At 36.6% G+C, this 107,154-nt stretch overlaps 12 protein-coding genes and 1 long non-coding RNA gene across 14 annotated transcripts; 8 read left to right on the plus strand and 5 right to left on the minus strand.

The window, feature by feature from the left end:
* The first annotated feature begins 12,721 nt into the window (after positions 1-12,721).
* Positions 12,722-13,480, plus strand: LOC141915311 (uncharacterized). Its single transcript, XM_074806796.1, has one exon. The coding sequence runs from the start codon at positions 12,722-12,724 to the stop codon at positions 13,478-13,480; it is 759 nt and encodes a 252-aa protein (XP_074662897.1).
* A 2,843-nt stretch (positions 13,481-16,323) lies between these two features.
* Positions 16,324-17,082, plus strand: LOC141915314 (uncharacterized). The gene has a single exon (XM_074806800.1). It carries the CDS (start codon positions 16,324-16,326, stop codon positions 17,080-17,082), a length of 759 nt encoding a protein of 252 aa, XP_074662901.1.
* A 723-nt stretch (positions 17,083-17,805) lies between these two features.
* LOC141914882 (uncharacterized) lies at positions 17,806-20,791 on the minus strand. Of its 2 annotated transcripts, none has more exons than XM_074806216.1 (2): positions 20,729-20,791; positions 17,806-19,438 (listed from the first exon to the last, which is right to left on the minus strand). In XM_074806216.1, exon 2 carries the CDS (start codon positions 19,160-19,162, stop codon positions 18,071-18,073), a length of 1,092 nt encoding a protein of 363 aa, XP_074662317.1. In that variant the 5' UTR covers positions 19,163-19,438; positions 20,729-20,791; the 3' UTR covers positions 17,806-18,070. The 2 variants fall into 2 exon arrangements, with proteins under 2 accessions (XP_074662317.1, XP_074662319.1); XM_074806218.1 differs by lacking the exon at positions 20,729-20,791 and adding an exon at positions 19,673-19,892.
* Positions 20,792-27,387: 6,596 nt separating this feature from the next.
* LOC141914677 (uncharacterized) lies at positions 27,388-29,607 on the plus strand. The gene is made up of 6 exons (XM_074805935.1): positions 27,388-27,425; positions 28,106-28,160; positions 28,255-28,343; positions 28,555-28,768; positions 29,023-29,165; positions 29,480-29,607. Exons 2-6 carry the CDS (start codon positions 28,125-28,127, stop codon positions 29,565-29,567), a joined length of 570 nt encoding a protein of 189 aa, XP_074662036.1. The 5' UTR covers positions 27,388-27,425; positions 28,106-28,124; the 3' UTR covers positions 29,568-29,607.
* A 414-nt stretch (positions 29,608-30,021) lies between these two features.
* On the plus strand, positions 30,022-31,402 carry LOC141914666 (protocadherin beta-13-like). The gene is made up of 2 exons (XM_074805924.1): positions 30,022-30,208; positions 30,630-31,402. The coding sequence occupies exons 1-2, from the start codon at positions 30,030-30,032 to the stop codon at positions 31,156-31,158; spliced, it is 708 nt and encodes a 235-aa protein (XP_074662025.1). The 5' UTR covers positions 30,022-30,029; the 3' UTR covers positions 31,159-31,402.
* Positions 31,403-32,547: 1,145 nt separating this feature from the next.
* On the plus strand, positions 32,548-33,441 carry LOC141898954 (uncharacterized). The gene is made up of 3 exons (XR_012618611.1): positions 32,548-32,608; positions 33,123-33,186; positions 33,355-33,441. It is a non-coding gene; the product is annotated as an uncharacterized LOC141898954 (long non-coding RNA).
* Positions 33,442-33,680: 239 nt separating this feature from the next.
* Positions 33,681-40,695, plus strand: LOC141915316 (uncharacterized). The gene is made up of 3 exons (XM_074806802.1): positions 33,681-33,726; positions 33,797-38,694; positions 40,045-40,695. Exons 1-3 carry the CDS (start codon positions 33,681-33,683, stop codon positions 40,492-40,494), a joined length of 5,394 nt encoding a protein of 1,797 aa, XP_074662903.1. The 3' UTR covers positions 40,495-40,695.
* Positions 40,696-44,232: 3,537 nt separating this feature from the next.
* LOC141915317 (uncharacterized) lies at positions 44,233-45,285 on the plus strand. The gene has a single exon (XM_074806803.1). The coding sequence runs from the start codon at positions 44,233-44,235 to the stop codon at positions 45,283-45,285; it is 1,053 nt and encodes a 350-aa protein (XP_074662904.1).
* Positions 45,286-45,676: 391 nt separating this feature from the next.
* Positions 45,677-49,429, plus strand: LOC141903426 (uncharacterized). Its single transcript, XM_074791544.1, has 8 exons — positions 45,677-45,911; positions 46,014-46,325; positions 46,616-46,956; positions 47,267-47,470; positions 47,650-47,809; positions 48,067-48,225; positions 48,363-48,501; positions 48,903-49,429. The coding sequence occupies exons 2-8, from the start codon at positions 46,036-46,038 to the stop codon at positions 49,158-49,160; spliced, it is 1,551 nt and encodes a 516-aa protein (XP_074647645.1). The 5' UTR covers positions 45,677-45,911; positions 46,014-46,035; the 3' UTR covers positions 49,161-49,429.
* Positions 49,430-50,328: 899 nt separating this feature from the next.
* LOC141914738 (calmodulin-alpha-like) lies at positions 50,329-53,448 on the minus strand. Its single transcript, XM_074806018.1, has 5 exons — positions 53,223-53,448; positions 51,783-51,813; positions 51,082-51,225; positions 50,751-51,002; positions 50,329-50,530 (listed from the first exon to the last, which is right to left on the minus strand). The coding sequence occupies exons 1-5, from the start codon at positions 53,223-53,225 to the stop codon at positions 50,487-50,489; spliced, it is 474 nt and encodes a 157-aa protein (XP_074662119.1). The 5' UTR covers positions 53,226-53,448; the 3' UTR covers positions 50,329-50,486.
* A 1,824-nt stretch (positions 53,449-55,272) lies between these two features.
* On the minus strand, positions 55,273-56,250 carry LOC141915318 (histamine H2 receptor-like). The gene has a single exon (XM_074806804.1). It carries the CDS (start codon positions 56,248-56,250, stop codon positions 55,273-55,275), a length of 978 nt encoding a protein of 325 aa, XP_074662905.1.
* Positions 56,251-66,806: 10,556 nt separating this feature from the next.
* LOC141907215 (ubiquitin-like modifier-activating enzyme 5) lies at positions 66,807-69,985 on the minus strand. Its single transcript, XM_074796798.1, has 12 exons — positions 69,714-69,985; positions 69,590-69,635; positions 69,425-69,514; positions 69,196-69,305; positions 69,026-69,112; positions 68,723-68,804; positions 68,542-68,646; positions 68,026-68,153; positions 67,483-67,618; positions 67,323-67,401; positions 67,116-67,228; positions 66,807-67,032 (listed from the first exon to the last, which is right to left on the minus strand). Exons 1-12 carry the CDS (start codon positions 69,845-69,847, stop codon positions 66,955-66,957), a joined length of 1,188 nt encoding a protein of 395 aa, XP_074652899.1. The 5' UTR covers positions 69,848-69,985; the 3' UTR covers positions 66,807-66,954.
* A 655-nt stretch (positions 69,986-70,640) lies between these two features.
* Positions 70,641-85,450, minus strand: LOC141915319 (uncharacterized). The gene is made up of 9 exons (XM_074806805.1): positions 85,441-85,450; positions 81,852-84,523; positions 81,735-81,777; positions 80,563-80,648; positions 73,577-80,467; positions 72,626-72,679; positions 71,944-72,071; positions 71,708-71,864; positions 70,641-71,626 (listed from the first exon to the last, which is right to left on the minus strand). Exons 1-9 carry the CDS (start codon positions 85,448-85,450, stop codon positions 71,531-71,533), a joined length of 10,137 nt encoding a protein of 3,378 aa, XP_074662906.1. The 3' UTR covers positions 70,641-71,530.
* Between the last annotated feature and the right edge of the window lie 21,704 nt (positions 85,451-107,154).

A 107,154-nucleotide genomic window follows, 5' to 3' on the forward strand; every position in this document is an offset into this window, starting at 1 on the left:
ATTCACTAAGATTTTTAGCTAAAGACACGTTACTAGGTTTATCTAAAGAAAGTGAAAGCATATTCAACCATAATTCACAAACACCTTGTTTGAACTCAGACCTTCAAAATTCTAGGAAATCGTACGAGATCTTTTGGTATTCAAAATTTCACCGAATACTTAAAACATTTCCTGAAAATGATAATTTATTTTCATAATTTTTATTGAAATACGCAAATGTAGATATATGAAATGAAAAAAAATCAATAAGTGATTTATTTATAGTCGATTCAACGCATGATACGAACATGATTAGAGGTGGTTTTCAACTAGAGATTTAACACGTATCGAACCGTTCCGGTTTAGTGTAACCATGCTGTTTTTAGTAACGCGTCATTCTCAAGCGATTTCGTTCATTGATTTTGCAGTAAAACCGCGCCGCAAAACTTTTATCATCAGCATAAAATCCAACGACGTCACGATGGAAATTTATACCATACTAGTGACGTCGATTTGTTTTTATCATTACTTATATATATGTATGTATTTGTAGGAGTAATAAAATCTTCTTTTGTTTTGTTATGTTTTTAAATTCATTGTCGTTTTGGGTTTGGATTTGTTGCGATGCTTCTGCGTAGAGAGCGTGCGGTACTAGCCGTGTCATGTCAGATGTACGTATGTTCAATGTTTAAACAATCCGTTCTCGTATAGTTTGACAAATGTGTCTGCTATCTATTGCGTCACTGCCGACAAACTAAAAGTATCTTTCGACGTGCGTGACGTCACATCGGTATCAGGTTGGATCGAAAGTAACAATCCATGCCAGTGACGTCACATTTCGGGAGACGTTGATGTAATGAAAAGTGCCACATCAGATTGTCTTAATCTTGCGTTCGTTTGTAAAATATTCATGAATGAATTAAACGTTAAAAAGGCGTTTTTCCTACGTAAATTGTCAATCAGCATCGCTTACTGGCAGTTTACTGACGAAATTCACGTCATTGATTACCTGCTGACTACATACAGGTCATAAGTATGTTTTCTATGTGCTGATTCCTGGGCAGATTAATACCGTTCGTTCGACAATCTGAAATCAAATGACGCTATATCGACGAGTCGCAATGATACCAGCTTAAGATTGTCGGGGATTCAAATCCAAAATAGATTGTCTAGTTGAAGTCCCGAAGAAAAAAGTTGACGTTCCGAAGAAAAAAGAAAAACTTGGTAATAATACTGATTCCATAAATGTCTAATGTGTTCAAAATCAATTATTGATAATTGAACTAGAATTAATGATATCAAGTGTAATAGAATTCTGAGTGTCTTATTTGAGAAATATGAACTAGATTTTTAAGTTGTTTATTCTGAACTGTTCGTTGGTCTAACGTATAGGGATCTGAGACGATGTTTCAGTGTGATTTAAACCCTCGAGGTGGCAAAGAAAAATAATTACAACGGTTCGCGAATTAATCAGTTGTAACAACCTTGGGTAGAGCTACATGCGTCTGCCGGGTATGAGGGCCGCAATTCCTCCACAGCCATCCATCCATTATGAACGGACGAAAAAACTGGAAATTAGAAAAGAAAAAAGTCGAAAAATTAAATTCATTAAAAATGAATTTCTCGGATAGTAGTACGATAACCACACTCAAACGTGGTGAACAGATGATAAGATAAAATTACTATTAATTTTTCGGATAGTTTTTGAGCGCTGTTTGCATCCGAGGTCAACTCTATATCTAAAATAGTTAGAAATGAATCAATTTCAACTGAAAGTGAAATTCAGTCAAGAACCGTGGGATCCATCCCATTATTCATTTCTCCTGTTAGTCATACAGTGTCTTGTCATATCAACCAAATTGACAATTAAATATGATAACTAATGAGGTGTTAATTAATTTTCTTTAATCTATCACTATCCATCAGAATCGTCGCATGTCTAAGATAGTTCAACGTACGTAGGGATGGTTTTAATCTGTGTAGACAGACCCGTCTTATGAGCTGTCTTTCGAGGATCTGAATTCTTGATAATCTTCCTTCTCTGCAATTTGGCCGTCTGTCTTGCGCTTATAATAAAATCCCAGGACAGCATTAACTGAACTGTTGCGTATGTTGCCTAGATCGGTGAACTTGTTTTCAACGCCATCTGGTGGAAACGTTACGAACCGTCATAGATCTACTTTCAAATTGCCTCCCACCAGATATGATGTTGCTAAATAAAGCGCCTGCGCTGGATCGATACCATTGCGTGTAACCCCGGAGATAATTCCATCAGGACATCCCCATTTCGTATCGGAAATGACGCAGGGAATCTCCATTTTCGGTCTCTTACGTCATAACTGGTTATTTATAGTATATTGCGGCTGGGTGTAGCGCAAAGCTGATCATTGAAAATAACAAGGCTTGATGCGTTAGCTAATAGAATTTATCGATTTCCCGGGGCATTCTACCTCGGCAACAACGCACGTAGCAGCAACAGCTAACGCAAACTCGCTGCTGAATATAGAAGAAGGTTTAAATCAATTGCGACAGCAGGTTATTCTTACTGACGCCATGAGTTTTACACGAGTACCAATAACTACCAATTATCAACGGTACTAAAATTATATTCGCAAATGACCAACAACTTGCAAATGACGACAAACGTCACGCACTAATGACGTAGCGATAGAAATGTCATTTAGGTAACCCCCATCGTGACGTAATAGCTTCGCGTGTTATACTTTTTATCTAATTACTTAATCCAAATGAGCCGGGTTTCCACGGGTAACCTTTTCAATGAACAAACACGGTCGAATGATATTCAACACTTTTGAAATGAATTCAAGGCAAATCGTGCGTCAATTTCTGGGTAAATGTAAATTTCAAGGAAACAGCTCAGCTTACTGTACGGACGTGATGGTTGTCGTTTATAAATCACAAACCACATCATAATCCGATATCGAATCCAAGAAATACAGGTGTCCAACCTAGAATAAGGAACATTGTGATTCAGCTGAAAACTTTGAACTGAAGAAAATGGAAAACTACCGAAACAATTCTATGAAAATATCCTCGAATTAGACATCAATCTTCTTCGATTCAAAATGTCAATACACCCGAGAAATAAGCGCAGAAATTCATGTTCATTTCTGATCACTTGTTATCGGAAATTCGACCAACCATATGATTCTAGGGAAATCAACACGTCAGAGGCTGCAGTTGCTCAAACGGTTAACGGTTAACCTTTGCGATGAATTTGGGATTAGCTTTTATTTCACCTGGACCCCATTCCGCAGTTCTGGACAAAGTTCTGGAAACAGTTCCGCAGTTCTGGAGACATTTCCACAGTTCTAGAGACAGTTCCGCAGTTCTAGAAACAGTTCCGCAGTTGTGGAGACATTTCCACAGTTCTGGAGACATTTCCACAGTTCTAGAAACAGTTCCGCAGTTCTGGAGACATTTCCACAGTTCTGGACACAGTTCTACACTCGGTTCCAAAGTTATGAGTTCAGATTTGACTCATGCATCGAAAATGAACCAATATCAACTCAGAGTTAACTCACAATGTGGAACCGGTCCTGCCTATGGTTTTTTATGATTTTGATATTTTCTACTATTTTTCAACATAATTTACAGAATTATTTGAACAAATTGGTATATATATGTAAATTTTGTAACACCATCAACGTATCATTTGTCAATCATGGCCAGATGTCTTAAACTATTGACAAATTACACCACCAATCACCGTTCCAATGGTCATCTATCATTACTGGTGCTAGATTTTAGATTTACAGTATTGTTATGGTATCTCGGTTGGATTTATGTTTGTAGAAATATTGCAGTATCCTCTGTAATATTTTTGTTATATCACTGTTGAATATTGTATTTAGCTTAAACTCGCTCATCCTAAAGCCGATCACTGCGCGTGACGTATACAAATAGGTCACATGGAAACTGACCGGTAGTGATACTCTATGTAATTGTAGAAAATGGTTTTAAACCAGTTTATGCTGATTGTTTATCTTCTTCTTACGTCGATTCAGTCTACAACAACCTGTGTTCGATAAAACATTGTATTTTTTCATCAAACTGCGATGAAATGTTGTAAAATTCTAAATATTGTGTGATTAATTTTGTGAAATTGGCTCAAGCAGAAATGTTTAGATTGACCATTCATGGCGCGTGTACTCAAAGCCGAAGCTGTAAAAGTTCGCCACATTTTCTCTGCAGCACAAAACTGGCAATATTTGTGTATAAATCCTGTGTCATACAAATACCCATCAATATACACAAAAAGTCTATATTCATTAAAAAGCATCACAAACTTTTATTTGTAGCAAGAAATATACAATACCAGCGTCAAAAAATGCATTAAAAGCAACAGCGTTGGTTTTAGTTAACTGGAAATCCACCAGATGTCGTTCGAAGATGAGAAGATACTCCTGATCGATTTATAAGAAACGATAGAAATAAGTTCATCTATGCTATAAACATTCATTGACTGACAGAAATATCATCATAAACTGCATAATTCTTTTGTAAGCGAACTGATAACAACGAAGCCAATTTTTGAAACTTTAGAAACCCGACGTCATTCAGGGATCTGGATGTTAAATACACTTTTATCAATTAGAACACATTGCGTCGTTTTTTGTTTGTCCAGAAATTTCATCGGAAAATTTCTAAAAAATTAGATCATTGTATATATCAGAAAACGTTTTTAATAGTAAATGTCACTATGATTATATTTAGAACTTGAAAACCTGTTTGGCTCAGACAGTCTTTACTATTAGCTACGCTTACGTACATTCCATCTAGGTTTGGTTTACATTGACGTAAACTTTTACGGATTTCACCTGGGTTTTTTCTAGCATGAAACAAAAAGATTCCAGGGTTAATAGTAAGTGCCAGAACTACTGAAATACGTAGACAGAATACAAAAATCACTCAGACAGGTGTCTATTACGTTTAGAGACCCACCTCCAGGAATCCCCGTCGGGAACTACTTTCAAGATGGCGTCTGGCCGGAAATAACGTGCGTATGTAAGACTTAAGATTAATGATGATTGGCGGTAGTGACGTCATTGCTACCAGGGTATCCCGGCCGTTCCGTGCGTTAGTTAAACGCGGTGAAAACATTCAGTATATATAGATTACTAAAAATACCCCTTTTTCTTATTTCGTCATCGCACGTTCTTCCGATCATCGAACCTTATCCGAATTCTTGTACCGAATGTTAAGTGAATTAATGAAAATCTCCTGCTTCGTTATCATCAGGGTCCAGTTCCACAGTTCTGAGTTAAGATTTGACCCTGGGTTAAAACATCGAAAATGAACTAACTTTAACTCAGAGTTAACACTAACTCACAACTGTGGAACTGGGTCCAGGTTTTTTAATGTACGTTTATTCAATACATTTTAGCCAATCTAGTACCTTAGCAATGGGGCATATCACATAATTTAATGAGCATCAAAAGAAAAACATCGGAATCTCAATTTTGAAGATACACAGAACGAACTTATGAATTTAAACTTGTTTTATTATTTGACATCAGTTCAATATTTCTTATCTAACCGTTAGAATTTCAGAGCGATTTGACATTTTAAGGGGGTGGGCATCACCTTCACCTCCTCCCAATGGATCCACCCCTGCACCTGACGGTGGTCTCTAGAGAGAGTCCAAAACATCTTTTTATTTTGATCTTACGTTTTGATGAATAATTGTCGTTTTTAATCATTTCAATTCGTATATAGCGGGTTGGTTTACAATTTGGTTGCATTTGACGCAGATGATGATTATATCACAGATTTACTATTGGTGAAACAAATATTACCTGTTGCATCTACGGTAGCGGCAGTGGCATTGGCAGGGGCAGTGGCAGTGGCAGGAGCAGGAGCAGCGGCAGGAGCTGTGGCAGGAGCAGCAGCAGCGGCAGGAGCAGGAGCTTTGGTAGTGGCAGCGGCAGGAGCAGGAGCAGTGGCAGGAGCAGGAGCAGCGGCAGGAGCTGTGGCAGGAGCAGCAGCAGCGGCAGGAGCAGGAGCTTTGGTAGGAGCAGCGGCAGGAGCAGAAGCAGTGGTAGGAGCAGCGGCAGGAGCAGGAGCTTTGGTAGTGGCAGTGGCAGGATCCGGAGTAGTGGCAGGAGCAGAGGCAGGAGCAGTGGCAGGAGCAGTGGCAGTGGCAGTGGCAGTAGCAGGAGCGGCAGTGGCAGGAGCGACAGTAGCAAGAGCAGCGGCAGGAGCTGTGGCAGCGGCAGGAGCTGTGGTAGGAGCAGGAGCAGGAGCAGTGGCAGGAGCAGGAGCAGGAGCAGTGGCAGGAGCTGTGGCAGGAGGAGCAGGAGGAGCAGGAACAGTTTCCTGTTTGCGACGATAAACAATTTTAACGAGAGTTGCGTGTCCAGAATGACATGACGTAATGACACCGATTCTGCTTTTAATGAATAATGAAAACTCAACTCAAGTAATTGTCAACAAATTGTTTTGTCTTGTTCAAATCTATGACGCAGAAATATAAAATGTATTTATAGACCTAATATAAACGACTCGTAATATTGAGGATTGAAATTGTCTTGATTTGCTAAACCATGGACTCTTCGTTTTAGAGTCCATGGTCGAAATCATCAATGCTGACCTTTCATTTCAAGTAATGCAAATGACGTCACAGCGTCACAGGCCAATATGACAACGTGTGGCGTTCCATGCATTACAGCTATACACAACAGAATAAACAGTTGATTCAAATTATTTTACATATTTTACATATATGGATTTAGTAATATTAAAATTTCTTCAATCATTTTCTGAATAAGAACGTGCAATTCTTTAGCTGTTTAAATGACCAGAGCGGGATTCGAACCCACGACCTCCGTACTATCGCACGGTGCTCTACCGCAGAGCTTTCAAGTCTGATACGTCAGCGAAAGAATGCGCAAATCTCTTCAGATTCAAGAAATTATATACCCAACCACCCGACGGTGTTTTAGATTCCCAATTATACATCTATTATCATTAATGATGTCATTTCAAAACTTTACATTTTAACTGGAGAAATCTGAATATATATTTAGTATTGCATATCAAAATATGGGTCTTATCGATCAAGATTTCAATACGAGCTTCTGATCGGGATTTAGCTCTTCATGATTAACACATATCAACAGGAAATTTATGAATTTAACTTATTCATTTCTCCATTCATAGAAAATCAAATTAACCCAGATGTCAGTTGAGTTTTTCCGACTTCTCTTGAGCGCCCATGAATAAATTTTTTGTAAGGGGAAAGTGTCGTACACATCGTGTAGAAGACCCTCCGCTAAAAACAAGTCGGAAACCCTTTTATTTCCCTGATTCTAAACTCGGTGTAATATCTACAGCAGTCTAAACGCTACCGAGTTCCCTGATTCTCAACTCGGTGAAATATTTACAGCAGTCTCAACTCTACCGAGTTCCCTGATTCTCAACTCGGTGAAATATTTACAGCAGTCTAAACGCTACCGAGTTCCCTGATTCTCAACTCGATGAAATATTTACAGCAGTCTCAACGCTACCGAGTTCCCTGATTCTCAACTCGGTGAAATATTTACAGCAGTCTCAACGCCACTGTAGTTATAGTTCACTGTATATATGTATACGTAAAAATAAGATATGTATGAAGAGAAAAGTATATATTATGAAAAAGTCATTAGTTCAATAATTGGTTTCTATTCGGTATCGGATTTATATATAGTCACATGCATGCGATTACTCTCACCTTGGAGTATAGACTCCAAGTTATCCAATTAGCGCGCCGAGTATCCCGAACTGGAAAAACAAATAATCCGTCCACACGCATAATACAAACTATATCCGATACTGATAATCCGGTAATCCTCTTAAATCTCGGCACAGATTATGAAATAAATCCGACGCATCATTCTGTAATAAACTTATCCAAGTGTCGCAATTTTCACCGATTTTTTCTTATACGAAAATTAATTCAACAACTGCGAAACGTTTTTGTTTAAATCTCATGTGCTCTTTATTTCGTTTCATTTAGTTGTGGTTGTTGTTGTTGTTGGTTGTTGTTGTTAGGACGAGTTTGTTAATATTCGGTAGAATGCATACGGAGTATATCCTTCATAACGTCTTCCTTCAGGAGCGTATAACTAAGAAATAATCAGATTGTAGCATTTCACCGACTGAAATATCCACGAGTTTTACGTCAGCCAGGCAAGCGGTTTCTAATTTTGACATCGGTCCAGAAAACTGGTTTGATGGTATACAATGAGTGGCAAATACCAGCCTTGAACGACCTTTCAGTATCGAATAGGTTAAAAACGTGTGCAGGGTACCTGTGAATACAACAAACGCAAATAAGTTAAGTTATGCCAGCCCTGTTGAAACCGCTGACGTAGGTGGAATGCGCATAAAACGTGAAAGTATCGCAAGCTTCCGCGCCAAGCTTTAGAACACGCTGAATATACGTCAGTGCTACGTCAATAGCTCTATGGAAACGTAGCGTAAGAACGCTGGAATGACGCAAACGGCCGCAGCTCAACGCCAAGATCAATTCAGCCCCTGTGATTTAAGCGTTAGGGTGGTATTAAAACCGCAATTTGATCGGAAATTACGTAGGTTGTTCTGAGATCCAGGGGTTACTCGTTTTATCAGGGGTCGCCATTTGTTGCGACAAGACAAAATGCGGGTCCCAATCAAACTTTCGTCCAAGTCATATTAATTTTTGAATGTAGATTTGTATGTTTTTGTACAACACGAACAAAGTATAGAAATTCAGATGAACTCTACGGACGGTCACTGAGGCAATATTTTGAGAAATCATTTTAATAATGAATGTAGGTAAATATTATAATATAGATCTAAATCAAGAGAAATTGATCGCTTCGTTTAAAAAACAAACCTAGTTTTCCATCGTCCACGAGTGGAATACAATTTGCGTAACTTACCGATATTATCTTTCCGACCGTGTAGAAATTTCCAGGGTAAGATATCCATTTGAAAATCGGTTTTTCTCAATTACGATTATCGAATTATATCACAATCGGTGAACGGAAGCACAGATAACGGAAGGTTTAGGCGATAGATAGTAATCTGTTTCATCACGCAACAGAATGATTATAATTCCTGCTACTTTGCCCCAACATTCTTTAATTCTCGCATGAAAATGAAAATATTCTTGCAGTGATATTTTTAGATGATAGAAAAGAACATGAAATAAATGAAACATTTCGAGCTGAAATTTACCTGGTTTCTGTTGTATAGTCCTGTAACGAGTTTGGTCCATTAGAGAGAAGTGCTACTGGGAGAGAAGTGTTTTCAGTCTATATGTTGTACGGCGTTGTAATCTGTACATTTGACCTTTACATGAGAACGGTTTCAGTGACGACATACCGAGGTAATATCGCGCCCCGTCATTTTATTGAAACATTCAGATGATTTTATACACAGGGACGGCGTTGATAATTCTAGCCGCCATTTCGTGTGCATTATATATCATAATCACAAGAAGCGATACAAACTACAATCGTTATTTCAAACACCTAACGTTAATTTTTAAAGAGAAATTTTTTCCAATTCAAACGCTAGAGAAGCCTTTCTTAGCTTGCAAATAGCAAACCAGCACCATATGAATAACTTGTCATTGTTAATCTACGATTATGTTAGCAATTTGCCCGAACATTTCTAAATGACAATCAATTAGATATCCATCGCGAAGCCATTGATCACAAGTAAAAAATGATTTTGAAATCGATCACAGATTTTAGTTCTCCATCTATTCAAAATGTCAAACTGTATACGTCAGATTGTGCACCACCGTGCCGAGATGTCATAAATCAACAATCGCAATGAAGAGGCCACACGAAGATTCATATTACTGTACATTCTGCGTATAATGACTATTAGAATAATAGTGGGAACGTCGAATTAACTATGAACATTTCAGACTCTGTGTATATGTACTGTGTATTTCTTGTATGGGATTTTATATTATGCTTAGAACACGGACTCACGGCTCTTCATCAGAGGTTAACATTTATATTCAGCGTATCGCGAATATGCATCACAGCAATGTTTGTTCATTGCCTCCGTTATTTCGGCGATAATGCCAGAGGTCACGTTTTTACGTTTATTGATAGCTATTTCAGTATGATTCGAATCGATTCGTGTTCGAAAATAGAAAACACGTTAAATTACCTTCGTAGTGATCGATATTATTGAGCAAATATTTAGCTTTAATTCTGTGCTCATGAAACTAGAATTTGAAAAGATAACAAAAATACGAAGAATCTAAATGGGTATTATAATCCTGGAGTCAGTTGCACCAGTCACACGCCGTTAAATCAAAGCCTAATGTCTAAATCAGGTCGCACCAAAATCCGATCCGATCGTCTGCTATTCGGTCTTAAGAACACACTTATCTCACGTCGCGAGGTCGAGTCGCCGAATCGGCCTTGAATCGTTTGTCGGATCTTAGCTATACTCAGGTCACCTGGTCCATGATCGTTTCGAACCAAATGCTTATGGCACGTGATGTATACATCGCTATTAGACAAGAAGATGGCTAGTAGTTGTTAGCCGAAACGTCGCTCTTCAAATATAATCATTCTGATATAGAATTTTTCAATCTTGGCTTCGTTATTTCGGGATTTCTCTCGGCATCGCTATTCATTGGCTACGACCTTACAATCGGTCGTAAGTTCACTCCGGACACATTCCATACGACTGAGTCCGATCTTAAGCTTAGACCAGTCTACGACCATTCTACTTCTTTGGCCGATTTTAGAGACAAGTCTTAAGATTGGATGACACTTTTAATTTTGCTTAGACTTAAGATCAGTCTAAAACCTTCTTAGTTTCACAGCCAAACTAACAGCTAAGGACCGGTTTTTAGATTTAAGATCGATTTGGGACACCCTGGACTTAAGTCCGTGGTCTTGAATCTTAAGACTGAGATTGGTCTTTAGTTGTTAGATTGGCTATAGACCAGGATGGTCTTGGACTGGTCTTATGTTTATTTCCTTTGGCCTCTGGTTTATTTCTCGGCGGTTGGGTAGTTATCTGACCTCCCTCACATATGAGTAAGAGACATTTCGAATGGCATTCAGTGGGTTGAAGGATTTAAAAAGATGAATTACGTTCAAAAACATTTCTAGTACGTTGATGCATTCAAAGACGTCATGAATGAAAACTATGTTTCTACTATTACCGTGATATTCATATGTCATCCGTGACGTCACCACATCTCATATTGATTATAAACTGTCTAGATTTAGGTTTGTTTCTTCTTTTCTCAAAATCAGTTTGACTAATTGACGAGCGAACCTGCAGTTTTAAATGTCAATATCTGTTTGAAGACAAATAAGAAAAGATAAATGTTTTGTTAGATTGTTTACGCATTAAGGCAAAGTTGTTGTTGTCATGTATATTAGTATTTATATTGATATTTGTATTCATCTACACCTCAAGGAAACTCAAACCTTTTCACAATGACATGTGTATGACGTCACAGTTATATTCCTTATATAGATAGATACGTCACGAGGTTTCATTTCTGATCAATGTATGAAACCTTTTTTCATGTCATTGTTTGGTTTTTGCTTAGAATGTCGTGAAGAGTAAATGTATGATACCTCGAGGTGAACTGAACAGCCCTCTCGACACAACTAACGCAATTCATACGCGTAGGTTTTATCTCCATCTAACGTTTAAACTATGAAACGTATGTAAAACCATCACAGATTCGATAATCCGTGTCGAACTACTTCAATGAGCGCCATATATCAAAAATATCAAACGTTTGAATGTCATTGAATTCTCAGCTTAAACCCACAATTCAGATTGATCACCAGGACCCGGTTTCATAGACTGGTATTAACTTTAACCCGGGGGCCAACTCAATTCATTATCAATTGTGTTATCCCCCCGGGTTAAAGGTAAATACCAGTCTGTGAAACCGTACCCTGATTATTGTTGAATCTTCACTAAGAGATATATTGCACCTGATGATGATTATATTAAAGTGAAGTTTCAGATGGGAACTCGGTGTAGTTTTTCAGTATCGTTTCCAGAATTAGATCGAGGAAACTGAAAACAATATTCAAAATGACCGTTTTTTTAATTTACTTACTAATATTCCGAACTAATCTCCAATTATTATTAGAAAATCATAATACTTTTGAAAATTTCTGTTGAAATATGATACACATATACCATTTTGATTGATTTTGCAGCAGGTTTTTCATATTTTACGATTATTAACGCGAGAATTGTCACAAATTTGACGATTTCAGGCGCGTAATGTTTATTAGTGTATTTGTAAAGAAATGGATTTTCTAGTTATTCGACGTAATGCGAATAAATCAAGCGTTTTAATCGCTCAAATCATTTATATTGTGTGAATTTGATCGATTTAGTACCATGATTATGTATGATTATTTACGCTTGAATTTCTGCCGCGATATAACGATCGAATTCTTCTCGCAGAGGTCAGAAAAAAACTGAGAAAAAATTATCATCTTCGCAGACGATCAGTATATCTCGGTTCAGCATGCAGTTTGTAAACGGATCCACGAATAGTCGTATTACTAATACGTATCTTTACGCATTCGTGGTTCTGTTTCCAGTAAATCCTCCTCATTGGATTCTGAAGACTGTATATCTGTACGGGTTTTCAGTGGTATTTGTAGCTGGTATGACCGGTAACGTTATATCCATATTGGTAATGCGTTCTCGCAGGTTTCGACACCGTTCCTACTCTTATTACATGGTGGCATTAGCTGTTTGCGACTCTGGGATTCTGGTCATGCATCTGTTAGCCTGGATTAACTGTCTGACATCGGAACTACTCGCTGGAAAAATATACATCTTATTCGCCAGTCAATTTGAATGTAGTTTTATGGAATATCTATACGATGCAGCTATAACCGTAGAACCGGCGTTTATTTGTACTCTGACATTCGAACGATTGGTTGTAATCTATTCTCCGATTAAAGGCAAAACGATAACAACAGCGAGAACGGCGAAAATAATGATCGTTTTTATTGTGATATTCTCATTTTTGTTGTCGTCATTTTTACCGTACTATCTCACTTACAGCCACGAACTCGGATGTCATCATATCGATGAATTCAGTAGAATCGTCGATTATTTAAGAGGCGTCATCGTGTTCATGTATATTCCTATATTACTGGTATTCGTGTTTAACCTACTGATCATCGTATCTCTGAAAAGAGCCGGGAAATCCGTAGCTACAAATACTAAATCGACCGCAAATTCGGCGAAAATAACGCAGACTATTCTGGCGATTTCGTTCACTTTCGCGATTTGTCTACTTCCGATGGCGTCGATGATAGCTATAACTAGTGTTAGACCGGATTGGCAGGAAACCCTGGCAATTCCTCTAGAACTCTCTAAAATGATCTACACTATCAATAACGCTATCAATTTTTACATTTACGCCTGTACTGGTAAAGAAATCAGGGAAGCGGTTGTTGTTTTGTTTACTAAAACCAAAGATGTTTAAATCGGCATCTGACGTGATTTGTTTGACACGCGTTTCTTTCGGCTAAACCATTCCAAACCTACCAAACCATTTTATTGTAAACGCCATCGACTCATGTCCTTCGGTCTCAAAATACGTTTCCAACAGAGAGAAAGTTTTAGATATTGTTGGGTATGTGTTTATACTTGTTGTGTGGCACTGAAAACTGAAAACACTTTCACCAATAATAGTTTCAAATAAATGCTTATGAATTTGAAATAACTTGTTTAACAGACGTTTCTCTTGGCTGTTTTCTATTCCAAATACGTCAAAATTACACCCGTCATGATATACCGACAATTGACTGAACTCAGACATTCACAGGATTCAAGATTGCAGAAAACCATTCTTTGCTTAGTCTGGAGGTATTAACGATGTGGTTTGTAAATGAGATAAGAAATTGGTCCAGATTATGACGTGCGTACGATTTTATATTCCGATAAGATAATGTTTTTTCTTTCATGTTTCTATTTAAATCAATGACGTGAAACACTATAAAATACATTAAACTCACTACAAATACAATTACTGGATCAAAGACAAATATTCGTTTAATTGTAAGGACGTGTATTCTATAATAATGGCAGCGATACGACCAGGATCATGTGATGATCAGTATCATCATAAACTGAGATATCATATGAAATTAGATTTTTACGCCGACGTCGAATCATTTCAACCTGGAAATATGACCAAATACGTTTCTACCGAAGAAAGTAAGAAGTCGTTCGTTGTATGTTCATATCGGGGAAGATCTCAATTCATGGTACTGGCGAGGTTACCCGGTAGCGCTCGATTGGTGAATGTTAAAAACGGATATTCGAGTAAAGTGATTTGGTTCAATGAAACCGGATGTATGGCGTCTTGCGATGATGTACCTCTGGGGGCATTAGCGTGCGGTTTAGACGGCAGTCTTTACGTATTTTCGGTGTCCAGTCTACATCGCTTCGAGGAACCTGGCGAAGTTCATCGAACAACCGTCGATTTACGGCACATCATCGGAAGCCATGAAAGTCCATCAGCGGGTACCAATTATAGATTGACCTACCCGTACTGTCAGTCAGTCGACATAGTGGGTAAAACCATCTACATGCAGTACGGAGACTGGGTTTACACGATGAGTCTTACTGATGACGACAGAATTGTCGCGAAAGAAACTAAAACAGAGTTTCAACTACCGGAATTATCTAAATGTCAGATTAAAGTGAATTCGAAACACGTCATATTTTTCTACGCGAGGCTTTCCAGTGAATTGTGTATGATATCGAGAACGGGTGAAATCATCGATACAGTTGATATGAAAGATATTCTTCGATCGTACGGTATTCGTTCGCACGGTTTCACGGACAGAATCGTCGCCTTTATCGATATCGTCGATGAAGCGAATATCTTAGTGTCGTTTCATTCGTCGGCGATGAGAAAAGGTCTGATCGTACACGTGCAATGTAATTCTAAACGATTCGTCGGTAGTCCGATCACCGTGTTACACTCCGCTCATAAACAAATACATGACGTGTGCGCTTTGAACGATTATGTTGTGGCGATAAGTTACAATTGGAAAGAATCGTCACTAGAATGGTTCGAGATTTCGAAAAAGCCGATCACCAAGAAAGCTGCAGTAGCGGAACGCGAAGCCGTGAAATAGTAACATGGAGTTCCTGGAACTAACCACGGGGAGGCGCTGATGGTCCCATTTGTAAATGTATTTACATAAATACATACAACCAATAACAACAGAACATGCTTATCATTACATGCATATCATATTTTGGAATCTATATTGGAATCTAGATATTTATACGTTATATAAGAATATAAACTGTATTAAAAGTTGTATCGTGTTGACGGATTGTAGTGGATTATGAAAACGTCTCTTCATTTCCACTTGTTTTCGCAGTTCTAATTCAAAGATATCAAATAAAACCTGTTTACATATTTACATATAAACGTTTTGGAAACATTGAAAATTCGATGGAAATATCATATCTTCATCTTACCTTTAAATTTGTCTTTTTCAAAATATATTACACAATCTCTTGCGACCATTCCATTCACCCTCGTTTAGACAATATATTTTCAATTTGAATAAGTTGAAGAAAAAACAATGATTGTGTTTAGAAATAAAACTTGTTTTGATGTAAGACGAGACAAATTCCCTGAATATATAATACAAAAAAACCCTCAATATCTATTCACTCGAATATTCAATTTTCAATGAGTCTTTTTATTATGAAATAATGATTTATATTTCGCTGACATCTTGATTTAACAACAAAAGATCAACTTAATCAATGAGCGCCAAAAAATATCAAACGTTAGAATGTCATTTAATTCTCAGCTTAAACCCACAATTATAAAATATATATATATATATATATATATATATATATATATATATATATATATGTATATATATATATATAATATATATATATACATCGCTCAAATCATTTATTGTGTATGTGGTCGATTTAGTATCAATGTATGATTATTCACGCTAGAATTTCCGCCGCGATATAACGTAACGATCGAATTCTTCTCGCAGAGGTCAGAAAAAACTGAGAAAAAAATAATCATGCTCGCAGACGATCAGTACATCTCGGTTCAGTATGCAATTTGTAAATGGATCCACGAATAGTCGTATTACTAATACGTATCTTTACGCATTCGTGGTTCTGTTTCCAGTAGATCCTCCTCATTGGATCGTGAAGACTGTATATCTGTACGGGTTTTCAGTAGTATTTGTAGCTGGTATGACCGGTAACGTTATGTCTATACTGGTAATGCGTTCTCGCAGGTTTCGACACCGTTCCTACTCTTATTACATGGTGGCATTAGCTGTTTGCGACTCTGGGATTCTGGTCATGCATCTATTAGCCTGGATTAACTGTCTGACATCGGAACTACTCGCTGGAAAAATATACATCTTATTCGCCAGTCAATTTGAATGTAGTTTTATGGAATATCTATACGATGCAGCTATAACCGTAGAACCGGCGTTTATTTGTACTCTGACATTCGAACGATTGGTTGTAATCTATTCTCCGATTAAAGGCAAAACGATAACAACAGCGAGAACGGCGAAAATAATGGTCGTTTTTATTGTGATATTCTCATTTTTGTTGTCGTCATTTTTACCGTACTATCTCACTTACAGCCACGAACTCGGATGTCATCATATCGATGAATTCAGTAGAATCGTCGATTATTTAAGAGGCGTCATCGTGTTCATGTATATTCCTATATTACTGGTATTCGTGTTTAACCTACTAATCATCATATCTCTGAAAAGAGCCGGGAAATCCGTAGCTACAAATTCTAAATCGACCGCAAATTCGGCGAAAATAACTCAGACTATTCTCGCGATTTCGTTCACTTTCGCGATTTGTCTACTTCCGACGGCGTCGATGATAGCTATAACTAGTGTTAGACCGGATTGGCAGGAAACCCTGGCAATTCCTCTAGAACTCTCCAAAATGATCTACACTATCAATAACGCTATCAATTTTTACATTTACGCCTGTACTGGTAAAGAAATCAGGGAAGCGGTTATTGTTTTGTTTACTAAAACCAAAGATGTTTAAATCGGCATCTGACGTGATTTGTTTGACACGCGTTTCTTTCGGCTAAACCATTCCAAACCTACCAAACCATTTTATTGAAATACGCCATCGACTGGAACTAACCACGGGGAGGCGCTGATGGTGCCATTTGTAAATGTATTTACATAAATACATACAACCAATAACAACAGAACATGCTTATCATTACATGCATATCATATTTTGGAATCTATATTGGAATCTAGATATTTATACGTTACATAAGAATATAAGCTGTATTAAAAGTTGTATCGTGTTGACGGATTGTAGTGGATTATTAAAACGTCTCTTCATTTCCACTAGTTTTCGCAGTTCTAATTCAAAGATATCAAATAAAACCTGTTCACATATTTACATATAAACGTTTTGGAAACATTGAAAATTCGATCGAAATATCATATCTTCATCTTACCTTTAAATTTGTCTTTTTCAAAATATATTACACAATCTCTTGCGACCATTCCTTTCACACCGACATAGAGAATATTTTGAAATTGAATAAGTTGAAGAAAACAATGATTGTGTCTAGAAATAAAACTTGTTTTGATGTAAGACGAGACAAATTCCCTGAACATAAAATACAAAAAACCCTCAATATCTATTCACTCGAATATTCAATTTTCAATGAGTCTTTTTATTCTGAAATAATGATTTATATTTTACTGACATTTTGATTTAACAACAAAAGACTTGTAGAATGTATGGTGATAGAGGAATGTATGCATTTTAAAAGGGTTTCAAAGCAGAGGTACGTACATTTATAAGACGTAGTGTAACCATTTTCTTACGGACACAAACTTTATTCGATACAACAAATGTACATGGATATATTTTACTAAATCTATCTGAGTCCAAATATATCGAAAATATTTTTTTTTATTTCATGAAGCTTTCAAAAACACATATATAAAACTGAGGACGCATTCAGGATATTCAAAACTGACAGTCAGTTTTTTAGTTGTTTAGAGTTTTATATATTGTTAACGGAGGTCATAGGTATCGCTGTTACTGTTGTCGAACGGGTTTGATTAGTAGCTGTAAATCCAGCTCGCGGAGTTGGATCTTTACAGCATAAAATCATTTTCAAACGATCTCGGAACTTTTTGCTTCTCAAACAATACAAATATCCGTTCAATCCGTGACTCAATTTCAGTAAGAAATCGGCTATAACGGCAACAGTTTTAGCCACTTCTAGTTTTGTAGTACACGTATCTTTATCTTCGTCGATCGTAAACATGAACACTATATTCATAATTGCAGACGGCAGATTCAATACCAGAAATACAACGGAGACGATAACTAATGTTTGCGTGATCTCTTTTTCATTTGACTTTGATTTTGAATGTTTAGGCGCATTAGTCGCAGTATCCATACTGGATTTGAATTGTTTCGCTCGGTAAATAGCGACGATTATTAACGAATTGTTAATGATGAGAACAGGAATCGGAATATAGGTCTCCATAACTTTGATAACTGTCGACCAAATAGAGCTGATAGTTCCGCCCATGACTCCGCACTCTGATCGATTACAATAATCAAACGTGCCCGCTAATCCCAGAGCCGGGCAGGCCAGATATACCGACGATACGAAGATGATTTCTGTGAATGAAGCCGATATTTTCACCGACAGATATCTGGTCGCTTTCAGAGGGAACATGACGACGAATAATCGTTCAGTGGTCATCGCTACAATCAACCAAACCGAGAGAGTATTCGCTAAATACAGTAGAAACTGAGCTATTTTACAAGGCGTCATGTTTGACACGGATACAACCGGGGATGAAGAAACCGCTCTTACACATAGATAGAAACTATCGGTTATAACTATAGAGAATATATACCAGGACGATGAATTCTTACGTATCTCGGAGACGGTGACGACAATGGTTAGAATATTACCGAGAAATGCAAACGGTAATATCGCATAGATGCCGTACTGTTCGAAATTCCTGACGAAACTGATGACACCAGGGGAACACATGAAATAATTAGCAGACAACGTGCAGAATTCTTCACTATAATAGTAATAATCTGTCGGAGCCGTTGCGTTCATTTCATCCATGTTTAATATTTGTCTTTAATTCTCAGGTGTTTTCGCTCTAGATTCAGTTGAGAATTCGATTATGTTTTTCTATTCAGCGCATTGAATGTGACTATGAATACAGAACGTCCTACGACATTCTCATATTCACCGTTAAACGGAAACCATTCAATCACGGTTTATTTTCGCCCGATATCGAATCTCAAGCTGTTGATCGATTTTTCGCTTATATTTCCTGTATTTTAGTAAGAATAGCGCTACGATTCTCCGGTACTCCTGAGATGAGAGATTACAGATCTGAAAGGAAAACACATATCAGATTTATTCACGCACAGTAATTTGATATCTCCTATGGAACACACACTTCTGTGAAGGATTTTTGAAGCGCGTTAGGCTCTGGCCCCGGGATTATATTTCCTCTGACACTGGATCAGAAAATTAATTGCTCCGGCTTTTATTTATCGGAAGCGTTTTTCATCACAGAATGATCTACAAATGGTTTCTTCAGTACTTATCATAGTTGTTATTTACAAAGAACAGATTTGTAGCAATGCATCGAGTGAATCTGCGGTCAACTGTAAACACGTGATCTAGACGATGAAGCGGAACATCTATTCGATCCAATGTCGTCAACAACAATGAAAAACCTCAGTCGAGTACATCTCAAATCGCCTCAGAGGACGGAGGTTCTTAGATCGAATCCTTGTAGGTCTGACCGTCGGGGTCACCCTCAGCGCGCGCGTACAACAAACACAATCAAACTCTCAAAGTTGCTGTTTTCATAATGTTCTATTTAAATCAATTTCAGGGAAATAGGTCAATTGCGTTGTCAATACAATTTCATCCGAGCAGGAAGTGAACAAATATTTTGTTTCAAATTTCGTTCATAACAAGTTGAATAATGAATGCGTGGTGTGTTTTATGAGACGTGGTATTTTACTGATTTTACCGATGTAAATTGAGTCGGTATTTCTTTCTAGTGGCAGATTTTGTTTGTTTTAGTAATCTTGTTTCAAGGGTCGTCCGTGCAGACGGTTGTTTGTCGTTAGAGATATGGGTGACGTGATTGAGGAAATTGAAAATCACTCGTGATTGATGATCAATTGTATTTTTATCAGAAAAATCCCAAATAACTCACGTTCACAACCTGTAGGCTCAGTTACACAGCTATTTCAGTTCATTTTGATTGAGTCTAACTACCAATAAACCTCATCTAACTCAGAAGTTGCCAACTCGACTCGGACAAAAATTAAATCATTTTCCGACTCCCGTATTTTCCTATGCTTAACTGTGTATTCAGCTTAACTCGGACAAATGTTACGAGGTTCAGTGTGTTTAATGCAATCTCGTGAACAGCAATATTGAAATGAAACTTACTCATTCAAGAAATGACGATTTTTCAAAATTCTATACAAAACATTTTAATTGCATTTTCTTTTAAGATATAAATTACATATTGTATAGATAACAGTATTAAGAACAAATCACTTCGAATATTTTGTAGTGTTTATTGAATTAGCAATAGATTCTACAAAGTTGTGTAGACTAAAATTTTATATTCAAAATAAGATCAAAATCAGAACTTACCCGAAGTTTATCAGATTTGTGGAGATCCTATAGTTATAACCTGCGGATAGATCTATGCTCCGATGAACTGCGCTAAAAACCAGGCGAAGTTTTTTCTGATCTTTCTGTAAAACCGACGACAAAGAGCGATGATTGGACGCGATGATGAAATACGTCACGGCTGCTGAGAGCTGTAATACCCGGCGTCCGAGAATACAAGCGACGTCGTTCGCAAATATTTGGTGACGCTGTCCGTCGAGCCGTAACGTAATAAAGATACTTTTACGTATAAAAACGTTTATTCGACGACCGAAAATTGATGGATGTTGTCGACCTGTATGTGCGGCCTATCCGACGAATGTATGTTTGTAATTGCGACGAATAATCGTCGATCATTCGGGGCGCGATGCCAACCGAGGCAAACGAAAAAAAAGTCACTTGATCACTGCGATCCTAATATGAATGTTTGTGACGGAAGACATTTGTCCTTCGTAAATTAAAAACAAATACGGCGACCCGTGATATATTGACATTAGCTTGTCAGAAGGAAATCGGCCTCAGACAACTTAGCTTTTGTCTAATCGGTAAACACGAACGTTCTATATGTGTTTATTCATGAATTTGATTTAAGTGAAATGTGCTAAAATCAGCAGGATCCAGTTACATTAGAATCAATTATAAGACTAGTCGCTGTGCATGAAAGATGCATAATATGAAGATCTCTAACGACGAAAATTTGTTACATCGATGTTTCTGGTAAAATTCTTCTATCCAATTTTTAGAGATCTACTTAGGAAAAAATAATTTTTTTTCTAGTCAGGTATCTGAAGATGGATTGAAGTTTTAATCATATCATCATCATGATTTCGTTTCGAAAAGCCCAACGTTTTGCTTCATAACTAAAAGAAAATACGTTTCTTAGAAAACGTTTTAGATAATATGTAAAGCCAGGTGATTGAAAATCAGTTACTAGGTAACTAATCATAATTTTCTTTTGAGAAACTGGAAAACGATGAATTGTTGATATTTCTTTATTATAGATTCGTTAGAATTGGAAGATACACAATTATCGGTTTATCAGATTTCCAATGTTTTCGTCGGTGGAAGTTGTTTTGCAATTTCGCTCTTAATGAATTATTTACGCGACCGATAACTAATTAAGTTAGCCTATAATAACGTGTTTTTGTAATAACACTCGTAAATCTGTCGTGTTGTCGCGTGGCAGTTTGTTGATTCTAATCTCAACGAAAACAAATTTATCGGTTACACGACACACGTCATAAAATACATCGCCAGTTCAGTAGATCCTCGTAATAAATTGAAATTGTTATTTGTAATTTTGTTGGCTACGCCCGATTCGGGTCATTTAGTAGACGCAAACAAAGCTATCATTTGAGCAGAATATGTTTCGTGGTCATTGTCTGTGATTAGCCAGACACAACGAGCTAGTTTCACAAGAATACACGTATCAACTTGATACGTCGAATAGACCGAGTCTTTCCCTTATTGAAGTGAGTTTTAGAATGTTTGAGAAATTGAGTAGTTGATAATCAAAGTGTACACAGAAATAGTTTGATTTGAACACTTTATTTTTCAAATATAATTTACAGCATAGTGTACAAAGCATAATACAAAATACAGTAAATTAGACCTGGAGGGGCCTGTAGAAACTAAGGAATAGTTTGTATAAAACAGGTCCCTCAAAAGAGAAAAGAAAAAAAGAGAAATGCAATAAAGAAAATAATATGCTCACAGTCAACCCTTAACACACAAAATGCAATCAAAGTAAACTATGATAACAGCTTGATTAAGATATAATCATTTAATAAGCCAGTTATTTTCTGAAATATTCCAAAAACAATAATTTTAGTTCGAATAACTGTATGATAAAATCAAGCACAAAGTTGCTTTCTATAATTTCTTAGGAACAGTTTAGAATTTTCCATGTTTTTTAGATTTTCACTGATGTTATTCCAAAGTAAAGGGCCGGATACTTTTACTGAAAATTTTCTTCTTAGACTATTGAAAGAAAGTGTTTGTAAATCTTGACGTCGCCGAGTATTGTGACTGTGGATTTGAAAATTTTGGTTCCAATAATTTTCGAATGATTTCGGTAATTAATTCGGAGTGGACAGATCTGTAGATAAAAGTACCTAGCTGAAGTTTATTGATATCTTTGAGCTTGAGGATATTATAAGCTTTGAATATAGGGTCAGTGTGCGCCAAATAATAGGAATTAGAAATTAGCCTGATAGCTCTTTTTTGCAATACAATTAATGGCTGAAGTTTATTTTCAAAATTTCGTCCCCAAACTAAGTTACAATACTGGAGGTAAGGATCAATAAGCGACAAATAAAGGGTACGAAGAGAACTCACTGGCAGCTTATGTCTTACTCTATTTATTATACCAATGCTTCGAGAAACTTTTTTTTCAACTGATTTTATTTGATCGTCCCAGGTTAAATTTCTGTCAATAAAAACTCCAAGAAAATTTGTGACATTGACTTGTTTGATCTCTATATTGTTAATTGATATTCTCAAGTTATGTTTCAATAGTTTACCGAACACCATAAATGACGTCTTCTTTACATTTAATGACAGCTTGTTTGTTTGAAACCAGGTATACAATTTTGATAATTCAATGTTTACTGTACGTACTAATCTGTCTAAATTAATGTCACTATAAAAGGCATTTGTGTCATCGGCAAACAATATAAGTTTTAACACATTAGAAAATTTAATACAGTCGTTTACATATAATAAAAAAAGCAAGGGACCTAAAATTGAGCCTTGGGGTACTCCAGTTTTAACGGTACATAACGAGGATTTATAATTTTGAATTTGAACAAATTGTTTTCTATTCTTCAAATAGTTTTCAAACCAGTTGTTAGAGATGCCTCTTATTCCATAAAAACATAATTTTCTTAATAAGATTTCGTGATCAACGGTGTCAAAGGCTTTTGATAAATCTAAGAATACCCCAATAGTTGATTTGTTTTCTTCTAAATTTTGTGAAATTTCATCAGTTATCAATGTTAAGGCCATGGCAGTTGAATGGTTCTTTCGAAAGCCGAACTGGTTTGGTTGAATGATATGAAACTTGTTACAATATTCGGTTAATCGATTATACACTATCTTTTCGAGAATTTTAGAAAAGCAAGGCAGTACGGATATCGGTCTGTAATTATCAAAAGAGTCATTATTGCCAGCTTTATAGAGTGGACGTATTCGCGCTACCTTCAGTTCAGCCGGCACTATACCGGAATTTAAGCTACAGTTAAACATATGAGTTAGCGGGTATTTTACAGAATCAATTATTTTCTTAACTACTTTTACAGAGAAACCATCAGCACCAGCGCCTTTGCTGGGTGAGAAATCATTTACAATCTGACTGATTTCATCAGGGTGGGTTGGGAAAAAGAAAAAGTTTTCATTTACTGGATCTGTCAGATATTCACTGAAGTGGACACCTGTATCTGGTATTTGATTGGCTAGGTTGCTACCAATATTTACAAAGAAAGAATTAAATTCATTAGCGATATTTTCATAGCCGTTTACAATGATACCGTTCCTTTTGAAAGAGCAAGGTAATCTACACCGATCATTGGAAGATTTTCCAATTAGACTGTTTAAGATATTCCATGATTTTTTCATGTCGGATTTGGCTGCAAGTAATTTAGTCTCATAATACTTTTTCTCGGCATATTTGAGTGTACGAGACAAGGTACGTTTGTAATTCAAATAATTTTTCAAATGTGATCTATTACGCAAAGATTTTCTGTACAAGCGATTTTTGTGTTTAATACATTTCAATAATCCAGATGATAACCACGGTTTATGTAATTTATTTTCGTTTATTTTACGGGGAGTTGAAAAAGGAAAACATTCATTATATAATTCCATGAATTTAGTGTTAAATGCGCTGTATGAGAGTTGCGGGTCTGCATTACTATAGATATCCGACCAATCAGTGGCCAGAAGAGCTCTATTGAATTTTGAAATGTTACGTTCACAATAGTTTCTGTTCGAAGTCACCTCTTGGTCAATTTTGGGCTCAACGTGATTACAGACAGTGAAAATAGGAAAATGATCCGAAATATCGGTACAAATAATACCCGTACTAAACACATGGCGAATATCGTTACAAAAAATATTATCTATAAGCGTCGAGGATGTGGGAGTGATTCTTGTGGGTTTATCAACTAATGGAATGAACCCAAATGAAGTCATATTTTCTAAATAGTTATCAGTTGGTCTGTGGGCGTTAACTTGTAGTAAATCGATATTGAAATCGCCCATAAGATAGCATACTTTGTCTTCTCTATTAAGTTTCACTAAAAGTGGAATTAATTCATTATTAAAGCCATTTATGCTTTGTCCGGGTGGTCGATAGATCAGACCAATTAATTTATTTTTTTCTTTTTCAAGAATCAATTCAATAAATAGACATTCAAAAGTATTTCTATCCTCGGATAGATCTGGTCTAAGTTTCACATTAAAACTTTCTTTGAAAAATAGGGCCAAACCTCCTCCCTGACAATTTTTTCTACACTTAAAAACACTTTTCATACCTGGGAGATTATACAGCCTGCCATTATCATGAAGTTCGCTAGTCCAGGTTTCGGTTAACCCGAAAATAGAAAAGTCAGTTTTTAAATTGCTCAAAAAATATGAAAATGTATCAAAATTTCTGTTACAACTACGAATGTTTAAAGCACAGATTGAAAAATGTTGCTTTTCAAACTCTACAGTAGAGTTTACATCAAAGTATTGACATTTGTTATTATTAAAGATGTCGATGATGAATAAGTATAGGGTAGATAATACTCGTTAATAGGTAGCATTATTAGACTGATGTTATCGGTAAATCATCCGGGACTGAAATTCTGTCCTTTTTGGCCATGTGAACAGTTGGGCTAATATCGGATGATGATGTCTGACTTCTGGTTCGTTTTTTATTCTGATCCGGTGTTAATGCACGAAGAAAGACTTGTGTAAGTTCTTTGGCACCATCGATTCCAATATGGATTCCTGACCTATCAGTTGAATCAAATAACGACTGGTTAACTGAAAAATTTGGTTGGAATACCAAATCATTGTCTATATAGTTCAAATGATTTTCACTGTCACATAGCTTTCGAAGATAGTTATTGATCTTTGAAGAAGTGTCATTGTAGGTTAGCGCGGTCTTACTTTTTCCTTTACGCGGTAGTATACTAGATACATTAATTTGAGCGCTGGGAAATGTATTTCGAAGGATATTTATCATTTTTGACATATCCAGGATTGTTTGGTCATGATCGTCTTTGTTTCGAGTCATGTCGTTGGTCCCTAGATGGCAGATTATCGATTTTATTTTCGCATTTTCAATAGACGGGTCCACTTTCTGGAGAAGTTTATTTACATCATGGGCCGTTGCACCCGAAACGCTGCACACGTGAACGCTTTCCGGAATATCTGTAAACATCAGGCGAGAGCAGTTCGAGTCACCCATAATAATATGTTTCGGGGGCACAATTGTCGAGCTAGCGGTGCGGCTCTCTGCAGGTGACATGTCAGTGACGGTAGACTGAGTATGAGTAGGAGTTTTAACTGTGGAATGTGATTTGTCCTCACATGATTGATGATCAGTTATGTCGTCGTCAAAATTTAGTCTTTTTTCCAACCCCTGTAATATCGGACATTCTGATTTTTTATGCCCTTCCTTACGGCAGTAGAAACATAAAACGCCAGATGGACAATTGGCTGCTAGATGGTCTGGAGATTTACATTTAAAACAGAGTTTGCGAGTACGCAAGAGACAACGATAATACTGGTGATCCGTTTCACCGCAATACACACACTGCGTTTTATTATTATCGCAGTAAAGTCGGACTTCAAATCTTCCAAATTTTGAATTAACTGGAATTATACTTTTCACTTTAAGCAATTTAGCATAAATAGAGCCATTCAAAATATCGGTGTCTTTTATTTTCCCTCTTCTGATACTCCCATTTATTACCTCACCGTATGTCGATAATTGGGAGGCAATGAACGCATCTGATAATTCAACTGGTGCATCTTTAATTGTAACGTTCGTAACATCTTGTACATCGTCAGCTTTATCAACTTTTAACGTGCGGTCTCTTATGTTCGGTGGATTTTTTATGAAATCCTCAACTGCACTCGTGTCCTTGAACGTAATTCTACACTCACCAGTTTTTGTGATTTGAATCGCACGCACTCGAACTGATTTAGATCCCAGGGCTGATAGGATATCACTTTCCGTAATCCTTCCACCATAACAAACGACCGTGAGAGGTCTTTTTAGATCCATGTTTAAACTTGCGGCTAACTGAGAATTGAGGTAAAAATCCAAAAAACCATATCAGTGACGGAGAAGCGACTCCAACACCGCCGCCATTTTGAATCCTCGGTTGAAAAATGAAAATCATTCAGAACTCGATATTAAAGAGCAACATTCATAACAGAAAAAATAGACAGTTTTTTCATCCGTTTATAAGGATATAGTGAATCATACACGATGTTATCCTACTTCTAATCAAACAGACGTGCTCGTTAGAAAACTGTCATTTGGGAATTATTTATTCCCAAAACAATTCGTATTACATGAGTATAATAACATATCAGATAGTTAAATACATTGTGTCTGGTAACAGCGAATCCAGTCCTAGTTGTTGTATACACTGAATGGGTGGCTACTGACTAGACGCTGAATGTAAGTACAAATTAGGCACAAAACGTTTAGTCTAAATGGATAAAATGTAGGGCCCAATTTATAGACTGGTATCTACTACCCGCGGGTAAAGATGATGAATACCAGTCTATAAAATCAGCCTTAAATGTTAAACGATCTTAGTTAAGTAGTTTTATTTTCATAGGATTGAATGAAAATTCTCTCTCGCCGACGTTGTATATACCTGTGATAAAAAGATCGGAAGCATATAACAAAAATATGCGATAATTTCTAAAGCAGTTCGACTCGTAATAATCGATGATTTTTAAGCAGCTTTTTTTAATAGTTAAAGTACGAACAGATGCATTTAGTTATGAATTGAAAATATTTTTCGAGTGTCGCGGTTTATAGATCGATCTGGGATGAGATATGAACGAATGTACATAACATACATTCATGCGTATTGTACAAATATCGAATATATATTTGTTTTAAAACATAACGAATGGAGAGAGTCATTCGTTTAGAGCCGTCGGATATTTTTTCATAGGGGAATTTTATATGAAATCATGACTATAAGGTCAGTATTCATATTCATACATATCTCTAAAAAACGATTATTTTCATAAAAGCGATATAATGTGACGATCATATTTATCTGAAGTTTCGCTAAAAAAGGTCGTTTATGGCTCTTTTTGAAATGTCTTATTAATGTTTTTCAGCGGAATGCTATGAATAATAATGAAGCTGTTTGAATCAACTCGATTCAAAGGCGAGGTAAAAATAAACAGTTAAGCTATCTAGAAAGAGTTTCAAAGCTGCTCTGTTCCTATTGATGTGAATATTGAACAGTGTGTGACATATGTTTCAGGGTTGTCCACTGGAATTCAACCTACCTACTCGATTATATGTCGGACATAGAATTGAGATACAAGTTATACCTTCCAGACTCTTCAAGAGGTTACAAAAACGTTTTCTATTGTTCACTCTGTATTTGAAAAAGAAAACTCAGGGTCTCGTTCCAAAGTTCAAGGTCAAGTTTGACTTGGGCGTTAGAATCAGTTCATTTTGAGTGTTATAACGCAAGAGTCAAGTTTTAACACAGAACCGCGGAACTAGGTCCAGAGTTCTGCTGTAACATATTTGCTTTTTCACTGTTAATGTCTTATAGATTTAGTTTACGGTTTGAATCTGATTCTCCTGATGCCGGTGGGAAGATCTACTCTCCACTCTTATTCTATTACGGTACTGAATATGGAGGACGAATAGTGGTCCGTTCTGAAACTATGACGTCACAACGCGAAGTCGTCAGAGATCAAGAATTAACCGTCATCCCCGCCGAACCGATTATATACAGTATTGTTATTGAGGCAGGAAAATTCGTGGTACGTCATCAAAATCGAGTATTCGTTCTCGTAGTAGGAGGCACAGGTCTCTCAAAGCTCTTTCAAAAGAAAAGATCGTAGTACATCGGACTTAGTTCGATGAATTTCCAATAAATGTCTTGTAACCCCAGCAGATAGTGAGTGATATGGCTTGACTAGTCACGTCGCAAGCTTAAAGTTTACCTTAATGTTACACACGTTTATTCTGTGAATTCAATATCTATCCGATGACATTATGAAATTACCAATTATAGTTATACGTGTCAGATGGTGTAATAGAAGCCGAATATAGCGATGAATCTCTACTTGAAAATATCAAACGTATAAAAATAGACGGAGACGTGTTAGTGTTATACGTAGATTTAATGGTAGACGAAGAATTTCTAAAGAGAAACGGGTAATTGATTTAGAGTCTCATTCAAACACCAGTATTATCTCTGATATCAACAGCGACTTATCACCTCAGAATCTAATAAATGATAAGCATCGATAAAACACCCTTTCCGTGTTGTAACGATAACATGAAATCGAGTCCGAAATATTTCATTGAGCTCAGATTTGATTCGACGTTTCACTTTTATCCCATCAGTCATATTCGGGAGTACTGGATAGTTGATATTAGATATTAGCTCAAATAAACAATCATTACAAATAAACGAAGTTTTTCTGAGCCACCGATGAACTGACCACTTCAGATATTTACCATTTCAGGGATACCAGTAATTTCAAAGCGTTACGACCGAAGGATAGAGCCAAAGCCCAGATGACTCTCTGCTGTGGAGGCTGTTGTATACTATAGACTTTCTGTTGTGATAATTATGTATATAACGACTTGAGTGTATATCGTATATCTTATATCGTAAATCGTATGGATTTCATTCTAGTATTAAACTGCTACATCATCGGGATAGAAACGAATTAACCAGCATTCACATACGTCATCAAATTCCGTTGTTCTGAACTTTGTAACTCGCAAAACCTACAGAGAATATACGCGTATATTACTACTACGTTATATACAAAAAGGGGAAATAACTGATATAATGATTTATGATAAATAATAGCTTTAGAGGAGCTGATTTGTGTAGTTAATCGTGTGTGTGTAAATATGTCTATTTAGGCCGGTAATTAAGTGATTTGATGCATGTACCCACGACTAGTCACCACAGCCGTATAGTCAAACAGTGAACGAACTGTTTTTTAAAACTTTCTGTTAGATTCTCTAACTCCAGGGAACAGTGAATTCTTCAGACAACTGACAATGTCTCGTCCTCACATTGCGTTATCAGTGATTGCGTTGATCGTTCTCGTTTTTGGACTTGGTGATGGAAAATCTAACCGCCTGACAAACTCGATAAGGCATCGAGCAATAGTTTCAGTCTCGGAGGATTCTCTACCGGGACATGTCGTTTACCAACTGAAAAGATTCCCTAACGCCAAGTAAGTTTTTAGATTTAATTTCATGCGAATTTTCAGGTTTTCACAGATGAATTCTCCGATTTTTATCGAAATTTCAGTTTATAAACGCGAAAACAGTTGAAATTACGTTAACTGATTTCATGAGAAACTACGAGCTCTCGCTACTAGTATAGAGTAGGTTCGCCAGGTAAATGAGTAACAAGTCAAACATCAGCATCTATAGGGACAGTGACATTGATCAGAGAATACAGTGTTACGCGAATACATCAAATTGTATCGTAGCTTCATGACCACCCATTATCCTGATGAAGCAACTATATACCTTGTAGCAAAAGCTCGTAATTTCTAAGAAATCACACAGTACGACCTGTATTCACGTTTACTGGTTTGATACCGAAAATAGTTTGTCCGTGATTTCATTATCAGATCGTTTTTCCAACAGGTACGTTCTGGTTAGCCGGTACGTCGACATAGATGCGCAGACGACTCTGAGAGTTGACCCCGATACCGGACGCGTGGTTCTGTTACGCAGGTTCAAACATCACGATCGCGTCAGTTATAAATTATTCATCGAAACTAAATCGGCGATTAATGGTGAAATACTCGACGAATTCACTTTAACAGTGAATGTAATCGACGTGAACGACCACTCTCCTGATATTACTGTGAGTACCTATGCAGCTGATGGTCGTTCGCTGACGGTAGCTACCGGTCAGAAAGCTGCCGGCATAGCTTTCTTACTCGTTACTGATCTGGATCACGGACTGAACTCGAAAATCGCCTGCTCACTCGATAATCAGGATTTTAAGCTCGACGAACTTAACGACGAAGATAACGATTCGGCGCAATTTGAATTAATGAACTCGAAAGTGTTTGACACGAAACAAATGATTGAAGTTACTTTAGAATGTCACGATTTCGGTCAGACGCGTAAAAGTAGTAGTAGAAAATTGACCATCAATGTTATCTAATAACCGTATTCACAAATAACCGATATATTTCATATTCGCATAACAAGTTAGAAATAAATGAATTGCAATCTTAAACAAAACATGTATTTAAATGTTGGGGTCTAACTGCAGTTTTGGTCGTTTTGGTTGAGTACGATTAACAGGGCTAAACTGTAGTCGCTCCATATTTTGTGGTCACACTATGCTGTTTGTTGCAAATACATAAATGCTGTTGCTTTTTATTCCGAATTTGATCATGGATCGTGAAGTCTGATTAAACTATTATTTTTATCATTATCAAAGTGTTCGATTGTGATATGTTTTCAGTATTATTTAAATGATATATAAGGAGGTCTGTTGGAAAGTGGCACGTTTTTCTATGTGAATCAAGGAAGAAACGACCAGGATACAGTTCCACCGGTAATCAGATACAGATGACTTCGAGTCAAACTTAACCCACAATTGTCATCACTGAATTGTCGTAGTTTCACAATGTTTTTGAACAGTTATGTGTACATACTATCACACCAGTGACATCAAGTGTTTCTCATAGACATGTCTGCTAATTATGGTATGTCCTCATTCTATCGGTTATTTCTGACTGTAACACTGGGTCCAGTCGGGAAATTACAACGACTGTTAACCTAATATTTCCATTCCACCAAAACATTTACTCGAAGTACCATACACGAGAGCCCAAGCTACTTATTCACGCGTCCTCAATATTTCCATCACAAAATTAATGCGATAATCATAAGAAACTTATTGCACAGAATCTTAAAACCGATAGAAAAATATAAACAAGAGAAAACGGTGACAATGTATTATTTTTTATTACTTAAATGACTCTGCAGTGAACCGTAAACAAAGATCTGAACCGTGGAAGTGGAAGGTTTATTCCAACAATATCGTCATTGACAATAACAAACTTCACTCGAGCACATCGCTAAACACCCCGGTCGGCTTGGCCGAATGGGTTTGAACGATCGCCTCAGAGGACGTAGGTTCCGAGATCGAATCCTCGCAGGTATCTCATATTTGAAGCGCCTAGGATAGTAGCACCTTTGGTAAGGATAGAATTTTTGTCCGATGCCTTAACTTTTCAAGTCATACACATCTCTTAACTATCCGTTTCAAGTTGCCAACTTTTTATGTTAAAACAGTGTATGAATTGTGATAAAGCATTTTGCTATCATATATCCTCAATGTTTTTTAGAGTTTGTTAATAAGATCAAGTCGATTTCTTTTCTATTTGGGTCATCTTTAAATATATCTATCCAAGTTTAAATACAAAGAAATTCACGCGCAGTTGATTTTGTTCAGTGAATGGCGTGTTTATTGTCTCTAAACCAGATATTTGAAATAGACGTTGATTTTTATGCAGCAATTTTCCGTCGAAAAAGACGTATAACTACTTTATAGAAAGAGCAGTGTTTGAATGAACTTCGTATTGCTGTGAACATCTCTTCACGTAAGTTGAGTTTGTATTCATAACTGCGTTGATTTCAGAATTTGCATATAACATCCACTTGTCTCACCAGAAATCATCTATTGCATTACGATTCTTAACGACATTATATGATATTTTTCTCTAAGTATTTTCATTTAAATAATTCATTCCAATGACCTATTTTCACCTAGCAATTGAAAGAGTAAGTATACATTTTAGAATAGAAAATTTCGTTATATAAGAACCAATCCTTATCCTAGAAATTAGATTTCTCTGTTTAGGGTTCACTCTATCTAGTTAAGTAAATTATAGTATTGTTTGCGTGGGGCACGTAAAGAGTGAGAGGTAGTTAGTCATTTTGTGCTTAGAAAATGAGGTTAAATACACGAGATTTGAGTGTTTTATTTAACAATGGGTGCGAGAGACGAAATTAAAAAGAAACCGATCAAATGTATATGCGTGTGATATTTTACAAATGACCGCAGAACAGCCGAAAAAAAAAACATCAAATCGGGAAATAATTGGTTATTTGCAGGATATAATGTGTTGATATACAGCGTTGGAAATGGCTGAATACAATAGCGAGGGTTATATAAGAGGTAATTAAGAGGATATATATATTTCTCAATATATAATTCCGATGCATATGACTAAAATAGAAAGTTATATATAATTTCAATAGTAAAAGATAAGTGATTCTAATTCTAGCTGTTCATAATGAATACGATATATTTATACTCATTCTGTGCTAATGATATATTTTGTAGAGCACAGTCGAGAAGAAAAGAAAGGAGGTTTAATACGAGTCATTTTCAAAACTCATTATTGGGCAAAATTCCCCGGAGATTGTCTGAGTATTTTGGGTAATATAGATGAACTAGGCAACTGGGACGTGACAAAGTGTACTCTGGCAACTGAGTGGCCGAGTGGTTCAGGATACTGGTATGTCGACAGTTATTTACCTAGTGGGACTGTTTATAAATGGAAATGGGTCCTGATTGATGCGGAAAAGACTAAGGTTTACAGATGGGAAGAAAGAAAAAATAGAGAACAGTTAGTTCCAGGTGTGGCGACATTGATCGAAAGCGCGTGGATGTACTGGGAACGAGAACTTCATCCTGATGACAACAGAACAACAGGTAAAACAAACACGAATCAGTTCATTCCAAATCTGTTCAGCTGTAAATCGTTGAATTATATTTGTTGTAGAAGTAAGCGAATTGATTGGAGCGAGTAAAGCCACTTTCAGCGCGCTAGAGAACAGCAATGCTGATGATCAAAGTAATGTACAAATGAACTATATTCAACTCACCGGTCGTGGTAGAGGTTCCTTACAGATCGATACTAATACGATGGGTTTAAGTTTGATTGAAATAGCGCAAGTTATTGAACAGAAACGACGGGAATCGATTCAAGAGGATGAACATGACGACCGTATTGGTGACACGCAAAAGAGTTTGAAACGATCAGATGAGGATTTTTCCGTTCAAGAAAAATCAAGTAAATTGAAACTCGATAATGAAGAAACATCCGTTGAAGAGTTCGACTCGGTTTCTGGACTGACTCAACTAATGGGGGAAAGTTTCGAGATAGAAATTACAGAAGGGAGTGAAACTGATCCAGTTACAGATGAGTTGAAAATAGATAATCAAACAACTGAGAATAGAGAAATCAGTGACGCTGTAGCTGAGAATATACTGACACAATTCCTCTCGAACGAAGTCAGAGATTCTAGTCTCCGCCAATACAGAGAACATAATCTCGATATAGCCACCGGTGGAGATGACCGTGAGATCTCTGAGGGTTTGATCGATGCAGAAGTAGCTCTACCCCTCGGTCCGCTCGATGACATACTCGAACTTATTAATAAATCTCCCGATACCTACCACGTAAAATCTGAAGACAACGAACAGAAGAATTTCAATAAAAGCGACGGTAAAATTGAGCCAGAAGTATTCGTACCTTCAGAGGAAAAATGCGTGGATATTAAAGTGGACCGACATGGCCGAGTCAAAGTCCCATCAAAAAGAGGCGCTTTGCCAGATTTCCATTCGGATCCCGATCCTAATGAGATGTCAAGTATAGTCTATGGAAAAACTGAAGTATCACAGCTCTATGCAGCTGCGTTACCACTCGATAGTACCAGGCACGGCGATATGAATACAAAATACAATTCAATGACACACGCAGAGTCAGACAAAACATATAAACGAGGCGAATGTGTACACGAGGATATAAAACCTACATACTGTGACACAGTAAAAACAGATATATCTAACTTTACTTCATCCGACCAAGAGACATCGAATCTTACTAAATCCGACTCAGAGGAGGAGGATACGAACAGCTCCGGAGTAGAGATAGATCAACCGGTCACAATCGACGATGTGGATAAAGATGTCGAAGATACTTTGAACGATTTTCGGCAAATAATAGCTGAAGCAGCTTTAGAAAAGGGACTAGGAAGACTCGGTGAATCGGTGGAAGCAGTAAGTGAACCAGAAACCGATCTATCACCGGATAATTCAGGGAATATAACCGAACAGTCGGTGGTATGTGAAAATCTGACAGATAACGCCTCCAAAGAGGATATATTCCGTACCTCGGGTAATGCGAGTAGCCAGGAATCGATAGAAGAAGTTATCGAGCCCGAAAGTATTCTTCCATTGGGTCCACTTGAAGATATCCGAGAACTCATAGCTAGGAATGCAATTGAGCAATCACTTGATAAAACTGATAGCGCTACTATCGAATCAGAAGCTGAGGTCACAACCGGCAGAGTTGAAGACATAATTCAACCAGAAAATATACTTCCATTGGGACCACTTGAAGATATCCGTGAACTCATCGCACGTGAAGCTATTTCAAAAGAGATTCAGAGTCAAACAACATCTGGGGAAGTTACGAGCAGTCAGAAACCGATAGAAGAGACAATAGAACCTGAATGTAACGAGCTTCCGCTTGATACACTTACCGATTTACGGGAGATTGCAGCAAGGATTGCAATCGAACGTTCTCTCGATGAACAAATAACTGATAGTCAGACATTTGAAACGCAAGCGGTTGATGATACCGAGAAAGTTTCTCTACCGGACGATAGTTTCATAGTGAGCGATAATATAACTAAAGGCATATTTCACCCGGATTTCGCCGAATCATCAGGTGCTCTTGAAGACTTTCGTGATATCATTGCAAGTGATGAGGTTTCTGAAGATATTCAAATAACTTCTGTGAATGCTGTTGCAAGCAACCGAGAACCGATAGAAGAAGTTATCGAGCCCGAAAGTATTCTTCCATTGGGACCGCTTGAAGATATCCGAGAACTCATAGCTAGGAACGCAATTGAGCAATCACTTGATAAAACTGATAGCGCTACTATCGAATCAGAACCTGAGGTCACAACCGGCAGAGTTGAAGATATAATTCAACCAGAAAATATACTTCCATTGGGACCACTTGAAGATATCCGTGAACTCATCGCACGTGAAGCTATTTCAAAAGAGATTCAGAGTCAAAAAACATCTGGGGAAGTTACGAGCAGTCAGGAACCGATAGAAGAGACAATAGAACCTGAATGTAACGAGCTTCCGCTTGATACACTTACCGATTTACGGGAGATTGCAGCAAGGATTGCAATCGAACGTTCTCTCGATGAACAAATAACTGATAGTCAGACATTTGAAACACAAGCGGTTGATGATACCGAGAAAGTTTCTCTACCGGACGATAGTTTCATAGTGAGCGATACTATAACTAAAGACATATTTCACCCGGATTTCACCGAATCATCAGGTGCTCTTGAAGACTTTCGTGATATCATTGCAAGTGATGAGGTTTCTGAAGATATTCAAATAACTTCTGTGAATGCTGTTGCAAGCAACCGAGAACCGATAGAAAAAGTTATCGAGCCCGAAAGTATACTTCCATTGGGACCACTTGAAGATATCCGAGAACTCATAGCTAGGAATGCAATTGAGCAATCACTTGATAAAACTGATAGCGCTACTATCGAATCAGAGGCTGAGGTCACAACCGGCAGAGTTGAAGATATAATTCAACCAGAAAATATACTTCCATTGGGTCCACTCGAAGATATCCGAGAACTCATCGCACGTGAAGCTATTTCAAAAGAGATTCAGAGTCAAAAAGATATAACAACAACTAGTGAACCTTCAGAGTCTTCATACAACAACAGAATGGATAGAGTTGATGCTCTTACTGTAATAGATGATGGTAGTGACACAGTGACGTCAACTGAACTGAAAATTGATCGGACTGATAGTCCAAATCCCGTAACTGTTTCATCGATTAAAACAGATGAGGAAATACAAAATACGAGCCAAATGGAGAACACTGCGATAATATACACTGATTCCAGCGACGAATCTTTATCAGAGGATGAAACTATTGATCACTTGTTGCCGCTGCGAGAAAAAATAGAAGAAGATGTGACCGAACCGGAAATCGCTGAGGTGAGTTTCCAAGCAAATCCGGAACTCGTGCTACCGGAAGTTTGTACTGAAGACATAGACGATGGTGACCTAGTTGATGTAGATGATGAAGTTGAATCGATATCTGGTAATAAAGATACGATACAAATTCCTCGTAAACGACCTCCACATTTAGCTATACCCGAACGGGCCACTTCATCCCCGGTACCGGATTTTGCCGTCGCCGATGACTTGGTCGTTGTTAAGAAATCCATACGACCAGGGGTTGGTATCACACTCGAGGTTAGAACGCCTACGAAAACTGACAACGCAGAATTCGATTTCTCGCCACGAAAAATATCGCAACAAGAGGAAGAACATGAAGCGGATATATGTCTGCAGAATGAATTCAGTCAGCATACTCCTAAAGCCGACGATGGTGAAATGGCTACGAAGATATCGTCCAGTATGTCTGACCTTATTACTGGCGCTTTCAAAGAAGCTTTTGATGATATTAGAAATAACAGAGTTCAACCTACTGAAACTGGTTTGATGATGCACCGATCCGAATCAACTTCATCTGCCAGTTCTATTCCTTCACCTCTGCCGATGTATTACCCTCGCACTTATTCAACTGAGATCCTGCTTAGTTCGATCAGCCAAGATGATATCTGCAATGTGAAACAAAAACATGATACACTACATGAACATCATGAAGGTGATGCTGATGACGACGGCGGTTCGACTGATTCTGGTGACTACACCATTCGACGAGACAGCATCACTCAAAAAGAAATCGACGCGGTAACTTTCAAACTGTACGGAGGTGACAAGTCAGATGAACTGACTGCTGCTGAGTTGACAGATTTGATAATAGAATGTGGTGAGGTCAACGAAGCATTCGAGACTGTTACTGAAAGAGGCGAGATGGAGATGAAAAGTCCATCGAGAAAGTCATTCGTAAAAACAGATCAAACAGGTGAAACCGGTACGTTCGAGTTTGACGATGTTGAGAATAATAATTTATTCGCCGCTACAGCACCAGACATCGCAGATATTGATCGGGAATGCATTGAGGAAAGTAAAGTAACTGGTGATATGGCAGAATTCTCTGACGGAACAGAGGTCTATATCAACCAGCAGATTCTACAGAGTGAAACCGTTTCCGAAGAGCTTACATTTACTGATGATACGATAACCACCGATGAAAGTATCTTGACGCGGGTTGAACCCGTAACTGAAATTATTGTAGTTCCACCAGAGAAAGATGATGAAGAATCTACATTTACCAGTGAGGAAATCACAGGTGAATATACTACACCACGTGGTACTGCACCGATAACAGAAAGTAAAACCACCGAAGACAAACCGATGTCCACTATTACAACTGATGTTTCCGTTGTCAAAGTTGAGAAGGCTGAAACTGCTCCAGCGCATTCTGAGGCAGATCCCTCGTTCCACAGAACAGTTCGTAAAAAAGTCACTTTCACAAGGTCTGGTGGAAATCGACAGGAAACAACTGAAACAACAACAACAACAACGACAACGCAAGATACAAGCCTGGATAGTGAAAAACCTGAATGTGAACAAACTGTGATAACTAGAAGAACCGTCAGATCTGTCCAGGCATCGAAACCGGACGCTCCACCCGCGAAAACAACACGTACAAACGATCAGGTTAGGCAGGGTGATGATAAACCTAACGATAATAATAGATGCTTGTGTATTATAATAGTTTGTCTTGTAGCTCTAGTTCCTGTTATTGGATTTATCTTTAAAGGGCGTTAAAAATCCTTTGAGATTTCCAACGAATGAACGATGTGATTTTGGCGTAACCGTAGAAAATGAAAAATAAGGAACTTTGAATTATTGTTATTATTATTGAATTAAGTAGTTCGTTGGGAATCGCCGAGGGTCTTCTATAAGCCGGTCGAAGTTGTATATATGCAAGCCTTGCCAAAATCGAAATGCTGTAATTTCGAGCTATCACCCTGCCTAAAGCGCATACGCCGCATTATCGGTCTGATTATATAACGGTGGTGGTTGATTATTATGTATTGATGTAAAAATATTAATAGCTCGTGTAGATTATTAAGCCGTATTAAACTATAGATAGCATCGATGTAGTAGTGCCTAGACAAACAACTTCCTTCCTGAATCCTTTCATGCGTTTTGAAATCATTAGCTGGTTCATTTTACTACTTCCTGACAGGGTAGAATGAATAACTCCGTCCCAAAATCGTTATAATTAACAAATATTTATTGTCTGATATATAAAGAATGTGATAGTTAGTTAACTTCCTATGTAATGATGTTTTCGCTCACTTTGCTTTGTTTAAATAGTTATAGTACGATAAAAATGAAAAAGAAATGGAAGTATTTGTTCATGAGAAAGAGTTATGAAAATGTTTGCAACTGACTCAAAATAGTTACCTGTAAACTGGGTTAACTGTGGTAATACGACTGATTAGTTGCAGTGACTCGCATCGTATTTCTAATTAGCTACAGCAGTGTCACTTGATTCAGGACACTAGTTCTGAAAGCTTCTGCCGTATTTTAACAAATGCTTTCGTTTCAATTCGTTGATTTAAGTAACTTCGCATGGCGCTTTTGTTTGTATTAATTGTAATATTTTAAGACCTTATAGATACCTAATATTCTAATATGGTTTGTGCATGTGCGCTTGTGTGTGTGTATATATACATATAGACTTTTAGAATTATGTAAATTCCCTCAGTCGTGCTATAAACCGATCAAGTGTCATAAACAATAACCCGACCCGAGACGGACCACTTTAATTCGTATTAATTCCAGGCTACTTATTTTAGAATAAGCTATAGAAATTCGAGCGTTAACTGGTTTAAGAATTCATTGAGTTCAGTGCTGTTTGCAATAAAACCTATTTTACTCGGTGTTGTTCAGTTCAGTGCTGACCACCGTCTTCGTACAAACAAAACTCCGACTATGGTCTCTCTTTGGGTCATTGTATACGCATAGAAATTGACAGTATGAGCTATAATTTTCCAGATGACTGAAAACCCAGAGGAAAATGTCGGTGAGTATGTTACTGTGACGTTTCGTACCCACTACTGGCCGACAGAGAGGGGACAGAGGTTAGCAGTGCTGGGTAGCAGTTCCCATCTCGGGGAGTGGAATTTAACAAATTCGCAACTAGCCTGCGAATATCCGCATAGTACCGGTTTTTGGTTTGTCAATGTAGATTTTTTAGATGAAGGTAAAAACTTCGAGTTTAAATGGGTCGTAGTCGACGCCAATTCAAATGTGATAAGATGGGAAGAACGAGAAAACCGCGGCCTCCTTCACCAGGAGGTCACTCGAACAGGTTCAATTCTGATCGATTCTAATTGGGCATACGATCAAAATATAACTGAAATCAATAACATCGATCAACTGGATGATCTAATGTCTAAAGCTGATGCGTCTTTCGATTTCAAATTGAATAATTTACGAAAATGAATAACGTCGAGCCAAAATAGAACGGACATGTTACTCAATTCGAATATGTATCAAACAATATATGATGTATTGATAATTGAACGCCTTAAGTTTAGAATTATATAGATCTATGTAAGTAACCTTTATACGTGTGAATCGTAGACATTTTTGTTCATCGGGTTTTTGATTTCGTATTGTATTTTGCATTCACGATACTCGCTCGCTGTATAATAATGCAAACAGGTTTTTACGTATATGTATATATATATATATATGTGTGTTTTATTAGAAATATTTCACAGTCTCAGACATGTTTTCTATACTCGTTTTGTTATTGGTTTGCTGCACGGCGAATATGTGAGTTTATTGCGAGTTCACTGTAAACACGTCGTGAATATAGTAACGACAACATATTCCTTACTATTTCATAGCTTAAGATTTAAGAGAATTATTACTGTTTTTTTTTTGTTTTTTAATTATCCATATTCAGACTCGTCGATCGAACGTAAAAACGGTGATCAACTTGTTGCGAACGCGAGGATTTACGTTTTGATCAATGTGAAAGCGATGATTTGCGCGTAAATGGTTCGGCTTAAAAATGTCTCAATCAAATCAACAAGATTTCGAAGACGATGGTTTTGAAATTGTAACAATGCCATTGAATACTGATCACGGAGTTGCTGATCATGGAGTTGCCGATCACGGAGTTGCCGATGCTGCTGACGATGAGGACTTTCAGTCTAATTCAGTGCCGTCCAAAAACAGTTCGAATTCGAATGATAATGATGATGATGTGAATTGTTCGCCAAGTAGCGGCGGAGGAATACTATCACTAATTAATGACTCCGATATCATGTCCGCCTTACGCTCGTCTACTTCCGCGTTAAGAAGCAGTCCGTCGTATGAAGATCGAGAAAGGCCGGATTTTACGTTACCGGAACATCGCGAACTGACGTCCGTAAATCCGCGTTCAGAATTTCATATAAATCAAATGAAAATGAGAAAAATCTCGAATCAAAGCGATGAGAATAATGCGTTCAGCTCTGATGATAATACCGGTGATTGTATCAATGATGATACTGATTTATTCGACCGAATTAAATCGAAAGTTTCGCCTTCGTTTTATCAGTTGGATTTTAGCTTCCCCCAATACGACTTGGATTATAGCGAGGATGATCCCGATAACGCGTCATTCGAGCCAAACTCAACTGCTTTTAAAGAAACGCCGGCGGCGTCCGATTCTAGCGAAAACGAAAGTGGTTCGAGTCCCGATATATCGAAGATATTTGATATAAATCACCCGAATACTGATCATTTCACTGCTAGTTTCGCTTCAGCGGAAGATTTAAATCGACCTTTTGTCTCTAAACTAACGACTAATCTTGTTGGTAATCTATTACTGACGTCGCGGCCACACCCAAACCCTGTCTTTTCGATTGCTTGCGATCATCATATTTTCGAGGGTACGCCCTCCAGAGACCACTGTTACGATACCTACAAATCAGCGCAATTCGCCGAAAATTGGTTCGACTCTCTGTGGTTGGATACTATGGTATCCGTTGATAGTTTGATAAACCGTGAGAAAGACTCGAGTCCTATCACCGATTGGTTCGATCATATTTGGGACGGGGCGATGGACTCGTTGAAAAATAAACAAAATATCGCGGACGGAGGTCAAAATACTGGAGCCGAAATGGCAGCTTCTAGTACGTGGTTTGATAATGTGTTTAATAGTGCCATTTCGGAGATTGGATTACAAACCGATGCTCAGAACAGCGAAAAAAGCCATCTCCAAAAGACTCTCCAAATTCCGGGTCACGAATCGAAGCACATTCCGCATCCGATGTACGATCAGTTCAGTAAACCAGTTCCTAACACGCATAAAGTTTACGATCGCATTCCGTCGCCGGCTCGGTCGTTTACTGAGATATCTCAAAGATCGCCCGTAACTGAACGGGTTCTCCGTCCGAAGAGCACGAGTACGTCATGTCAATCGGAGCGAGAAGAAGAGAATAGACGAAGACCTACGAGTGATACAGCTGCACCTTTACGAGAAGCTTACCACCATCGTGTGTCGTTTAAAGACTACGATGAAAATGCGACTCAAGTCGATATCGAACTTTTAGTCGACGATTCTTCAACAACCGACGATATTAGCGGATCGGACGATAAACAGGAATTGTTAGATTTCGGTTCGAAAAAATTATCGGATTTACAACTAGAAGATGAGGAGAAACAGCAATTTACCGTTGAGCCGCAAGAGGGCGTTGATAGCGTTGATGACGCAGTCCTGTTAAATGAAATCGGTAAAACTAAATCTAAACGAAAGGGATGCCCGTGTTTACCTTTACCGAAATTCAAATCAAAACATCGCAGCAGCAAACCAAAAACAAACAAAAAGTATTAGGATAGAATTCTGAATGAATTTTGATCCAATGTGCTTCCATTATATTGTTAGCTCTTGTATTAAGAATGTACGTACGAAAAATGATTTTAATTTTTTCTTTCTAGAGCTGTTTTATTTGCTATATTAAAAAGTGTGTCTAGTTTAACTGAATCATTTTTCGGATGGTAAACAGCGGGCTTATGCTATTACGCAGTACGATATCCGTTATTCGAAATTTGGACCAAGTTTCGAAAAGAAACCTTTCGGGTGTCGTATTTTCTTTTTGATTTTTCAACGTTCCGAGTATGAAATCATAGTTTAGAAAAATAGTTCGTTTGGTCTAAACTTGTTGTGATCCTTTCAGCGTGAAATCTTTTATTCGATACGTATAATAGCATTAATGGTTATCGTGCTGTATTTTGCTCAATATTGTATATACTTAGTTGGATAAATGTATTGCGCTGTTTGAATGGGGAATTTTGAGTATATCTATTTACTATTCATGCCTTGATATATTGTATTTAGAAGCTTATATAACGTATAGATCGTGTTTTTACTTCCTATTTCGCAGTATTTATAGAATTATAAACCATATGTCAAATTGATAATAAAGCTGAAGAATGATTGATAGCAAAAAAAGAACTAGATTATTTTTGATTTTCTCTCATTAAGTAAAGTCGAACGCACACAGCAAGAACAACATCGAATCAATACAGACCTCCCTCTCCCTCTCCTCCCTCTCCTCCCGCTCTCTCGTATCTTTCTCTCTCTCCTCCCAATCTCTATCTTTCTTTTCCATATCATCCAATAACGAATGGAATAGGTTGGAATTCAAAGCCATTTTAGGCTGAATCAATGACCGTGAAACTGATTTTAACTTCCCGCCAATCATCTGCCGAAACTTCGTTGTGTTTTTTGAAATCCACTCGTGATTTACTATGAAATTTTCATTACGGTCATTTTATGAAATTATCTATGATAATTGAAAAAAAAACCAGATCAATCTCTGCTTTGAAGAATTAAATCTAACTTAACCCGCTCATCTGAGAACCAAATTTAGATGATAATTTAAGACTGATTTAAATGTATACATTAAGTCTAATAGACACCAATTTCATTATCAATTTTTATTCATTATACATAATTCATCTTCCAGCGAAAAAAAAAATGTTTTGCTATCATATCTATTTTCATTGTAAATTGTAATTTAGTTCCCGGTTCATCCAATGAAAGAATTGTTCATGAATAGAACACATTATGAGGCAGCTATAAACACTACGCAACTAGGTAATAATTTCCAGTTTGACAACTGATAACGTCAGACACAGATACCGTTCTAAGACCTCCTGTCTTATTGAACGAAACGCTTCACGATGGTTAATGAATTCTCATATTGGTGCGACTTTATGGAAAGAGGTTTCAACCAAACTAAAGACAGCGGTGCACAGTCGCTTCTGTTGATATCGATGCCACTGATAATCATTATCGGTTTATGCGGTAATACTTTAGCGTTGTTGGTGATCGTTAGAACGAAAAAGTTGAGAACGCACGGATATTCGTTAATTCTGATATTTCTCATCACGTCCGATTGTACCGCGCTTGTAAATAGATTGACAGTTTGGATCAACTTTATGCGCGCAAACCTCGGTCTACCGAATTTGATCGTTCTCGATTCGGACGCTGAATGCTTACTGGTTGAGATGTACGGCGTAGCGACGTTTGTCGGGGCGTGGCTCGTAGTTCTGATATCTGTCGAAAGATTCTGCGCTGTTTGTATAAAACCGATGATGAAACGTTATTTAACATTAAGAAACATATTCATCGTGACACTAGTGACGTCAATGTTGGCTGGTAGCTGCGATATTTTGCTCGTCTATCAGATATCCTACGTAGAAGGTCAAGGATGCAGTATGAGCGAAACGAGTTTGAAAATATACGTAATGTCGGCTGCATTTCTAATCGGACCGATTCCGCTAATCTTTATTTGTACCTTCAACAGCTTAATTCTTGTTCGTTTACGCAACAGAAAATACCGATCAGTCGGTAAAAAATCCCGTAAAAGGATTCGTAGTAAGTCAGTGCGAGCGACTGTCATGTTGCTGATTGTGACATTCGTTTGGGCGATTCTAACTGTACCGCACTGCGCCTCGCTGGTCATGTTGTGTATACATAAATTGGGATACTCTATAAGTCCATCTTTGCTCAGATTGAAATACGTCGCGCGCACTATTTACGACTTGAATTATATGTTGAATTTTTTCTTGTATTTCATGGCTGGTCTAGAATTTCGGATAGCTTTTAAGCGCATGTTCTTTAAGGGCGAAAATGCAACATCGCCGACCTTGGTGCTCGAGTTGACGCCTTCATCTACCACTGCCGTCAAACAATCAAGATTTTATCTAAAAGAAGATCCTGTGATTGACTGAACCGTTCCCTCGTGTTTTGACGATTTATATATTCAAGACTCAGCCTAGTGCGACTCACTGAACTGTGATGTAACCATTTATTGGATATGATGAAAAGTGTCCTCAATAGGCTATAGATAATGAACCATTGTTCAACGTTGTAATATGTTCTGTGCTGTTAGATAGATTATTTAAACTTTTGAAGATCCGGTCAAATGATAAATCTTGTCAATCCGGCGCCTTATTTTAAAATATTTCGTATTGCATTGTATATGTTCTATTGTAAATTATTTCGTAAATACAAAAATTATGATAATGTAGTATGCGTTATTGGATTTGCGTTATTGGATTTTTTTTGTATGTAAATGACTTTCGAAAAATAAATAAAATGGACCGCGACCGGTGTGACGCGGGCTATCGAATGGACATCTGGCAGGACACAGTTTCCGATCCGCAATCCGCTTACGAATACGCGTTTCTGGTTCCGAGTCATGACGCGAGTTTTACTGTTTACCGTAATGGCTTCCGTAATAGTAAATAATGGAATGATTGATTGAATGAATGATGTTTTTTGCCGCATCCACACTAAAAATCAGTAAAAGATCCTGTTCAAAAACATATACCAGCTTTACGTAGACAGCTTCGAGGTAAAAAATGAGAACGTTTGAAATGAAAATCCGGGATTATTGGATCCATTTACTAACAGTTACAATTACACCGATGATAGTTTCTCTACTGTCTTGTTTCAGATTGTTTGTTTGTAAACTAACGATGGGTCGAGTTCGCAAGAAGAATATAGTCTATGTTTGTCTATCGGGACTGGTGTTATACGTCATCTTACAAGCGTTTTATCTATACGACAATGACAGTTACAGTCCGCTGAGACCGCTTTATAACGCGAAGAATGAAGCCAGTAGACTCCTGAAATTCCTCTCATCCTATCACTATCAGTGCAATATCACCGCTCAGATCGGTAATCGTTCTTACTGGCCGCTGTGTCTGGAGACTGATATGGCTATTGATTTGGAATCGAAAGACAAAAAGATTGCTTACTCCATAGGGTAAAATTTTATTTGTTTTACATCTAACATGTAGTTTGTGAGTTACGATTATGTTTTTAACCCCAGAACCACATCCCATTGCCCCTTAAAATCTATTGAAAGATGGCAGTACCTGTAAAATATTTAGTAACTACCGATACTAACGATTTCATGAAGATATCTCGGCTGATTGCTGATTGGCAGCAAAAGGGTTAAATGTTTTTACAGATATTTGATGTATATATGATGTTTAATTGAAAAGTTTAATTACTTAATTAATTTGATAAACAACTAATGATGTTTAATTTCAGACCGAGTTATGATTACGTTCTGGAGAAGAATCTAGCGGCGAATTTCAGTTTCGATGTTTTCCTCGTCGGACCGGACGAAGTTCCGAATAACGTCAGGAGAATCCCGAACATCACTGTCATTAAAACGAACGTCGTCCCGAACGATTACGCCGATTTCTCGCGCAATTCTTTTGGTCAATCGACGTTGAATTTCATCATGGATCAAAGAAAACACAAACAAATCGAAATACTGAAACTTCAGGAGTTGAACGGCGACGCTCCGCTCTGGGAGCTTCTTCATTTCCTCATTAACGACGATCTTTTACCGAGAACTAAGCAATTATTTTTACAAGTTGCTATCGGTGAGCAGTTTATTCGACGTGTCAACTGTTATTTTTACAACAATCTTTCGGATCAGGGATAAATTAAGGACCCTTTTCTTGTCAGTCAGGGAATTTTTCGCATCTCGATGGTGACGATTCTTAATGAAGCGATGCCCTACTAACGATATCTTATAATAAAAAATCAGGAAATTTTCGATGTTCGATCCACAAATTCAAATTGATACCAAACTGAATGAAAATGAACTGATTTTAACTCTTAAGAGTCAAACTTTCCCCACAACTGTAGAACTTTATTGCGTCTAGTTAAGTTGTTATGAATGTTTTTCAGATAAACTGGACGATGATTATTTATATAATTGGTATCGTGTATTGTATGAGTTATTCTATAAAGCCGGATTTAAACTTTATCACACGTCTGCATCGGATTCATTGTGTTTACAAGTGACGCTCATGCAATCATGCGTTTACTATATGTCATGGATTCATGATCCCGGTCCTAGTTATTTCGCGATGCATCCTCCAGCAGACTACGGTAAGAATGTTCATCCTACGATTCCTCGAAAATCCACTAAATTGAAGAGTAATAAACTCCATTGATTCCGGGAAAGTCTTAGAAAATTATCAGCATTGACTGAATAGTACGAAGAACCCGGATGTATCTCTTAAAGCTCATTCTTGTAAAATAAAGTTGTTTCTATCTTGATTTTAAAGGTACACTGAGACTTGAAGAAAATCGTTTATTAACATACCTCGGCACTGGTCATACCTGGTGCCCAGCTGTGAAGACAATTGGAGATGGAAAAGATTCATTTGATATTTGTGAAGCGACTGTTCAAAGTAAAATTGAACCTTGTATAGTCTACACGTACAGGTGATCACTAAATTAATCAGTTTTCATTGTTCAAACATTGTAGTTTGTAAACAGCTAACACTTTCACTAATTGGGTGGTGATTATCTACAAACATATCTTATCGTAGGATATTTTATCTGAAAAAAATCCTCACCCAACTTAAACCAAAAAACTTTTCCCGATGATAGCTTTCATATGATAAAATGAATCAAAACCACAAATCGGGATTCAAACATAGAGATGACTCGAATGATGACTATATTTATGTATGTTTCAGTACTCGTGAATTAAGAAGAATTAATGAACAGTTAACGAGTATCGGTTGTACGGTGAATAGTTACATTCATATCTCAGACAGCGACCGATCAAAATCAATAGACGATCTTAGACATCAAACATTATTCAGAAAACTTGTAAATAAATATCAGAAACCTCAGTAAGTTAAAACCTTCAATTCATCATTGCATCTGATGAGGGCTGTGGCTTAAACTCTGTGGTCTTAAACGTTGAATATTCAACCTTTAGTCGCGGGATTCCGCTTCAGTGTGTTTTGTATGTTTTGTATTTGTTTAGGGTTAAGTCAGGTGTCCGATCAATTTCGCAATCAGTTGATGAACTCGGTAAAGAATCCAGAGTTAGTCTAATGTTGATCGACTTGGAAGATCTCGATTGGACGATACTTAATAATCTTATGAGTAATAATATACTTAAGGTAGGTACTATCAACCAAAAGAGCAAGCAGCGGTTTTATCATACAACAGCCTCGATTAGGATCGTTATACAATGGGTGAAAACGATATTCCCTTCTCCTCGCTGGGGATTCTACATCGTGGTGCTTCTTCCATGGGGATCTTTTATGTCAGGGACTTTTTACTGTGCACCTATTAGAAATAAAAGTCATACAGTCTATAGTCATCTGGACCCAGTTCCACAGTTCTGAGTTAAGATTTGACTCTGAGTTAACTCATTGAAAATTAACTAAGTTTAACTCCGAGTTAACTCACTCACAACTGTGGAACTGGGGCCTGGGTTCTAAATTGATAATCTGTTCTCCACATTAGAGTGTGGTTATTCTTCTACTAGTCATACAGTCGTTTCTATCTCTGTTTTCAGAACGTGTCTCAAATTGTAATGAATTTCAATGCGATCAGTAAAATACACGGCAAACATCCGATGATTCTACGACATAAATACAGCAGTTTACAACAACTATCGCGACACGGATTCACAGTATTCAGACTGCATGAAACAGACTTTACCGATAATAATAAACATCAAACCAATACAGATATTTCAAACTGTTGCTTCCAGATTGGATTTTTACACGGACCCGTGTCTGTATCGTTGCGTTATCAACCGTGGGGTCAGTGAATTGTGACAGTATTTTGGAGAACGACCACTCGTCAAAGTTTCTCTTGATAATATCAAAAACATGAAATTATTCTTAAGAAGAAGTTTTTATCGCTTTTATTCGTAGTAGGTTTTTAATAAAACTAATTTACAAATTTATGAAATGTTTAATTAGCGAAGCGCGCCATTATTTTTGTACCCTTGTAAAGTAGTTTATAGATCGTAACGATGAGTAAAATATGATTTTATCTCATGTTATTTACAGCATGTTGCGTTTGTAAAAATGTGCTAGGCCTGTTATATATATATATATATATATATATATATATATATATATATATATATATATATATATATATATATATATATATATATATATATATATATATATATATATATATATATATATATATATATATATATATATATTTATCGTCTATTCTTCCATTGTCAGTGTTTTATATTTGTATAATATAATTATTGTCTCTATGTTTTATCTTCAGTAAATAGACTTGGCTTGTCACACGTGACCCACGTGAAAAAATGTTTAAAATTTTCGTATGTCAATTCTAAGCGATCCCACAGCTCAATCGTCCCTCCGACTGCCTCGCTTGTAGATGAATTAATTTACCGCCAGATCCGAGACGAACGCGAGTCTGCTTTTTTCAGGAATGTTTGTATATTGCCTCCCGCGCCCCCTATTGTTCAGATATCGATTTTGAAGCCATGTTTGTCGGTATTGTGCGTAGTCTTTGTTAGGGAATCTAGTCGAATGTATAAATAGATATCATATCGTCACAATTAATACAAACTTCGTCAATGTTTCTATTTTCGTGAAATTCTGCTGATATGAACTAGAACGAATTGGAGGAAGCTGCGGTGTAGGACGTGTCCTTCCACTGGATGGTTATGGGTACACTAGGCTCATCAAGTGTAGCAGAGCAGTGTGGGTACAGCGAGGATACTAAGAAAAAGACTACCAGGTATCATTTGTGTTCTGAGTTCAATCATGCACTGATGCATCCATGGTTGAATCAAGAACAAACTTTAAAGACCCCGTCTTTACAATGTTGTAGTCAAATTTTTTTATGGTCCCGGATCAATAGAAATCAATTAAATGATAAGGATTTTATACGTAGATTGCATTCACCCGCGGTACCATCTACTGAACTAACAAACTTAACTCGTTAGATATTTACTTTAATAGTGATGATAAACTCAACACACAATTCATGTCTATTCGTACACATTCAAGCACCTTTCGACCAGAAGAATTGGCTAAACTGAAATTAAGACAAGCATCATCTATTTACATTTACTGTGCTCCATTTTCATCGCTCGCTCGGATTATTGAGTGTACTGGCGACCAGAAATAACGATATTAGCAAACTCTGAAAACGGGAAATAACATCGCGTAAAAGTATCAACAGCGCATCGGAAAATAATCACAGAATAATCCTCGAACAAAGTGTGCAATAAATGATTCATAAACACGTGTGATAAACACACCGGCAAAAACTGATCAGCTATTAATGAAACAGGAAACATAGAGTGATTAGAGACTTAAGAATCGACCCACATTAGCAGCTAGCGGCGCGTGGGTTGTGTTACCTTGGAATGTAATTTTTCCGTCCTGATCCAGATCAGCCTCCCTCAAAATAGATTCGATCTCTTTTGAAGTTAACTGCATGCCGTGTTCCAGTAAACTGAGGCATGTTTTCAGATCACCCGGGTCTAAGTAGCCTTTATTTCCATGATCGATCATGTTGAAGGCTTCCATCAGTACCTCGTCGCTGAGCTGAGCTTCTTCTAGTTTTATAGCCATGAAATTCAGAAACTCTGAGAAATCGATCGTTCCATTACCTGAATATTAAATTCGTTAATCATTAATTGATTTGTGTTCAATAGTGTGTATTTTACATACAAGTCTGTTTGTACTGACCATCCTCGTCGATTTCTTCAATCATTTCAGTCAAATCATTATCACTGAATGAAACGCCCATAGTTCTCATCGCCTGCGCTAGTTCAGTTCTAGTAATGTGACCATCTCCATCATCGTCGAATAGAGTAAACGCCTCTTTCAATTCTATACAGAAAATCATTTTACGAACATAAAAGATTTTTGGGCAAGGTTTGTTATAGATAGGCCTGTTGGCAGGGAATACGGTTTACGGAAATTATCAATAACCGTCACGTATCCTATAATTTGGAGATTGAAGTGGAAATTAAAACCTTGTAAGGTTCATACAGTCCTTTTACTATGACACTCTTTAAACGCGCGGGCGTCAATTCATCAATATCAAAACGATTCTTTAAAGATTCAACATAGGCAATTTCTAATTAACGATTTTAAGCAGGATGAATAAGAGTGTTCCATCGAGCGTTTCGTGAGACTGATAGGAGTGGTTTTTGAGGACTTGTATTCCGCACAGTTTCTAACGTGGAACAGTTATTGTAATCGAAATGGATGCAGCATATTAAACAATAATATTGTAATTTTTCTGCGAATGTTTGAATCGTTTCCTGGGCGTACGATTTCTCCCATAATACATGAGTTTCGTCGAAAGATCGATTTAAAAACCAAATGTTTACGATATACATATTATGTCCATGGACTGAACAGTCTGTGATCAAATTGCTTACCTGCAATTACTTCTTCTGTGAGTTTATCTGCCTGAAAACAGAGATTGAAATAATCAAGAACATATCCAACACTGTTACCGTATGAATAATGAGAATCCCAAATCAACACACACCCAGCCGAACGATCGAGACATTTTTACGAAGGATTCGTGCTCGAAATCTCAAATTCGTTTTTCTCAAGTGACCTAGATATTCAGTCTAAAGTAAATCTACTACAACACGAAATATTTCAGTCGGAAAGAAAAGATTTGTTTTGCTTTTTCAACGCGTCTTTTTATTCGCGTGTATATGTATGCATATCGTTTGACATTTTCAGCAGGTTAGGCGCTTTATTCTGCTGCAAAAACCGGTTACTTCTGTTGAAATTCTTCAATGTTTACAGCCACATACGCCACCGTTATCGATATGATTATATTTTGTATCATTCTCTACATTCAAAAGAACTTGAATATAAAGATGAATGAATCAAGAAATATGAGATAATAAGCTTCATGGCTTACTCGAACCAGTTTGATACATGAGTTAGTGTTAACTGAATTGAAATTAGTTAATATAGTTTAGAACATAAAAACTGTGGTACCGGACCGTGCTGTATGACGGTTATTCCTCCGGGTTAGTGTTGGGCGCAAAATGACAAAATCGTTTGAATCGAATCGTCACACTTTCTTTATCGACTATTCTTGGCGAGGTAATCGAAATCGAAAAGCAACGTAATATTTCGTGCGCTAATTTTGAATATCGATGAATGAGGTAAACAGAGACCATTGCCGACAGGAGACTTGATCAAATTCGTATACATTTTGTAAGAAACGAATTAATTTTCATCACAGTTCGACGCCGTTGTCGACGAAGCCAATAAAAACAGTTTTGATAAAAGCCCGAGGCAGGATATTGCTTCGGGCCGTTGATTAAAACATGTAAATGGAAACGTTACAGTGTTCTACGCGACAAGCAGAGCCACTTACGTGGTTTCTGTTCTACAACAACTTCACCAACATGACGAATACCACGAATGTGATCGAAGATGACATTTTCATTCCTATATTGGATCATGGTGTCCCATCGAAAGAAGATTTTAACAAGGGCCATGATCTAAAACGTGTTTGACTCATGGGCGGATCCAAGGTCCGTCAGACGTTGAAAGGAGCGCGAAGAAATGAAAACAGCTACTGAAATTGGTCATAAAATTCCTCTCGTTGGTTGTGAAAACGCTACGAAAAAGGGCGATGAAATTTAGCCCCGAAAAAATTGCCGTTGTTTCTCAAGTACGGAAAAAATACGATGGGAGAACGTGCTGCTTGTTGCCCACTCCTGGATCCGTCCCTGTGACTTCTATACTTTGATAAGTTTGATTAAGATATATAAAAAGAAGGGCGAGACGTGAGGAGAGAAGAGGGAGGAGAGAAAGAGGGTTAGCGAGGAAAGAGTGAGAGCACTTACCATTTAATCTACGCTGAATCAGGCATTGAAGCAACCACGCAGACCTTCGAGTTCAGTTCTCTCTGACACTACCGCCTTTGATATAATCACACCCAGCAGACACACAACAGACATTAATAAATCAACGCCTTTAACGCATTTAACAATCTTCAATTCCAGTTTTAGAAAAGTGAAAAACTCTATGAATAGACTAGTCTAGTGACGACAGCTCAACTGAGTAAAAAAAATCTCAACATATATCATATTGTAGAATATAATTCGCTTGACATAATACGTGTTTTTTTAAATTTTGAATGCTTTATCTAATCGTTATTCAGATTGAAATATGCCTCGACGAAGAGATATTTGAATATGACCGACATGCTTTTGGTAATTTGATAAACACGCTGTTGTGAGAGTAATATTTGAATTCTTCTGGTTTCTCAGATTTTAATCACGCCTTGTTTGTGTGTTTTATATACATTATGTTATAAAATATCCTCACATTCATGAAAATCTGTTTATTAGATATTGATATAGCGAGAGACCTTATCAAGTTCCATTATCAAGTTACTTACTTCCTTCGCAAATGAAAACATTTTCATAAACATTTAATGTTCAACGCCCAAAACGAAAATTATTTTGCGAACCGTGAAGAGACCGTGGAGCTTCATCGAAACCGAAATAGCTACAGATTATCCCACAGTCGAGAGTGACTTTAGTCAAATGGGCCACAATCGGTGGGGATTTAGCTCTTTTTTCTACCCTTTCGTAGAGTTGATCAAAACGCAAACAGCCTTCATATACCAGAGACATGATGTTAACAATTTTCGGTCGCGTTCACGAGTGTAAGTGACAATGACTTGATAGCGTTCGTTATTCTTCAGAAGATATCGTGTTGTTTACTTTGATGATTTTTTTGTGGCAGAATTCGGGTCATTGAATTGCTGCTATACATAATGGCCCCTCGATCTGGCGACATGACATCGGTACTCGAATGGCCCGTGATTTTAAACGCTAAAATCCGTTTAGAAGATGATAACCTTTGAGCCGTCACTGCCTGATTGTTTTAGTTCAGTACTGTTTACGTGATTACATGGTGATACCAATTAATAATTCAACCCCTTATAAATGTGAAGATGATAAGCTGTTTATAATCTATAGATTAACAGAAACTTCCCAGCCCTCCGTAATGATAGACAATCGATAGAGAGATTGACGTGCATTTAAAACGGCTATTTCTCGACAAGCGATGTCGTTATCACCCTCGTAAATAACTGACATCATTTCACCATACATTCTTGTATCTTAATAGCAGTTCTCACATTTTCAAAACGATATTATTCAGAACTTCGCCATTGCTTAGCATTTCTCCAGTACTGGATTCGCAGCAGTTGAAAGTGTGGAATCTTTTTTTCAGATCCCGTAAAAAACAGTTTACTTTAACGAATGAATCGTGACAGTTATCGCTATACAGATATTACAATCCTGATTTATGTTTTATTCATTATATTCCACGGTATCGAATCGTGAGGTAACCATCTGCTGCTGCTACAGTATCATAGAACACTGCGACGACTCCTCGAGAATAACGAGCAATCATCTCTTGAGATGATTGCTCGTATAGTTGAGAGGAAGCTTTAGTATGAATGATTACATACTCTGCAATGGACGAAGCCAACCGTTCCAAAGGCCGTTCACAGAAGACTTAAAGCTTCCTCAAAAATGTATATGTATCAGAGGCTTGAATTAAGTCCTGTCCTATCAAATCTAGTATGAGACAAAGAAGATTACACAGGCTATTCATTGCTGCTTATTGTGTTTTTGAATCACTGAAGATGCTCAAAAAATGATCCATGTTTTTAAATCTTCTTGTCATTCTGGTTGAGATGGGCTCTAGATTTATGGTTTGCGGGTACGGTTCTCCTTGATTTTCAAGTAACTTGAAGATACAGCCAATTAGAACAAATCACCCAGAGAATGTTATAGAACACAAATGATAATTGATACTTTATTCTTCGAACCATTTTCATGATACAACAAACATTTTTTTGAATATATCATTTATCAGTTATTCAGCAGATTGTTCAGTTACACTTCCATTGATATTATCTACTGAATATCTACAACGTAAAATACCGTAGAATGCCGCCCTGTATTTCGGGTTAGTGATGCCGTATATGATTGGATTCACTACAGAATTTGCCAAGGCGAGAAAAAGAAAGGCGCCTCGAGTAGTGAAAAAATACTGCTCAAACTCGGGTGAAGAATAGCCCAATATAATCAGGGACACGGCGAAAGGTGTATAACAAACAACAAATACTGAAGTGACAATAAATACAATCTTAGTCATATTTCTATCCCTGATTCTATTACTAGAATTGCGGTGTGCGTGATTTGTCGCTATGTTTCCGTTTCCTACGCGTTTTCTGCTGGACACATACGATAGGTAAATCACCACGTACAAGCAAGCAAGTATCAATTCTATACATAATATGGTGATACCGACAAAACAAACATAGCCTTTATTGAACGCGTGTTCTAAATTACACGGGTAAGGCCATTTTCTGCCCTTATAGAGCATCATTAACCCGAGGAAAATAGACACAACCCAGGTTATACAGATATAAACTACAACCCTTTTATTGGTCAACTTTGTTCTGTATAACAAAGGATATTTGACGGCCAGAAGTCTGTCAATAGCTATCGACATCAAACTGAGCAACGATAAAAATATCGACATCGAATACAACGACATGATAACAAGACAATGCGCTTCTGTGTTTAAAGCATTGAAAATCCATTTCCAGGTATTCAAAAACGAACATAGACCGATCATCAAATCTGAACAGGCTAAACTAGCTACGAGATAGTTAGTTCCGGTTCGCAGGTGAGGGTATCTAGAGACGACGATTATAACCATCAGATTACCGCCAGTAATCGCTGCGAACAACACTGAATCACGCAAAGGAAAGATGACTTTCCTGATTACATCAAATGTAACATCGTCGGTTTCATTAGGTCTCGGAACTTGCGTGTCGTTATTCATTATTTTCTAGTGGTCAAGTGAATTGACGGTAACAAGTGACATTTGAAGTCAGGGCGTCTGACGACCAGCCAATCGATTATATAAAGACGGTCAGATACGTTAAGTGGCACCAAGACGCCGATTTTTTTTTTGAGCGACGCGGCTGATCCTAAAATGAAGGAAAAAATGCAAGCCATTATTCACTTTCCGATACGAGCAATCCATTAATCACACATGCGGGACCCGAACCCTGCCCTGAGCCAATCTAACGAACAGTACCATAGATTTCCATTGGTTTTCGTCAGGTTTTATCCTGGACACTATTCCACAAGTGTAATATTGACTTTGAGTAAAAGTTAGTTCAAATATCAGGCTTTAACCCAGAACTGTGGAACTGGACAATAAAACTATAAGCTTATAGTTCTACGATAGTAATGGGTCGATATCAGTTCATTTCATCCATCGCTCCTAGATTCACAACAGTTCATTTTATGTTCTTCAACGAATCAATTTTTCTTTATTGTTCCACACGTAGAATCTTCCTCAAAAATTGAATGAAATATCTAAGATAATCATCGTCATTTACTTATTTTGTCTATCTATATATAGTACTAATGAGTTGGACGAGAGAGTGATTTATAAAAATGAGGAAATTTCAAATATATACACCGTGAAATGAATGAGATAGTGGTGCGCGTTAGGCTGAAAAAAGTAACGATATTTCAGCGCAGAAGACTCTTGTAACCTATTAAATTAATTGTTCTACCTATTTTGCTGTATTTTGAGTGCCATCCACTAATTGACAATAACGAGGATAAAAGCATATCAATTAACGCGCGTATTGTACACAAAATTTCAATGTTGAAAATCTTGTGTTAAAACAAACACATAGAATATTTTTTATCTTTTGATCGGCAATTTACGACACAATTCTGTTCATTCTGTAGATCGTTTGTGAAGTATGTTTGCATATGTGAAATAATAGCTTTTCAGGGAATACTAGGCTTTTTATTATATTTGAAATAACGGTTTTTGAATTCTATTACACGTGTTTGGTGTGTAATAACTGGCAGGTGAATAGTGATAGGTAGTGATCGTTTGTAATAAAAGCATTAAAACCTGACTGCAAGATTTTTCCACTGCTCAGTGTTTCATTTGGTTCTTCTTCGTTCTTCAACCGTATCGATATTTTCGATAATATTTCAGATAATATCCTAACGATGAAACAGCGATTCTCAGCGCAATAGCCACAGGATGAGAAATTTGATATTAAGTACAGAGTACCTTAAATTAACATCGATCGAATATCTGTAGTTCGAATAAAATATATCAGAGACCAAGTGAATTATAGAGCCTGCTCTTGTGTTGAACGAGGCCCGATCTAAAACCCGATCATTCGACTGTATTTTATTACGGAGCGTCACTCGTGTCGATATGCGCGTACATTGATTTATAAAATACAAACAATTGTTTAGAAAATGACAAAACTTGTATTGTATAATCATAGTAATGTATCTCAAATAATAGGAATAAATTGACTCAAGAAATATGAATTAGTCTTTGTTGATCGCGAGTAGAAGGCAATTTGTGTAGTGTTTATCTTGCATTAACTCAATCCCTTTGGGTGTTTTATTGAAATGACGCTTTCGTATGTATTTATTCTCGGCTGGAAAAAGCCAACGTTCGTTGCGTTGAATAAGCATTTAATGCAACAACAAAACTTAGTTTTACCCCGACTGACTGCTGCCATTTAACCATTTTACTGAAATACGAGATATACTTCATTTCGCTTATCCGGCGATGCTTAATGAAAAATTATTTCAAAAGCTTTTAAAGTTGCCTTCGAGCTCCAGTGACTCATTAGAACACATTGGGGACGAAACATTGGTGTAGGCTGTTAAAAAACACATTCTTACAGAATTATCATGAAAAGTCGAATGTTGAGGTAATACTTCATCGTCACAAATCAAAAAATGTTCCATGGATATAAATTGAACTGGGGGTGAATTGATTGCGGTGAATGCTTTCAAATCTATATTTCAAGTATATTAAACAGGCAGGTGATATTCCTATTAAATATGGATATTTTACTCCATAGATTTCATTACAGAAAAATGCCGAATATGAAAGATACGTAGATGTCAATCGACTTGTGAAGCGTTTTGTGCACAACGAGAAGTAAGTAATGTATAACAGTGTTTGAAATTCTATCAAGATTGTTTGCAATACCGTGGCTTAGATACTTTCTCTGCTTAAAATTCACAAAATGTAACAATACGATTTATTATCGTAGAAATAAATGGGATTTCTGCTCGCAGGAGTCATTAATACGTCTCACTCGAATAGCAGGAAACATGTATAAATATGATTGGTTTGGGAAAGAATTCGTGTCGTAAACGCCCTTCCGATTTAAGTCATCCTATCTGTCAGTGACGAATACGTTACTTCTAGCCATTGACAAAACGCTCGTGTTGTAACGATGATATAAAATCCCACATAAAAATGAGAAAAGGTTTCCTCAATTGAAAGATTTCAACCTTTCGACTTAATGTCCAGAAACTAAGTGCAGGATCGACGATAATCTACAAGGTTTAAGTCGAAAATTCGAATAAATGATCAGCCCAAGGAAATATCTGCGGACCCTTTTTTCTTTATGAGTGTGAGATTTTATATTGCTCGTTACTTCTACTTTTTCTTAAGAAAATATCAATTGATAAAACACACGTTTTCTGTAGCTTCGGAAACAACGCACATTTATCATCGAATATTTGCGAACCAAGTTTCAATATTTGTAGTCTGGATATTTGCGCTCAGAAAAAGATGTTTGTAAAAGTGACTACGGTAAGGGCGGCGGTACACCTGCCTACAAACGAGTAATCACGCGGTTTAAAAATAAACCGCAATAAGACCAATTAGATATAAACTGTCTTTCAGAACGACAGCTTAACGTCGATGAGATTACACGACATTTACTGTCGTCGTTTACTATAGTCAAACTTGTCTATGGTAAAGTCGAAGCTGAAGCAAGGTTTGCTCCTCACTGAATTTCTAATAAAGAGGAATTTCCAAATGAAGTCGGAGATCTTAATAATTCAAATTCCTATTCAATCGTTAAGACAATGACATTGTATTTATGAAATGGGGATCTATTTGATGTCACGAATCCTCAAACCTAAAAGACAGACTGTGGTGATGTAACTTATGAACATATCCATTATGAAATACTTTTTGTATACACTACCACGAATATTACCTTTTTCAGTCTTTTTTTGTATTAAGTTTGATCGAATCTCGATTAGATTATTGGATTCTTGATCAAAAAAGAAATACCTTGACACCTTATACTAGATGAATTTCTACTATCATTTAGATGAATATTAGAATCAAATATCTAACCACCACTGAGTGAATTACTGATTTAACAATAATTGCCTATAAAAAGATCAAAAGAAATGAAAACGGAAAATACATTATGACTCTACTAAACCTTACCGTTTCAATTTAGCATTTTATTTAAAAAACGTACCTTGAAAATTAGAGATATTTCCTGTCATCAATGTCCGAAATACAACTAACCGGTGTGTTGGAGAATGCAGAATGATTTTATCAACCAGACTCAATAATACCCTTGTTATTTACATGTTCTATAAAGGTATGATCGGCTAGACAGACCCCTGAGGGTTCCTGGTTGACCATGAAGTGCGAACATAACCCGACAGCATCTGATTTATATAGACGTCGATTGATGATGCAGATCGCAGGGGTAAAGTCTGCCCCTTCACCATCTCATCATTCAAAAGCGTCGCTGTCGCTAATATCCGTTGTTTCTCGGCGATCTTCTTCATTCGATATCGAATTCAACTGCGCGCAAAAAACCATCAGATTTTTACACCGGTATTTTACGTATATACAGTGAAAAAAGACACATTCTGGATGCAACGAGTGTTAACGATGAACTCATTGATACAGGACCAACTCAAATCATCGGTTGAGTTTTGTATTAAACATTTGACATAAATTCGCCATGTACAATTTTTGAAACACGCTGAATCCGTGTGTCATTGAGTCGGAAATGTTTGCTGGAACTCGCGGTTTTTCGACGATTCGACTGGATTCTAATAGTCATCTTCAGGAAGTGAATTCGGTACTTGTGACTGTTAGGATGTAGTCGAAACATCGAATAAACCATTAGCACGAGGGAACATTTTCGACTCTTTTTTATTTTAGTGTTGAAATCTGGTATCATCATCATGTGTATAATTCAATTCAATTCAATTCTTACTTTATTGCCTCTTGGAAAAGTTTCACAATAAATCATACAAACATAAAAAGCAATAAAGGAACATTAAAAAGACAGGTTGAAATTTACAAGAATTACGCGATAAGATTAAAAAAGGAGACAAGGTAACATATAAGAAAACAGAACAAACATAGTTTAAATCATATATTTACCCGTATTTTATCAATGATCACAACGTATATATATATATATATATATTGCATGTGTTCAGTTGTGATCGGTAAAAAAAAAGTGAAGGACGGTGAAATTAGAGGTTGCCGTAGTGCATTTTCTTGTGAACATCGCAATAGTTATCATCATTATCTTCGGTCACATTTTCTACATTTCTGCAGATAACAATTCTGTATTATTCGGTCATCGATAGTAAAGACGTAAATGGCTCATTATTGGGTAATTCTGGATGACGTGATACAGTACCGGAAGCTGACCGGATACAGAGCGGTAGGGGATCCTTGCAATCGGCTACGTGTCTATTCAGAGATTGAGAGTCTTATTCATAGTCATTCACAGAATTTGAGAAATTACAGTTAGATTTTGATTGAATCTGAGAAGAAATCCGGGACCGGAATCCACACTAGCGAACCTGGTAGATCCTCGCTTGCCACAGGTGGAATCCTCGATTGCCACAGTCATAATCAACTCATGTCACATCAACTATTGACGGCATTTCACCAATTCCCTCAACGTAGTTTTAAAGAATTTAATTCTGATACTGTAAATGATAAAATTACAAGCGTAGTTCGCCATCCACAAGATAGATGTCGTGTACATCAACTGAAACATGTTCATATGATCATAAATACTCAATCGATTTGTGTAAAATAAATCCAATAGACTATATGAAGTAACGACTATAACACGTGGTAACATACATACTGCAAATGTAGTCGATATGATCAGTAAATTTACTGTAATTGCAAGATCCTGATTTCTTCGAGGTTTCGAAGTTTCGATTCTTTGCAGCGGAATTTCAGTCGTTTTCGAACATTTCAAAACGAAAATGATCACGAAATTGACGACGATTATGCATAAAGTGGGGAACGTAAATTGCAGAAAAAATATAACGAAGAGAATTATCGAGCCCGATTCTCCTAAAGTTTCCCGAGGTATCATACAATACGATTGATCAACACCAGGTGTAAACTGAATATCCATTACCCACAACTTTAAGATATTTAATGGAATCGTGCTCGCTATTAATAATAAAATGACAAGTCTTCGACGTTTGTTAGTGATGAATGCAGTCGCTTTCAGTGGACTACAAACTGCAATGGCGCGCTCGGTTGCAAATATTACAACAATCCACGATGACAATAACGAACAAAATGTAGCGAACATTTCTCCCAATTTACACACGACAACGTGACTGGCCAAAACGTTGATCTTTTCATAACCTGTAACTATAGCCATACCGTCTTGTAACCAATTTCCTAAACCATTTATGAATATATTACCGCAGTCAGCAATGGCGAGGATGACAAAGTACAAAGCTCCCGAGTTGTTCCACCTGTTAGCTTTACAAAATACAACGATCGTCAACGGATTCCCGAGTAGTCCTAAAGAGATTATGAATATAGCGATATAACCCCTTAAAAATCTCGAAAAGAGATAGAACGAATACGAGAACTTCAACCACGGAAATAGGAGGGTTGGTTCCGTCATGTTTGGATCGAACATCTTCACGCTGTGAAGGCAGTCTACCTAATGATTAGATGTATATATAGATTTTGGTTTACGCATCTAGAATACGAATACGAATACGAATACGAATACGAATACGAATACGAATACGAATACGAATACGAATACGAATACGAATACGAATACGAATACGAATACGAATACGAATACGAATACGAATACGAATACGAATACGAATACGAATACGAATACGAATACGAATCACGAATACGAATACGAATACGAATACGAATCACGAATACGAATACGAATACGAATACGAATACGAATACGAATACGAATACGAATACGAATACGAATACGAATACGAATACGAATACGAATACGAATACGAATACGAATACGAATACGAATACGAATCACGAATACGAATACGAATACGAATACGAATACGAATACGAATACGAATACGAATACGAATCACGAATACGAATACGAATACGAATACGAATCACGAATACGAATACGAATACGAATACGAATACGAATACGAATACGAATACGAATACGAATACGAATACGAATACGAATACGAATACGAATACGAATACGAATACGAATACGAATACGAATACGAATACGAATACGAATACGAATACGAATACGAATGAAACGAATATGAATAGAAATGAAAGATAATGATTTGGAAAACAATTTCATGGGTTCGTTTCATTACGTGGTAGATTGTGACAGTAATCGATCGACATTGCAACTTTCTTTTATTTTCACTGTTTTAAATGCGTCCTATTAATATTTGTTCCGTTCGTTTTTGTATTTTAATGCCGTGTCTGTCCTATGTAATTCTGTTATTACTTAGGAAAAAATCTTAATTGGTCACAACGTTGACCACAAGCGTAAAACAAGACACATTTTCAAACTCGGGTTTTCTTTGGCCAATTGTTTGAATTTATTTTTCATGAAGAATGAATCCAGTTTGTACCGGTGTAGATACCGTATGTACGCATACTAAATGACTGGTATAGGCTGAATAGTTTTGCATCGAAGAGAATTGTAGTTAAATTCCATTCGCATGGTAGAAATTCACGAATTCAATTTGTCTTCTAGATGCACAAAAACAGTACACTTTCATACCCTGTAACAATTCTTAAATTTTGATTTGATATAAAATGTGTACTGAACGTCTATTCGATATGAATAGACATCAGTGCATTTATACATCTAATATTCAGCAGAAACTTATTTCATTCAAATCAGAATCAGTTAATGTTCTGTAAAGATGGTAACTGAAAACGGCACAGCGGTTCATTACATATTTTCAATACGATTCGCTGTATCAGTGCGTTTTGTTTCTTTGCTTCTCAGAGGTTACGTTTCACTATTTATCTTGATCGTCGGAATCAGTGGTAACTTGCTTACGATTGTAATTTTCGTCAAAGCTGCCAGATGGAAGGACACTGGAGTGATTTATTTTACCTATTTAGCCATTACTGATTTGGGAAATTTGTTTGTAAAAGGCGTCGATGACTGGTTGGAAAGCGGTTATACAGTTGTTACTGGTAAAACTAAAGGTATCGCGATGTTAACTAGTCATGTTGCTGTATGTAAAATCGGTGAAGCGCTTGCTGTATTTTGTTCATTTTTGTCATCGTGGATAGTTGTAATGTTTGCTATAGAACGCGCTATTGCTGTTTGTTTACCGCTGAAAGCTGGGACACTTATCACTCGAAAACGACGTAAAATTGGTCTCATTCTTATGTCATGTTCCACCTTTCCATTGAGCGTTTTAATGTTTTTGACAATCGATATCGGTGTAGCCTTTGGTCGACCTCTTTGTATGATACCCGAATCATCAGGACAGTTCGGTGCCAATTTCCTCTTCGTCTTGTTCACCCTCGAATTCACGGTTCCAACAATCTGCGTCAGTTTGTTAAACCTTATCATTATCTGCGGTTTTCGTTTTTCGAATGGGAAAAAAGACATGATTAAAAAACGAAAAATCCAAGAAAAAGAAATTACGGTGAATCTTCTGATAATTTCATTAGCGTTCACTTTTTGTATGTTACCACGTGTTCTGTTTGTAATGATATTGAATTCAATTCAAATCACGTGGACTCCACGAGACAACAGAGTCTTATATGATATAATGCGTATAACAGACACGATCTGGTTTTTCAATTACGCATGTAATTTTTTCATATACAGCTCCCGTTTAGGTTTCTTTAAATCAACACTTGTCCAAATGTTCATCAGAAGAACCGTTAACTTAACAACTCTTCATCAAAAATAGATAAAAACACATTGAAAACACAGCCTTCGTATATTCGTATCACTGCGCCCAACGGGATTGGTTCTACTTTTCTAGAACCCCAGACCCCCGAGTACCGTGCGATGAGAGACCAGCTGGGAGGACAATCTTCAAATAACGACGGGGAGAATTCATCTTTTCACTAACTACTCAGTGATTAATTTTCTTCAATTTGTGAATAATTTCTTAGATTTTGGAGTGATAGAAAATATTAAGTAGATAGGTTTTGATGAATAATTCATTAAGCTGCTAAAATTCGGTTGTTATCATCTATATAATCATGCCTAGGGTGAATTTAGTCGTGAAATTACATTAGGAAATAAGAGAATTGAGACCTGAAGTCAAAAACGAATCATGAAATTCAAAAAGGCCATCAACAGAATAGCATCGTATTAAAGAATTAACCGCGATCTAAAATCAGTAGCTTCCGTCTTTAAATCGCCATTAATGAAACGCTATGGATCCGTGTTGTGACGATGATATAAAGAGAATCCGACAATAATAACGAAACAACAAGTCCGAAAATGTTTCCTTGAGCCAGGAGTTTATTCAACGTTTTTAACAGTCATCTTCATGAATATTTTTTCTTTATACCAACTCCTTTAATCTCTGAAGAAAGAGATTCTGCACTGAGTGTGTTGATTAATTCCATTGCAGAAAACCAACAGAATGTCAAGCAGCGTCAGTGCACAACCTGGACCGCGTGTAAAAAATTACATGCGCAATTCAGAAAAAAGATCGTGTCAAAAAAAACTGAAAAATGAAAACCGTAGATAATGATGAGGTTAACAAATTCAACATCCAGAACGCAGATGACGCAGACCAGACATATTTTCAAAATTTTCTGTGGTCAATTGTTTGAATACATTTTTCGTGAAAGATGAATCCAGTTTGTACAGGTATAGACACCGTATCTCCGCATACGAAATCACTAGTTCATGCAAAAGTCTTTGTGTCGAAGAGAATTGTAGTAAAATTACATTATCTAAATCGCATTGTAGAAATTCACAAATTCAATTTGTCTTTTATTTGCACAAAAAGCAGTCCATTTTCATGCTGTAACGATTCAAAAAGTTTTATTTGATATAAAATGTGCACGAAACGTCAATTCGATATGAATAGATGTTAGTGTATTCAATGGAACTTATTTCACACCAAATCAGAATCAGTTAATGTTTCGTAAAGATGGTATTCGAAAACAGCACAGCGGTTCATTACATATTTTCAATACGATTCGCTGAATCAGTGCGTTTCGTTTCTTTGCTTCTCAGAGGTTACGTTTCACTATTTATCTTGATCGTCGGAATCAGTGGTAACTTGCTTACGATTGTGATTTTCGTCAAAGCTGCCAGATGGAAGGACACTGGAGTGGTTTATTTTACCTATTTAGCCATTACTGATTTGGGGAATTTGTTAGTAAAAGGCGTCGATGACTGGTTGGAAAGCGGTTATACAGTTGTTACTGGTAAAACTAAAGGTATCGCGATGTTAACTAGTCATGTAGCTGTATGTAAAATCGGTGAAGCGCTAGCTGTATTTTGTTCATTTTTGTCATCGTGGATAGTTGTAATGTTTGCTATAGAACGCGCTATTGCTGTTTGTTTACCGCTGAAAGCTGGGACACTTATCACTCGAAAACGACGTAAAATTGGTCTCATTCTTATGTCATGTTCCACCTTTCCATTGAGCGTTTTAATGTTTTTGACAATCGATATCGGTGTAGCCTTTGGTCGACCTATGTGCAGGATACCCAAATCATCAGGTCAGTTCGGTGTTATTTTCCTCTTCGTCTTGTTCACCCTCGAATTCACGGTTCCAACAATCTGCGTCAGTTTGTTAAACCTTATCATTATCTGCGGCTTTCGTTTTTCAAATGGGGAAAAAGACTTGAATAAAAAACGAAAAGTCCAAGAGAAAGAAATTACGGTGAATCTTCTGATAATTTCATTAGCGTTCACTTTTTGTATGTTACCACGTGTTCTGTTCGTAATAATATTGAATTCAATTCAAATCACGTGGACTCCACGAGATAACAGAGTTTTATATGATATTATGTATATTAATAGCGCAATTTGGTTTCTGAATTACGCCTGTAATTTTTTCGTATACAGCTCTCGTTTAGGTTTCTTCAAATCGTCCCTTGTCCAAATGTTCACCAGAACCATTAAATAAATACAAAATGCATCTACTCTTATCTATAGTATCAAAGTTTGCCCATCGCCGATTAGGTTCGAATCCCAGGATGAAATTTGCTCCGACAGATACCTCAAATACTCAGTAACAACGTACAATATGCCATTACCACAAATTTATTTGATAAACAATAATTACATAAATATAGTTTTTGAAGCAATGCATGACAAATAATGACTAGATATCAATCGAATTGACATTTATTTCATTCTAAACAGAATATTCCTGTTCTCAGATCTTCAATATATGCAAATCCAGAGTTGATTCATATATTCTTCATTTGAGCCATTAAATCGTCTAAACTCTGTTCATTCGCCTCAACAGTAGCCTCATCATCATCATCCTACACAAACAGTACAAACTCGACTATTATACATCATTATACTACTAGTGCAATTCAATAACTGTATATACATATATACAAACCTGTTTAACTGTAGGTTTAGTGTAAGCGACTTTAATACCAGAAACAAGTTGAGGAGTTTCACCTTCAGCCGCTTTCAATTCTTCTGCAGTTGTTTCTGATACTAATTCGATTCCTGTAAATCACAATTATATGCATATCACATATCAACCTACGGATATCGTACATCGACAGAAATATCAGAGAGTATTGAAATGACTGATACTGACCCCAGTTATTCTCTTCATGAACTATTTTCACTTCTTCCTCAGGTTTAGTTTCTTCTTTAGGTTTTGCAGCTTCTCTGATCTGTAATACAACATACACATTAAGATGAAGCACTATCGCGTATGAAGTCACTGAATCTATTATATTGTAAATAACACTGACTTGAAACTGTTGTTGTTGTTTTTGACAGTGAATGTCGTCACACGTCGGATTCGGTTTCATCGCCATCGACGGAAAGAAATCTTGTAAAGCGTTATATCCTAAATAGTACGTCACCTGACCAAAACCCAACAGATACCTATCAATAAATAAACCATTGATATCATCGAGTAAATGGTCAGTAGAGATCATAGACTAAAGTTTGCTGATTTTAAGTATTTACGTACACAGGATGGGGTTTTTTACCCGCTCCCTCTCTTACAGAGATGAGTAGTACTATGTAGGTTAACTATTTATTTGGCGTACAAGCTTTTCGCTAATGTATGAAAGCTTCATCAGGTGAATGAGTGACTCATTCACCTGATGAAGCTTAGAAAGTAGCAAAAGCTTGGTGCGTCAAATAAATAGTTAACCTATATAGTGCTACTCATCTCTGTAAGAGAGGGGGGGGGAAACTCGTCTCGTTATTTATTCTAAAGGCGCAGTTACTCTTACGAATCTTTCTCAGCCTGTAACAAGTAAATGATAATTTGTGAATTCGCTTACTTCAATGTATTTTGAACGAGAAATCCAGCGACGATTCCCATTGTAGTCGGAAGACTAGCGGCACAAACTCCTTCACGTTTCAATGTCTTTTCATCAGTATGTGTAGCGACTACTAACGGAGGAGCGCACTGCAATAAAATCAAATCAATCAATCAACGTGCGATTGTTGCTCCAACTCACAAAATCCTGAGTTCTGCTATTCCTTCCTTGTCAAAGAAAATGTGTTAGACTATATTTTCCATCGCTTTCATTATCTCACACATTTCAGTGACATTTTCTATGAAATTTTTTCTTAAATTGGTCAGGAAATGCATGGGAAACGCTTCAAGTTATCAACATTTTCTTAGGGCCCAAACCCCACAAGTGGCTTCTCTACCAAGGTGCTTGCGATTCCAGCAAATATCTTTTGCCTAACATACATTTGCGCCTCTTCCCAAAAGAAAGGCTGCGCACAGACCTGTTATCATACATTTTAACAGAGGACTCTGTACAATAAATAAGAGAATAGAAACTTACTGCAAAACAAGCAGTTTCTCCAGGAATGATGACTTGTATGTGTCCTGATACAGCATTCTCACTCACTCCTGATTCAATCCATGTTTGTCCCAGTTCATTACAAGCCTAGAATTATATAGCGTTAAATACAAGACACTCCACAGTTTACACGAGTGACTTGTAAAGCGGATTGTAAACTTACTGTATTTATCGCCATCCTAGCTTCAAAATTATCTACACAGCTTAGCACCAAATCTACCGGGCCTTTTTTAAGACTTCCGGTGCTGAAAAAAATCATCATTTTCTACAATAGTCATATGTGCTCATAGGTCTGAGGAACGATCATTAAGCTGAAGACTTCTCCAAATGATGACATAAACCAATAGTAAATTGAATTGGAAATATAGATTGGAACTTAAAATATAAAGACTACAGTAATGTAACAGTAATGTAATGATTTTAGATAGATGTATCTTATAGTATCCTAATAAACATCGTTTCTAACCTGATTCTATTCATGAAATGCTGGAAGTTATCCATTGTTGTGATGTTGTAATTGTGAACTTCGAATTCCACATCAGGGTTTATAACTCTACAAATAGAAATTAATAAACAATTATTTTCTGACGCGATGTTTTAGTGTATATTTAGACACCAGAAAATAGAAACACTTACTGAAGGGTTTTTTCAGCTGCTTCAACTTTACTCAACCCGGCTTGATGCGGTTGAAAGAATAACCGATTCATATTCGCCAATTCAACTTTATCATAGTCAAATAACAGCAACTGAAATTTAGAATTTTATCTCATTTTATTTAACAGCAGAAATCGTGGGGTTTGAGCTGTACAGCAAAACTTCAGCGGTGTGATGATGGCTTAACCATTTTCAACTGTATTAAACTTACTTTGCCAATTCCACATCTAGTAAGCATTTCAGCAGTCACACTTCCAACGCCACCTACACCAACTACAGCAACTGTGAAATTACGAATTCTCTGTAAATATCATCAAAATCATGAGATGAAATGATCTAAATGTAGTTCAGGACAGATTTCACTTTAGATACCTACTTCATAATTGTCAACAATTCCCATTCGTTTTAAAGCCATAAGGCGACTGAAATTATATCAAAACATTGACAGATGATTAGATATTAAATAAAGACACTGACAAAAACTTCAACTCACAAATTACCTGTATGGATTCGAATCTACAACTTCAGAACTCATTTCAGATATTTTGTCTCGAACACTTCCGGGTTTGCGAAGTTGTGTCAATTCGGCTTCTAATTGCTTAACTCTCACTTTAAGCGCCTCCATTTCTGACATATTCACTTCTATTCGATAGAACCTTCAGTTCAAAACAAATGCCGTAATTCTATCTGACCTGATGAGGGAAATATTCGCCGAAATATTGCAAAAATATCCACAAATCGGTAAGAAACCGGTATATTCGTATCTTGTGGATAGAAGCCAGTCCGTGCAGCCAGGTGTGGATCCTGCTACGAAATTGGCGGCAGCACTGTACGGTCACCTAGCGGAATTTCTGTGAATTACAGCGGGCTATATTACGCTCTTGATTGACCATTGAATCTCCTTTCGAGTGAAATATGGTGATCATTACTTTCAAAAGGTTAGTTTTGACGTTCTATAGCATGGGGCACCGTTAAATAGAAGCTTACTCAAACTACGCGGTGCACTAACCCGTGGCATTACATTAGTTCGCAGAAATTCCGCTAGGTTACCGTATAGTACTGCCACCAAGGTTTTGCACATGTAGACTGGACTGGTTGCCTTTCGAATTCTGCGCCACCTGTATTCGCAGTCCAAACTGAAAGTAGAAACCGGCAACCAGTCTATTAAAGATGTCACACCCGCGTAGTTTGAAATGGTTGGACATGTGTTCTGCCAATTAGAATTTTCGGCCCCTTCCTAAATGATAATAGCTGCCATTAATAACATTGATAAGGCTTTTGAATAAAACTCTTAATGCCAGCTCACATGAACAAGACCAAAAAACAAGATCGAACAAATCATATCTTTCTTTCTATATTTATTCATAACTCTGATGAGCAAATAACAAGGTAATATGTGATACACATTTCAATATGATAAACCGGTATTATAATGAATCGTCAGTTTACAAAAATATGAAAATCTTTCTAACATCTTAATTTACATCATGCATCTTATTTACATCATTTAATCAATCGAAAAAAGTTACTTAGTCAAGTCACTTGGTATATTTGATTTCTAATTACTTTCTGCAAGTTGATACTTCTTGTGTTACGAAAAAAAGAGAAACAAGAAGAACAATTCGCCAGAATAAAATTAAATAATTTGAAAAATGTAATATATATGTAACACCTGGAAGCACAGATTTAATCTAATAAAGTAATCCTTCAGACATAGAGTCTTTATGAAATACTAATTGGAAGGATCAGCATCGAAATAAAAATTTTTACTCTCCGAGAAATAAAGGCCACATCGCGATATACATAGATCTAATATCATATTGTACAAAAATCGGAAGCTGTTTCATGACTTTCAGTTCTATAATACACGTATTTATATTATTACAAAATATCACAGTCAATATATCAATAATGAGTGGTTCATCCACTATAATCAATAAATACAAATTCCCAGAACGACGGTCATGGTTCATGAAACAGTTAAAAATACAATTACAGGCATAAATCACATTTTCAGAAAGCTCTCATAGCGATTAGAGACATCTGTTAATTAATAGTGTCATCTGTTACTATCAAATATTTTTTATGCACAATTTTTATTGTATATGATTTTTCCGCACGAAACTTTGTCATGTTGTCATCTGCTGGTGATGTGAATAAATCCATAGCTTCAGTTATGAATACATTGAAACACAACGCATTAAGTAGAAAGCCAGTCTTTAGTAGTCATTCATCTACAATTTTAGCTAAAATACTCATCGATTGATTTATCCACAGTACATCATCCCAGTCTCGGGTTATATATAATACCATGTTTTCACTGTATCCGTGATAACATACTTATGCTTCCTCTCCTTTGAAGGTCGTGGACAGCTTCGCGGTGATGTGTCTGTTCTTTTAACAACTCTGATAACTGAAAAAATGTAATGGTTTTTCAGTGTCTAATTGGAATTCAACGTATAACAAGAATGAGATTACAAATGTGTTATTTTACCTTATTAAGTAGGTACAGATTGTTAACTATTTCATCTTCTAGAGAATAAAACCGTCCTTCTGAAATACGTCCTTTTTTCTGTAATAATTCCACCTCCAGTTGATCTGCTTGTTGTCGAATCTGTTCTCTGATATCTCGAATTTGCGACAGTTCCTCCCTACAAAATGTCATGATATTCTCTCTGTGCGAATTAACAATTTAGAATTTCAATCAAATGTGAAGGTTATGATACTCACAAGTCCTGATCACACATTATATCGATCTGTTTCTCATAACAAGCCGATGCTTCTTTTTCGGTTTGCAACAAATCGCTTTTGTATTTCCTAACGCAATGTATCAGCAGATCCAAATCCTTATAGACCCGCTACAAAATAGATAAATGAAACTGTTCATATTCATGATTTGATCATCAGTTGAAATGATTAAGATGATAGCTGTGAGAAGCCTACACAAGTAACTGCACAAACCGGCATTTTAGATCCAATTCTGACATGGAGTAAACCATTATTAAAACTACTTGTACAACAAAACAGCAGTAGATATACTAGGTATACTATACTCAATGACGATTCAAATTCGAATAAGCGACAATGTTACTATATTACACAGATGTACCAGGAGGCCGCCGGACCAGGAGGGGGTATTTATAATACATGTATTTAATGACATGTTATGCTATTATTCACCTACATCGAAGAATTGTCAAACTACAGGTGTGCTAGATAATAATATTCTACCACCATAATTATGCTACCCACATCTCTATGATGTATTTCAAAAACCCAAATATGTTCATAGTTACAGGTGTTAAGTATATAATCCTCTTCATTATTTCTCCTATATATAAATCGTTCATCATAAAATCTAAACGTATCTAGCCGGTGCATTCAATGTCTATACGACCAAATAAACACTTACAGTTTTCTTATCTTCGACAAGCTGATTATTTTTGCTGGTTGCGAATGGTTTTTCCTTTAAGAAAAATTATAAAAAATTATAATCATACAGATTGCGATTAGCAGATGACAAACAATGTTAAATATACCAGTGTACTCACCATACAAACAACACAATAACTCTCTAAAGGACAAACCATTCTACAATGATTCTTGGCCATAATTATTGAGCCAATATCTAATACTGTATTTCCAATTTATCATTCCACAATTATTTCACGAGCCGTGTATAGAAAAATATTTTGCCAGCTTTGTGGAAGAATGAACATGTTATAAGAAATACCTATAATAGTTTTAATGCCAAGGTTGTCTAAGTAAGATTATAAACACATGCATACATATTCGAAGTTTTAACTATGTCTATAACGAGACAGTGCAGGGTTTCAAGTGAGATCATTGAAGCATAACGAAACCCAGCAGTCAGTACTGCTGTTCAACACACCAGCAGTCAGTAGACACACCAGGTTTTCCCAACAGTAACAGCGGCTAATATCAGGCAACATATACAAACATCAATCAAAAACTCTTTATTCACAAAAAAGAGTTTATTGTTGCATATATTTGGTTACCGAAGTTTTTTGAATAATTTTCATTTGAATCTATATCAAGTCACTACAAAGGATTTATTCTTGGATTCAATAGACTTAATACATCTGACCCTCAGTTTTACAAGTTGTTTATGTGCATGAACCATTAATTCATAGCAGTTAAAATCTGTACATATTAGTACATTTATGCTAATCCAACCTGTGCTGAAAATAACATGTGCCTTAAAACCTGAAGTACATACATAGGTTATTCAGGGTACCAAGCACTGCAGAAGTATTATTCTAGTGAATTCTACGGTCCTTTTAACTGGGTCAATAACAAATAATGATAATATATTCATAATCAGAATGTAATAGGTACTTACTGTATCAGAATCAGTCAAAGAATCATTGTTTGTTCGACACAATTTCTTCAGAGTTATGTAAGCATCTTTATAATGATCTAATTCAGGATTCTTCTGTTGATTATCGTCCAACATCACGAAACTGCTTCCATCTGGTCCAGGAACAACTTTCAGATCGACATATGATCTTTTATATGAACTAGTTTCCTCTCTGCTACCATTATAGATACTAGAATAGTTAAACTGTGGAACCGTGAAGGAGAAGACTTTTTCCCCACATGTGAAAGAATCCGGAGACCAATTTTGATAGCCAAATCCAGTGAGAGGACTCAAGAATTCATCTGTTTGAGTTCCAATTTCTCTATTTTCGCTCATCTTAGCAGGAGATATTATACCATCACTTTCTATGACAAGATCAACATTAGTTTTGTACAAGACTGCTTCTTCTGTATTTTCATCATTAGCAGCAGGAATGAAATCTGATTCAGATATCACACTTCCACATTCATCCCCTTTCCAATCATTCGGCAATTCAACTTCTAATGTCTGTAGCTTCATGACTGGCAACGATCTTTCCTTTGGATCTGTCTGAATGCAAAGATAACTGGAATCTTCGGGTGTATTTCTATATTTTTCAAATTTCAATGTTTTTGCTATCCTCGGTATTATTGGAGACAAATGATGTGGAGTTTGAATTCTTTCATTTGGTTTCTCGAGGTCTTGTGTAAGGTATGGGCTGCTAGTACTAACTGGAATGACATCATCTACCAGTATCTTAGCAGATGCTTGGTATTGATTTCTGTCAACTCTAGGCGTCTGATGTATATCTGCCTGATTTATCCAGCTGTTGCTGGTATTTACAGCAGTTACATTAGAAATTGAAATCTGCTCTTCTACAATATTTCCTTCACTAGGCATATCATCTGTGACCTGATTAGAAACAGCATTAACTGAACTTTGTTGTTTATCTTTTCCTTCCGTAATCTGCTTGTCATCATCGCCAAAGGTTTTCTGGACCATGGCTTTAAATTTGTCGAAAAGTCCCGGTTTTTCAATTTCAGGTGGTTTGGTGTCTGATTTTTCATCGCGAAGTTTAAGTAGTAAACGATCGATAAAATCAGGTTTTGGTTTCATTTCCCGAATATTTTCTTCATTCTTTTCGTTTGATGTATGATCTGATACAGGTTTCCCCGGCACAACTTTGAAATCCATATCTCCAGTCGGAACAAGAGTTTGCGAACTGCTAGAATGATTCTTCGTCAGATCGGTATCATCATTTATATTAGCCAATGTTATTTGTTCTATTGCGTAATCATTTTCACTTATCTTTTCCTCACAATCATTTTCTTCTGGACTCAAATTGACTCCAACTGTTTCACTCACTATTTCATCATCAACTAGAATTTTCTTTTGTACAATAGACTTCAATTTCTTCATAATTCCTTCCGACAATTGTGACTCCTCCCTTGATTTTTTCTTTTCCAAACTTTCTAATAAATAACCAGCAAACTGATTTCTAATTCTATATTTAGGAAGGATCTTTTCTTCATCTACTGGAGGTAGCTCAGAGTAATCTGTACTTGGTTCTAATTTAGTAGGAAAATCAGTCAACTCTGAAGAAAGAATATTTGCAGCATTTTCCAAGTTGTTTCTCACGGTTTCTTCATCTTTAGACGTCCGTTTTTCTGGTATTCCATATCGAGATATCTCTACAGTTATTTCAGGTTCAGCAATGTCTGATGGATTGCTGTAACTTATGGGTTCAATAGCAGGATCATAGTCTTCATGTTCCTCTTCAGACTGGTTCAATTTCTCTTCTGGACTTAAATTGACTTCATCAACTGTTTTACTCACTATTTCATCATCAACAGGAATTTTCTTACGAACAATTGATTTCAACTTCTTTATGATTCCTTCTGATAGTTTTGGCTCATCTGCCCTAGATTTCTTCTTTTCCAAACTTTCTAATAGATAACCAGCAAACTGATTTCTAATTCTGTATTTAGGAAGGATCTTTACTTCATCAACTGGAGGTAACTCAGAGTAATCTGTACTTGGTTCTAATTTACTAGGAAAATCAGTCAACTCTGAAGAAAGAATATTTGCAGCATTTTCAAAGTCGTTTCTCAAAGTTTCATTATCTTTAAATATCCGTTTTTCGGGTATTCCATATCGAGATATCTCTACAGTTATTTCAGGTTCAGCAATGTCTGATGGATTGCTGTATCTTATGGGTTCAATAGCAGGATCATAGTCTTCATGTTCCTCTTCAGACTGGTTCAATTTCTCTTCTGGACTTAAATTGACTTCATCAACTGTTTTACTCACTATTTCATCATCAACGGGAATTTTCTTATGAACAATTGATTTCAACTTCTTTATGATTCCCTTTGATAGTTTTGGCTCATCTGTCCTTGATTTCTTCTTTTCCAAACTTTCTAATAAATAACCAGCAAACTGATTTCTAATTCTGTATTTAGGAAGGATCATTTCTTCATCAACTGGAGTTAACTCAGAGTAATCTGTACTTGGTTCTAATTTAGTAGGAAAATCAGTCAACTCTGAAGAAAGGATTTTTGTAGCATTTTCAAAGTCGTTTCTCAAAGTTTCATTATCTTTAAATATCCGTTTTTCGGGTATTCCATATCGAGATATCTCGGCAGTTATTTTAGGTTCAGCAATGTCTGATGGATTGCTGTAACTTATGGGTTCAATAGCAGGATCATAGTCTTCATGTTCCTCTTCAGACTGGTTCAATTTCTCTTCTGGACTTGAATTGACTTCATGAACTGTTTTACTCACTATTTCATCATCAACAGGAATTTTCTTATGAACAATTGATTTCAATTTCCTTATGATTCCCTTTGATATTTTTGGCTCATCTGTCCTTGATTTCTTCTTTTCCATACCTTCTAATAAATAACCAGCAAACTGATTTCTAATTCTGTATTTAGGAAGGATCATTTCTTCATCAACTGGAGTTAAATCAGAGTAATCTGTACTTGGTTCTAATTTACTAGGATAATCAGTCAATTTTGAAGAAAGGATTTTTGTAGCATTTTCCAAGTTGTTTTTCACGGTTTCTTTATCTTTAGATATCCGTTTTTCTGGTATTCCATATCGAGATATCTCTACAGTTATTTCAGGTTCAGCAATGTCTGATGGATTGCTGTATCTTATGGGTTCAATAGCAGGATCATAGTCTTCATGTTCCTCTTCAGACTGGTTCAATTTCTCTTCTGGACTTGAATTGACTTCATGAACTGTTTTACTCACTATTTCATCATCAACAGGAATTTTCTTATGAACAATTGATTTCAATTTCTTTATGATTCCTTTCGATAGTTTTGGCTCATCTGTCCTAGATTTCTTCTTTTCCAAACTTTCTAATAGATAACCAGCAAACTGATTTCTAATTCTGTATTTAGGAAGGATCTTTACTTCATCAACTAGAGGTAACTCAGAGTAATCTGTACTTGGTTCTAATTTAGTAGGAAAATCAGTCAACTCTGAAGAAAGAATATTTGCAGCATTTTCAAAGTCGTTTCTCAAAGTTTCATTATCTTTAAATATCCGTTTTTCGGGTATTCCATATCGAGATATCTCTGCAGTTATTTCAGGTTCAGCAATGTCAGATGGATTGCTGTATCTTATGGGTTCAATAGCAGGATCATAGTCTTCATGTTCCTCTTCAGACTGGTTCAACTTCTCTTCTGGACTTAAATTGACTTCATCAACTGTTTCACTCAGTATTTCATCATCAATAGGAATTTTCTTATGAACAATTGATTTCAACTTCTTTATGATTCCTTCTGATAGTTTTGGCTCATTTGTCCTAGATTTCTTCTTTTCCAAACTTTGTAATAGATAACCAGCAAACTGATTTCTAATTCTGTATTTAGGAAGGATCTTTACTTCATCAACTAGAGGTAACTCAGAGTAATCTGCAGTTGGTTCTAATTTACTAGGAAAATCGGTCAACTCTGAAGAAAGAATATTTGCAGCATTTTCAAAGTCGTTTCTCAAAGTTTCATTATCTTTAGATATCCGTTTTTCTGGTATTCCATATCGAGATATCTCTGCAGTTATTTCAGGTTCAGCAATGTCTGATGGATTGCTGTAACTTGTGGGTTCAATAGCAGGATCATAGTCTTCATGTTCCTCTTCAGACTGGTTTAACTTCTCTTCTGGACTTAAATTGACTTCATCAACTGTTTCACTCAATATTTCATCATCAACAGGAATTTTCTTACGAACAATTGATTTCAACTTCTTTATGATTCCTTCTGATAGTTTTGGCTCATTTGTCCTAGATTTCTTCTTTTCCAAACTTTCTAATAAATAACCAGCAAACTGATTTCTAATTCTGTATTTAGGAAGGATCTTTACTTCATCAACTAGAGGTAACTCAGAGTAATCTGTACTTGGTTCTAATTTAGTAGGAAAATCAGTCAATTCTGAAGAAAGGATTTTTGTAGCATTTTCAAAGTCGCTTCTCAAAGTTTCATTATCTTTAGATATCCGTTTTTCTGGTATTCCATATCGAGATTTCTCTGCAGTTATTTCAGGTTCAGCAATGTCTGATGGATTGCTGTATCTTATGGGTTCAATAGCAGGATCATAGTCTTCATGTTCCTCTTCAGACTGGTTCAATTTCTCTTCTGGACTTAAATTGACATCATCAACTGTTTCACTCACTATTTCATCATCAATAGGAATTTCCTTATGAACAATTGATTTCAATTTCTTTATGATTCCTTCTGATAGTTTTGGCTCATCTGCCCTTGATTTCTTCTTTTCCAAACTTTCTAATAAATAATCAGCAAACTGATTTCTAATTCTGTATTTAGGAAGGATCTTTTCTTCATCTACTGGAGGTAACTCTGGTACTGGTACTGGAGGTAATTTACTAGGAAAATCAGTCAACTCTGAAGAAAGAATATTTGCAGCATTTTCCAAGTTGTTTTTCACGGTTTCTTCATCTTTAGGCGTCCATTTTTCTGGTATTCCATATCGAGATTTCTCTGCAGTTATTTCAGGTTCTGCAATGTCAGATGGATTACGGTATTTCATTAATTCAGGAGTACTATTATAAGATGTTCTTCCTCTGTCCTTCCCCATATTCTGTGGGGTATAGTCTGGTATGGTTTGTACCTCTAGTTTCGATCCATTGCCAGCTTCAATTGGCTTTCTCATACTTTTCAGATTTCCCATGAATACCTTTCTTGCCTTTTGTACAATACCTGAAGGAATAAATCCCAGATCCGTACGTTTTATAGGTTTATCTGGATTGAGTATTTCCAGATTTGTGTTTAAACATCCAGAGCCATCATCATCTTTCATTATAAAAGTTGGAGCAGTTTCAGTAACTGATGTAGTGCCCTCACAGATTAAACTAGAATCATCATTTTCAGATTCAATGTCTTTGTATTCAAAGTTATTATTGTTTGATTGAGAAACAGAAATGCCATCATCTTCATCATCACTCTCCTCAGAATCAGACATTAAAGCAGCAAAAGATTGAACTGCAGCCTGTTTCCAATCATTATCTTTTTGATCAACAGAACCGTGTTCTAATTCACGTGGAACACCAAGATTTACATTGACATTTTCTACCATTTGCTGCAATTCATTTTCATCATTTTTATGATCAATTTTACTTATGGTTCCAGCATTGAGTTCTTTGTCTGCTGCAATGGGTTTAGAAGGTCGAACTACACAAACACTACTCTGTCGTGAACCAATATAAAATTTCACATAAGCCTCTTCATCTGAAATTTCCTCATTAATTTCATCATCAGTTGAACTATTTATGATATTCAACAGTTTTCCACCATCCACATCATCACCATTTTCTCGGAATCTTGAAAAACTCGCATCACGACTCGACTCAGATAAAGCGTTCACATCCGCGGATAAAAGTGACAAATTATTGACTTCAGCTCTTTCTGGTTTTATGATATCGTCATCTAACAAAAGCTCTGATTTCTCTGCAGTCATATTTCCATTTACTTTCTCTGGTTGCGTCAGATCATATCGTATACAATTAGTATCCCTATCTTCGACTGATAATGTTAAAACAGGTGGTTGCTTAATATCTGTCTGATGCAATTCATCATCACTGTTCTCAGCATGTGATTGTCCTAAATGATCACCGGATGTTCGGTAAATTTTTATTTTCCGTAGATCAGACTCGGACAATGGATTGTCATGCGCCATCTTCGGAATTTCTTTATTGCCTCTTTCATTTGAATCGGTCGATATGCTTCGACTGAATTTCCAAGGAAACATACTTTCTAAAAATCCTGCCTCTTCTTTAGTATTAGATGAATCCCGGGTTTTCTTGGATACTTTTTCCATTTTCTTTGAACCAACTCCGAACCGTTCCTCATACCAAGCTATTATTTCCTCTTTCATAAACGCTTCTTGTTCCTTCTCAGAATCTTTTGTCTTTGGTTTTGTACCAAATTTATCTTCATACCAAGCACTGAAGTCATCAGTTATTTTACGCTTTCTTATTGTATCTGAAGCCACTGCTTGATTATCCTTAGGTATTGCTGGTGCATGTATCTCCATATCCACAGTTGCCTCGTCGGTTAGATTAGTATCATCTCTTGTTACTTCTGTATCTCCAGAACCATCGGACAAATTAACATCAAAATCTTTTTTCGTACCAACACCAAACTTATCTTCATACCAAGCAATAACGGTAGCATTCATATCTCCTGTTGATCGATAGATGCCCTGAGAACCATCTCTGATCACCTCTACATCAGGATTGCTAAATTCATTGCCCATTTTGATATCAGAACTTTCTGAATTAGGAATATATATGACAGATTCCGTTGTACTCAAACGACTACGTTGAAAATAATGGTCTTCACTTTGTTCACTTTCAGTTTCAGATTGTGCCTAGAATTCAGATTTATCAGAAACGCACCATTATAATCATAATATAATTTGCCAATGAGTAGACAATAATTTACGTAAAACTATGCACAAAATACCTTAGATTCGTTTTCTATCTGCCCATGATCTGAATCGGCAAATCCACTGCTGTCAGACTGTAGGCTGTTTGATTGAGTCAATTTTCCTGCAAAAATAGTTACGATTTTGGAAATGAGCAGTGATGTAGCTACAACCGCAACATACGACAGCCAATCTTGCATCGCATAGAGGATAATCACTTATACATGGTAGAACTTCTATATCGTAATCCATTTTCTGATATCTATGGTACTCTACCTAATTCAATGCTCATTGTAATAATCATGTAGTTTTCTAATGACATATGCGACGAAAGTAGAGAAAAAGAGTATAAAAACAGTGAATATGAATACATTTCATACATAACTGGTCACCACCCCTTCTTGACCCTTGAGGGTTAATCAAATAAAAGAACTCCGCTTAAACCTTACACTTCAAAGCATATTTTAGAATAACATAAAACATGGGTGAAAAAAGTTCCGTACTGAACTTTTATTCGTACGTATATACACAACTCATTTGATGTCATGCATATTTTTTGAAGATCATAAATTTGAACAATTTACCTGTAAATGATAGATGAAGGCTAAACCATGCAATACGAATAGGAAACTAAATACTACAGGGAAAAACTACCTCACGACAGATCCTGACAATCCCAAAATGTGCATTATACATATATGAATTTACGCAGTTTAAAAGATTACTAACTATTTGCCTTGACCAGAAATGTACATGTAATGAAGGTAGAAAATCATTGGCCCAGTAAATTCTCACTACCGACTATACAACAGTTCTTAAACAGTCATTTCTAATTAATCAAAAGATAGCAATTAAGAACCAGCTCAGTGAAGTCAAGCATGCTTTACATTTTCCAGGGTCATGCTTTGAGTGTTGAGAATTGAAAATTAGTTCTAATCGTTTAGCAGTATATCTAACTTCAGTAAGCCTCGCCAACAAATTACCTAAGGAAAACAATGGTCATAGTTTCCCCAAAAGAAGTCGCTTATATACGATACTACGTCTAGTGAGCATGCAAGGTGTCTACGGTCTAATTGTGTTAAGTTAAAAACATTACCTGTATATGTCTAAACAAAAATATCAAAGAAAAATATGGCATAGTTTTGAGAAAATTTTCATATCATCAATCTTGATATATTTTCTATCAACTAGTCATTTCAATTTGGTTTACCTCTTCGATTGTGTATGACAGGTGATAATCGGTCACTCTGAATCTGAAAGACGAACAATTCCTCATTTACTAATACAAAATATCACTACAAAATCGATTAAAGCATCCAGATCTTACCTCTTCGAGTTCAAACGAATCTTGCTTGCCACAAGTTGCGAAGTTATTTTCAGAGATTTCTCTTGTCAGGTCAGTTCGTGGCGCTTGTATCATTTCTCTCGTATTTATCAAGGATATGAAATCATGATTCGTATTATCCGACGATATTGTATCGAGTCGTTCAGATGAAACTACTTCACCGGCCTGACTACAGACAACTGATATCGAGGATATTTGATCAGTTCCCGGGGAACAATCGTCTCTGAAATGCTCTTCAGTTTTATTACTATCGGTGTTTGCTCGTTTCATTGACCGAGGCTCTAGAGAAACGAGATGCAAAGGTGAAGTAAATACAGGCTTCATACACCTCTCCTCATTATCCACAATCCTGTCAGATATATCCGTATTCTCAGTAAATGCCGTCGATTTATGGACGAAAAAGTCTACAAGATTCACATCTTTTAGAGATAGATTATTTACAAATTGCGGCATTTGTTTATTGTTATCGTTAATATCAGTCTCACACACCGGTAAATCAGGTGAAACTTTCAGCTCATCCGATTCTTTAGTTCTGATTAACGGTTCTATAGTCACGCGAAGTCCAACACCTTTATTCAGATTCCATATATTACATAAATTACCATATGATTCCGTATTCAAATCACGTGTGTCAATAAAATTATCATCATGTTGAACTGTATTTGAGTCATAATCAACAATTTCATCTTGATCAAATACAAGGTTGTGACTGACTGAATCATTACTCAATCCATCACCAGTAAATAAATAACTTTCATCCTCTTCTTCGTCTGAACTAACGGCTTTCTGTCGCATCAATGGCTGGTGTCCGACGCTTTTCGAACGTTGTTTGTAATGGGTGAGTTTACTGTGAAAATCTGCTGGTCCGCTGAAAGATTTACTCAGTCCACGACCTACAATTTCACTATCGGTACTGATTACATCAGAATTCTGACTAGTTTTATCATCAACATTGAATAATTCAGATGAACACATTTCCCCCAGACTTTCACTTAATCCGAAGTCTGGTATTACGCTCTGTTCATTTTCATACGCACTCGTTAAATCATAATATCCACTAACACCACTGCTACTTTCCGATAAACTTTCTTCATCAATCGTATCCAAATGATGAGAATTTGTATCCATTTCTAAATATTTGAAATACAGTTCTCTTCGTTCATTAGGAAGAAGTGGAGATATAGGTTCATTAGTACGATCTAGTTTCAAAGACAGTGGATCCAGTTTAGAATCATCATCGATACGACAAGATGAAACATCAACACTACTGTCCGGTGGAAGATCAGATGATTCACTGTTAGTTCTCGAGTAATACTGATATTCACCATCAATCGGGCACACATCGTTTCTATCATTAAAGACATTACACAAAACCTCCTGATCGTTTTTACAGTAATCGAGATTTCGAGTGTGAACCATATGAAATATCTCATCAACATCAACGTCATCTGAATCACCCGTGTCCGATGAGAACTCTGAACCTAACTGCGTCGAATTCGTAGACGACCTCGAAGACTTAAACCGTTCGCGTTTTTGATGTAACTCATCGACGTCTGCCTGAACAATGCCGGCTTCGACTTTAGCTTGGATTTCGTCGTGTGTATTCGTCGATAATTCAGAGATGTTTACAGCGATAGTCGACGCATCGGACGGAACAGGTGACGTATTACTGTGTAAATCTATAAGAGTTCCGTCGTCTGAAAGTGAAGGGTTAAACCAGTAACCTTCCGGATAAACTACATTCTCATTTTCCTTATCCTCCATCTCCGTATTTGGACCTTCTTCGATGATAAGAAACTTTTCGACTTCGATATCCGTACTAGAATATTCTTCGTGTTTATCTTCGGACACTTTGAGATTCAATGTTTGCACCGTATTACCGAGTAGAACATTCTCCCAATCTCGTTTTCTCATTTCAGCAATCGTATTAGGCGAACTTTGCGTCAATTCTTCATTGCGAGTTTTGTTTTTATCGAATAAGTTTTTCACCGGAACAAATATGGGCGATACTTTGTAACCGACCGGCGACGATTTTCTAACTTTGATGTTTGTATCATTCAAATGCGTTTTCGCAATCGGACTCAAAGCCGGATGTCCTCCGGGATGTAGTAAATTTTGTGAACCGCTCCGGACCGGAGAAACTCCTAATCGGTTCATGGCTGAATTCGTCGATCGGCTCAAAAACCGTGAATCGACGTTCAGAGGGAAGATGGGAACGTGTGGATTCAGGTCCATCGAATCGATATCGAAACTCGATGAGAAAAACGTCGCTCGACTTTTCAAATTAGGATCGAGTCGATAGAAAGATCCGGTACTTCCTCGCCGGATCGCTAACAGGTATTTACGAACCGGTTCTCGATTATTAATCGCTTTTTGTACATTTTCTCTGAATAGTCGCGGGTAATGATCGTAATGGCCCTGCTCGGCGAGTACCCTCTGATTCTCCGGGTTCAGAATACTAACTAAGTCTTCGTGGGAACATGACTGATCGGATTTTCTCTTCAGAAAAACTTCGTTGAATGATTTGTCGATGTATTCATCGGGCAGCGAACAATGATCGAATCGCTGTGGTAATGTCGCCGGTTGATCGCCGAGTAATAAATCAGAAATATGAGTTCCAATTGAGTTCTCGCTGCAGATCGAGAATCTATGATCTGAAGGAAAAAAACAGTTGAATATTAGTTCAAAACGTAAACAATTAAAACTTAAATTCTAAGTTCTTAATTTTGCGCACATTTAAAACTGAAGGATGAAATGACAGCAGAAAGAAACTACAGTCAAACTCGGACTACAGTCATCGTATCACTATTTTTGAGACCAAATCTTTTTTTCTAAATATAAGTTGTCAACATAATAATCATCACAAATACGATGACTTGAATCAGTTCGACTACACAATCTAAATATACGAAGATTAAAAATGGTTACGAATAGGGAATAAAGAATTAAGAGAAAATTTCAAGCATGAAAAAAGTATCGTTTGAAAAAACAAAATTTCAATGAAATATCGGCTGAAGACCTAACAGGAACATGCCACAAAATGATGTAACAGTAACTATTCAACTTATCAACATGCAATAAAATTGACTAACAAAACCTTTTGGAAACATAGATTAATCAAAAAATTTAACTACCAAAACCATTCAGAGATATCCAATTTCCAAGCAAAACATCCATAAAGATATACAAATCAACTTCCAGTATCTAATAGAGCATGCATTGAGAAGAGTTGTCAGAATTGTATTCAGCTCAAGTAATAGAAACTGTCACTATTAGTATTTGAGAATGGTTTTACCTACTCAGAACTGAAAACCTGTCAGAAATACATAGAATTTGTAGAATTCAATTTCAGAATAATGCAATCAAACATTGAATATCTGTTTGTAACATGAAAAAAGATCAAACACCGATTAACATTGCTAGCAAAAACAATAAAACTTATTTAATTACATCTGGTATTAAAAGGGGGAAATTTAAAGGGTCATAGGTTTCATAGACAAGAGACTCTCTAATTCAATTGAAGAAAAACCCTCAATTAGGAAGTGAAATTAACAATAACTGTGCCAAATACAATCAGCCATTTTCACCAAGAGCAGTTAGTTGTAACAATGGCTCATTGCAATCAAGTTGAAATCGTCAAATTCTTGTTCTACTTCATAATCATGGTTTTTTCTTCTATTCTAGAAAATAAAAACATTTCTACCCATGCAGGGACAACTATGATAATATATTTAACATACCTTCATTATCATATTTCTATATCAATAACATTTACCAAATATTCATGGAATTCTTGTTTAACCGCCAGCTATCGATGTAACTTAGATAAATAGCAATAATATCTATAGCCATGTCAATAATTACATAAGACTTTCCATGAATTACGTTAGATCTTTATCCCATATCTCACATAATCCCATAAGAGCCTGCTCAATTCAGAGATGATACCAACAATATCGACTAGTTTTCAAAAAATCAAAAACCTTTATTCTTTCATCGTCAGCTTGAAAAATCAATATGACTATAAGGTGTATAAACTGGTTGGTTATTACAATACAAATATTTCAACATAAGTACATAATAAATTTCATTCATTGAAGTAAGTTCATTTGTGTATATAATCCAAATAAAGTTGTAATCGTTAAAAATGCACAAAATCTTTGAGGAAACTGAGACCAGAGCTTTTGATCGAAATCGATATATCTTTATCAATTTACAATGTATATGCATACATAATGAATTAGTAGACTGGTTCAAGAGCTATGTCAGGATCCACCGCCCTAACCTATAAGAGATGGGCTCCCTGGGCATTACTCAGATGACTTCATCTTCTCTATCATTTATAATCTGTGTTTGGATTATTCTATCATTATTTACTTCATATGCACGAGCATGCAAAGAACATTGACAAAGATCCATGGATTTCTATCGAAAGCTTTGGCAAGTTTTCTATGAAAATTGCGTATTTTCAACGTATAAAATAGAACAATATAAATTTCAGAGATAAGTGTGAATTTGTTCTGTCAGCTCAAGTTGTATCTAACACACCGGTGTAAATTCAGAGATTCGTTAATAAACTTTCAGAACTAAATTATATCATTTTATAACATTATTTTCAATAGCAAAAAAATTGAGAAAACGATGAAAAACCCCAAAAATTGATATCATCCCTGCCATTAATGGAATACAAAATAACGTAATTATTATAATCCTAGGAAACTAAAAACCTGATCATCAAAATATTCTGTGTGCACATTTTATATATGAATGGAAGACAATATTGGCATCACATAATAACTTTGTGTCATGAAAGGAAAAGAACTAGCAGTGAGGTACTCAAATCAGAATATCTGTTATTCTCGATCAAATACAGTCTATTACAGGCTGTTCAATATGTTTATATGTAAGTGAAATTCTGCTTATTTTCATACTCCATGAATAGTCTACTACACTTAGGCTTTTTTCAAATCAATTAGAGTAAAATTGAAAAATTCCCTTGCAGTCTTGAGAAAATCCATTCTCCAAGTGATTAGAAAAACCTTTAAGTAATATATGAAATTTGAGTAGACCACTAACAATAATCTACGAATGATGTCTGATTCTAATTCTACTTTTGATGAAGTATTTAATCTTTCACAGATATTTCAATGCGACCCTATTCTAATTATCTACATAATACATTTATCAATGACTAGAAACGATTAAATCTTGGGTAGAGAGCGAGAGAGTTCAGGTTACCAAAAATCCCTAGAAATGATATCGATAAAAACCCTCATTTTCTAATGAATATAAAACAGTTTGATTTTAGACAAGGCTACTCCCACTCATTCTTCCTATTCCTTGGATTATAAAGTGAAGGAGGACCTGTTTAGTAAAGGTCAATGGCCATCGCTAAACCAAAAAGTGCAGAATATCAGGGTTGATTGTATTTCACCTGTTGAGAGGATATGATCCCATAAATGTACGTTTCAATAAACTGTTTATATCCATTAGAAAATGAGGTTTATATTGTTATCGTTTTTATAGATAGGATTAAACAAGAGTTTCGTCAGGAGATAAATGTAACCGTTTCAATGGAACACCACTAGGTGGAGTCATCGTCGAGCCGGAAGAAATGCTCGTGACTCGTCGTTGTTGTTGTTGATTATCGTCGTGATTCGGAGATAAATCAAGAGACATCGGACGCTCGGGAGATCTTAATCCTGCTGCACCACCGTTTATAATACACTGAGGATACAAATTAACATCGACTTCGTTGTAATCACAGTTTACTCTTTTATCATCAGCACCTTCACAAATATTCAACGTATTGCTTAAATCGGTATAACTTCCCAGTTCGATAGCCGATGCCCGCGTTAAAGATCCTTTACGACTAGTGATCGGTTTCAGATGAGCCGAGCCCGTAGTATTTGGTTCGGGATTTCCAGAATTGACGAGTATACCTTTCAACGGACAGCACCCGTTGCACGGTACGGGTACAGATACCGTATCCGCCGACCGCGCCGCTGTATTAGCACCATTTAATTCCAGGTCCGAGGAGCAACGAATGGAATTAGATAACAGTTCGTTGTCTATAGGGGGGACATATAGTTCCCTGTTTAATGCTTGCATGTATCTGTCTATATAAGGCTGCATAAAACGTCGAGGCACTTCATGCCATGATAAATACGTCAATAAATCTTCAAGAGTATCGAAAAAAAGATTTTCTTGTTTACCTGATGGTGAATTCGGTCGCATAGCCGATCGTTTATGTTCGAGATATTCCTGTAGTTCTTCGTTCTCGTGTAAGAAACTGTCGAGGGAAATTCCGTTGAGGTTGGAAGGAGTGAGGAAGCGTTCCGGAATCCGTTGCGCCATATGATCGGCGAGCGCCTGAGCGCCGAAACCGAGATTCATTAGAATTTCTTCGGGGTCACCTTTTCGCTCGTCCAACAGAACGTCGATGCTACAAAAAATTAAACACAATTAATTACTTTAAACGACGAACGGCATCCGGTAGATTCTAGCGTTATTAGCTCAGCTGCATGCAACAAGTCCGACCTAATGAACGACCACGTTACATGAAACTGGTTATAAATACATGCATTTTCTCCCAACGTAATTATATTATTAATACACGGTTCACGCTTGATTAAGTATATCTCAGTGTACACTAGTGTTGTCGATATGAATTACTGTTTTGTGGTCGGATTAAGAGAGGATGTCAGGCCTAACACGGGATAATTGCTACAATTCAAACCACACCCTCCCGTCATCATCATCATCATCCTCTAATCATCCTCTGAATTTCCGGCAGACTAACTACATCAGCGTCATCGCAGTCACTTGCCTCGATAAGTACGATCCTGAGGTTTGTAATGAGAATTCTGAACTGAAGCTGTCTCCGTGTAATCTCTTGTTTTTTAACCATGAAAGACGTTTATCAGACATTGCTTCCCGTCGAGCATTAGGAGACTGTGAAGGGGGAGGCTCCGCGGGTTTCCTAAAAAATTAAACATAATCGAATTTATAATCGAAATATCAAAAATCCTACACTAGAAATGTTTCCTTCAGCAAGCTTGTAGTTCATTCAATGTTTCAACTATATACAGTATTGCTCCCGGAAGGTGACTATTATAAACGATAAAAGCTTCAAAGTAATATTTGTCTTAACGATTACAAATATATTTAGTTCATATTCTTACTACAAAATGAAATACCAGTATATGATAGCGAAATTCCTAAAGAGTAACAGATAGTGAAATTGAAGGATTATCAAAACCAAAACGTTTCAGATGTTTCCTAACAGCCATCAATTGGGTGTCATATTTTTCACAGATAAGCGCGTATCAATAACTCATAAATACCAGTATATCTTACACCAATAATCCTATCATTTACTGACACACATCATTTACTACAACTAACTGACATTCATTATTTCTGTACCTTTCTTCATAATTAGAGGTAGCTTTTGTTTCCAGTTCTTTCTCTTTTCTGTCAGTCATACTTCTAGCTATAAACAAAATGAAAACATATATATTTCAATTTCTCGTACGATACAAACTCTGGTCAGTGATATATATAACTACTATATGTATGTATTTACTATATATAACTTTTTACTGTCCACCTTTTATAAACCTTCTCAAGTCTCCTCGCACAATAGAAAAATAGCATACCTTCGGCTCCTAACGACAGGTCATCCTCAGAACTAGGTCCACGTTCTACTGAAGGTCTTTGACTCGTTTCTAAGTAACTGTTGCCATCATCTTTACTGTTGGTTTTTATTCTTCAAGAAGAGAAGTTTTCGTTATCAATGAAAAACAATGAAATACCTGGATATACACTTAAAATAACCCCTACGTGAAATATAGACATGAATAGATTGATATTTGATAATTCTATAAAACGGAGGGTATTTCATAGAACACGAAATGACTCGCGACATCGAGTTTTTAAGCAGAAACCTTCTATTGTTAGGGTTAATATCTTACTTTGTTATTATAAGTGGTTTCAATTGACCATTACATTTTAATGAGTAAACCATTCATAGGCCCAAACCGTATTTACTTTAGTGCTCATTCACAATAAAACAAATCGTTTTTGGAATCGTTACAGAAATAAATCCACTTTGTTGTTTCCATTTTATCATAACAATTTTTAAGTTTTGAATTCCATTAATCCATAACAAAGTTATAGGAAGCGCATTTTATTTCTATATCAATTGCAAAAACAATTTGTTCTGATGCAAATAGGCAGAATATTCGATGTAAATAACGAGATGAAATCAAGTCTGGTTTGAATGAAAATAAGACCAGAATGTGTGATTAGATAAGTGAGAATTTAACAGCTGACGAACAGTTAAGTTTATAAATGTATGAATGTACACCATATGTCAGAGAAATAAGTGATATGAAATTAAAATTCCATTTTTACAAAATCTGTTTACAACAAGAGTACACAAGTAATGTAGAATGACGCTGGTCAGCAGGGGGAAGGTTTAGAGCCTATTTCTTGCCAAGCGTTTTTTTGACCTGATCAAATTAGGCCCGTGTCAGAAACGGTGTATCAGATAGTGATTATTGATACTTACAGTTCCTGCTCTTTTGAAGCTTGATCTTGCGGTAGATTATTCACCCATTCACAAACAGCTCTCTGTTTAGTTTTAGTCGAAGCAGTGCCTGTAATATATACACACAACAAGTCAACAGAAATAGATACATCATTTTATTGCAGATACGTACGATGTATCTCATATATCATCTCCGCGGAATATCATATTATTAATCTGACTTCACTGGCACCCGTACAGTGCAGAAAAGCGGAGGTAGATGTCAAGTTTTAAAGCCATAAAAAAACCTGCAAAATCCACGATTTTCACAGCTGACTGTTAAACCATAAACCCGAGGGAATTGACGCTCGACGCATACGGAATTTGATAAAGATTTACGACGCATTACGGAAGATGCATTAAGAAGATGATAATTTGCAATTTAAATTTGATGTAAAATAATGATCGATTAACGACGTATCTTTAACATCGGCGTCAGAAACTATATCCAGGTAGTGATTTCAGGCATTACCTCTGCTACTTGTTGTGAATTATAGTAGAAATGTTTATCTCGTAAATGTTTCGAACTGATAGTTCAACTGGGAGGTAATATCTCTCAACAGGGGAGGTTATATATCTCCCACTCAGCTTCAAGGTAATTTCATAGCTCGCGATGTTTAGATATGTTGTCTATTCTCATTGAAATGAACCGACCTTCATAACCCAGGATAATGAGCTTAGGGGATCGGATATAGAGGAATCCGACAGCTCAGATTCACAAATGTTTAATGTAAAAGTGAAGAAATCTGAAGTGATCATGAATCATGATTCATTAAACTAAGTGTTCCGTGCAGAGGGTGGGGGGGTGTAAAACCTCCCAACAAAAATTTCATATTGCCCTGAAATCTTAAAGGAAAAAAAGAAAAAAAAAAGAAAACTTAAAAGAAAACTATCAAACTGATTCATAAGCTCGTTCTCTGTACTTCGGAAAATGAATTAATATTCTCCGATGAACTCTCTTATGGGGGGAGGGGGTGTGCACTTCTAATGATATGCACTGTTCCCAGAATCAGACCCTCAATGACATATTCATTTTAATCATATTAATACAATCCAATGCAATATAACACATTATCATTCAGTTAAAATTCATTATCTGACAATAGAAATCGATACGGGTTTATATTTACCAGTATTTCCTGTTCATATAATCAAAGTGAGGATTGTGACAAAACCTTCATGATTGAATGAATGAATAATATCCTGACTCCTGTAGACTGTTATTAGTTCCGTTACGACTTCCTCTTAGAAACAGGATCTCAAAACCCGACAATAGATTTTCAAATAAAATACCAGGAATTATGAAGAGAGCCGAACCTTCAACAGGTTTTGCACATACACTATATACCTATCTGTTGTAATATATTACATAATAAATCCCTGGCTATAGAAATGAAATACTAACTACTAATAGACTCTAAACCAGTACTAACCCTGCAATTATTATTACATATACCAAGCGAATTCCAAGTTTCGTTATGAAAACTGTTAGGCATAACTCACCGCAGCAAAATATTCCCTTAGGGAAACAGCAGAAATGCCAGGCTGCATAAAATTATTGTTGTAAATGCTAATCTTTAATATATTCACTCGTATTTTGGGTAAAAATTAAGAGAGAACCTTTTCTACATAACTACAGGACGCGGTTCCACAGTTCTGAGTTCTGTCTCTCGAAATCATAAATAACGAGTCAAACTTGTGAACTGTGGAACAGATTCCTGAACGTTGAGCGTGAAATCAGGATGGCCACTTTCCGCTCATTTACAAATCCCAGAGTTTTTTTCATGTGATTACACAAAATTCCCAGAGTGAATCAGAGAAATTTCTAGGCTTAAAAGGTTATAATTCATTCATTTTTCGTTGAATCTCCGCAAACTGATAAAGAAACATGAGGTCAATAGCATCATCTGAATTCCCTGAATTGTCCAGGCTTAATTAAATTTGGTTAAATAGGTCAAATTCCTTCAGATATCCTTTGAGATTTGCCTAATTTTTTCTTTCTAGGTTTTTCTGATTCCCTGAGTTGTCGGTGGCCACCCTGGAATATAAATCTTAAAAATTTTCTTGTAATTTACCTATTATATTAAACAGTGATATCCACTGAGTTAAGACGCTAATATTTGATTCTATTGCGAAACTTTTCTTACCTTGATGATTCTCTCTCGATTCATCGTCTGCTGGGTGTCTGATTTCCGGCATCGTGACCGTAGCGACCGACAATGAGTCGTTGTTGTTCGCGGTGATTTGATGATTGTCTCGTTTAACAATCGCGTCCGGACTGTAAGAATCCCTATCCGTGTACGGCATCAGTTTATCTCTCTTGAATCGACGAATCAACGCATCTTTTATCACGGCGTAAGAAACTTTTCCGACGCGTTTGGCATTTTTCAGAGTTTCCGATTCGTTGATAAAACTCGATGATTTCTGCGTTGAATCGTTCGTCTGATCAGTCGGATGATTCTCTTTATATTCACAGTTCGTCGTCGTCGGTTTCGTTCCTCCGTTCGACGCGAACACCTTCGACGTAACGGGTAAAAACGAACGAAACGAATTGCGTAATTTTTGAGCTAACGGAACCTGCGTAACGGTCGACGCCGGCGATATTCTACCTCCGTCGCTGTTGTTACGAATGACGGATTTTAACGGAGCGAGGTACTGAGATCCGTCACCAGGCGGCGCTTCCGTCTGTATCGCTATAGACTGACTGCCGTTGTTGTTATCGATATTGTTGGATTTTGAATTTTTAAGGATTCCCTTCGTCGACGCATTCTGCGATTCCGAAGACGAGTTTAAAGTCGCCCCGCTGCGACTGAATGAACCGGTCTCTCTATTATAAGTCGTAGATTTCACGTAGGTTTCCGTGACGTCCGCGCTCAACGAATGAGGTAAACGACTGGAATAGATAGCGTGGTAGATCGGACATTCCTCTTCGCTCGAATTACAATCATCCGCCGTCGGAGACAAATGATAATAACTTTCAACTTTCTTTTGATATTGTAAATCCCACTCGGTCGAGTTCTCGCGTTCCCGATACGTCGGATGATACGTTCCCCAAGGCTCGTCTAAATCCTCTACGACATCTGGTTTGGTCAGGAGGTAATTCTCGCTTTTGCTCGTCGGGAAATTCAAACACGAATAAGAAGAGTATGCATAGTCTGTATAAGGTGAATGTATAGTAGGGCTATAAGTGTCGTCAGGTAGTGAAGATTGTTGAATTATACGATGTCGTAACGAAGGCGACTGATTTTCCTGACCTACAATCGACGGTATTGGACTGATTGATAACTGTGATAACCTCGCTGGACTGTATTGTTGTTGTCTGGAAGGCAGCGGGCTCGATTTAAATGAAGGTGTAGGACTGCGTGATGGTAGAGGACTGTGATGATGATGATGATGATGATACCGATTTACGGAAGGAGAATGCGGCTGCTGCTGCTGCTGCTGCTGCAGCTGCTGTTGATATTGCTGTAGTTTAGGACTATAATGAGGAAGTACAGGCGATCGATGAATCTGAAGTTGTTGAAATTCACGAGGTGATAAACGAGGACTGAGACTCGGAGGTCGATACGGAGGACTCTGGTCTCGACTCGGAGGTCGGTATGGAGGTAACTCTCTGCGATCCGGTACGCACTGAAGTAGGTCAAACTGGCTCGCTGAAAATACACAACAAAAACAACTTCAACCCGTTATAACCGATGATATAGTTTTTCATTCCCAGGGCTTCCAGGAAGTTAGACTGAAACACTTGTGTGCCTTGTGTATCACAAGTGTGCAAAATGCCACATGTTGTATTATTATAGACCCATCTGGATCTATGTTCTACCGATAGATATATCTATAGCTCTATCCATAATTCAAAGCAAAATATGAAACATGATATTAAACTCTTCATCATTCAAAACTTGATGATGAGAGAACTTTTAACTTTAACTTAAACATACCCTGAAATATAGTAAGTAAAGTCTAGAAATAATGATTCTGTTTACCTGAATAGAAAACCCATTGATACAAGATCTACAAGCACTAGTTTAAATATCCTTCCAACTGATGTGTCTGATATTAATGATATTTGTAATGTTTGTAACGCGATAATGAAACGACCAAAAACTATGTGTACGGTATATAGCACGCAGTCAGTTGACTCTTGAGAACAGTACTGTGTCCCTGGTACACAAACATATAATAATACACCAGTCAGTGCTAGGTTATTATCAGTTAGCTCGACCCATATCGTGCGTTATACCTTGTAAGGTCATTGATAGTCGATGATATGAAAAAGCTGCATTTTCATTTGTTAAATATCATCAAATCATTTCATATTATATTATATCATATCATATCATAATCACAAAACAGTAGTAACTCAATCCTTTCATAGAAATAACAATACGTAAGTAGAAAGTTTGAGATTAAATTTTTCAAAATTTTTTAATTAAAATTTTGATATCGCGCAAAAATTTCAATCAATTTCTTTTCGATGATCGGTGAATATAGATGAATGTTAATGATATGGTGCGGTACCCGTGTCTTTTGTCCGATGAAGGTGATTAATCAACCTAGAAAATATTATTAGTCTCGAAAATAGATTTGATTATTACCGCATTTTGAGACACAGACAAAACTCAACATCTACAACATCCATTTTCGCACAACATCATCTTACCTGACATTTTAGCAATGTTAGAGACCCGGTTAAGTTACTAAAAATATGGGCAAGAAATGCCACTTTAGAAGTGAAATTCAACAGCATTAAGCCGAAGTCTATCATCTGAAAGACAGAAATATCATTTTTATCAGATATACGAAGTAGCTGTTACTAAGCAACACAACACTTATTAAAGAGGCGTCTCAAAATAATTCTAAATGAGTTGAAATGAGTTGAGATGAGTTGAGATATACACGCAGGTACTGAAACTGGATGGATAATGATTGATTAAAAAGGTTTTTGAATGACGCGGAACATGTTTCAGTGAAAATACCCGCAGCAACATCTAGAATCATTACCGCAGCCATTATAACAATGAATATCACTTAAATCACATCGCTGAGTGGATCGCAGGGGATCGGTCTTAAATACAACCGACCTAGAGAAAAACTCTTCACTAGAGTCAACACCAAAACAATGGACTCTAAAACAAATTGTTTTAGAGTCCATGAAATGTCAACGCCAAAACAATGGACTCAAAAACAAATTGTTTTAGAGTCCATGAAATGTCAACGCCAAAACAATGGACTCAAAAACAAATTGTTTTAGAGTCCATGAAATGTCAACACCAAAACAGTGGACTCAAAAACAAATTGTTTTAGAGTCCATGAAATGTCAACACCAAAACAGTGGACTCAAAAACAAATTGTTTTAGAGTCCATGAAATGTCAACACCAAAACAATGGACTCTAAAACAAATTGTTTTAGAGTCCATGAAATGTCAACGCCAAAACAGTGGACTCAAAAACAAATTGTTTTAGAGTCCATGAAATGTCAACGCCAAAACAATGGACTCTAAAACAAATTGTTTTAGAGTCCATGAAATGTCAACATCAAAACAATGGACTCTAAAACAAATTGTTTTAGAGTCCATGAAATGTCAACGCCAAAACAATGGACTCTAAAACAAATTGTTTTAGAGTCCATGAAATGTCAACATCAAAACAATGGACTCTAAAACAAATTGTTTTAGAGTCCATGAAATGTCAACGCCAAAACAATGGACTCTAAAACAAATTGTTTTAGAGTCCATGAAATGTCAACACCAAAACAATGGACTCTAAAACAAATTGTTTTAGAGTCCATGAAATGTCAACGCCAAAACAATGGACTCTAAAACAAATTGTTTTAGAGTCCATGAAATGTCAACGCCAAAACAATGGACTCTAAAACAAATTGTTTTAGAGTCCATGAAATGTCAACGCCAAATCAGTGGACTCTAAAACAAATTGTTTTAGAGTCCATGAAATGTCTATGAGTGTGAAAGTGGCTAGTGAAACAAAACTATATAAGATTCTAAGTTAATAAGACCGATGCGACTAGGTACGATAATTAAATGGTCTTATTTTTTTTTTGTTTTTTTTTCGTATTTCTCCAAAAGATCGCGTAGTATTTAACTGGAGTTTTTATGTTGCCAAGCAACTGGCTAACCTATGACTAATGGCTACTCGGATACCTCTAACCCTGCACCCTCAACCCGTATCAATAGCGTAATGAATACCCGGTAAAAAACCGGTAGAAATCCACTTCACCGGAAATCTCCTACCGCAAATCATAGTTCATAGACGTCAACTCAATCAAAATCATGACTAGTTGACAGCAGTGGATAAATCAGTTACTGTTCTATATAGAACCCGAACACTTAGAGATAGTTACACCTGATAAACAACGACAATCTCCATCTATTCTATTACAGCATCGTCAGCAGCTCAAACTAGTTACCGGATCATTTTTATAAACCGGGTTATTAATGAACATCAGCTCGGTTGTGGTTAAACTGATTAGCGCCGTGATGAATGTGAAGACTCAATCAGCTCAACACAAACGCTACAAAATACTGTGCCCGAAATTCTGATTAATGACGAGATAGTTATTGATTCGCGAACACTGGTTATACTAAACAAGTGAACCACGATATAGGATAAAATCCAACACTGGGAAAGAACAAACGAGTGCGAAATGATGAGCTAGTACAGTTTCCAATTCATCCTAATAGTCATTTTCACGAATACTGAGGATTAAGTCAAAACGTCGAATAAAATATCAGCACCCAAGGAAACCTTTCAGACTTGTTTTTCATTTCTGAATTTGGGATTTCATCTTAGCTTATCGTTAGGACACAGACTCAATGTGTTTTTCTACTATTATTAACTTTATTTATAAGCTTGAAAGCATTAGACGACATACATTTCAAGCGTTACAAAAAGTGAACCCCCGAGTTGATCGACTGTCAATTACATTCACACCTGACAATAGTCTCTCTAGAGAGAATTCGCATTCTCTCAGAACATCATCAGGTGTGTAGAAATAAGTGAAACAAGAGATATTTTGGCACAGGCCAAATTAAGATTTGATCACGGCTTATCTTTCCTCAAATTTTAATTCTTAATAGATTTTGTTTAAAATCTTTTAAATTTATGTATAGTGGGTTTGAATCATATTTCATCAAATTTGTCTAAACGCGATGTAATTCTAAACTTATGAATAAGCTTCATTGCTTAAGTGAAGATTGATTAAATGAACACGTCTGCAGGAAATAATCACTATATATTAGAAATCTATATCAATTATGTTTGTGTGAGTAAAACCATCCATCTCAACCACCAGACTGACAGTATATATATATATAGCTGAGATAGATCATTAGTCGGAGATGTCAACCTGAGGACAGGTTTTTCTATATGCAGTTTGTTTACCGGTGCACTACTATCACACAGGGGTATTAGATAATTAGTGACTTCTCTCGAGGATGTCTCACATCTGCCTCAATACATCTTCATTATTTAAAACGACACCAATTTGAGAATAGAATTTTTTATATAGACACTCATTAAACTTATATTCACTATTATTGATTTATGTAAGTACCCCCTCCCCCCCCCCCCCCCGCAGTTGCTTTTTTAAGCTAAGTTTAATTTGTTACTTTTTTATGTTGTATTTATTACCTCTTGCCTGTTTCTCACATTCTCTTTTGTTTATTTCATCATGCTGCGATAGATGTCTATAAGGATAAGTAGAAATGTTGAAAATAAATCATTAAATCTTTTCGGACATGTTCTTTCTTGATCTTAAAATAGGGATTTTCCCCGTTATTAATTCATTTGGTCGGTGAATTTAGTTTGATTTTTCGATAAGTGTCCCTTACAAACCCACCACACCGGACGGCCGGGAGCGAAACAGGGGGTTTGATTGACATGTTCTTTCTTAGCAAGGGGTTTTGTGCGCTATCATACACACTCAAGAATGTTTCATCAAAGTTTAAGATGAACAACTTCTCACCACAAATATTTATTTGTAAAAAGAGTACTTGAAATTGTAAATTGAGCTGATGACCCGATGCCGGTAAATTAGATTTGAATACGTTATCCGTCGTTGATTGCTCGCGCGTTACAGTAATGAATACAATCTTAATTGAATCAACTCACTAAATGACGGTCGGAAGATGCTTATTACGAGGCAACTAAAACTTGGCTAAATAGTGGTTTGATTAGATTTCAAGACCAGTCAGTCTTAATGCTACATGAAATCATCTTTTCTCAATATATATATATATATATATATACATATATATATATATATATATATCTCGTATTACATTATCGACATTCTGAAGTCCATTATCTAACCAGCCACATTTATGTAGATTCCAGACTTATTTACAAGCACTCAAACTGTCTGGGATAAATGGGTTTGTCACATCTTTAATGAACCAAAATCAGTCGTATTGCAGAGGCTGTTATGATTGACGGTTCATTCGAAGGATAGGCAAATATAGACTGGAATATCAGTGTATTAACATGAGGAAGCACAGTACCAGCTATCCCACCAGATGGCGTGATGAACATTCAGTTTACTTTTTCACACTATATTTTACTTATTGTAAATAACCTTGATATGTTTTTAAACGTTATTTTTTTCCATCATATACAATTATTAACAAAATCATTGTTCCCTCCACATACCATAGATATGGTAGCAGAGGAATTAAACTTATTTTCATGTAGTCGAAAATTAGTTCATTATCATTCAACGTTGAATCTTTCAATTTCTATTCAGTGGTCAGTGTAGCTTTAATGATTTGTTTAAAAAGAAAAGTTCATTAAATTTCAAATGAAATGTAGAAGAAACTGAATGCGAAAGATCGAATAACTACTGATACCTGGTGGATCCTTGCTTGCTATAAGTGGAATCCTTGCTTGCCGCCTCCCCGTTACTAAAGCCACATCTCATCAGGTTTTACAATAGATAAAACCAGTGCTGGTCGTAATGAATGAAGAAGTCACTGCTGAATACCAGCAATTATTTCTGTTAAATGACCAATCACCGACAATCACTGACAATTGCCGACTTATAGAAACAAATAAAGCCATGTTACCCACCATCGCGATCAGCTTATTCAAGTGAAATAACTGTCACAGCCAGTGCAGGCGAGGGTAGACGAGGGCAGGCGGGCGAACTGCCTGAATTTATTGATCACTGTTTTATCATAGCACGATTGGTAATAATTGATACAGCAGTGCGTGAAACTGCAATTGACTCTCACAGTAACATGAACAATAACAGCAAACATCAGCACTCGATATCAATCATCCAACAACTCAAACATCTCCAAAACAACTCACTATATCATTCACATATCCAACACGCTCACATTGATTTTCGTAGCTTTTATTTTTTTTTCTTGATTACTTGATCTTAACCCTATATCTAAAACTCAATTCAATGTATCTCAGCCTATTCCGCTTTTGGAGATCTCCTTTCAATTGTCTAAAGCATATAGATGAATATCATGTAATCGTATATATCATATAGTAAGATGGATCAAGGAAGGCAGGTCCAAAAAGGACATTTATCAGATAAAGCAGGCCACATGCTGCAGTATCAGAAATACATCTAAAAACGCACTATTTCCAAAAGGATAAGTGTCAAATTTGCAGGTTTTACTGTCATGACAAAATGTGCAACGTCAATAGGAAGGAAGGGGTGCGAACACCTTCAATCCACCCCTGCTTTCACATACACATTGAAAAATAAAATCCATTCATTTCAAGAATCAGGAACTGGATCTTAAACTCAACTGCGAGATCGTTTTATGTCAAGATATTGATGAAATTTGCTTTTATCTCACGGCAGAAAGAAAAATACGACCGTTAAAACGAGCGGATGTTGAAACTTTCCGATTGTTCGACGTAGAAAAAATCTCACACAAGAAACATTCTATTAATAATCAATGTATTGAACGAAGCAGCGTTCTAATAGCTGCGCGACGGCGCTCGAAATCTAAAAGGCAATCCTATCCATCAAAGCCAACAGCTTAATGAAAATAGAAATCAATTTCAGACCGAATGACATCGTCCACATCTTCTATAGATCACAACTCACCGTGCAGCAGTCCTGGATGTCATTGCTTACTTCATGGTCAACTACTTCACACAAAATATATATCTTCACTGCCGATCATCAGGAGCTCGAGCAGCTTACCTACATTCAAATAACTACTCAAAACTCATTTCACATTAACCCTTTCAGTGCGTCTACACCTCAGTGCGGTGTATGAATCGGTGATGGATTTTGCGAGTACACCGCACTGTGGTATATTGATTTAATTAGTAATTAGTAATTATCTCTCTTGAAAAATGGCAGCACCTGTCAAACATAGTGAAATACTAGTAACTAACGATACACCGCGTCGCGGTGTAGACGTATTAAAGTGGTATTCCCGTTATTCAACACACTACGGTGGAATTTCTAAAAAATTTCAAATTATCTCCAGCACTATAGGGTATTGAATAGTCAGCACTGAAAGGGTTAATCTATTGTTTTGATACAGTTTCTGTGATCACTGATCACCACATGTAGACACATAATAACAATGATAATCAGGGGACAGTATATAAATTCAGGAACTGTCCCTGAAATCAAGGCATATTGAACCTTTTTAGAGACTATTTTGTGACAATCAGTGAACAGAAATCCATTTTCATGAACTATCCTGGCAATAAAGACCAGTATCCTCAAAGACCAGTAAATCATTTTCAAAAACTGTTGTCGACAATCAGGGGACAGGAAACCATTGAAAAAAACATCAATGGATACATATGCATTATGATTATTCACATGATTATATAAAAAAATTAAATTTGGTTTTTCCTAATTCCGAGTAAAATATTTGTTAAGAGAAAAACCGATCAGGTTTTACTACATACCTGAACCAGTGTCAAATAAATGAATAAAAATGTAATCGTATTTCACAGGTGAACCGGTAATGAGTTTAACAGCAGACACACGCGCGTGTGTTCAATGAATTCAACTAGAAATATCAATTTAAACGCATTGATTTATTTCAGGTTTATAAATGATCGGTGAAATTAAATGGATTATTATTGAATTCCTCGTGACGCGAGATCGATATCTCAACGACTGTGAAATTCTTTATTGATCTCTATCGTATCATACGAGAATATCATTATACATCGAGAGTATACCTGCATATATCATACAAACAACTGAAATCACAGAATCAACTAAAATAATTCCAAAATGCACAATCAAGCAGCAATCATACTACGAATGTTCTATTTTTGATGTTCGATTGTTTGACCGAAACCGAAATTTCCAAAACCAGGAATATATTCAACTGACCATTAAACTATATATGTACGATTTCCGAAATCAAAATCGACTGTCTTATTCCAGGCAGCTGTGGTGGGTTTAGGGAAATCAAGCATAAAATCAAATCTAATCAACCACATGAATATCAGAGATAAATGCTACAGTTTTGGCCAAAATATGGTTTTTGCTGGAAAGTTTTTGCTCAGAATTAGGAACTCATCCTCAAAATTCCTGGCAATTAGAACATGTGTTATCGAAGAATGATTGGATAGTCATCAGGCCTGACTGGTTATCACACATCTGACTGGTCGGTCGGTCGTACTACAAACACAAACTTTCCAACCCGACTAATCGCTGTGATTCAGTGGGCAAGTGGTTAGCATGAAGGATTCGAAAACAAGAGCCCCAGGTTCAAATCCCAGAGGGGTTCAGGTTCTGATGACCTCAGTATATATCCACTTACACGCTACGTCTACATCTACTGTCATATAAAAAATGTCTTTGCCTCCCCCTCAGTCATATCCAATTATTTTGCTGTACATGAGCACAAAATGACCATCATTACAGCTACCTTACACCAGATATGGGAGTAATAATAGACAAATCATAAGTTCGGCAAAATTACTCGTAATGTACCCATAAAATACATGTGTATATCATAAAGCTGAGAAACAGTAAATCTATAAAACACAGGGACAATAGAACTAATAAAACAACGTGAAATATCTAATACCTTTGACAATTCTTACACAACTGAATGACTGTAACGATAATTGCACGGTTACTAACGCAGAAACACGGCAACTGAGGTAATCATTGTTTTATATTAGCATTTCCATGAAAGCAACGAATAAGGTATAAACTCAGACGCGGAGAATAGGTAATAGAATTAAAACCTACAGTAACATTTATCTATCGAAAGTTTGACGACACAACGTGATTTTTGGCACTCTTAGGTATGAAGAAATAACTAATCTCATGGGTAACTGGGGAGAACAGGTGGGAACCCGAATGGAAATAATCGGTAGATTTTTAGTCATTTTATTTCAACAAACATATCATTGAACATAAATGACGAATGGCTCACACACAATAAATTCTGAAAATGTCGATATTGGACAAATGTTCTCTTTTTCTCATATGAAGAATCGTTATTTCAGCTCAACAGAGATTTCAACGCCAGACAGGAGGAGATGACACCGTAAATACTTTTCGGACAATTATAATCTTCGTATTTCAGTCGTATGACAGTTGATGAATTCATATTGCTGTAAATTCCTTGGCAACGAAGATAATACCGAAGAAAATCCATACACGCACCACTGCACTGGTGTTAGAGAGAGGGAGAGAGGGAGAGTGGGAGAGAGGGAGAGAGGGAGAGAGGGAGAGAGGGAGAGAGAGGGCGACCATTGCATGAATATATTCTGCCAGTAAAAGGTGTCTGGCGCAGCTTTGTCAAATATGTATTAACAGACAGTACAGGTGTCTGTCTACTTACAGTTAACTCATGATAATCTCCCCCCATAGCCCCCCCCCCCCCAATGCCAGATCCTTTAACATCTATATCGAGACTAGTTCAAAGTCGTCTTAAATCTCGATGGTTATAGAGTGGTATAGATGGTTATAGAGTTATATAGTGTAACCTGCCCCTGATTTCTGAAGAATATTCTTAAGTATATATAAACAGAAAGGAGAGAATTTCTAAATGATAAAATGTCAAGGTTTCGAGCAAGCGTGGTCCATATGACTGCAGCATCTATAATCAACTTATATTCCTGATTTTAAATTGACAGAACCAATCTTCATATTCATCGTGTATACTACACAGTCTGGGATATATATCGTGTGATATAATCACCTGTCATCATCAGCTACAGCTCGTGGTTCATCTTCATCAATTCTATACAAATTGATATCTATAACTCAAATATTTAGATATTCAAATTATTATTCAAAATTGTATAATCTGCAATTTACTGCATGCATCGGTACAGAAATCCATTAAGAATTCTGAAGGTCTCGATAACAATAAATGTGAGCCCTAAAGTTCCGTGGTATATGGAAAAGTTCCGTGGTATATGGAAAGTTCCGTGGTATATGGAAAGTTCCGTGGTATATGGAAAGGTTCCGTGGTATATGGAAAGTTCCGTGGTATATGGAAAAGTTCTGTGGTATATGGAAAGTTCCGTGGTATATGGAAAGTTCCGTGGTATATGGAAAGGTTCCGTGGTATATGGAAAGGTTCCGTGGTATATGGAAAAGTTCCGTGGTATATGGAAAAGTTCCGTGGTATATGGAAAGGTTCCGTGGTATATGAAAAGGTTCAGTGGTATATGGAAAGTTCCGTGGTATATGGAAAGGTTCCATGGTATATGGAAAGTTCCGTGGTATATGGAAAAGTTCCGTGGTATATGGAAAGTTCCGTGGTATATGGAAAGTTCCGTGGTATATGGAAAGGTTCCGTGGTATATGGAAAGTTCCGTGGTATATGGAAAAGTTCCGTGGTATATGGAAAGTTCCGTGGTATATGGAAAGGTTCCGTGGTATATGGAAAGTTCCGTGGTATATGGAAAAGTTCCGTGGTATATGGAAAGTTCCGTGGTATATGGAAAGGTTCCGTGGTATATGAAAAGGTTCAGTGGTATATGGAAAGTTCCGTGGTATATGGAAAGGTTCCGTGGTATATGGAAAGTTCCGTGGTATACGGCGTAAGAAGATCAAAATATTTTAATGGACATTTTCTTGAATTTTTCACAATCTTTTTTTACAAGCAGATATCCATTTTCGGAGTTTTTCTCACAGTTTCCACATTAATCCTATCCCTGGCATGTATATGCATCTTTCCAATCGGGATGACAAACTACTGTCCTCTACATACACCAGTAGAAAGGTAGTTTAAAACAGCGTGATTAACAGCGAGACTATTAGACAGGTAGTGTTTAATGGGCTACCCCGAGGGAGATGGGAAATCACTGGTTGAATGAGCTCAGTAAATAACAATAATCATCTTACACCATCCACCGGCACCAAACTGCTTCACCAACATTATATTTTTCAAGCTACATAACACACTGTTAACCTTAGTTCATCTTTTGTTTGCCAACCACAAAAAAAAAATAAATCAACTTAGAATAATGAGGTTTGTTTAGAAGATGCCTGTAAGCTTTATCAAAACCCTGCATAAAAATGTTCATCATCAAAAAAGCATCAGTTTTTAAAAACAGATCATGAATGCTGATGTGTCATTGGGTGTGGTATAAGAATGTATGACCAGTATTTGTATCATATAAATAGGGGGTCGATTCCCCATGGCATCATCTATTACAGACACTGGCATTCACATAATATTCACTGATCTTTTTAGAAACATCGCAGAGATTTACTGCAACAACCTGTCTAATGGTGAAGTATCCCCGTAGCTACACTCGGCCAGTTACACCAATGACATCAAAAGAATTCTATAATTGCAGTTATAGTCACAGAGTCAGTACGTCTTAGTGCACTCTGTGATAAAATCATTAAATATGGTCCAGAAATGCAGTCGAGTATTGACCAAATCTATAAGTCTATCTACAGTCATTCTCTTAAACCGTACAAGACACTTCAATAAACCAGTTTATCATAGATATAGAAGACAATTCGCCGATAATCAATCAGATGAATATATATTTTTGATAGCCCCAGCGGCCACCACTCCAGGAAGCCATAAACGAGAGGCAACAACATAATTCATATCTGTAAAGCGTTATAATCTTGATGAAAAACTCTTGAGTCCGCGTTTTAATGATAATATGTGATAAAATCCTACACAATACTAATATCACCATTGATTACTGAATTATTCTCTTTATTCTATATTGCATATTCCATGAAGACGACTATCGGGATATTGTGGAAATGTTCAGATAAACTATCAGCTCAAGGAAACATTTCAGGAATTCTATTGTATATTACTGTTAGTTATAATGCTCATTTTCATATACGTTCCTATCATCAGATCGATGTGTCTCGATATTTAAAGCACGTTTCCGATAACTGCGATGGAGAAACATGTTTGAATGGACTTGACGAATACCTCGGGAATGATATCAATAGATTTATAGTGGAGAACAGTAAAACGTGATTGAAAATTCATGCTACTTTCCCCACGCACACTAACACATAGATAGACACTCAACGTCTTCAATGATTTTATCTACTGAAGTCTTAAACTCATCCCACTGAATCCTATTGATGTTCCTTATTTTTTAACCTTTCTTTCTACGGTTTCGTATAGATCAACAGGATGTATCGTTTTGATAAAACTGATCGGGCTTCAAAATAACTTAACTTCGATCGTAGATTTTCTTCCATTGTAAACCGGTTCAAGACGAGGAGATATACCTGCATAGGAACTATTAAATAGTTGTCTGGGTAAAACTGTCAAGCGTCGAGTATTCTCATTGTATCAGAAATTCTGTCGATGACATCTTCAGAGGTTTTTCAGCGCCACACGACCGAATGATACACCGGTACAGAGAGAAAATAAGAGCTATTTCTGATACGGAGGAGATAAAATGACAACCTCACATGAAATCTAATTCGTGTAGTATTGGGAAGGGATGAACATTGTCCCGATGCAGAAGACACGGAACAGGAGGCGGCTGCAGCAGAAATCAATTTTCTGTTGGATTCAGATTACAGATGATGATGATGATGATTTGAGATGGATTAAATCAGTCCCGAGGGTACTAACATTCAAACTGTTATAAATCCTGTTATATATATACAACAATCAGATTCTATACAGGCAATCTATTAATTTATCAATATAAGTTCCAACGTTTCTTAACAAATTAATAGAAAAACTTCAAAAAAGTAAATTGCCTCCACTGATGAGCGTGCGATATACATCGATGCAGAATCAATTAAATCAATCAGCAATAGAATTATTGATTTTCTGTGTTAGAAAACAATATTCCCATACAGGCAATCGTTTCAACCCCCCTCTCCCCTCAGTATTCCCTTCAACCCCCCTCTCCCCTCAGTATTCCCTTCAACCCCCCCTCTCCCCTCAGTAATCTATCTACATGGTCTAAACCACCCAGTCTAATCCACCCGGTCTTATCCACCCAGTCTAATCCAACCAGTCTAATCCACCAGGTTTAGTCCACCTGGAATTATCCACCCCTTCTACATAAATCCACCCAGTCTAACCCACCTAGTCAAATCCACCCAGTCTAATCCACCCAGTCTCATCCACCCAATCCAACCCGGTCTAATGTGTCCATGGTCTAATCAATCAAAGTCTAACATGTTTATCGTGTGATTTTGTTGCGTGCTGAAAACAGTTTCTTCTTTCACAAACGCAGGAATTATTCAGAGATTATTTCCAT

Source organism: Tubulanus polymorphus, chromosome 1 (assembly GCF_964204645.1).
Source record: "Tubulanus polymorphus chromosome 1, tnTubPoly1.2, whole genome shotgun sequence".
Classification (NCBI taxonomy): domain Eukaryota; kingdom Metazoa; phylum Nemertea; class Palaeonemertea; order Tubulaniformes; family Tubulanidae; genus Tubulanus; species Tubulanus polymorphus.

What these genes read in the sequence shown, in the direction of transcription:
- LOC141914677 (XM_074805935.1), top strand. Translation starts at nt 28,125, where the DNA reads ATGAAGCTGTTTGAATCAACTCGATTCAAAGGCGAG. An exon ending in CAACTCGATTCAAAGGCGAG is followed by an intron (nt 28,161 to 28,254) that starts GTAAAAATAAAC and finishes CATATGTTTCAG; the next exon opens with GGTTGTCCACTGGAATTCAA. An exon ending in CCTTCCAGACTCTTCAAGAG is followed by an intron (nt 28,344 to 28,554) that starts GTTACAAAAACG and finishes AATGTCTTATAG; the next exon opens with ATTTAGTTTACGGTTTGAAT.
- LOC141915314 (XM_074806800.1), top strand. Translation starts at nt 16,324, where the DNA reads ATGGTGGCATTAGCTGTTTGCGACTCTGGGATTCTGGTCATGCATCTA.
- LOC141907215 (XM_074796798.1), bottom strand. Translation starts at nt 69,847, where the DNA reads ATGTCAGAAATGGAGGCGCTTAAAGTGAGAGTTAAGCAATTAGAAGCC. An exon ending in CATTTCATGAATAGAATCAG is followed by an intron (nt 68,805 to 69,025) that starts GTTAGAAACGAT and finishes GATTTTTTTCAG; the next exon opens with CACCGGAAGTCTTAAAAAAG. An exon ending in TCATGAAGAGAATAACTGGG is followed by an intron (nt 67,229 to 67,322) that starts GTCAGTATCAGT and finishes TGTGATTTACAG; the next exon opens with GAATCGAATTAGTATCAGAA.
- LOC141915317 (XM_074806803.1), top strand. Translation starts at nt 44,233, where the DNA reads ATGGTTAATGAATTCTCATATTGGTGCGACTTTATGGAAAGAGGTTTC.
- LOC141915319 (XM_074806805.1), bottom strand. An exon ending in ATTCGTTTGAACTCGAAGAG is followed by an intron (nt 81,778 to 81,851) that starts GTAAGATCTGGA and finishes TTCGTCTTTCAG; the next exon opens with ATTCAGAGTGACCGATTATC. An exon ending in ATCTGTACCTACTTAATAAG is followed by an intron (nt 71,627 to 71,707) that starts GTAAAATAACAC and finishes ACATTTTTTCAG; the next exon opens with TTATCAGAGTTGTTAAAAGA.
- LOC141915311 (XM_074806796.1), top strand. Translation starts at nt 12,722, where the DNA reads ATGGTGGCATTAGCTGTTTGCGACTCTGGGATTCTGGTCATGCATCTG.
- LOC141903426 (XM_074791544.1), top strand. Translation starts at nt 46,036, where the DNA reads ATGGGTCGAGTTCGCAAGAAGAATATAGTCTATGTTTGTCTATCGGGA. An exon ending in TGTATAGTCTACACGTACAG is followed by an intron (nt 47,810 to 48,066) that starts GTGATCACTAAA and finishes TGTATGTTTCAG; the next exon opens with TACTCGTGAATTAAGAAGAA. An exon ending in TGAGTAATAATATACTTAAG is followed by an intron (nt 48,502 to 48,902) that starts GTAGGTACTATC and finishes CTCTGTTTTCAG; the next exon opens with AACGTGTCTCAAATTGTAAT.
- LOC141914666 (XM_074805924.1), top strand. Translation starts at nt 30,030, where the DNA reads ATGTCTCGTCCTCACATTGCGTTATCAGTGATTGCGTTGATCGTTCTC. An exon ending in AAAAGATTCCCTAACGCCAA is followed by an intron (nt 30,209 to 30,629) that starts GTAAGTTTTTAG and finishes TTTTTCCAACAG; the next exon opens with GTACGTTCTGGTTAGCCGGT.
- LOC141914738 (XM_074806018.1), bottom strand. An exon ending in TGAAGAAATCGACGAGGATG is followed by an intron (nt 51,003 to 51,081) that starts GTCAGTACAAAC and finishes TTTAATATTCAG; the next exon opens with GTAATGGAACGATCGATTTC. An exon ending in CGGAAAAATTACATTCCAAG is followed by an intron (nt 50,531 to 50,750) that starts GTAACACAACCC and finishes TCCCGTTTTCAG; the next exon opens with AGTTTGCTAATATCGTTATT.
- LOC141915316 (XM_074806802.1), top strand. Translation starts at nt 33,681, where the DNA reads ATGTACTGGGAACGAGAACTTCATCCTGATGACAACAGAACAACAG. An exon ending in TGATGACAACAGAACAACAG is followed by an intron (nt 33,727 to 33,796) that starts GTAAAACAAACA and finishes TATTTGTTGTAG; the next exon opens with AAGTAAGCGAATTGATTGGA. An exon ending in CAACACGTACAAACGATCAG is followed by an intron (nt 38,695 to 40,044) that starts GTTAGGCAGGGT and finishes ATAATTTTCCAG; the next exon opens with ATGACTGAAAACCCAGAGGA.
- LOC141914882 (XM_074806216.1), bottom strand. Translation starts at nt 19,162, where the DNA reads ATGGATGAAATGAACGCAACGGCTCCGACAGATTATTACTATTATAGT.
- LOC141915318 (XM_074806804.1), bottom strand. Translation starts at nt 56,250, where the DNA reads ATGAATAACGACACGCAAGTTCCGAGACCTAATGAAACCGACGATGTT.